Source organism: Mesoplodon bidens, assembly GCF_964165515.1.
Source record: "Mesoplodon bidens genome assembly, chromosome: 7".
Taxonomy (NCBI): Eukaryota; Metazoa; Chordata; class Mammalia; order Artiodactyla; family Ziphiidae; genus Mesoplodon; species Mesoplodon bidens.
The window spans coordinates 61,611,386-61,754,122 of NC_138164.1; the positions used below are offsets into that span (position 1 = coordinate 61,611,386).

A 142,737-nucleotide genomic window follows, 5' to 3' on the forward strand; every position below is an offset into this window, starting at 1 on the left:
GAAGTTGAACGAACACCTGATTTACTTTGAGAAATGTACCTAGAGATTTCCATTTTCAGCATGATGGCAGGCTAGCTAACCTGTAAAATGGTGTATAAATATAACAAAGTCTTTTATAGCTGAATTTGCAAGAAAGTAAGAGAAATCCCCAGGCCTAAAAACCGAGAGTAAACTGAAAACTGGAGAAGTTAGCCCCTTTACCTGACCTCAGCTGCCCTAGATGTTTGCATGTCCCACTTACCTAGAAGCTTGGGCTTTAATATACCTGCTGTTACAGTGAATGAAACTATGAGCCCACCTGGGTTTGACTCTGGTTGGAAGTGAGATCCCCGCATGAAGCTAGATGCCTTGAAAATCTGTGTCCTCTGATCAAGTGGAGTAGGAAAAAAAAGTCTTACTACTGACAGAGATGACAAAGAAGATTGCCTCTTCTAGGCTCCAATAGAAGGGGAAAGTTTGCCTAGAGAATTCTTTTTTTTTAATAAATAAATAAATTTATTTTAAAAAAACAAAATAGGACAAAGATTCCCATATAACTTTCATACGGACTTACCAGTTTGTAACATTTTACCCCGTTTGCTATATCATTTCCTCCCTCTCTCTGTCTCTCTCTGTCTCTGTCCTTGTCTCTTCATGCATACATACATACATATGTACATACATACATACACACATACATAAGTGTGTGTGTCTAATACTTCTTCAGAATCACTTGAGACCAATTTTCACATATCATCTGCATCTACCTGCCTGGAGAATTCTTAACCACAGGCATTCCCTCATATGGATTTGGGTTTATGTTTATATTACCTGAATGGCCTAAAAACTCCACACCAAGAAATTGACATTAGAAACCATCCGGGCTGGTAATACCTCTGAATGCTCGGCAGAAGCACATACAGAATCTCTCTGGAGAGACACTTGACACAGGCTGCATAGGATTCCCACAGAGTCTGGAGGATAGACTTGTTAAATGAGAGTGCCTACTGCATGCTTTGTACTGTTGAGATCATGATGTTACTTTTGTATAAAAAAATAAACGTTTGAGTACATCTTTGCCTCCCAGTGATCTCCAGAAATGGAATGATAGAGCAGAACTTGTATACAAGCCAGCATTTGAATGTGGACACACGTTTATCTGCCTCCTATCCTTGCAGAGGTCATGGAAGAAATGACATCGTGCTCCTTCAACAGCCCTCTGTTCCAGCAGGAGGACAAGAGGGGGATCACCTACCGGATCCCAGCCTTGCTCTATGTGCCCCCTACCCAGACCTTCCTGGCCTTTGCAGAGAAGCGCTCCTCGAGCAGGGATGAGGATGCTCTCCACCTGGTGCTGAGGCGAGGGTTGAGGACTGGGCACTCAGTACAGGTGACTCCTTATCCCAGATCTGAGCCTGGGCCTCCGTTTCTGCACTGCTCTGAGTATGTCAGAGTCTGTGTCTTTCCCCATCAATGCAAGAAAAGCCTTGTATCAGAGCTGAGGAGGAAAAAAGGCAGTAACAGCAATGCTTTCAGTTCCTGAGTACTTCCTGTGTGCCAGGGGCACACTGAATCTCACAGCCATTCTGTGATGTAGGAAATACTGTCAGTCACATTTTACAGATGAGGAAACTGAGGCTCAGAGAGGTTGCTATTTGCTCAAGGTCACACAGCTATAATAAAGCAGTAAAAGCAGGCTTCAAACTCGGTCTCTGACTAGAGGCCTCCATGGTTTGTTCAGTTTGGCCAACATGTGGTGTGCTTTTCATTCACATTCTCTTTTATCCTCATAAGTCATCGGAGGAAGTAAGCATTGTTAATCCAGTTTTGCTGATGAGGGATCCTGGTGCTCCAACAGGTAGGTAGCTTGTTCAAGACCACAACTACCAGAAGATGCGGGGGAGGCAGGATGACGACACCCATACTCCCTTCCCCTTCCTGCTCTTCCTCTCCCCTGTGCTTTATGTGAGGTAAATATTATGAGGCCTGTTTTACAACAGGAAACTGGAGCTCGGAAGTAAAGTGACTTGCCTTAGGCACACACCTAATAAGAGGCAGAAATGGGTTTGGTGCCCTTGTCCCTAAGTAGCACATGTTTACTGTGTTTTTATGGGGGAGAGAATGGTTGCTGCTCTTGGGCCTATGAACCACAGGGTTACTTCAGATCCCATTTTTTCTCATTGTTGCCTTTTATGTCTCAGAGATTGCTGAAGTGAGGTTCAGGTGAGACAATGGATTTGAGAGTTACACACATACATACATTTTTTATAAGAGGTACTTTAATCCCTCTAACCTGCTCTGCTTTTCTACTCACAGAAACCTCACCATTAAAACTTCATGTCCATAGGGATGCCTTGTTTTGCTGTTACAGTGCAAATGCTTTTCTGCTGATGGTGGCCCTTGCCAGCAACCCCTGTCTTTGCTTTTGATGACTTACTCACATTTCCCTGTAGGGAAGTTTTTTACTTCAGGGAATTTCCATTCCCTGCTCTTACACCTTGTCACAAGTCTTTCTTATGGCTTCCCAGGGTCAAACCTCTGCTTATATCCCGGGTGTCCTGTAGCCCAACTTGGAGTTCTCGCTGTTTTGTTTCCTCCAGGACAGGCAATGCCTGTGGTTATGTTGCCCTGCTTTCTGTCACACACAGTTGGGCAGTTAAGCGTTTTTTAATCAGACCATACCTGTTACATAACCTCACTGGCCAGTAGTCACACACATTCACAAATGTGTCCACTTTAACTCATTCTCTCTTTTCTTTATTTTATTCACATTAATTCTCTCATTTACTTAATTGTAGTATCTTAAAGTTAGAAGAATTATCAGCCCAACTTCTTTCCCAATATAGAAATCTTCTGTATTCCATTGGTAGCTACTAATAGCTTAGTGGTTAAGAGCCTGGCTTTGGAGTCAGGCAAGACCCATCATTTATTGGCTGTGAACTTGAATACCTGACTCTTCTCTGTTTCATTGTCTGCAAAATATAATTAATAATAGCAATTACATAGTAGGAACTCAACATTAGTCATCTTCTATTAAGGGTCTACTTACCCAACTCCTCAAATGAGGAACTTAATCCTGTAGCAACTGTTAACTTTTTTTTTTTTTGAATGATACAATCTGTATTTCTCTATAATTACCCATTGGTCTTGTTCTGCCTTCTGTACATTGTATAGGTAAAGTCCCTTTTCTGGAGAACTGCTCTTTGATGTATCTGAAAACAGTATTCACACCCTCTGAGTCTTCTATTTTTTGGGTTCAACAGCTTCGGTTCTTTTATCAGCTGCTTAGACCACAGTCTTGATTTGGTTTCTGGTCCCTTGAAAACTGTGATTACTGTCCTTGGGACCTGGTGTGGGATGTCAGTGTCTTTTTTCAAAGTATGGTACTCAGAATTGAACTTAGGACCCTAGGGATGGACTGACCAGCTCAGCAGTGAGGTGGCTATCCCACCTTGTATCCTTTTAATACAGCCTAAGGTAAAGTGACATTTACTTTTTTTAAAAATAAATTTATTTACGTATTTATTTATTTTTGGCTGCCTTGGGTCTTCGTTGCTACGCGTGGGCTTTCTGTAGTTGTGGTGAGTGGGGGCTACTCTTCGTTGTGGTGCACGGGCTTCTCTGCGGTGGCTTCTCTTGTTGTGGAGCTCAGGCTCTAGGCGCATGGGCTTCAGTAGTTGTGGCACGCGGGCTCTAGAGCGCAGGCTCAGTAGTTGTGGCGCACGGGCTTAGCTGCTCCGCAGCATGTGGGATCTTTCTGGACCAGGGCTCAAACCCGTGTCCCCAGCATTGGCGGGCGGATTCTTAACCACTGCACCACCAGGGAAGTCCAACATTTACGTTTTTGGTAGCTGCATAAACGTTAAGTAGATGGTCAACTAAAACCTCCAAGACTTTTTCACATTTTTTGTTCTTTTTAAAACAGTTTTAATTGTGGTAAATACACCTAATGTAAAACTTTCCACCTTAACCATTTTAAGTGTACATTGCAGTATTGTTAACTGTATTACATTGTTATGGAACAGGTCTCTAGAACTTATTCATCAGTGCATGACTGTAACTTTTTTTTTTTTTTAAAGACAAAGGATCCTTTTTCACTTGTTTCCTCCACATTTATTTATTTATTAATTTTTGTGGTACGCGGGCCTCTCACTGTTGTGGCCTCTCCTGTTGCGGAAGCGGCCGTGGCTCACGGGCCCAGCCGCTCCACGGCATGTGGGATCTTCCCGGACCGGGGCACGAACCCGTGTCCCCTGCATCAGCAGGCGGATTCTCAACCACTGCACCACCAGGGAAGCCCTGACTGTAACTTTATACTCATTGAACAACTCATTTCCCCCGACCCCAAGCCCCTAGAAATTACTATTGTACTTTGTTTCTATGAATTTGATTACTTTAGATACTTCATGTAAGTGGAATCATGCAATATTTTGTCTTTTTGTGATTGGTTTCTTTACTTAGTATAACATCCTCAAGGTTCATCCATGTCATAGCATTATGTCAGGATTTCCTTCTTATTGTATTGTTAATCTGTTCTTTCATTTATCCATTTCGTTTATCCATTCATCAGTTGATGGACACTTAAGTTGCTCCCACCTTTTGGCTATTGTGAACATGTGTGTTCACACACAAAAGCCCCATTTGTTGTTCTTTAATCACGTTTCTCCATCTAAATTTTTAAGCCCAAGACTTGTTTTATCTCTGTCAAGCCTCAGCTTGTTTGCCATTGCTTCCACCTGGTTGAGATCGTTTGGCTTCTAACGCTTTAGTGTTTTGTTCACATTTTTTTCCAGCTTCATGTCAACTTTATATTAGACATATCTGGCCCATTTCGTTTTCTCCTCTCAGCTAATAAGGATGGCTGAGCTTCTGACTTCACAATGACTAGACTGCCCAATAACTTCTTTTTCTTCCTGTTCTTAAAGGGAGTGTCTGTGTTAATGGATTTCTTATATCTTCCTGGATCCTGCTCAAGGTTGTTGATCTGAGCAACCTTAACCATCCAAATGAGTTTGTAGCTGTTACTTCTCATCAGATCACATATTCAGTGCTATCCATGAAGTGTTGGTTTCCCCACAGGGTGCCAAGGACACAGGGGTACTATCCCCAGGGTGACAATAGAAAATTAAATCTGCTCCCCAGACCCTCTTGTTGGCACTTGGAAGGGAGAGGAGGCACGTAGTGGAGGAACATGGAGAAGAGCCTCCATACATTGTTTATAGAGTACTGTTTCCATCTGAGGGCACTTCTGTGATCCTTCTTCCTTCCATCCCTTCTCCTTCCTCCCACTTTCCTCCATTCCTCTCTCCCTCTGTCATCTTTCTTCCTTTCTCTTTCCCTTCCTTTTTTCTTCCCTTCAACATTTATTGAGCACCTACCAAGTACCAGGCATTAAGTCAGGGGATGTTGTGAAGGGAGGGGGATACAAAAGTTGAGAGACTCTGACCCCTCTTTGGGAAGAATTTGCACAACCAAATTGTAGAGAGAAAACAAAGCTGTGCACAGATGTGACTGTCCAAAACTCCCACCCAGAATCCACAAAGTGTCGCAAGGCAGGTTTATGCAGAGTGAGGTGTTTCCTTAGGAGTTCAAATGCAGCTGGGATCAGAGAAGCTGTCGTGCAGGGCATGGCGTCTAAGCTGATACTTGAAGTGGGTGTGTTAAAGATGAGCAGAACAGAAGGTGATTTCTCCCTGGCTTTCCCATATCCACACACGGTCTTTTCCTTCTCTGACATCCACAGTGCTTTCTTTATCTCCTCTCTCTGGTGGTGTCTTCGAGGCTCTGGAGTCAGCTCTGTGGGTGCCTTTCCTCTCCGTCTCAAGGCAGGCCTGGCTTCCCCTTCCTGCTGGTGGCCTGAGTTTTGATTACCCAAGAGTCACAGGGAACTGAGGTCCCTGCCTCCATTGGTTTAAAATACAGTCAGATCAGACAGCGATGTGGACTTCTCATGCATATAGTTTCCAGAGAGGAAGAAAACCATTTGAGAGGACTTAGGAAGCAATCTTTGATCAGTTAGCCAATCTGGGAGAGCTTCGTGGAGGAAGGTGGGCTTCTGCCCAATAATTAAGTTGACTTTGGCACATAATGTTTGAAGTGTTTACAGTGTACCAGGCACTCTGGTATAGAATGGGCTGCCCCAGAGATAGTGAGTTCCCTGTCCCTAGACCAGTTCAAGGAGAGACTGAATGGCCTTTATCCATAAGACTTAGAGGAGAATCTTCTGTAGGATGTGAGTTAGCACAAGATCCTTATAACTCTGAGATTCTATGATCTGAGCTTTGCTTAATAATATGCTTTGCTCATTCATGCAGGAGTTAATTTTTAAAAATCTTATTTTTTGTTTTGGGTAGTTAACACTTTCATATTGCTGAAGAATAAAAACAGTGTAAAAAGGTGTATACATCCCATTCCCAGTCCTCTGCCTCTTACAGGCAGTCACTATTGTTTCTTATGTATCCTTCTAGTGCTTCTTCATACAGAAAGGAAGTACAAAGTCTTTTTTTTTTTAATTTAAAAAACTTTAAAATTTATTTTTGGCTGCATTGGGTCTTTGTTGCTGCGTGCGGGCTTTCTCTAGTTGCAGCAAGTAGGGGCTACTCTTTGTTGCGGTGCGCAGGCTTCTCATTGCGGTGGCTTCTTGTTGCAGAGCACAGGCTTTAGGCGCGCGGGCTTCGGTAGTTGTGGCATGCGGGCTCAGTAGTTGTGGCTCGCAGGCTCTAGAATGCAGGCTCAGTAGTTGTGGCACACAGGCTTAGTTGCTCCGTGACATGTGGGATCTTCCTGGCCCAGGGCTCAAACCCATGTCCCCTGTGTTAGCAGGCGGATTCTTTTTTTTTTTTTTTTTTTTAACCCCTTTCCAGACAGGATATGAGGCAACTGATCATAACACTGTACTTTCTGTGTTAATTAATTTATAACATTGAAACTAAAGATGGAGTAACTTTAGTATATTCTAAATATTACATCTTGAGAAGCCTTCACAGTGCCTTTTATGTTAAAGGTGCACAATATATGTTTTTTATATAAATAAATGAATGAAGTCAAACAACATGACCAATCTCAGTGAACTCTGTAACTCCACAGTTATGTAACTATTAGAGTTATTACATTGTGGTGGAAGGCGGATTCTTAACTGTTGCGCCACCAGAGAAGTCCAAGTATATAGTCTTAATACTACCTTAAAAATGTTTTTCATGTAAAGTGATAACAGATACAGAAAACATAAAACATAATTGTCAAATGCACAAAACATAAATGTCAGCTCTGTGAATTGACAAAGCCAACACTTGTGGACTCACACTCAGCTCAAGAAATAGAATATTGCCAGCACCTCAGAAGCTTCTCATTCCCCCTCTCTTCTTCCCCAAAGGTAATTACTAGCCTGATTTATAGCTCTAGAGTTTTGCTTGGTTTTAATCTATGGATTCTTTATGTTTGGCTTCTTTTGTTCAGTATTCTTGAGGTTTATCCAGATTGTTGTATACAGCTGTATTTGTTCATTTTCATTGTTACATAATTTCCATTTTATGACTATACACAATGAATTGATCCATTCTGCTGTTGTTGCCAATTCAGGTTAGTGATTATGTGTACAGACACTGCAGCTCTGAATATTCTGCACATGTTTTTCAGTACTATGTGCATGCCTTTTGCTGGGTTGATATCTAGAAATGGCGTTACTGGATTATAGGGTATGTTTATATTCTACTTTAGTAGGTAATGCCAACCAGTTTTCTAGAGTGGTGGTTGTGAGGGCTGGTCTACTCCAGTTTCATCTGTACTTCTGGGACTTAGCCCTTTAAGGTTCCCTCAAAGCCTGGTGGGTTTAAAAGGGCCTCTAATTTTTGTCCTACTAGCCCTGTAGGGCTGTCAGATGAGTTGCTTGGCTTCTCAGCTTTTCAGTTACCTCTTTGAGAATTAGTAGAGATACCTGAGGGGAAAAGGTTCTCAAAATACCACGTCAGCTGCTCTGAATGAACTTTCAGTTTTTGGCCTATAATTCTTCATGGCCTTGTTTGCTCTCTGGTGCTTTCAAATGATGTTTTTGTCTTAATTTTTTTTTATCTATCCTAGTTCTCAGTAGAAAGTTTGGTTCAAATTACCTAGTTTGGGCTTCCCTGGTGGCGCAGTGGTTGAGAGTCCGCCTGCCAATGCAGGGGACACGGGTTCGTCCCCCAGTCCGGGAAGATCCCACATGCTGTGGAGTGGCTGGGCCCGTGAGCCATGGCCGCTGAGCCTGTGCATCCGGAGCCTGTGCTCCACAACGGGAGGGGCCACAACAGTGAGAGCCCTGCGTACCGCAAAAAAAAAAAAAAAAAAAAAAAAAATTACCTAGTTTGTTGTAATTGGAAGTCCTTTTCCTTCACATTTTCTTTTTTTTTTCTCTTTCTGTTGAGTTGTCTGATCTTGCTCTTTGCCCAGTTCTGTTGGGGTTTTTGGAAATTTTCTTACCAATTTCTAATATTGTTTTAAAAATATATTAAGGAAATTAGGTCTTTGCGGTATGTCTGATTAGGCATTATTTCATTTTATACTTACATCCCCTCTGTGAGCATGTTATTACATCCTCCATTTAATTGATGAGGAAATGGAGGTGAAGTGAGATTGAGTAACTTGCCCAAGATCACATGATGAGTGGTGAAGGCAAGGTTTGAACTAGATGTCTCTGACTCCATGCTTGAGTTTTTAATGGCGTCGTTATGAATTGCCTCCTGGGGTAGTAGAGGAAGGGAAAAAAAATCTTTGTCTTAAATTTCCCTTTATTTGCCTAAAACTTCCCTGTGTGTTGGCCTTTCTTTTCTTTTTCTTTTCTTCTTTATTTTTGGGGGGGAGGTGTCCTTTCTTTTTAAAAATATTTATCTTGCTCCCATCATGTGCTAGGCACTGGCAATACAAAATCAGAATAATTTGGTTTTTACCTTCAAAGGACTCATAATCTAGGAAGGGAGCCAGGCACATAAAAAATTACAGACATACCTCATTTTACTGCACTTCGCTTTACTGTGCTTCACAGATAATGCGTTTTTCACAAATTGAAGGTTTGTGGCAACTTTGCATCAAGCAGGTCGGCACCATTTTTCCAACAGCAATTGCTCACTTTGAGTCTCTGTGTCACATATTGGTAATTCTTGCGGTATTTCAAACCCTCCACCAGCAGAAAGATTGTAACTTGCTGAATGGCAGTTAGCATTTTTTTAGCAATACAGTATTTTTAAATTAAGCTATGTACATTGTTTATTTTTTTTGACATAATGCTATTACACACTTAATAGACTACAGCCTAGCGTAAATATAAATATACCAAAAAAATCCATGTGACTCACTTTATGGCGACATTCGCTTTATTGCGGTGATCTGGAACCGATTGTCTTTGGTAAGGGGTGGGAGGGAGCCTCATGCAAGGCTTCATAAAGGAGGTGACTTTGAGTTGAGTTTTGGACGATGAATTGGGCATGTAGACAAAGTGCAGAAGAGTGTTCCAGACAGAGGGGACAGCATGTACAATACCTAGCATTGCCTCTTTGCAGCTGATGAGTTATCCTATAATATTTGAGAATTCAGTGAACACTTGGGCCTTCATGATTTTATAGATTTCAGTACCATTTATTTCTTACCTCTGAGAAGTATTCATGCTTTTTTAAAAAAATATATTTATTTATTTATTTATGGCTGCATAGGGTCTTAGTGGAGGCACGCAGGATCTTTTGTTGCGGGATCTTTCCATGCGGCATCTTTTGTTGTGGTGCACGGGCTTAGTTGCCCCGAGGCATGTGGGATCTTAGTTCCCCGACCAGGGATTGAACCCACATCTCCTGCATTGGAAGGCGGATTCTTAACCACTGGACCATCAGAGAAGTCCCCAGTATTAATGCTTTTAATGAGCCTCATGTCTTCCTATTAATCTTTCACTCCTGCTCTTTCTCCCTTCCCCTTGTCTAGTGGGAACCCCTGAAGCCCCTGATGGAAGCCACATTACCTGGGCATCGGACCATGAACCCCTGTCCTGTGTGGGAGCAGAAGAGTGGCCGTGTGTACCTATTCTTCATCTGTGTGCGGGGCCATGTCACTGAGCGTCAACAGATTGTGTCAGGCAGGAATGCTGCCCGCCTCTGCTTCATCTGCAGTCAGGATGCTGGCTATTCATGGAGCGAGGTGAGGGACCTGACCGAGGAGGTCATTGGCCCAGAGGTGGAACATTGGGCCACGTTTGCTGTGGGCCCAGGTCATGGCATCCAGCTGCAGTCGGGGAGGCTGATCATCCCTGCATACGCCTACTACATCCCTTACCGGTTCTTTTGCTTTCGGCTACCATATAAAGCCAGGCCTCATTCCCTGATGATCTATAGTGATGACCTAGGAGCCACATGGCACCATGGCAGGCTTATTAAGACCATGGTGACAGTGGAGTGCGAAGTGGCAGAGGTAACCGGGAAGGCTGGCCATGCTGTGCTGTATTGCAGTGCCCGGACACCAAACAGGTGCCGGGCGGAGGCTCTCAGCACCGACCATGGTGAATGCTTTCAGAAACCAGCTCTGAGCCAACAGCTCTGTGAGCCCCCTCATGGCTGCCAAGGCAGTGTGGTGAGTTTCCGGTCCCTGGAGATCCCAAATGGGTGCCAGCACCCTGCTGGCAAAGATGCTCCTACCATTCAGCAGAGCCATCTGCTGGAGAGCTCACTGAGGCTAGAGCCAGAAGCTAGAACCCTGTCAGAATCATGGCTCTTGTACTCACACCCAACCAATAAGAAACGGAGGGTCGACCTTGGCATCTACCTCAACCAGAGCCCGTTGGAGGCTGCCTGCTGGTCCCGTCCCTGGATCTTGCACTGCGGGCCCTGTGGCTACTCTGATTTGGCTGCTCTGGAGAAGGAGGGCTTGTTTGGGTGTTTGTTTGAATGTGGGACCAAGCGGGAGTGTGAGCAGATTGCCTTCCGCCTGTTTACAGACCGAGAGATCCTGAGCCACGTGCAAGGGGACTGCACCAACCCTGGTAGGAGCTCTGAGCCAGCTCAGAACTAATTGGCTTAGGACCCAACTTTCCATAGAAGGGCTACCATAGGAGGCGACCACAGCCAGGACAGTGGAGGCCAGGATAACAGAGGTTACTGAAGTCTGCAGAGAATCCAAAATCGTAATATTCTGCTCCCTGCCTTTTTTCACTTCTCCAAAGAGCAAAATGAAAATTTTGCCATAGCTACTGCAGTCAAAAGGGCACTGAAGTGTGAGTTGAGAGACCATGATGTAGTCCTGGCTTTTCCACTGGCTTGCTTTGGGACCTTGGGCATGTCACCTGTACTCTCTGGGCCTCAGGTCTCCATCTGTAAAATGAGAGGATTGGGCCTGTGATTTCCCTTCTTCCCATCCCTAGGAAAGGCAGAGTGCCTGCATGCTCCCTGATCAGCAAGTCCTGGCTGCATATAGGACTCTTATCTCAAAATGGAAGTCAGAGGACTCAGCTTTTCAAATGACTCGCCACTCATCCACGTACGAGGTTACAAGCAGGTGTCATGGCACAGAGGAAGATGTGGGTGAGTTGTTCTGTTTTTAATAACAAAACACACACATCCTTCTAATCGTGCTCAGAGCGCTACAGGCTCACTGTTCTAGAGGAATTGGGCAAAATAGTAGGATCATGAGGTCACTTACCTTCTCCAGCTTTGCAGCTCTACTCAACCTTCCCTTATCCAGAAAGCATTATCTCCTAGGGAGAAAGTGAGAAGCTCAATGTCAGTGGGCCTTGATGATGGTACTTATTGTTTCTGATGGCATGACTCCTATGAAAGATCAACTTGAAGTTCATTTATTAGGATCGTTCTTAATGGGAAATGGACATGGGTTAGGACTTTAAAGCATTGGACAAAACTTCCCACGGTCTCTGCCCTCAAGGAGTTCACAGTTTATGGGGCTAGAAGAGGGAGAAAAGTCAAGAAAACAAATGCAGCTGGTAGGGTAGTGTGTAGATGTTGGGCTCTAACTTGGGGCGATGGTAGCTCCTGATGTCATTGTGCCCGGAGCCATCTGCCCCAGAGCTTGCCCAGGCTGCTGGGCTTCTCAGTTTGTTTTTCTCAGAATGTTGTCCTGGCCCAGCCGCTCCTTTACCCATGGAGAAGGTCTTCACCATTAGGAAGGTCTCTGGACTCCCAAAGCTCTGAATCAGGCGTATTTGTTCGGACCTACTGAAATCCCTGTTGGGGAAGTAGGGATGCCTCTTTGTCTAATAGATTTGGGGCCGAACTTGGCCAGTGCTGGTTCTCTCAGATGAAAGCAGATGGTCGCTCTTACTTTTGATTGTTTCCCCCATGAGCCTGTTACTGTGACAGATATTCTCTCATGAGAGATACCTTTTTTGTCCCTATTTGGGCGGATAATGCCTTAAACAGGCATCAGGTAAATATATTTCGTGCTGAGTAATGACCCTGGAGAGCAAGTCTTAGTCGTGGAACACAGCCTAGGAGGCTGGGGGTTGCAGTCCTACCAGTCAGATGGCAGGGAGTCCTACAGGATGGAAGTAGAGATTAACTTCACCTACTTCAGCGTATGGCTTAAGCCCAGGGCTTAGAGGGGCTTTTAAAAATCCCCTTAGCCTCTCATACATTTGCTAAAGTTATCTTCCCAATACACAGTTATGATCATTCTTTCACTCATTTATACATTTATCTAAATATTTCTATAACTGAGTGTCTAGGCATAAGGTGAGATACTTTCTATTGCCATTCCCTGGTTGAAAATCATGTCTGGCTCCTAATTGCCTACTAAAGGGTGTTTACATTTAGCCTGGCACGTAGGACCTTCAGTTGTTGGGTGAAATAATGAATACTCATCTGTACTTCTTTATATTGAAGCCACTATCAGAGAAGGCCTCTGTCAAGTTGGCAAGTGGAGGGGATGGGGCTTTGGGAGTGGGCGGAGTCAGTGGTAGAGGGAGGAGCTGGGGAGGGGAGAGGGCTGAAGGGCAGTCACCTCCCGACTAGTGGGAACTCCGTGTTCAGCAAAGCTGTCGTGGGCACCATACCCCAAATAGACAGGAATAGGGAAGGTGGCTAAGTTCTAAAACCAGAGCTAAAGGATGGAGAAAATGAGAATACGAAGACTTCTTTGGGGCCATCCAAGAAGGGAGTCGAAGAAGGGAGCTCAGTCACATGCCAGTGTGGACCACAGATGTCCAGTTCTCATAAGAAGTCCATCCATCTCTAAACTGCCCTCCCTTTTCTCCTTCCCCTTTGCTTCCTGTTTGCTTCTCCTTGGTGCCTAGCAATGAATCTCTTAGTAGGCGCAGGGGCTATGTGTATATTTCACGAATAGCCAGAAAAGAGGATTGGGGACAGGGGTAATCCAGAATGAGGATTAGAGAGAGGAACAGAGAGGTGATGGCAGCTGTGAAGGAAAAGAACAAGTAGGAGTCCTAACACCTTTAGGAAGGGAGAGAAAGGAGTGCAGACACGAAGCCCAGGCTGGAGAGATGGTGTAGGTGGTGGCCGCTGTGAAGAAGAAATGACAATAGGCTGCAGCTAGTCCCCAAAATGTGTGGGAAGGGAAAGAGACCCACACAGGTTAGGCTGCAGACAAGTTCCCACCCAGCCCTGTTACTTTAAGCTGTCTCTGTGCCAGGTGACCAACAAAAACAGCTGTAGGCACTCCAACTCTGTTAGTGTCAGTTACCCAAGGTCTTCAGGGCTCTGGGACCTATACCATTGATACTGGTCCCCTAACTGAGCCCATTTCAGCCACTGTCAGGTTGGAGAATGGAAAAGATAGGGCAGCTGATGGCAGCTGTGAAGAAAAGAGGAAAGTAGACTGGAGGTCGCTAATCTAGCGCATGAAGAGAGGACTGTGTAGGCTGTGGTGCTTTGACCCCAGAGGCCCTCCTGGCTCACTCACTCCCAGGCTCCTAACCTTTACCAGGGACCCTTGTTATCTGGACCTGTTCCTCCTGGTCACCAGTCTCCCCTCAGATATCCACAGGATATCATGCAACTGCATCCATAGATAAGAGACCTTGCACCCTGCCTGTTGGGTAGCCCAAGGGACCCACAGAGGTCAGCCGGAGGCTGCACAATCCCCTCCCCGAGGCAGTAGGATTCATTACTGCCACTTTGGCCAGATTAGGCTGCTCAGCCTTCTCTGATAAGCTGTGAATTTTCCCCACTGCGTCATCCACTGGCTGTTGTGTCATCCTTCCCTGTGCTGCCAGGGCACACGGCCTGAGCCTCTCTGGTCCTTATCACAGGCTGCCCTGTGTTATTGTCCGTGTTGCAACCTAGCCTCGGCCTCTGCTAGGCTGTGAACTCCTCGAGAGCCAAGTTTGTCTGACTGCTTTCTGCATCCTTTTTACCTGAGTCACAATGACTTATTTATAAATATATGGTTTTTCTTTCATATTCTCAATTCCCTGAAAGTAAGGACTGTGTCTGATTCCTCTCTTTGTCCTCTGCACCCGGCACAGGGCCTGGCACATAATAGACAGCAGTAAAGTTACGCTGAGTGGACAAAGAAGTCACAGGCCCTTGGCCTTCTGGAGCTAATTGAGAGGCCAGGGCAAGTTTCCCCAAGGGAGAAGCATGTTGTGTCCCTCGGTGGCTTGCACTCTCAGCCTGCTGAGCACTTGTCCTAAAGGAATCTTCTCTGTGGGGGCCTGTATCCAGGCCAGTCACAGTACTTCCTGGGAATGAGCTGCTCTCTGGCTTGAGCTTGGTCCTGCCTGGATGTCCCGGGATCACAGCCCAAGTCTAAAGCCAAGCCTTGACCTGGGGTTCCCATTTCACTGGCATTTCCCCTCTGTCCCTGATTGGGTTTTCTGTAACTGTCACTCCACGGAGATGCTGGGGCTCAGCGTGTTTGAGCGTGCCTTGGTTCTGTGCTGCCACATGCCAGAAATGCTCTCTGTACTGCAAGAACTACCATGACTCTTTGAAACAAGGAAGGTGAATAAAGAGCTTTATTCTGATGGCTACTGTTTCTGATTTTTGTTGCTTTTGTTAAAGAAACTGAAATGATTATCAGCCTAATACTTATATCTAGTTTGTAGCCAGCTTCTTTCAAAAAATGGATTTTGAAGCACTTTCTTGCTTTTCATAAGAACTTTTACTTTCAGAAAATCTTATTAATAATAATCCTTTGCATTTTTACACATTGTCATTTGAACATAGTTACCTACCGAGGGAAGCAGGACAGAGATTAGCATGACTGGTTTGGTTGCATATTACATACTAGCTATTAAGTGCAGGAACTGGGGTGCACAGAATCACCCCTGTCTGACACCAGCCCCATGCTGTCAACTGCACGTCTTTTTCTATTTTGAAAATAACCTTGAGGTTCTCAAATTGAAGCTGGAGAGTCCACAAATGTTTACCTCAGTGAAGTGGGGTGATAGCTTTAACTTAACTCATGATTTTTACTTGACTGTTTGTTCCATTGAAATGCTCAGTGCACTGGCTGAATTTCGACACATGTTTCCACATAACTCAAGTTCTATCAGTAGGTCAGTCTGCTCCTCTTCAAACAAATTGACTACTGACAAGCTTTCAAATGGGCCTACCTTTCATCATAACACTGAGTTATATAAAGATGAAAGAATAAATGAAGTTCGGAGAACTGCTAATTTACCTCTTAAAATTGTTTTACAAAAATTATTTATATAATCATTTTTTTAAAAATCTAGTGATCTATTTTATTTTCGTGTGTTCTTTTAGATTGCTTAATGTCTGAAGGACCTCTGAGCTTCAGAGGAATATGCACTACTACATAAACTTTAGTGCTCAATTTATTAAACTCAGATTCAATAAAACATTGAAAACCTCTTGAATATTGAAACAATGGCAAATTTGATTAAACTGGCTTAAACATAAATACCAGTTACAAATTTAGTGTAGTTGATCCTTTTGAACATTCCAAATAGTAGCTAAAACATACATAAATCCAATGAGTATAAAACATATCCTTATACCAAAAGAGAGTACAAAAGAGCTGATGCCATGGTTTTAACTTTGGTACGTATTGTTATTACACCTTTTGGGAATTCGAACGTTCAAACCTCTCTAGAGTTTTAGTATCTTTAAGAGATTTTGTTCCCCTACCTTCTTAGGGATTTAGTAATAGCAGATCCAAAGGAAAAAGAATACCATTTCAGATAAGCTCTCTTTTCTACCAGAAGCATTAAACTGAGAGGTTGGAGGCTTGGAAACACAGATAGCCACCTTCTCCTTGGCCGGTGGATGATGCATGCGGCAGAAGCCTGAAAGAATTGGAGCCTGGCCGCAACAGTCCCGATGATAATCCACTAGGGTCCTCCCTGTTATGGGAACCTATAACCCCCAACCATCGTTTGATTATTATTTTATTTCTTAAGCCAGTTTGGGCTGGATGTATACAGCTTGCAGCCAGAAGAATATAACTACCCATACTCAGAGAAAATTTGATTAGTTGTTACTACAACCTATTAGTCACTTACCTGGAGCAGAACTACAAGCCATGAGAAATTAACTTTCAGTCTAGTCTACTAAAGTTTGATTGACAGTATTACCAAAAGGGTACATTACCAGGAGAGACACTGGGATAGAATGGAGGAAAGACTGGACTCGGAGGAGTCAGGAGTCCAGGGTCGTTGGGTTGACACTGACTTGATGGGTGATTTTGTGTCAGCCACTGGCCCTCCTTGGGAACCCATTTATTCAGCTACAGCAGGAGCATGCTCCTAGCCCCGCCACTCACCAGGGAGTTGTGTGGATCTGATGACCTAGTGAGTCCTCAAAAGCGTTCGAGGAAATAGTGCAATTTCATGTAAATAGGGGATGAACGACCTTTCACCCATTGTTCTTCATTGGCAACACTGGATAGTAGAATGTTGAAAATGAGGGTGATAGATAGAGGGGAGGAAGGCAGGGCCCACTGAGGAGGGCAGTCCAAGGCTGCACAGCCATCTTGCCTCATCTCCGTCACATCCTTAGCAAACCACAGGCCGCATAATTTTGCCCAACCTTCTGACTTTGCCCCAGACCTTTTGCTCCCTTACTAAGGAATGTCCCAGTCTGTATACAGAAGAGGGAAATCTCAACCCCAAGTAGGAAGGGACTTGGTCTGAGTCATTGCTGTTCTCCTGTGCCCACCATAGGGTCAGGCATAGCACAGTACAGGAAAGAAGATGTGAGGGGAGTAACACTTATAAAGTGCCTACTGTGTGTTTTGAGTTATACATACATTCTCTCCTTTAATTCAACAATTACATGAGATATTCCAATGTTACGCAACTGTAAGTGATGAAGTCAGATCTGATTCCAAACCTGTATTTTTGTCATGTGGCAAAGAGGCAGAACTGTGGGTGATGCTTACCTTGCAGGTTGATGTGAAGCAGAGATAGTGCCTCTTAAGTCCCTGGAACATGGTGGGTATTCAGCAGTTAGTAAGAGGCTGGTGGTGATGATCGCTGTAGTAACAAGGTCGCTACAGTGGCCTCTCAAACCAAAGGGCTTCCCCTTCTGTTTCATCTAAGAGAAATACATTAATTTCTCTCCTTGGGAGCCTAGATCTAGCTGGAAATTACTTTCCAGTACCCTCAACCTTCAGAGCAGCTGCCTTCCAAGACCCAGCATCATCCTAAACATAGATTTTGTTGTCATCAACCAGGAATAGAATCAGAAATGAGAGCATAGGTTCCCTTGACGGGTAAACAGAACTTGATAGCAGGTGAAGCTGACTTAGTGCCGAGTGAGGTCAGGGCTTGCAGGCGCTCTGGGCAGGTCTCCAACTGAGCCATAAGTTGGAGATGGCAACAATGCCTATGCCTTTCCCCACTGTGGGCCAGTCCCTGGGGCTGCACCAGTGCCAGGTTTGAGCCCATCACACCATGTGGGTGGACCTTCATACATTGTCTCTAATCCTCACAGCAAGCAGGGAGGCAAGACATTGTCTCCTACCCACAGGCAAGGAAACTGAGTCTCGTAAAGGTTAAATGACTCGGGCAGGTATCTTAACTATAATTTCTGCACCTGCAAAAACTAGGATAATAAAAGTGTCTCAAGGGGTTGCTGTGAAGGTTATGTAAGATAAGGTATTTAAACTTAGACAAAAGTGCCTGGAACATAGCAGATATTTTAAAAATGGGGGGCTTCCCTGGTGGCGCAGTGGTTGAGAGTCCGCCTGCCGATGCAGGGGACACGGGTTCATGCCCCGGTCCGGGAAGATCCCACGTGCCGCAGAGCAGCTGGGCCGGTGAGCCATGGCCGCTGAGCCTCCGCGTCAGGAGCCTGTGCTCCGCAACGGGAGAGGCCACAGCAGTGAGAGGCCCGCGTACCGCAAAAAAAAAAAAAAATGGGAACTGCCATAATTATGATCTTTCCCTGTAGTGAATATGTTAGCCCATCACATGCACACAGTGTGGTAGTAGTACTTTTCTAGCTCATGTGTGCATATAGATCACCTGGAGAGTTTTTCTTAATAGTTTCCTTCTCCCCGCCCCACCCCAAGATTCTAATTCAGTAGGTCTGGGGTGAGGCCTGAGAATTTGCATTTCTAACAAGCCCCCATATAATGTGATGCTGCAGGCCCATGGACTACTCTTTGAGTAGTACTATGTTACAGTACTTACCTCTTCATCTATCACTCACCCCCCTCGTACTCACGCTCTCGCCAGGCCCATGGGGTGGGAGGAACCGAGACTGCTAGCACTAATGTTCGTGTAGTACCCATCAGTCAGACAGGAATCTGATCCTGTGTCTGGTCGGAGTTGTCATGTTCTGCCCTTGGTGGTCACACTGTGGCCACAAGGCAAAGTTCCTCCTTACTGTTTCCCGATACCCCTCTCTTTAACTCCCTCTCAGGGGCCCCAGACCCAGGTTTCTTTGGGGTCAAGACATCGGAAAATGGTCCTGAAGCATCAGCACCCATCCTGCTACTCCATGTGCCTGGCTTAAAAACTCAAGTTCCTGTTATTGAAGTTGAATGATGGTTCTAGGCCATGGAGTTCATGTTAAGGCCAAGTCCTATGGACAGGTACGAGCTTTAAGGGGAAGGTGACACACCCATTTGTTCATTATATTATTCCATTCCCTAGCTTAGTAGGTACTCAATAAATACTTGTTCAATGAATGAATTAATGACCATTCCAGTTTCAATTATTTGGAGAAGTAGAGATTCTCCAAAATTGGGAACTCAAAGGTGGGGCTTAGGCAGGATAGGACACTTCTGCCTTTCCTGACCTCATTCCTTTGGTCAAGACTTCATAGCAGGGCTTCCCTGGTGGCGCAGTGGTTGAGAATCCTCCTGCCAATGCAGGGGACATGGGTTCGAGCCCTGGTCCAGGAAGATCCCACATGCCGTGGAGCAACTAAGCCCATGCGCCACAACTACTGAGCCTGCGCTCTAGAGCCCGTGAGCCACAACTCCTGAAGCCCGCGTGCCACAACCACTGAAGCTCGCACGCCTAGAGCCCGTGCTCCGCAACAAGAGAAGCCACCGCAATGAGAAGCCTGCGCACTGCAATCATGAGTAGCCCCTGCTCGCCGCAACTAGAGCAAGCCTGTGCGCAGCAACAGACCCAATGCAGCCAAAAATAAATAAATTAAAAAAAAAAAAGACTTCATGGCATCTAAATGACCCAGAGGATGATCCCTGGTAGCCCAGGTTAAAGTGAACCCTGGATTCAGGGAGGTGCCATTAAGTGGCTCGCCGGCTAGAGCTAAGGAACAGCTTCTTTGCCATTCCAGAAATCCAGGTTCATGCCATGTTTTGTGCTGTTACTCAAAAACCTTTCCTAAAGCCTGACCTAACGCTGCAGCCTGGCTTCCACTGGGTTGTTGGTATTGAAGGATGGTTGGGTGAGCACACTTGACCTGGAGCCTTGGAAGTGGAGAGCGAGGCTCCCAAAGGCCAGCCTGGTGGTGGCTGCGGGAATCAGTGAGAAAAGACCCAAAGGGGAAGCTGAACCTTGAGGCCAAAGTCTGATGTGTCACTTGCCTTCCACCCCTTATATGAAGATTCTCTTGGCAGGAGAGTAACAACTTTCTTACAACTCTGGTCGGGCTTGGGGGTTAGGGTTCCATGTTTGCCTTCCAGGCCAGTGAGTATCCCAATCCTTCAGGAGTTGCAGACGGAGGGCAGAAGCCTCACACTGAGCTCAGGTCCTCATCAGACCTCCCTGAGCCAAATGGGGCCTGACAAGGGTCCACAGCTGTAGACACACTTAGACTTGCCGGGGAGGTGAGGCTGATCCAGCCAGCTAGGGGCAGCTGGGTCTCAGAGTCAGGGGCTCAGGTAAGTGATGTGTTTGGGCAGCACTGCTGCTTTTGGTGTATCATACAAAAGTGCCTTGCCGAGGGGCAAGTGGGGCCTGAAATCCAGTCAGTGCAGAGCTCCCCAAGCTCTGCATGTACCTGTAAGGCTGCAGTTGCCCAGAGGGTGCACCTTCTTCTAATTAGTACAGGGTGGTCCTGGGAAACCCTGGGTTTGGGTGTCTGAGGCTGGGCTGAGCATGGCTGTGTGAGAGCTCTGGGCTGGGAAGCCCATGCCTGTCTTCTTTGGGGGATGCTGGGGCCAAGGGCAGGCTCTCCTCCTTGCCATGCCTGAGAGAGGTTGACCTGGGCCTAGGATATGCCTGCCCTGCATCTAAATATGGGGAACTCACCTCCTCTTCTGTCTCCTGGGGCTGACCCTTGCTCTGAGTCCGGCTAGGACAAGATCCAGGTGTATCAAAACTTTACTGAGGGACCTGCCCAAGAGAGGTACATCAGCACAGTTGTTTAGTTTAATGCCCACTATGGCTCTGTGAGGCTGGCATCATTATCCCATATTTTCGATGAGAAAACTGAGGCACAGAGGGTATCAGTGACTTGCTCAAGGTCATACAGTTAAAGTCAAGCCTGTATCTAAGAGTGGGGTCTCCCAGACCACTGTAGCTCCATGGCACTGCCAACACTGACCACTAGGTGGCAATCTCCCTCAACTCCCTGCTGGCCACAGACAACCTGGAATTTTAAACACCCATGCCTGGGGTTCGTGGCAGGGCAGCAGTCTCTGCCAGTCTTTCAAAACTGTCCTGAGGCATCACTTATTAACTCTGTTGTCCCCAAGGAGAAACTGAGATGCCCTGAGATGGGCGGTGGCTTTCCAGAGGAGGAAGTTCTGGGTGTGCATGAGCAAAGGATCTGCCTCAGTCCTGTTCTGTTTGAGACCGCAGACCCGTCGTCAGTTGAGAGACAGTGGGCATGGTTTTCTTGGCACGGTGTTCTTTCCCCCCGCCGCCTCTGCTGCCAAGACCTCACTCAGAGATGGCAGCTGAGCTTTCCTGTGACTCTGTCAGAGGCCCAAGGTGCAGCCCCTTCTATGGATGCTGTTACCCTTATGTGGTCGGAGGTCGTCTGAACGGTCCACGGATCCCTCCCCTGTTGTAACCTGCGTGTTCTTTGCGTGGAGCGTGGGAACTGCCGTGATCTCCTTCCATGCCTGCCTATGGCCAAGGGGAACTGGGAGGGCGTCCTCTGAGTCCTTCCTGGAATACCGCTCTGTGTTCCTTTCATCACGGCTGGCTGGGACGGACGCCCTCAGTGGGAGTCCTGCCGCGGGATGGCTCTACCAGAAACTTCATCCCAGCCCCTGTGCCGCTCAGGAACCCCCAAGGGTGGGCCTGGGGGTTCCCAGCTCCCCCAGCTTTCTGCCCACGATCAGGCACGTCCATTTCTCTGAGGAGCTCTGGAACCCTCTCCACCTCCATCCTGGCAGTAACTTCTCAGCACGAACAGAGTACTCCTCACAAGGCTACTGCTGACTTCTGCCCTTTTCCCTCCTACGTTCCGTTATGTGTCCTACATGCTCCTTCGTGTCTCTCTTGATGGAGTGTATGTGGTCTTAGAGCCTCTGGTCCTCAGCTTGGGGCCTGCAAGGCAGTTCCCCAAATGGGAGGCTCAGGGGAGGGCCTACTCGACATCCTGTCAGGTAAAGGTCATGACAGCAACGCTGGCAGATCCTGAAAGGGGTTCATTCAGAAGTGAGGGAGACCGGGAGCACCTTGTGTGGGGCAGGGACCTGCCATCTGAGCTGTATCCCCAGCACCCATCACAGGCCTGCATAGAACAGGCATCGGGAAAGGCTTCTCACACGAACGAAGGGCTCTGAGGTTAGATCGGGTCACTTCTCGGAGCAGGACAAGTCCTCCCACCCTCTGTAGCTCCCCACACACTCCCTTCCACAGCAAGGCGGGGTGGAGAGCAGAACAAATATTTATCATTTCAGGGTTTCCAAGCTTCTCTCAGTCTCATGTCTCCTCCATGATTTTTTGCTAAATGCATGTATTATTCTTAATATTTTTCTTTAGCACATTTTATGTATATACCTAATTTCACTGTCTCCTAAGTAATAATACTCAGGAGATGACAAGTTTGATGTATTAATTATATTTTTCCTAATACACAATAAATATGTAGCCATTAAAACAAATAGCAGAGACCACCAACGAACATCCTATGTACCACCAGTAAGGTGTGTGCCACAGTGGGTTATTTCATTTTCGCAAAACCCTATGAGGTTTTACAGGTGAAGAAATAGAAGCTCAGAGAGGCAAATTGACTTAGCCAAGGTCACACAGAGTCTTCTGATCTTGACCCCACTGCCTACAGATAGGAGAGGGGAAGGGAGGAGTGTGTGCTTAGGGGGATATGAGTGGAAGGGGACAGGGGAGGGGTGGGGCAGCTACCAATGAGAAATGAAAGAAGACAGGAAAGATGCCGAGGGGGGCAGCTCTCCACATCAAAAAGGCAAATGACCTGAGTCCCAATGTCCTATGCACAGTAATGGCCATGAAAATAGCTGCAGATTTGCCTGCATTTGTGTGACCAAGATTTATTGTGCCAGCAACTCCAGTAATTGGATGATGAAAGCACTGCAGCTGGGACTGTTGGCTGGAGATTAATTATTAGGGAGGAGTGGGAGCGGCCTGGATGACGCCTGGGGCGGTGGAGACTGTAACCCACTGGAAGAGCAGGCGAGCGGACCTTAGAAATCCTGTGGACCCCTCCCCACTCAACTGAGACCCAGGGAGGGAGGCAACTGGCCCAGAGCCACAGCTGTTCCACAGCAGAGCCGGGTGAGAGCTCTTCTCTGAATGAAGCTGATTCCCGGGGAAGACAGGCAGCTGCAGCAGCAGGAGGTGCCTGGACTTGGACTCATGAGGCCAGAGGGGAAATCCCAGCTAAGTCTCTTACTGCTTATGTAGTCCTGGGAAGGACTTAATATCTCTGAGCCTCAGTTTCCCCAGCTGTAAATTGGGGATGACGGTGCTGACTTTACTAGGAAGACGTGAGGTTCCAAGGAGATTACTGGGCCTTATGTAGACCTGGCACCCACTCTGCGGAAAATTATTTTATTTATTTTTGACTGCACTGGGTCTTCGTTGCTGTGCATGGGCTTTCTCTAGCTGTGGCGAGCAGGGGCTACTCTTCGTTGTGGTGCACAGTCTTCTCGTTGTGGTGGCTTCTCCTGTTGCGGAGCATAGGCTCTAGGCACGCTGGCTTCAATAGTTGTGGCACACGGGGCTCAGTAGTTGTGGCTCACGGGCTTAGTTGCTCCGTGGCATGTGGGATCTTCCCGGACCAGGGCTCGAACCCATGTCCCCTGCATTGGCAGACGGATTCTTAACCACTGTGCCACCAGGGAAGCCCCTACACATAGTTCTTGCTCTTCTTCACTCATTTAACATTCAGCCACAGTGGGCTATGGCTTTTTCCTTGCTAACTACAATTTTATTAGAAAACAGCATCAAACTAAAGTGTCCTTTTCTTCTTGGGGCGTTCTCAGTTATCACACCTCCATAACAGTCTTTATGCATTTCCCAAACTTTCTCTCTCCTTCTCTTAGTCTTCTTTTTTCTTCCCTTCACATCTCTCCTCTACATCCCTTCCTAACACTGCTACTTTCCTCACCCAACTCAGAAATTCTGGGAGAGGGTGGGTAGGATTCACTAGTATGCCAGGGTCAAAAATTCCCCCAGGGCCATGGGTAGGATGTATATATGTGTTACCCCTCCAACCATTTGGTAACACTGTGCCCATGAAGACTACTTTGCAAGGTTCCCAGTGCCTGCTGCCTGCTGGTCCCTAAACCCAATTTTTGGCTTTCACATTTCTGACTACTCAGCAGCATCAGGAACCACTTACTCCTTGACCTTCCTATAGCAATTCCATTCCTCCTGGGCTGACCTTACATCACACCACTCTCCCTATAAATCTTCCTGTTTCTCATCCTCTAAGGGCTGGAATTCTCCAAAGTTGCAGCCTCAATCTTCCATTTGCTATACATTTCCCTCTAATGACCTAATCTGCTCACACAACTTCGACCACCTGTTTGTCAATGATACCCAAATCTCTGTCTCCAGGCTAGGGCTTGGCTCCACACCCAGATATCCAACTGACCTCTAATTCAACCACCAAACCCATCCACTGCCCCCAAACCCCTTCCTCCTCCCGTGCTCCCTCTATTCACCCAGCTTCCTTGGCCAGAAGCCTGCACAGCTTCCTTGAATCCTCTCTGTCCTTTGCTTTCCACAACTAAACAATCACAAAAGTCAGATAGATTCTATACCCTCTTAGACTCTCTGGAAGCTGTGCCTTCCTTTTCAGGAAGTAGAACATAGTAGAAAGAATGTGGGCTTTAGGGTTGGACAGACCTGGGTGGAAATCCTGCCTCTGCCACTTATTAGCTATGTGACTTTGGGCAACTCTTTTTTTTTTTTTTTTTTTTGCGGTACGCGGGCCTCTCACTGTCGCGGCCTCTCCCGTTGCGGGGCACAGGCTCCGGACGCGCAGGCTCAGCGCCCATGGCTCATGGGCCTCGCCGCCCCGCGGCATGTGGGATCCTCCCGGCCCGGAGCACGAACCCGCGTCTGCTGCATTGGCAGGCGGACTCTCAACCACTGCGCCACCAGGGAAACCCCTGGGCAACTCTTTTAATTCACCCAAGGCTTAATTTCCTTAATTTATCTACAAAATGGGGATAATAGCTTACTTTGAAGAGTTGTTGTGAGGATTAGAAACAATGATGTAAATACCTAGCACTGTGCTTGTCCCATGGTAACACTTAATGGTAGTATTCATCATAATGATGATGATGATGATTTCTGGCTTCACTGTTGTTGCTCTAATCTAGGACATCATCTTCTCTCTCCTGGACCATTGCATCAGCCTCCTCACTCAACTCCCTGCCTTCATACTTCATCACAACCCCCTGAAATCTGCTTTTCACAGTTGGAGAGATTTTTCTAAAATGCAAATCTGATACGATGCTTACCTGCTTAAAACTCTTCTCCCTTGGGCTTCCCTGGTGGCGCAGTGGTTAAGAATCTGCCTACCAATGCAGGGGACACGGGTTCGAGCCCTGGTCCAGGAAGATCCCACATGCCGCGGAGCAACTAAGCCCATGGGCCACAACTACTGAGCCTGTGTTCTAGAGCCCATGAACCACAACTACTGAGCCCACATGCCACAACTACTGAAGCCCATGCACCTAGAGCCAGTGCTCCGCAACAAGAGAAGCCACCACAATGAGAAGCCCGCACACCACAACGAAGAGTAGCCCCCGCTCACCACAACTAGAGAAAAGCCCGCGTGCAGCAGTGAAGACCCAATGCAGCCAAAAATAAAATAAATAAAATAAATAAACTTATAAAAACAGAAAAACTCTTCTCCCCCGCTTCCCTCTACCCTATGCCCCAGCCATACTGGTGGGTTTCTAAGCACACGTTGGTCACTCACTGCGTTCTGCCATGCTTCATTCAAGCAGTCGCTTCTGCCTCTGCCTCTGCCTGAACATCTCCTTTCTCCCCCTTCCCTCACTCCCTTCCTGGAAAATCCTCATCCTTCATACCATCGCCAGTGTCTGCCACCCCTCCATGGATGTCTGTTTACTGGGAGTTGACTGCCAGCTCCTTGAGGACAGGGAGCAGGTCTGATGTTTCTTTGTGGCCCCTGCCTCCCTGAACAGGGCTTGGTACAGAGAAGGGACACACAATGTCTTCAGACACTTGCCCAAGGTCGCAGAGTGCATCAGCAGCAGGGCCAAGGCTTGAACCCAGGTCCCTTGTCTTCCTACCCAGCACTCTTTCTTCTTTGCATGTCATTTTGACCCAGCAGAGAGAAGGAGCCCAGGGCTGGTGGCTTGGTGTGGGGGACCTCCCCACATGAGGGCAGCAGGCTGCCTGAGGACATCACATACTCCATCTCAGTGCTGCACCCGATAGTGGGGGAAGGATAAAATCATCCACTGCCCACGCCCTGTATCTCCCCATCTGACATGGAGATAAAAAATGAACAACACAAAATCCAATCTTCCTTGGCGCAGAGGCTGGCAGGAGTGCGGTGGTGGTGAGGCTGGCCCCAGCAGCCTCTCCTCACCTAGCACATCTCATATTTATTGGCTCATAACTGAAGACAGCCTGGAGATATCCCAGCACCAGCCCCAGCAAGACAGATGGGGGCACAAGGATGGCTAGGGGAAGGAGTCAGGACACAGAATTCCTCACAGGGCTGCAGCCATGGAGGGGAGGCCACAGAAGGGGAGACAACTAGTTGGCTATTGCACTGGCCCCAGAGGTCTGACCCAGGCCCAAGGTCCTGCTTCTGCCACCCACTTGTGATGATCTTGGGTCAGATCCTTCCTTCTCTGGGCCTATTGTTTCGGGCTTCTGTGTTTTATTACCAGGGTGTGGAAGAGCTGTTCTGGGATTTGGGAAAATCTGGGCGACTAACTTGCTGTGTGGCTTTAGGTGATTCTCGTTCCCTCTCTGAGCTTTGTGCTTTCTCCTTATAAAAGACTGAGGGGGTTGAGTTGGCCCACAAGCTTCCAGGCTGTGTGTTTTAGCATCAGCACTGGAAGGCTCCCTGTTGTGGGAAGGCAAAAAGAAAATCCAGAAATGCCGCCAAATATGAAGAAATTGCTATGTTCCCTGATGCTCTGCATTCCCGGGCTTGGCGTCCGAGGCCCGTGGAAACTGTGTAGTCTCATCTCTATAATTTGTGCTGCTGTGGGAGAGGGGTCGGGGCTGGTAGCCAGGCGCCTGGGTTCTGGACCAGTGTGTCCCCCCACCTCCTGCTGTGTGACCTGGGCCTTTGACATCTTCAGGTGTCAGAGTCCCTACCTGTAAGATTTCTGTCCCTGTTCACGGAGGCAAGTAGGGCCCCAAGCCCAGAGCCAGTCAGAGGCTAAGATCTGCAGCTCCCCTTCTAAGTGTCCCCCAAATCCATCTGTCCCCCTCCATTAGAGCCACTGCTTTTACCTCGGTTCTTCCAAGATCAGTGCTGTAGCCTCTCCGCTGGTCTCCCAGCCTCCGCCACCTGCTCCTTAATCTCCAGTCTGAGCGACCCTTCTAAAGCATATATCTGACCACGCCTGCCCCTCCCTGGGCCAAACCCTCCCTCAGCTGCCCTCAGCTTGGCGTTGAAGACCCTGCATGACCTGGCCCTGTCTTGTCCACCTGTCCCCCAGCTCCCCCAGCTGTCTGCACCCGCAGGCTGGCCTCCCCGCTCCCCTCCTCCGTGCCTTTGCTCAAGCCCTTCTCCCAGGCCCTCCCCCTGCCCTCTCTTCAGCTCTGACACCAGGCCTGGGCTTCCCAAACTGGCCACTGGAGGCGCCGGAGCCCTGAAGACAGCACGGGGTGGGGTCAACGTTTTGCCTAGACCCCTGCTCCAGCCCCTCCAGAAGCTTCTGGAGATCCGAGCCCCAAAGGGTGCCTGTTCTGTGGAGTCCCCACAGCTTCAGGTGGGAAGGATGCTGCCTGTTCTCCCTCCTGCTGCTGATGACCAGAGAATTTCTGAGCCCCAGGGGGCCCAGAGGTGATCTCCTATAATCCCCCATTGTACAGATGGAGAAACTGAGGTCCAGAGGGGACAGTGGCCACCTAGCAAGTCAGTGCAGAGCCAGAGCCAGGGCTTCTGCACCCACTGTCTGGGGTGGGGACATGGGCTGGAGTAGGACTGTGAAAGAAACAGAACACTCCAGAGGTGTGGGCAGGAGGGGCATCTGGATTATCCCACCTCAGGGTGAGAGAGCCTAGCAGGACAGGCTTAGGGAGGGGCAGGGGCTTCTGCTGATTGAGCTCCCACCCTCATTGCTGGTTCTATTCTTTCAGGGTTTGCAGGTCTCTGAACTTTACCTGACTGAGGTTCGGGGTGGGGTAGGATTTCCCGAGTTGTCCTAGAATGTTAGGACCAGACCTGAGACCAAAATCCAAGGCCCCAGGTCCCCAACCAGGAGCCCACCCAGCATACCACATTCCAACCCATGACATAGGATGGTGAGCCAGAAACTTGCCCAGAGGTTTTGCAGAGACTGCTGAGTAGGGCTCGTGCTCACTGAAGGGGATGGGCACAGCCTACCCTGCAGGAGCTCAGAGTCCAGAAAGAGGACCATGGGAAAGTCACTTTGGACGAAAGGCTATTTTATGCAGGCCCAATGTGATGTCACATTAGCTGGCACCATCAGAGAGCTTTTTCAAGGGTCAGGTTATTAGTTTCCTAGATGTAATTTCATAGGAGGAATATGGTCAAAATGGAAACGTGTCAGTCTAACAGCTGAAGCAGCCTATTCAAGATGCAAAATCGAGGTACCTACATAGCTTGTCTGTCAGTGACACATAAACCCTGAGTTCATTCTGCAAACAATGACAGAACACTGTGAACTAGGCCCAGTGCCAGGCTCGGAGAATCCACAGTCCAGAGCTACTTTTCCTTTAGTTTTTTTTTTTTTAATTTATTTAATTTATTTATTTTTGGCTGTGTTGGGTCTTCGTTCTGTGCACGGGCTTTCTCTACTTGTGGCGAGCGGGGGCTACTCTTCATTGCGGTGTGCGGGCTTCTCATTGCAGTGGCTTCTCTTGTTGCGGAGCACAGTCTCTAGGCACACAGGCTTCAGTAGTTGTAGCATGTGGGCTCAGTAGTTGTGCCCTGCGGGCTCTTGAGTGCAGGCTCAGTAGTTGTGGCGCTCGGGCTTAGTTGCTCCGCGGCATGTGGGATTCTCCTGGACCAGGTCTCGAACCCATGTCCCTGCCAATCCCTTGCATTGGCAGGCAGATTCTTTTTTCTTTTTTTTTTTTTGTGGTATGTGGGCCTCTCACTGTTGTAGCCTCTCCTGTTGCGGAGCACAGGCTCCGGACGCACAGGCTCAGCAGCCATGGCTCATGGGCCTAGCCGTTCCGTGGCATGTGGGATCTTCCTGGACCGGGGCACGAACCCATGTCCCCTGCATTGGCAGGTGGACTCTCAACCACTGTGCCACCAGGGAAGCCCCTTCCTTTAGTTTTTATAGTTTCATTTTCCACATTTCATTCTTTAACTCAGGGTTTATTTGGACATGTGGTATAAGATGAAGCTGTAAAATGATCTTTCCCCCAGTTGGACTGGGTACGTGTGAGTTGTAATCTAGGTCAGAATTTTCCAGAGTGATTCTATAGAGTACTGGTCCCATAAGATGCTCGAGAGTCAGTCAAAAAGATATGTAGTCAAAAAAGTTTAGGAACTGTTGCATCTCAATAACCTTTTAGAGACTCACAAAGGTCATGAACATAATGAAGGCTCAGAGGAGTCCTGCGGTAAGGAAATTTTATGTATTTTTTTCTATTTTACTATAGAACCTGTTGTTAAATAATAACTATGAATGCAGTGCAGGGCATCCACTTTGGAGTAAAGATGACAGCAGAATAGAACCAAGAAAGAGGCCTCCTCTGCCTCAGCTTCTACGTGCTTGTGGATCTGGGGTCTGGCCAGGAAGAGTGAGATGCACATGACCAGTTCTGCTCCAGGGCCGACAGTCCTAAGACTGTGGCCAGGTGCCACAAACCATGGGTGCCCCAGGAAGGGCGAGGTGGCCTCTCTGGAATTCGGCTAAGACTTACAGAGGAGTGTTTGCTCTGGGCCTTGAAGGACGAGCAGAAGTGTGTGATGGAAGTACCTCTTGTGAGAGCAGGACCTCCATCAGTGATGCCCTGCCAGGGCAGTGACACAGACCGTGCCTCCAGAACCATGGGACAGCCTGAGCTCTATGAACAGAGCCACCAGAATTAGATGCCCACGGGAAGCCAGGTGAGAACACAAATGCCTATAGCCTGGGGCAAAGCTGGGTGTGGGTGTCCAGCCAGAACAGGTGCAGGGAAACGTACTTAGCATTCATTTTGCAAGTTCCAGGTCTGCTTTGATGAGGCAGGATCTCCTGGCCCTCATTATGACTGTCAGCACAGAGCACACACGTGACCTCCCCCCAAGGCCTCTCTTTCCTCAGGGAGTCTGCAAAGTTCCTTTCTTGTCTGGAACAAGTAACTGGGGAGTTGGTGTGGAGTGAGGAGAATGTGGGGACCCAGATTTCTAGGGATTAATTAGGGCCCTTCAATGAAATCTGTTTCCCCTCTGGAGGCCAATTAGGGCATCTGGAACCTTGGGAGGTGGGGAGAAGGGAGATAGGTATGTGAGTGTGTGACTGAGGCAGGCCCGCCCGTCCTGTGCTGGGTCCCTCTGAGGGGAGAGCAGACCTCAGGGGTACCCTGTTCACTTACAGGAAAAGTACAAGTGCAAAGATAATCACAGAACTGTTTTCAACATCTAAGAACAGAACTTTAGTGCTGCACTGTATGAAGTGTGTCATCACCATCACCTCTGTAGCATTGTCCTGTACTGAGCACTCACTAGGGGCCAGGCCCCAGGCTAGGCCTTTACATTCATGATCCAACAGCAATGCACAAGGGTTCTGGTTTTCCCACATCCTTGCCAACACTTGTTTTTATTTGTTAGTTTGTTTTGATGATAGTCATTCTGATGGGTGAAGTGGTATTTCACGGTGGTTTTGATTTGCATTTCCCTAATATGATGTTGAGCATCCTTTCATGTGCTTTAGGCCCTTTTGTATATCTTCTTTGGAGAGATGTCTATTGAAGTCTTTGGCCCATTTTTATTTTTTTTAATATGTATAGTTTTAAAATTTTATTTATTTTTTTGGCTGTGTTGGGTCTTCGTTGCTGTGTGCAGGCTTTTCTGTAGTTGCAGAGAGCGGGGGCTACTCTTCATAGGGATGCACGGGCTTCTCATTGCGGTGGTTTCTCTTGTTATGGAGCATGGGCTCTAGGTGCACGGGCTTCAGTAGTTGTGGCGCATGGGTTTGGTTGCTCCGCGGCATGTGGGATCTTCCTGGACCAGGCCTCGAACCCGTGTCCCCTGCATCGGCAGGTGGACTCTCACCCACTGCGCCACCAGGGAAGCCCTGTAGGCATTCTTTATGTATTCTGGATGTTAATCCCTTATCAGATATATGCTTTGCAAATATTTTCTCCCATTTTGTGGGTTGCCTTTTTACTCCTTTTGATAGTATCCTTTGACAAAGAAAAGAATAAAAATTTATCTTTTTTTTCTTTTGTTGCCTATGCTTTTGTTGTCATATCCAAAAAATCATTGCCAAATCCAGTGTCATGAAGCTTTTCCTCTGTTTTGTTCTAAGAGTTTTATACTTTTAGCTCTTATGTTTAGGTCTTTGGGATAGGCAGTTTTTAATCTTAATTCATTTAATAGACATCTATTGAACACTTGCTAAATGATGGATCCTGGACCAGGTCCTTGACGATAAAAATAATGAACACAACTCTTAAGTCAGGCATGTCATAGATGAAGTATTTGAGCTTCAGAGAAATTAAGTAAACTGTCTAGGGTCAAGCGACTAAGAAGTGGGGGAAGCATGACACCACTTAGGTCTTGTGACTTCAATTCTTCTCTCCTGTACTATATCCCTTCCCTGTTTGCACACCTCCTACAGTTCCTGAATGTCCAGAAACCAAGACCATAGTCCACAGTGAGGCACCCTGGACTCTTAATTGGGCCAGCCCACACTTCCAGCCTCATCTTTCCTGAGCCACCTTTAGGCACCTCTCACTTGAGCCAGTGACCAGGTCTCAGTCCAATGCCCCATGCTCTCTGTTTCTCTCTTCTTCTTTGGCTCAAACCCACTTACACTCAAAAGCCCAGCTGACAACGCACCTGCTCCAGGAAGACTCTCCTAACCTCTCAGCCCTCACACATCTCTTCCCTTCCCTTTCCAAAGAATACAAAGTCTCAGTATTATACTTATTTTTATCTCATTAAAATCTTTCTAATACCCGAATCAGCATCAGATTTGGAGTCAGAGAAACTGATCTTGAATCCTCTTTCTGCCACTGTATAAAGTCACATCATCTCTCTCAACACCTGTTTCCTCCTCTATAAAATGGGGACACAGATGCCCACATGGCTGGTTTGTTTGTCCTGAGACTTTGAAACGGTGACCTAAATCCCCTGACACAGTGCACCGCCCAGAGCAAGTGCTCAGTGATATTGGTTGTGGGTTCTCTCTCCCTTCCCCCCTCTGTTCTCCCCGTCCCCCTGTGACCTGAGGGTGAGTCTGCTCTTCTCACCTGGATCATGGATGAACTGTTTCCCCCCAAAGAACTCCTGTTCTCTCACTTTGGTGGCAGTGCAGCAAGAAAATCACCCTGTGCTCATCCCCTCCCCAAGCCTGGGATTGTTATTCTTCTAGAGAAAGAAAAGAGACCCATAATGGAAAAGTGACCTATTTGAAGTCACACTTATTGGCTAGGTCTGCCATCCATGTATCTGATGGTTTATTTATTTATGTATTTTGGAGATGGTTTATTTCATTAATAGTGCTATGTAAACTGTAATTATCTTGTTCATTTCTTTACTTGTTGTCTGTGTTCTCACTTGAATGTAGACTCCATGAGGATAGGAATTGTATCTAGTTCATCTCTCTATTTCCTATGCCTAGCTTAGAGGATCTTCTTCATAGATGCGTGTTGAATGAATGAGTGTTACCAATTTGATTCAAAGGAAAATGCAGTGGGGAGTAGTTAATTCAGAATATCCATTGAAGGCAGCCCCTTTTCAAGAATATTGAGATCAAGCAATTATACTCCAATAAAGAGGTTATAAATAAATAAATAAATATTTTTTAAAAAAAGAACATTGAGATCCCCAAATCTATAAGCAACTTTTAACATTCCAAAGGGTCAGATTCAGATGGGCCTTTAAAGACATCTTGGTCCAAGCCCCTCATCTTAAAGGGAGAGGAGTGAAGCTCAGAGATGGGTAAGGACTTGGTGAGGGACACATTGCAAGGCCGTGACAAAGCCTAACTGGAATCCTGGTCTCCTGCTGCCCAGCCTGGTCTTGTTTTCTTCCCCGACCCCACCCCAGGGGCAGGTTGTTTACCTCAGGAATATGAAAAGAAAGGCCTAGGGGAGGGCTTTGTTCTCAGAGTGCCTTGTCCTCATATATCACTGACTGCTTCCTGAGCTCCCTGTGTTCTGATCTCCCTCCTTGGGGGGCCCCTCCACTGCCTTGAATGCAGGCAGAGCTCTGTGCCACCCTCCCATTGTGGAGAGGGGATGGACAGAAGACGGGGTTCCAGAACCATAGACCTGTACCATAGAACCCCACCGTCCATCTGTCCAGATAGGGATATTGAGGCCCAGAAGGAGCCAGGGACTTGTTCAAGACACACAAACGAGCTCCACACACTGGCTCAGCTGCCCAGGCTCCTGCGGAGGAAGCCCACGTGAGCAGATTTTGGCCCCCTTCCCCAGGCACCCAGCTCTGCCACAGGCTCTATGGTTGGGGATCCACCACCAACTCATAGCGTGACACGGGCTGGTCATCCCCCTGCTTGGTTCACTTATACAATGGGGAAAATAATCTCTTCCACACAGGCATGTTGTGAACATCAGATGAAACAACATGTCTGGAGAATTCTTCAGAGAACTCTGTTATGCTGGGGACCTGAGTCTCCTTAACCCCAAATCCTCACCCATCTTAACTGGATCTTCAGCATCACCCCAAAATCTTAGTGTCAGCTCACTCTCCCATTCTCTACTGCACTATTTGGTACGTAGATCTTCTTCACTCTCCTCAAATTCCTCTCATCCTTCACCCCTACTTCTCCTCCCCTTCTTCCTTTCTCTTCCCCGCCTCCTTCTAATCCACTTTCTTCTTCAAATTCTTCTTCTTCTCCCTATTTCTTCTCCACCTCTTTCTTCTTTCTCCTTCCTCCTCTCCACCTTCTGCTCAAGATTATCTTTTCTATTCTTGGCTCTCTACATTTACATTTTAGAATCAGGTTTTAAATTTCCACACATACATGCACAAAACTCTGCTTGGATTTTTATTGGAATTTCATTGTATATATACATCATTTTGGGAAATTTTGACATTTTTACAGCATTGAGTGTTCCAATATATGAGCATGGTATATCCCTCTATTTCTTTAGGTCTTTTTAATTTCTCTCAACAATGTCTTGAGTTTCCTGTGCAAAGGTCTTACATGTGTAGTGAATTGGGAGGGGATATTGAGTTAGCACTGGCTTAATATCCCTAGTATTTGAGATGGTCATTATAAGGACCATGGAGTTAGTTAGTTGTTGCTAAGTAACATTGTGTGTGTGGGTGGGTGTGTGGGTAATCTCACTCTGTCTGTTCCTGCCCATCTATCATCAGGATTTCGTTTCCTTTTGCTTGAAACACCCTTTACTGTGAACTTGATGATGATGAGTTCTTTCAGCTTTTGTTTGTCATAAAATGACTTTATTTGGTTTTCTTTTTTAAAGGATACTTTTACTGGGTATAGAATTTTTGGTTGACAATTATTTACTAACATCACTTTAAAAATATTATTACATGATCTTCTATTTCCTTTGCTTCTGTTGAAAAATCTGTGTCAGTGTATAAAGGTTGTTCCTTGAAGGAAATTTGTCTTTTTTCTCTGGCTGCTTTAAGAATTTTTATCAGTCTTTGGGTTTTAGCAACTTTACTATGATATGCCTGTTTATCCTGATTAGGGTTTATAGGATTACTTGAGTATATATAGATTGATGTCTTCAGTCAGTTTTGAAAACTTCTTGGTCATTAGATCATATATTGCTTTTTCCCCATTTTGTCTCCCCATTGCCTCTAGGGCTCCCTGTTAGACCTTCTTTCTTCATTCCGTATATCTCTTATATTCTCTTCTGTATTTGTCATGCTTTGGTTGTCTCATGCCTAATTCTGGATATTTTATTCTGACATATGTTCCAGCTCATTTTTTCATTCAGCAGTCTAATTTGCTGTTAAACTCATCCACTGAATTTTAATTTCAGTTATTGTATTTTTCAATTTTAGAATTATTATCTGATTCTTTACCCTAGTTTCCTGTTCTCTGTTGAAATTCTCCATATCTCTTAGTGGGTTTTAGAAAAATATCTAATATTAAATATTTCTTCCTCTTTGTTCTTTCATTCTTAATTCTGGGCACATTTTTCCAATGTAGTCCTTCAATTTCCTAATGGTTTTTCAGTTATATCTATTCTTTTGTTAACTTCATAGATAGTATTCTTTATTTCCACTCCTATACTTTTCATCTTTATTTCTGTATGGATCTTTTCTGTTTCTTTGTTTGTGTTATACATGCTTAATGTCTTACAGTGTCATTATACGTATATTTAATAAGCTAACTATAATTCTTGGTCTCTCTTCTTTAATATTTGTGATATTGTTGAAATATGTCACCCAGTATATTGTTTCTCCTTAAAAATGGTTGTGCACCTCAAATGCCTTGTTATTTTAGTCTACTAATTCATTTTCCCCTGTTGGTGTTGGTTTAGCACTATCAGGCAATGCATATGAAGGAAGGCCAGACCCAAACTCTGTCAGTCCCAATTAGCTTAGGATGTGCAGAGCAGCTGAACCCCCAGTTGGAGAAAATCAATCCCTCCCTCCCCAACAAGGCAGTCCTCAAGAGGTCAAGTCACCCCCTTGCCCCACAGGCAGAAGCAGTATTAAGGTCAGACTGTAATTAGACTATACTTACTTAGTTCTGGGGTTTTGGAGGTGAACAGTGCCTGGGAAAATGCCTAAATCAGTTATTCACATCTATGTTTCTCAGTTCCTCAGAAGTGCTTCTGTACTGCCCTGATTTTGCTGAGGCCACTTGGAATGGAGTTCTGAGTTGCTGCTGGTGTGGGGGGCAGGCAGTTTCTGTCCCGAGACAGTGATGAGAGAGAAGGCAAAGCAGAACTCCAATAGCCCCCCTTTTGTTTTCTCCTCTTACAACTTTTTTTGTTTGTTTGTTTGTTTGCGGTACGCGGGCCTCTCACTGTTGTGGCCTCTCCCATTGCGGAGCACAGGCTCCGGACGCGCAGGCTCAGCGGCCATGGCTCACGGGCCCAGCCGCTCTGCGGCATATGGAATCTTCCCGGACCGGGGCACGAACCCGTGTCCCCTGCACCGGCAGGTGGACTCTCAACCACTGCGCCACCAGGGAAGCCCTCCTCTTAAAACTTTTCAAGGTTGCCTCCTGCCCAAACCAATACTTCCACTCTCCAATATACCAGTTCTAAAAAGGTCCTGTCACACCACAGATTTTGTACAGTTTTCTCAGCATCCTGGTGTTTTTCCTCTTTGGCTCTTTGAAGTTGAGATTGTGGGAGAAAGCCAGCAGTTTTGCTAGTTCATTGGCTGGGACAGAACCTCTTTATTTATTTTCGAAATAAAGCTTCTTTTATTTTTTATTATTACATGTCCCACTAAAAATATAAATAGTTCCCTGTGCTATATAGTAAATCCTTGTTGCTTATCTATTTTTATGTGTAGTAGTTTGTATCTGTTAATCCCATACTCCTAATTTATTCCTCCCCATATTCAATATCTTGCAATAACCTATAGTGGAAAATAATCTGAAAAAAATATATATATATACATATATAAATAGTTAAGTTTTATTTTAGTTAAATTTAATAGAAGGAAAAGAAACAGAAATGAAACTGGAGAAACCAATGAAGGTCAGCTAAATGTATATTCAGCTCAAGAGATACTAATTCTTAAAAACAACATAATGATTAAAAAATTAAAAGGTTATAAAAATATTGAGAGATTGGAGTCATTTTTAATTTCTCATTTCAATTTTAGAAGATATTAACTTTGTACCCTTGTTCATATTTCCTTTGGACTCTCAAAAATATTAGTAATTTTACTTTGTCAAGGTTTATAACATTAATTTCTATTCTGCAGTTATAATCCCCAGAGTTCTTAAGTCTTAGTTCTGTATATAAGTGGATTATTTAGTACTCACCATTATCCTTTTATCATGCTTCTCTATTCCAGAATTCTTTATTTTGACTTATCTCTTGGTTGTCTGGATTTCTTTATGAAGTAGGTTTTCAGTGAAGAGCACATAGATGCCATACTTCCTGAGTTCCTTCATGTTTCAGAATATTTGCCTGTTGCCTTTAGGCTTGAAGGACTTCAGAGATATTGTTTCACTATTTGGAACATTGAATGATGCTGAGGAGAAATACAAGAATTATTTTTTCTTCTTAAGTGTTCAAAATAGTTTTTCTTTATCCTTGGAGTTTGATAACTTAATCAAGATATGTATAGGTATCAATCTTCCTGCACCAAGTTTTCTTGAAATATGCTGCACCATTTAGTGCTGCAGAATTAGTTCTTTATTTCATTGAACTTTCCTGCTGTTTTTCTTGGGATACTCTTTCTGTCACTGTCATTGGGTTCTCTACTTCAAGGACACCAAATAGATAAAAATTTTTTCTTCCCTACTTGCCTACTCTCTCCATTTAGGCATTGGGAAGAGGGAGAGGCACCTCTCTTACACTTCTCTGTGGGAGAATATTTGTGGTGCTTGTGGGTGGGAGAAAGTAACGAACAAACTGCTTTTTCTTACACCACACCTCCCAAGAATGATGTCAGAGGGAAGGTCCTGGGTAAACAAGAGGCTGGAGTCAGGGAGAAAAGAGAGAGTCCTGAAATCACACTGACTTTTCAAGCTGCACTCTATAGCTTTCCTGGTCCCTGTTGTCCTGCCCTGGCTAGAACTCAGTCTGATCCATTCTCTCTCCAGGGACAAATGAGCTTTGACTACTGGGAAGATACCACCAGTGATTGGCTCTGTCCCCTGAGAAAGGGGCAGGGGCAGAAGAGGGCTCTGCTGTGTATTAGAACACTTTTGGTTGCAAGGGACAGAGCCCAGCTCAAACTAGCTGCACCTTGTAGAGTCTTGCAAATAGCAGAAACCAACTGTGGCTGGCTTAATCAGCAAACAATTTTACTAAAGGATATTAGGTAGCTCACAAAAATCTCTGTTGGGCCAGAAAATTTAGGTCACATGCCTGGGCTGTACTTGCAAGGGAAGCGGGAAAGCAAGCAAAGGCAATTTTAGTGGGAGAAGATGGGGAACTCCACAACATAGGAAGCTTCTGGGAAGCCAACAGAATAACAAGCCTCCAACTCACCAGCTTGCATAAAACACAGAATCCATTGTTCACGTAACTGGGGAGTCCAAGGGGATAGTTAGGTTTCTGACATGGCCGATCCAGAGATTCACGTGATAACTTTGCTCTCCTTGCTCTATCTCTCAAAGATATTTTTCCCATGCTGGTTTCATTCTCAGACAGGTTCTTTCCAAAGCCACATTACAACTTTTATGGATCCTCAGTATTTTTGCTTTTTGAGTTCCTTCTTCTACACAAAAATATAAAAGATTATATTTTACAATTACATTGTTATGAAGATGAATATAATCCAGGCTGGATTGTATTCCTTTTTTTCTTCTGATTTTAAAAGAAATTAAAACATTTTCATGGGTTCCTAAAAATATGGTGAGCCTTAGGCACTGCACCTACTGTGTCCATGGATAAGCCAGCCCTGGCTCTTTCCACCTCATGGAAAAGTTGACCAGGAGCAAATCTTGACTCACAGCATTTATACTGTCCTTAAATCACCTGTCATAATACCAGGTGATGAGAGTGCACAATGCTCTTTCTCCCATTGTATATATTACTGCTTGAAGAGTCCCTCTGCTCATGTGTGGAAGGATTGCTGTGTTCAGGGTATGGGAGTTTTCTAGTCGGACAGAGTCATGTGCCCACCCTTGAGGTGGGGGAGGAGATTCTGTATGTGGTTGATGATCCCATCAGAATTGTATGGAGTGGGGAGTTGCAGTTTCTAAAAGGAAGAGATGCTGGGCACACAAAAAGTAATTGGAGTCCACTCCAGCAACATAATGATGAAATTGAAGGCAGAGGAAAGGTTCACGTTATAGACAATCTGGCCTTACCAGGAAGTGACTGAGCAAGTTGGCAGCTTTGACCTTGGTTTAAGTTTGCCTCTGAGCACCATCTCAAAAGGTGCAAAGCATCTCCTGGCAGATGGGCTGGAAAGTTGATTTATTTGTTCAGGTACCACCAGTAGTTAGGTAAAAGGCCATAGAACTAAAGATTCCAGATTTCTACACTTTTTGACTTAAAATTTTAAGAATTTGAAGTCACTGGAAATTAGATTCTAAAGATCTTATCATTTAAGACTCTAAGAATCTACAATCTCTAAATAATGGAATTTTCTATTTTTACTCTTGTTTCCTTGGAATCTTTGTTTCTAAGTTTTAAAATTTTAAACTCTTAAACCATAGACCTTGAATCTGAGAACTTTAGAATCTTATAATCTAATAATGGTTTAAGATAATAGAATATTAGGATATTTAAAACTTACTCTCAGAATCTTGGCTTTGTAATCATGAGTCTTCAGTATCAGAGAAGCTTGGGCTCAGACTTCTGGTCTCTTGATGCTGAGGCCTCTGAACTGTCAGGAATTAAAGTCAGGAAAGAACCTTCTTTGGTGCCTCAGACCTTTATGAGGAGGCACTGGGGTAGGTGGTAGATTTAGAGTCCCCAGTTTAGTTTCTGTCCTGGGTGTCCCATCCTGAACCTGACCTGCCCCCTGTCCAGTTACCTGACACTCTCCCCCAGATCCTAGAACGTGTATCTGTCACACCCTGAGCACATACCAGCCCATCTTCTTGGGGATGCTTCTCCTCTTCTTAGGGCCAGGGTGCCCAAGCCTCCAGTGGTGACTACTCACATGAATAGGATCTAATAACTGGGCAGATGAGCCAGTAGGAGAGGGCAATAGGCACCTTGCCAAACCTTTTCCCAGGGGTCCTGTGAGCCTTCTGGAAGCAATGAAGTCTTCTCTGAATGTTGACCTACTGGCTACTGGAATGGAGGGGATCCCAGCTCTGGAAGAGGCCTCCAGTAAGATGTGGAAATACCATTGAATTGCACCAGGCTCTTGCAACATGCCATAAGAGCAACTGCTGTCTAAGACCTGGTATTCAATATACCCTAATACTTCCTTCATAATCTACTGAGATAGATTAATATAATCTATATTATATAGATTATAATCTATATAATCTACTGAGAATAAAACATAATACAAAAGAGTATCTAATCCTTAACTTTTTCTGGTGGTCATTGTTTTGTTTTAAGCAGATGTCTTCATAATGATATCGATGCATTTATATATAATACATGCATGTTATTTATATCCTATGTAAAAGAAGGGTTTGAGACAGCTTTAGAAATTGAAGACAATGTAAAGTAGGACAAAACAAAAAAAATAATCTAGAGGGAAGGAGAAGAGCAATAGATATTTCCAGACACTTGAACAAGAGAGGGACAGAAGATGAGAAAGAGTCTCTGAGTTCTTGTCCAACAAGGCAAAAAAGAATCAGGGTAGGAAGGATTTCATTGCCTGTCAAAAGGAAAGAACAATGACATGATACTATACATAGAGAATCCTAAAGATGCCACCAGAAAACTACTAGAGCTGATCAATGAATTTGGTAGAGTAGCAGGATACAAAGTTAATGCACAGAAATCTCTTGCATTCCTATACACTAATGATGAAGAATCTGAAAGAGAAATTAAGGAAACACTCCCATTTACCAATGCAACAAAAATAACAAAATACCTAGGAATAAACCTACCTCAGGAGACAAAAGGCCTGTATGCAGAAAACTATAAGACACTGATGAAAGAAATTAAAGATGATCCAAACAGATGGAGAGATATACCATGTTCCTGGATTGGAAGAATCAACATTATGAAAATGACTATACTACCCAAAGAAATCTACAGATTCAGTGCAATCCCTATCAAACTACCAATGACATTTTTCACAGAACTAGAACAAAAAATTTCACAATTTTTATGGAAACACAGAAGACTCCTAATAGCCAAAGCAATCTTGAGAAAGAAAACCAGAGTTGGAGGATCACACTCCTGGACTTCAGACTATACTACAAAGCTACAGTTATCAAGACAGTATGGTACTGGCACAAAAACAGAAATATAGATCAATGAAACAGGATAGAAAGCTCAGAGAGAAACCCACGCATATATGGTCACCTTATCTTTGATAAAGGAGGCAAGAATATACAATGGAGAAAAGACAGTCTCTTCAATAAGTGGTACTGGGAAAACTGGACAGCTACATGTAAAAGAATGAAATTAGAACACTTCCTAACACCATACACAAAATTAACCTCAAAATGGATTAAAGACCTAAATGTAAGGCCAGACACTATAAAACTCTTAGAGGAAAACATAGGCAGAACACTCTATGATATAAATCACAGCAAGATCCTTTTGGATCCACCTCCTAGGGAAATGGAAACAAAAACAAAAATAAACAAATGGAAACTAATGAAACTTCAAAGATTTTGCACAGCAAAGGAAACCATAAACAAGACAAAAAGACAACAACCCTCAGAATGGGAGAAAATATTTGCAAACGAATTAACAGACAAAGGATTAATCTCCAAAATTTACAAGCAGCTCTTGGAGATCACTATCAAAAAAACAAACAACCCAATCCAAAAATGGGCAGAAAACCTAAATAGACATTTCTCCAAAGAAGATATACAGATTGCCAACAAACACATGAAAAGATGCTCAACATCACTAATCATTAGAGAAGTGCAAATCAAAACTACAGTGAGGTATCACCACACACCAGTTAGAATGGGCATCATCAGAAAATCTACAAACAACAAATGCTGGGGAGGGTGTGGAGAAAACGGAACCCTCTTGCACTGTTGGTGGGAATGTAAATTGATTCAACCACTATGGAGAACAGTATGGAGGTCCCTTAAAAAACTAAAAGTAGAACTACCGTATGACCTAGCAATCCCACTACTGGGCATATACCCTGAGAAAACCATAATTCAAAAAGAGTCATGTACCACAATGTTCATTGCAGCTCTATTTACAATAGCCAGGACATGGAAGCAACCTAAGTGTCCATCGACAGATGAATGGATAAAGAAGATGTGGCACGTATATACAATAGGAATATTACTCAGCCATAAAGAGAAATGAAATTGAATTATTTGTAGTGAGGTGGATGGACCTAGAGTCTGTCATACAGAGTGAAGTAAGTCAGAAAGAGAAAAACAAAAACCATATGCTAACACACATATATGGAATCTAAAAAAAAATAAAAAAGGTTCTGAAGAACCTAGGGGCAGGACAGGAATAAAGACACAGACTAATAGAGAATGGACTTGAAGACATGGGGAGTGGGAAGGGTAAGCTGGGATGAAGTGAGAGAGTGGCATGGACATATATACACTACCAAATGTAAAATAGATAGCTAGTGGGAAGCAGCTGCATAGCACAGGGAGATCAGCTCGGTGCTTTGTGACCACCTAGAGGGGTGGAGGGTAGGAGGGAGATGCAAGAGGGAGGAGATATGAGGATATACGTATACATATAGCTGATTCACTTTGTTATAAAGCAGATACTAACACACCATTGTAAAGCAATTATACCCCAATAAAAATTTTTAAAAAAGGAAAGAACATAGTTGACTTTTGATAAAACATTTTTTCTCCCACTGCAATTAAAGAGAAAGTTATAGGGCAGTGCTGAGCAATATAATGGGTACTGTAATCGACTCATTGGTTCTGCAGGATGATACTTAAAACCTAATGCTTACTGAGTTCCTACTGTGTGCCTACTTGTGTTAGAAATGCAGGTTCTTGGGCCCCACTCAAGACAAACTGAATAAAAATATTCTGAGCAGGAGGCCCAGCAACCTGTGTTTGAACAGCCCTCAGTATGATATCAAAGTGCACTGAAGTTCAAGAACCACAGGTATGGAGGATTGGAGAACAAGGGGAGGAGCAGCTCGGGATTCTGTGCCACCACAAATCATCCTCCAGGTCCTTTGACCCTCTCGAGGAAAACTGACCTTTGACTCTGGTTTTACTCGACTAAAGAATCTGCCATCTGTTCTTCTGGTGAGATTAAGAGAAGGGACACTTAATGTGCAGAGACAGCTTAATGGAAATGAAATGGATCTCAGCCAGGAGACCTGGACTGTGGCTCCAGCTTTTTCTTTACTTTACTCTGTGTCCATGGGAAACACATCTTCTCTCTCTTTGGGTGTGAGTATATCCATCTATAAACATGGAGTCTGATGTTGTGATTGTTCAGAGTGTGGGAGGAAACTAATGTCGAATGACACCACGTGCCAAGGGCTGAACTATTTATTAAGCGACTACTGTGTGCCAGGCCCTGTGAGAGGTGCTGGGCATGTAGAGATGGAAAAGGCAGAGGCAGTGCCTATACTCATATAGCTTGGAGTCTAGTGGAGAATACATACAAGTAATGACAATGTAATTATAACTCAGTGTGATAAGGGCTATGATTGGGAACCTCTATACTAGTTAGAAACTGGTCTTCTTTTCCTAGCATAACAACTAGAAAAAAAAAGTTTAAATACTTTTTACAATAGTAACACAAATGGTGAAGTTTATACTATCAAAAGTGACTACCATGTTTGTTGAAAAAATTAAAAATTTGAAATAAAGACATAAAAGAAGATTTGAATAAATGGGGAGCTATATCAAATAAGTGGGAGCAGTAGCTTAATGCAGTCTTAAAAAATTATCACTGCATTTTTGAGGGAGCTTACAAACATATTCCAAAATTTAAATGAGAGACTAAAGACAAACAGGCCAGTCAATTTAAAAAAATATGAAAGGTGAGAAGGGGCTTCCTGAATCAGATATGTAAAAAGAGATACTACAAAGCTATAATAGTATAATAATATGGTACTGACATACCAATATGCAAGTAGACAATAGAACAAAATAAATAGCTCAGAAGTAGACTAGGTGTATGGGAACTTGATATTGATAAAGATGTCACTATAAAACAATGAGGAAGGACAGGTTTTTTAAAAAGCGATTGGTGGGACTTCCCTGGCCGTACAGTGGTTAAAACTGTGCTTCCACTGCAGGGAGCTCGGGTTCAGTCCCTGGTTGAGGAACTAAGATCCCACATGCCATGCAGGTGCAGCCAAAAAAAAAAAAAAAAAGAGGGAGAGAGAGAGAGAGAGAGATTGGTGAAAAAATAGCTTCAAATATGAAGAAAAATAAAGCAGAATTCCTACCTTACAACTTAGAGAGGAACTCCACATGAATTCAAGATATAAGTATAAAAAAACTAGAAAGCTAATGAAAGAAAATGTTGGGGAATAGTTGTGATATAGTGATGAGGAAAGGCTAAAACCCCACATATCAAAAGGTTAGAAAATGTGATGGATTTAAGTATATCAAAATGAAGAATTTCTGCTCAGTGAAGGACAGATTACAAACTTGAAAAACATAATTGCAATATTTAAAGTTGACAAGGAACAAACATACAGAAGTCCTGAAAGCAATGAAATAATACAGGAAATCCAAAGAAAATGAGCAAAGTTTCTTGATAAGCAATAAGGGGAAATGTGAGTTGTTACCAAGTATTTACAGAGATGTTTCATTAGTAATCAAAGAGATGCAAATGAAACAATGAGTTACCACTTTAGCCTGATAAAGATGGAAAAAATTAGAAAGTTGGGTAATACCAATTTTGGTGAGGATGTGGGGAGATGGGAACTATAGTCTATAATCCATTACTGCTGGAGGTATAAAAGGCACAGCCATTCTAGGAAACAATAACGAAGTACATACAGTCAATTGTCATTATTTGTGGTAGTTATGTTCTATAAAGTCCCTGTGAATACACTCACACTCACTCTTCTTGGGGGAGTACAAGATTAATTTCCTGTGAGCCTCTGGTCACAACATTTTCATTAACTAATGTGATTAAATACATAACCTTGTTTTATGGGTGTTTCTGATTGACATATACACACTACTATGTATAAAATAGATAACTAATTACTCAGCCATAAAAAGAAACGAAATTGAGCTATTTGTAATGAGGTGGATAGACCTAGAGCCTGTCATACAGAGTGAAGTAAGTCAGAAAGAGAAAGACAAATACCGTATGCTAACACATATACATGGAATTTAAGAAAAAAAATGTCATGAAGAACCTAGGGGTAAAACAGGAATAAAGACACAGACCTACTTGAGAATGGACTTGAGGATATGGGGAAGGGTAAGGGTAAGCTGTGACAAAGCAAGAGAGAGGCATGGACATATATACACTACCAAACGTAAGGTAGATAGCTAGTGGGAAGCAGCCGCATAGCACAGGGAGATCAGCTTGGTGCTTTTTGACCGCCTGGAGGGGTGGGATAGGGAGGGTGGGAGGGAGGGAGATGCAAGAGGGAAGGGATATGGGAACAGATGTATATGTATAACTAATTCACTTTGTTATAAAGCAGAAACTAAAAAAAAAAAAAAAAAAAAAAAAGAACCTACTGTATAGCACAGGGAACTCTATTCAATACGCTGTAATGACCTATATGGGAAAAGAATCTAAAAAAGAGTGGATATATGTATTACTGATTCACTTTGCTGTACAGCAGAAACTAATACAACATTGTAAATCAACTATGCTCCAATAAAAATTAATTTTAAAAACCCTAATTTAGTGTATATTGTTGATTCATTAACATTGAACTCATGGCCAACAGCACTGTAATTCATGACTGAATGAAGCTTATCTAACCCATGTATTTTCTCCAGAAGGCACATCACAGACTTTTCATGCTTAGGAGCCCTAGACACCACTTGAGCTCTATGCTTGGGTACCAATTTAAACAGGGAAATTACCAAAAACTAACAAAAATGCTAAAAACATGGCAAAAATAGACCATGGAAAGGACACCTGTCCACAGTATGAGTTGAAACAAGAGGGCAGAGTGTTGCCTTGTTAGACCTCAATTGGGAGCATGCACATGGTGACTCAGATATTTTGCTGCTCTGGGTGTATCCCTGAGTGATCCTGAAATTGTCAAGAGTATTGATTTTAGGGTTAGTGAGTAAACGAATTTACAAACATAGAATCTGCAGATAATGAAGAGGGACATGAAGTCAATGCACACCCATGACTAACCTGTTTGACTGCTTGTTCTATATTTCAGGGAGAATACTCCATGGATTCATACAAGGGGATACACAAGGACATTTATCAAGACACAATGATAGCAAAGAGTTGGAGGCAATTATGGTTTTCTCTGGGTATATGCCCAGTAGTGGGATTGCTGGGTCATATGGTAATTCTATTTTTAGTTCTTTAAGGAACCTCCATACTGTTCTCCATAGTGGCTGTATCAATTTACATTCCCACAAACAACAGTGCAAGAGGGTTCTGTTTTCTCCACACCCTCTCCAGCATTTGTTGTTTGTAGAATTTCTGATGATGCCCATTCTAACTGGTGTGAGGTGATACCTCATTGTAGTTCTGATTTGCATTTCTCTAATAATTAGTGATGTTGAGCAGCTTTTCATGTGCTTCTTGGCCATCTGTATGTCTTCTTTGGAGAAATGTCTATTTAGGTCTTCTACCCATTTTTGGATTGGGTTGTTTGTTTTTTTGATATTGAGCTGCATGACCTGTTTATATATTTTGGAGATTAATCTTTTGTCTGTTGATTTGTTTACAAATATTTTCTCCCCTTCTGAGGGTTGTCTTTTCGTCTTGTTTATGGTTTCCTTTGCTGTGCAAAAGCTTTGAAGTTTCATTAGATCCCATTTGTTTATTTTTGTTTTTATTTCCATTACTCTAGCAGGTGGATCAAAAAAATTCTTGCTGTGATTTATGTCAAAGAGTGTTCTTCCTATGTTTTCCTCTAAGAGTTTTAAAGTGTCCGGTCTTACATTTAGGTCTCGAATCCATTTTGAGTTTATTTTTGTGTATGGTGTTACGGAGTGTTGTAATTTCATTCTTTTACATGTAGCTGTCCAGTTTTCTCAGCACCACTTATTGAAGAGACTGTCTTTTCTCCATTGTATATCCTTGCCTCCTTTGTCATAGATTAGTTGACCATAGGTGTGTGGGTTTACCTCTGGGCTTTCTATCTTGTTCCATTGATCTATGTTGCTGTTTTTGTGCCAGTACCATATTGTCTTGATTAATGTAGCTTTGTAGTATAGTCTGAAGTCAGGGAGTCTGATTCCTCCAGCTCTGTATTTTTCCCTCAAGATTGCTTTGGCTATTCGGGGTCTTTTGTGTCTCTATACAAATTTTAAGATTTTTTTGTTCTAGTTCCATAAAAAATGCCTTTGGTAATTTGATAGGGATTGCATTGAATCTGTAGATTGATTTGGGTAGTATAGTCATTTTCACAATATTGATTCTTCCAATCCAAGAACATGGTATATCTCTCCATTTGTTGGTATCATCTTTAATTTCTTTCATCAGTGTCTTATAGTTTTCTGCATACAGGACTTTTGTCTCCCTAGGTAGGTTTATTCCTAGGTATTTCATTCTTTTTGTTGCAATGGTAAATGGGAGTGTTTCCTTAATTTCTCTTTCAGATTTTTCATCATTAATGTATAGCAATGCAAGAGATTTCTGTGCATTAATTTTGTATCCTGCAACTTTACCAGATTCATTGATTAGCTCCAGTAGTTTCCTGGTGGCATCTTTAGGATTCTCTATGTATAGTATCATGTCATCTGCAAACAGTGAGAGTTTTACTTCTTCTTTTCCGATTTGTATTCCTTTATTTCTTTTTCTTCTCTGATTGCCATGGCTAGGACTTCCAAAACTATGTTGAATAATAGTGGTGAGAGTGGGCATCCTTGTCTTGTTCCTGATCTTAGAGGAAATGCTTTCAGTTTTTCACCATTGAGAATGATGTTTCCTGTGGGTTTGTAGTATATGACCTTTATTATGTTGAGGTAGCTTCCCTCTATACCCACTTTCTGGAGAGTTTTTATCATAAATGGGTGTTGAATTTTGTCATAAGCTTTTTCTGCATCTATTGAGATGATCATATGGTTTTTATTCTTCAATTTGTTAATATGGTGTATCACATTGATTGATTTGTGTATATTGAAGAATCCTTGCATCCCTGGGATAAATCCCACTTGATCATGGTGTATGATCCTTTTAATGTGTTGTTGGATTCTGTTTGCTAGTATTTTGTTGAGGATTTTTGCATCTATATTCATCAGTGATATTGGTCTGTAATTGTCTTTTTTTCTAGTATATTTGTCTGATTTTGGTATCAGGGTGATGGTGGCCTCATAGAATGAGTTTGGGAGTGTTCCTTCCTCCACAATTTCTTGGAACAGTTTGAGAAGGATGGGTGTTAGCTCTTCTCTAAATGTTTGATAGAATTCATCTGTGAAGCCATCTGGTCCTGGACTTTTGTTTGTTGGAAGATTTTTAATCACAGTTTCAATTTCATTACTTGTGATTGGTCTGTTCATATTTTCTATCTCTTCCTGTTTCAGTCTTGGAAGGTTATACCTTTTTAAGAATTTGTCCATTTCTTCCAGGTTGTGCATTTTATTGGCATACAGTTGCTTGTAGTAGTCTCTTAGGATGCTTTGTATTTCTGCCATGTCTGTTGTAACTTCTTCTTTTTCATTTCTAATTTTATTTATTTGAGTCCTCTCCCTCTTTTTCCTGATGTGCCTGGCTAATTGTTTATCAATTTTGCTTATCTTCTCAGAGAACCAGCTTTTACTTTTATTGATCTTTGCTATTATTTTCTTTGTTTCTATTTCATTTATTCCTGCTCTGATCTTTATCATTTCTTTCCTTCTGCTAACTTTGGGTTTTGTTTGTTCTTCTTTCTCTAGTTCCTTTAGGTGTAAGGTTAGATTATTTATTTGAGATTTTTCTTGTTTCTTGAGGTAGGGTTGTATAAACTATAAACTTCCCTCTTAGAACTGCTTTTGCTGCATCCCATAGGTTTTGAGAGGATTTAGGACATGTCACCTTGGCCAAAGCCTTCCCATGGGAAAGGACGTAGTGAAACATGATTTTTTGAAAATGACTCTAGGGGTTTGGTTTGTATTATCTAGCAATAGACAGAGGAGAGGCTGCCTGCATATATTCTATTTCCCAGGGGACTAGTGATGTTCATCCCCTGCAGGAGAAGATACAACTTTCATGGGCTCTCGTAGTCTCTAGATGCCAAACAGCTGGCTTCACCAGGTACTACTGTCAACAGGTGGCATCTAAGCTTAGACTGATTAGTACCCAGTAGTTGGTTTTTTCTGCTTATAAAGTTACTCTCTTGCTCCCTTTCCCCCCAGAAGGAAAGCAACAACGGCCATTATGCCTCTATCTTAGGGTATACATATGTGAGTTGTTAGCAGCCAACACTCAGCTGCCAGAGGGAAGACCACTAACTGTGTCTACTATAGCCTATCCTTTGAAACTCTCGGATTCATTCACTTTTCACGAGTTCACTCCATTTGGACATAGGGTTTCCAGGATTCTGATTAGTCACAGTTTCAAGGGAAATGTCTAAGAGAAGGATTAGTTGGATTAACGACTGCCCTCACTGCTGCAGTCTGTCCTAAGGCTGCAAGTGACACTTCATCATCCCTCTCCTCTGCCACCCATTCTAGATTCCCTTCCCCTTTCCCTTCACATTCAGTCACTTCAGTGGGTCTAGATGGATTCCCTCCTAGCATGACCCAGACCCTCATCCCTGACAGTTCTGAGCCCCTGGTTACTCTGTCTCATCAAGCTATAGTTGCTTTAATTGTCCACTAAGAGTTAAAGTTGGCAGAAACCAGAAATGCTCACTTGCCTGAGTGCTGACCTCCCAGCCCCCATTATGTAAGAGTGGCTTTACTTCCTCCTGAAGATCACGGTCAGTCGCCCTTCTAAACATGGTAACTCCTTTTTCTGACTGCTGACCTGCTTGCACAGTGGGTTTAAAATGACCAGGCAGAAGCTGTAGCTTTAAATTTAGTGAGATTTACTGTGTCTCCTGGTGAATCCGACTGCTTAATCCACAGAGGCCAGAATCGTCAGGACTGGAAGTACAAATTCCCCCAAATAGGTCACTGTGGGTAATGGGGGGTGGAGCCACTCTAACTTCCACCCACTGGTTCTTGGCAGGAAGCCTCACTTTTTAATGGGCATCCAACCTGAAAATGGATCCATCCCACTGGATGGGAACATGGACCCTATTACCGCTCCCTGACTGGAGCAGCTAGTGGTTTTCTTATGCAATCATTTCCAGCCTCCCACCCATCTATATTGCTGATACATGAGTATTTGCTAACAAACAAGTGATACCAATGCCAAAAATATAAAAACTTACAGGAGAAAATTTTAACATTCAACCAAATGCTAACTTCTTGGCTCCCACAGCCCCCTTTGCCTCTCTCTGTCTTAGCACCTTATATTATTTCTCTGGGTCTGACTCCCCAGTTAAACTATGGATACCTCGAGGGCAGCAACTATGTCTGGCTTATTTCTGTCTCTAGCAGTCCTAGTAAAGAGTTTAAATATAAATGATTGGATGATCAAATTTTATTCATCACATTAATGACTGATGAAAACTGTGAAAACCAATTATTCTATAGCACCAGTGGGAAGACCTCTTGATCCAGTATTTGAGGACCGGGTTTTCGCTGTCTGCTCAACTGAAAGAAGTCAATTTGAGTTGCTGTAATTCATTTAAAAATATTTACTGTGTTTATTCTGTGCTGGGCTCTGTCATTGGTGTCCAGGGAGCTGAATTATTTGCATCTAAGGATCAAGGGTCCCAGAATTCCCTGGGCCCTGGGGACATGGCATCTTGGTGATGGCTGCTTTGACATCCTTGTTCCTCAGCGTGTTGATGAGAGCGTTGAGGACAGGTGTGAGAATAGCATGCACCATGTTGCCCGTGATGTGGAAGTTGAGGGGTAGGTCAGCCCTGTAGGCCATGTAGGCTATGACAATGGATGAGTAGTAGGTGCCAACCAGGAGGTGGGAGCTGCAGGTGGAGAAGGCTTTTGAGCATCCTTCTCGGGGGCTGATGAGAAGCACAGAGGCCAGGATGTGGGCATAGGAGAGAAGCACCAGGAAAAGGGAAGAAGGGACACCACCATGGCGATGCAGAAGCCCATAAAGGTCTGGGACGTGGTGTCAGAGCAGGAGGCCTGGACCACAGCCAAGTGGTCACAGAAGCAGTGGTAGATGTGAACAGTGTTGTCAAAAGCCATGTGGAAGGTCTGCACCACTGCTGGGATGGGCAGAAGGAGGGCAGTGAGCCAGGCACCGGCTGCCAGTGCAGCACTGGTCTGTGGGGTCATGAGGGCAGGGTAGTGCAGTGGGCAGCAGATAGCCACATAGCAGTCATAGGACATGACCACCAGGATGAAGGCTTCAGAGCAGTTAAGGCCATGGAATAGGTACATCTGCAGGAAGCAAGCAGAGAAGCTGAGGTACTGGTCCCCAAGCAAGAATAGGGACAGCATCTTGGGGACAGTGGTTGTAGTAGAGAGGACGTGCACGGCTGAGAGGTTGATCAGGAGGAAGTACATGGGTTTGTGGAGGCTGGGCTCTGCCACCACAGACACCAGGATCAGCTCATTTCCCACCAGAATGAGCAGAGAGATTAAGAGGAAAATCAAGAAGACAAGGAGGAAGAGGGATTCAAGCAGAGAGGGGATGCCCACCAGGTAGAAGACAGGTGAGGAGTCCTTTGATCCATTACAGGTGGCTTCCATAGTGGGTCAGGGCTGGTTATTTGCAGACAGACACTGGAAACATCAGTACATATCTGGAAACCAGAACAACCAGGGAAATTTTAACTAGAACATGCATCTTTTTGTTTCCAACCATGGATCTCAATCCTAACTGTTTCTTTGTGCCTGGAATTTCATTGCACAACTAAGATGCTCAGGATAGTGAGTTGTCTAATGAGCAATGGTTAAAAAGCTGGTCCTGTGTGGTGGGCAAGAGGGGTGAACATAAACACCTGAAGGGCTGTCAAGGGACAGGTACAACACTTACAAAGAACTGGGGCCAGTGTTAGCAGCTCCAGGGACCCAGAGAGCCCCACATATGGAATAAGTTTCTTACAATTAGAACTATCCCATAAGGCAAAAGACTGGCTTGAGAATGAGTGAATTCCTTATAACTAGAGGTAGCAAAGCTGGGGTCTTTTGAGCTGAAATGGTGCACAGGAGGTTTAATATTTAGATAGGAGCTAGATTAAAAACCCTTAAGCAACCTTCTGACCCTAGATCCATTGGTTCTTTAAAAAAAAAAAAAGTAACATAAATGAACTACATCCATCAGATTGTGGAGGATTCCCTTTCTATGATATCTTATTGATAGGAAGAGCTGCTTCCCCCAAGGGCTGCTACAGAATGCAGTCTGCTTCAGCCAAGAACAGCTCCCCTTTCTGTGCAGCTGCTGCTGGGACTCTGTCTCAGTCTAACCTGGGTCCTTGTATCCTGTCTATTTGTCATATCCAGAGACCAATCATCCTGATTTGCCCAGAACTGCCTGGTTTTAGCACTGCAAGTCCCATGTCCCAGGAAATCCCTTAGTCCCCAGCAAACTGAGATGTCAGTCACCTTGTGAGGGCAGAGGCATTGTATATGCCTTTGGTAGAAGGAGTCATTTCCCGAAAGGAATCCAAGTGGAAGATAGATTCTCCCCCTGGTGGGAAAAAACAAACTCCAGGGCACTTCCTGGGTCACTCCATGGTCTTCCCCCTCCTGGCTGCTGCAGCTCAGCAGGTGTCACTGTTAAGCCACTTCATGCCCACTGCTCTGGGCCTCAGTTCAGAGGGCATCACAGAGAACTGAAAAGTCTCAGAGCCAGTGTCAGGAGAGAAGACCAAGCACTCTTCAGAGAGTAACTCCGCTCCCAGGAGGCTGTTGAAGAAGGTTACTATGCATGCACGGCAGCCCAAGACCCCCGAAGTGAGACTTTCCAACCCCCAGAACTGAGCTGAGGGAAGTGTTGACTCGCCCTTCACCTTGACTAAGTGATCCAGGGCCAGGTTATGTTGATGTTCAGATCACTGCCTCCCTGCCCCAGGGACCCCTGGAGCAGATCCACTTGGTTTTCCAGGACCACCTCCAGCTTCTCCCTATTCTAACAAACACTTCCCACGCCACAGAATATGTAAGCGTGGAAATGGCCTGCAGATAGTTGAGTCCCTGACCCTTTCTTGCATAGATGAAAAGTCAGGCCGGGGAATTCCCTGGTGGTCCAGTGGTTAGGACTCTGAGCTTCCATTTCACGGGGCACGGGTTCAATCCCTGGTTGAGGAACTAAGATCCCGGAAGCTGGGAGGCCAAAAAAAAAAAAAAAAAAGACAAGTCAGGCCGGGGTGGGAATGGGGAGCTGCCCCCAGGTCAACAGCTGGCCTGTACCAGACTTGGTCCTGGAAACCAGGCCTCAGGCTCTGGTCTTGGACTCTTTCCACCAAGCCAGGCCACCTGGAGGATTTGGAAGCTCTGGTTTCCACCTGGGGAAAAAATAGGCCAAAAGTTTTATTTTCCTCTCTCCATTTCTTAGGCTGATGTCAGAGACAGTTATGGATTTCTGTTTGGTTCTGAGGGTGTTTTCAAACAGTTTCAGATGGTCTGGTTACTAAATAGAGGCACTACAAGGCTAGAAAAAAAATGCTTTTTTCAAGAAATGACTTAAGGAAGAGGTGGACTGGGCACATCTCCATGGAAAGAAGTCATGACAATCAGGTCCCGTGTCCTGAGCAGAACGGTTGTATACCTGGTGCCTGGTAGTTGTGGGACAGATACACAATGGAATATTACTCAGCCATAAAAAGAAACAAAATTGAATTATTTGTAGTGAGGTGGATGGACCTAGAGTCTGTCATACAGAGTGAAGTAAGTCAGAAAGAGAAAGACAAATACCATATGCTAACACATATATATGGAATCTAAAAAAAAAAAAAAAAGGTTCTGAAGGATCTAGGGGCAGGACAGGAATAAAGACGCAGATGTAGAGAATGGACTTGAGGACACGGGGAGGGGGAAGGGTAAGCTGGGACGAAGTGAGAGAGTGGCAAAAAACAAAAAACAAAAAAACCCTACAACTACAGTTTCAGTAGTTGTGGCTCATGGGCTCTAGAGCACAGGCACCAGGCACCTGGTACCTGGCTCATAATAAACCCTCAACAAATAGTTTTTAAATAAATTAATTAATTAATGAAAGGGTTAACCTGTGTTAAACTGAACTTTTTCCCATAATGGACTAGTCAGCAGGGATTTTTCTTTTCTTTTCTTTTAACATGTAAATTGACAGAATGTACATTTCGGGGCAGCTGCTGCAATTCTGAGAAGCTGTTCCCTCCACTGGCTGGGCCCATGTAAGCAGGTTTTGCAAGGTCTGCAGGGCAATCACAGAACATCAGAGCCAGAAGCGTCCTTAAAAGCAAGCAATGTAGTCCAATCCCCACAGCCCTCCTCCCATTTTTCAAATAAAATAACTCAGAGAAGGGAGTGACTTGCTCAGTCAAGGTCACACAAGGAGCTGGAAGCCAGACTCCGGGCTCCCTGCCAGGTTTCCCAAGGGTCCCCCACGGGAGAGGCGCTGAAGCATCCCTGTCTGGCAGCCCACATCATTCTTGTATCCCTCACCAGCCTGAGGATTCCTTGGGGCTGGAGACTGACCCTGACTCCTTTCCTATAAAACCAGGATCTCAGTGTGGCCCAGCGCCTGGCTTCTTCGTGTTTCCACAGAGCTGTCCTGACCACCTCAGGGCTTTCCTTCCAGCATTCCTGCGGAATCAAACACTTCACCCTGTGGAAAGCTTCTGGTCCTGCTCCCCTATTGTTGCCGATAAGGAGGAAGAGGCTCAGAGAGGGGCTATGCCTGGCCAAAGTCACACAGCTAGTGAATAAGCAGCCAGCCTGCAATGCTCTAAATTGGGGCAGAAAAATTTTAGCCCATCTCCCTTCTCGTAGGGCCCCTCTCATAGTGGGGTGACGGTCCCTAATTGCCTGTTCCCTTAAACTGTGCCCTTCCAGAACCCTGTCCCTCCTTGGGCTCTGACAGGCTCTGGGCACTTCCTTTGCAGCCTTCATGCCTACATAAGGGGGGGCTCAGCTCACCTGTGACCCAGGCCCCTCCAGCTGCCCCTTCCTCTCCCCAAGCCAGCGCTGCCTCAGTGGGGAGGACAGGTTGGGGCTGAGACTGGTTCCATTAAACCCCCAGGCCCTCCTGTCCCTAACCTGCTGGGTCCTCTCCCCTGAGGTCCCTTTCTAACAGGGCCTTGTGTAATGCTTTTCTGAGGACTCCCAAGTGGTTGGTTAGCAGCTACCACTGGGCTTGGCTGATATTAGAACAACAAGATTAATAGTCCTCACTGGGGCACAGAACTCTCTGGTCTATGGAGGTTTTCCCACTTATTGAGCAACAGTTCACAGCCCCACGTGACAGGTAAGGAAACCAAGGCTCAGAGGTGAAAGGAATTGCCCAGGTCACACAGCAGGCCGAGGACAAGGCAGGATGGAGGTCTCAGATTTGCTAACTCTCAGTCTAGCCTCTGAGCCAACCAACCACACAAATGAGACAAAGGTTGTGAAAAATCTCTATATAATTGTAAAGTGCTGTGCTGTTGGCCAGGGGATGGGGGTGTGGGGACGCTTCAAGTGTTTTGAAGCTAGAGGAACAAGTGTGACAGAGCAGAGAGCCACTCAGCTTCCCAAATCTTCACTCCCTCTCACTCGCTTGCCCTCTCTTACTCTCACTGTTTCTTAGATGCCTTATTACTCCAAGTCCAACCTCCTCCAGGGAGCCTTCCATGATTTATCTTCCTCCAGCTCCCAGGGCTCTTGCTCTCCTCTGGATTAACCAGGCTGACTGCCTATGCCGTCCGCTTTAAAGATTAGGAGGGGACTTCTCTGGTGGTGCAATGGTTAAGAATCTGCCTGCCAATGCAGGGGACATGGGTTCAAGCCCTGGTCCAGGAGGATCCCACATGCCGCAGAGCAACTAAGCCCGTGCGCCACAACTACTGAGCCTGTGCTCTAGAGCCTGCGAGCCACAACTACTAAGCCTGTGTGCCACAACTACTGAAGCCCACGTGCCTAGAGCCCATGCTCCGCAACAAGAGAAGCCACTACAATGAGAAGCCCGCGAACTGCAACGAAGAGTCACCCCTGCTCGCTGCAACTAGAGGAAGCCCGTGCACAGCAACGAAGACCCAGCGCAACCAAAAATAAATATAAAATAATAAATGAATTTAAAAAAAACAAAGATTAGGAGAACTGAAGTTCATCATTCATTCCACATTGAATGAAGCTGGCTTCGTGAAGCTGGCTTCGTGCTGGGTGCCAGCAGAGAGGGAGAGGAGGAAGGGATGGTCAAAGAGGAGGAGAAGTGGATCTTCTGAGCCCAGGGTCTGGACTACTAGTAGGAGAGAAGGAAGTTTAAAAGAGAGAGAGAGAGAGAGAGAAAGGCAAGATTGCAGATTTAGTGGTGCAGGGGTAGGGGGGCAAATTTCACTTAAGACAAAAGTGGCAGGAGAATTTCGTGAAGAGGCTGGGATTGCAGGGGAGTTTGTTCTCCATCGAATGGGTCTGAGAGGCCATATAGTGGATATGTGCTCAGATCCTGGTGCCAGACCAGTTTGGGTTCAAGCCTGGCTGGGAGCTCTCTGAGACTCTGTTTCTGCTTCTGTAGAACAGGGGTTTGTTTACTGAGTGCAAGCTCTGTGCTAGAGCGGCGCAGGTTGAGAAGAGGTGAAGGGTGCCAGCAGGTGTCAGAAGCGTCTTCTACCCAGGTTACACAACCCTGTCCCTCTCTCCTGGGACCGTGGGGAGGCCCATAACATTTCCAGTCCAGGTCTCACCCACCTGAGAAAGTGGGGAGGTCCAGAAATGTCTCTAGGAGGAGTCCGTGTATCTCAGGAACATTTCTGAGCTCAGAACAGAAGACAGCCTGGCCCTCTAAATTCCGCCCGAGTGCAGGCCAGCTGCCTAAGCCACTCTGCCCTGGAAAGCCGTCAGTGACGCTCTGTCTCTCTCCGTCTCACCCCTGCTGCCCCTCACCTTCACTGGTGTCAGGCTCCCACAGATGCGAGAGGCTGGAAAAGGAAGGTGCCAAGGAGGAAAGGGAAGTTATAAATACGTCCAAGGAGAGACTGGGCTGCCTCCTGGTGTGGGCGGGAGGCCCCTGGAACTCTGGAGAGGAGAGTCCAGAATCAGGGACCACTACGGGGGGCCTCCAGCATGCTCATCACTGTCACCGTCCTTCCTGCCACCAGGAGGCAGTGTGGCATCAGCTTTGGGGGCCAAACGCACTTGGGTTCAAATCCCAGCTCCTCCATTTGGGCAATGACGGCACTTCTCTCTGCCTTTGTCTCCCCTTTGTGAATCGGGGTAACAGTGCCAGCAATATTGGCTGGAATGAAGGTTTAGTGAGACACGCCAGGTGAGAGTTCTTTGCAAACTGTGAAGTGCTGTGAAGAAGTTTTCTATACCATCACCACCATAGCCACTGAGAAGTTACCCCCTGGATGTCTTCCCCTCTGAGGTTTTTCATCCTGGAAGGCTGGAAGCAGAGGACCTGGCTGAGGAAAGTTCCCTGGGGGTATGAGCAGTCTGTTTAATACTCACTGATGAAGGTCATGTAGAGAAGTAGGATATTATCCTGACCACATCCATGTTCTTTCAGGAACCCAGTCAAAGGTGCTATACTCAGTGCTCAACTCTGTATAAAACCTCATGGCTAGGGGCTTCCCTGGTGGCGCAGTGGTTGAGAGTCCGCCTGCCGATGCAGGGGACACGGGTTCGTGCCCCGGTCCGGGAGGATCCCATATGCCGTGGAGCGGTCGGGCCCATGCGCCATGGCTGCTGAGTCTGCGCGTCCGGAGCCTGTGCTCCGCGGCGGGAGAGACCACAACAGTGAGAGGCCCGCGTACCGCAAAAAAAAAAAAAAAAAAAAAAAAAACCTCATGGCTTAGTGACTGATGGACAGATGACTGAGTCCTCAAACTAGTCCTTTGGGACAGTTAAGTGCCAAGGTTAGGGACATGAGCTCTGGGACCAGATAGTCTAGGTTAAACACTGGTCTGCCTTTTACCTGCTGTGTAACCTTGGGCAAGTCTCCTAACCTCTCTGTGCCACCGCTTTCTCCCCAGGTGAGGGCACTTGTGGTCCTGTCTGGTGTACCTGTGCACTGCTGGGCCAGCCTCCTATGGTGAGGGGGTCATGGTATCCGCCACGTCAGAACTCAACCTGCACTGCTTTCACAGGCCCCTCAGGTAGGGGACTTGTGGTCAGTGGTCACCTCTGAGGTACCCCGGTACTGCTGAGACAGCCTCCTCTGGTGAAGGGGCTTGTGCTGATGGTCACAACTGAGGTACACGTGCACTGTTGTCACAGCCTCCTCAGGGGAGGGGGCTGTAGTATCTGCCATGTCACAGGTACACGTGAAACGCTGCGAAAGCTTCCTCAGGTGCGGGGAAGTGCAGTGATGGTTCATGTCTCACCACATGCCTCTGGCCTGTGGAGCTGTGACATCACTGCATGTGCATCTCAGACCTGACCACTCACTGCACGACACTAACCTGTGCAGGGTAGGCCATGTAAGGTTATCACAGGTAGTTGGCAACATTGACTAAGTTAATACAAGTAAAGTATTTTGAATGGTGCTTGGCCTATAATGAATGTCAGTCATAATTATTGCATTCATTTTATAGTCAAGGACACTGAGCCTTAGAAAAATGAAGTAACTGTCCGGTGCCACATAGCTCGTCGTTTGCTGAGCTCAGGGCCAAGGGACTCCAAAGAGTGGATTGGTTTGCTTATGCTGAACTGCCTTCTTCCCTTGTGGCTATTTCTAGAGGATAGTTGATATTTCTCACTCAAGAGACAGGAGTCCCCAACCTAAGGACCCTTAGGAGGAGATTCTGTGGCCCTCTAGGCTCCCAGTCTGGGCCCACCTCTGATTCAGACATCACCATGAAACCCGCTTGCTGGAGAGATCCACCCCTGCCCTTGCCAGAGACCAGGCCTGCCCCACATGGGACACCTCAGGCCTGGTCTCTCCCTTCCCTGAGGAAGACACATCTATGTTCCACTCAGAGAACAGAAAAAAAGAGGGGACAGGCATTTTAATAAGGACAGCACCCCTTCATTGGTGAGAGAATTTTACACAGGAGTGCCAGAAACAGTTGGAGTGAGTGAATCTAGGAAACACGTGTGCAGAGTGGAGGGGGGTGGGTGTGCTTGGGGTGGAACATGAGAAGGAGAGAACCAAGCAAACTGTAGACTGACAATGCTCCAAATAGACAGCACTGAGGAAAACAGCTTAGCCTGTTCCAGCCCCTCCTGAGCGACTTAGAACAGAGAAAAGTTGGGTGTCCTACCCTGGCCCAGACGGGACCCTACCACCAGTCAGAACCCTCCTTGCCTGTACAGTTGTCACTGGAGCACCAACCTGGTCAAGAAGCAGCTGCCCGTGTTCAATCTGCTTCCTGCCTTCTCCATCTCCAGGCTCATAACCCCATCGGGTGAGGAAGTGACTCATCTTCCTAGGTGAAGCATGAGGCGTGCTTCCTCAGCAGCTGTCATAAACTCTGCCCGAGTCACAGAAATGAATCCTGGGCAGTGAAGGCCCTGGATGTCTATAGATAACCCCTGCAGTCCTGCCACACTTGCTTTCCCCCAGAGAACAAAATAGTAGTAATGTTTGTTGAGTACCTATTAACTACCTACCAGGCACTGTGCAAAGTACATCCACTCATTAGCCCCATCCTGCAGATGAGAAAACAGAGGCATGAAGAATTAAGTAACACATGGGTATGAAGTTTCGGCTTGGGAAGATGAAGACGTTCTGGAGATGGATGGTGGTGATGGTTCCACAACAATGTGAATGTACTTAATGCCACTGAATCATATACTTAAAATGGTAAATTTCACATTTTGGATATTTCACATACACATTTTACATGTGTATTTCACATACACACCAAAACCCCCTACAAACAAGCAAATAATTAACACAGCTACCAAGTGGAGAAGCCAGTAGTCCTGCCCCAAAGCCTTGTTCTTGTACCTTTTCCCCTCCCTTGCAAGTGGAGATTCTGATCTGGCAGAAGACAGAGAGGTAGGGGGCACTCCATATCAGGCAGAGAGAGATGGGTTTATCCTGAGGGCGCTGGGGAGTGGGGTGGGAGCAGGGTTTGAAGAAGGGAGGGGCATGGTTAGATTTAAGGGCTGGAAAGTTCCCTCTCGCTCACAGGAAGATGGAGACCGGTGGTGGGGAGGAGGCTGGGACACTGCCCAGACCAGAGATGCTGGTGGCCAGGACCAGGGCAGTGACAGCAGGATGGGAAGAAGCGGGCTGGTTTGAGAGATGGATGTGGAGGAGAGGGAGAGAAGGGAGCAGGCGGTGACTGCTCTCACTGGGCTCCTTCTGGCCTGTCCATCTCAGCCTCCTCTGACAGTCATCCTTCCGGCCCCCTCCTCCTGGACTGGAGTCTTAAAGGAAGAGCCTGGGGCACCGACCTCCTCTCTGGCCCCCAGGGGGCAGTGTTACAAAGTCTGCAGGGCTTTGGGGCCCTTGCAGCCAGGGGCAGATGCTTGCTCCCCTTGGTCTCCACTCCCGGCCTCCGCTGCCCCCCTCCCCCATGTCCTCTCTCCCAGGAGCCAAATCATTAGTAACCGTGATCCCTCATGTCCCGCACTTGACACTTTACAAAAGCCGTGGTACATCCATTAGCTCGTGTGCCTTCCCCAAAGAAGGGGGGGTGGGCAGAGCAGAACGAGACCTACCCCCACCACTTTATAATAAGGAAACTGGGGACTAGGCAGGACATAGGACCTGACCAACGCCAGTGTGTTGGTGGCAGAGGAAGGGTTGGGAGCCACCGGCCAGCCAGTGCCCAGTCCGGACCCCGTGAGAGGGGACAGCCCGCGGCACCCACAGAACAACAGCTGTTAACAACTTGAGTGCCCTCTCACCTCAGAGGGCCTTCCCAGTAATTGAGTCCCATGGGGTTGTCAGTGAGGCCTCTGATTTACTTCTGTCGTATCCTCTGCTTCTAGAATTACAAGAGTCGTCGCCATTACCATCGCCACCATATTAATAATAATGGCTCATGTCTGCTCAGCTCTCAGACTTAGTAAGCGCTAATCCATCAACTCATCTGAGCCTTAGGACAGCCCTGGGAAGGTATGTCACAGACAAGGGCCCTGAGGATCAGAGACGGCAAGTGACCAGCATCAGATCACCCAGCTAGGTCTCCAGGGAGTTTACAGTCTCCTGGGAGAGCTACGCACATACAGAGTGACATGAGTGAGATGACTGCGTTGAGTGCAGCCCTGCCAGGAGGTTTCCCATCATCTCCACGGATGAGGATACTGAGTCTCAGAGATCTTCTTACTGGGTCAGGATTGAACCATCTGATGCCCATGCTCATGCCCTGTCTGGGCACAGGACTGCCACTTTCAGGGAGGAAAGTAGAGTTTTCAGCAGACACCTACCCGCCTGCAGACCCATGATTCTCCTCACCTAGTTGGGAAATTTGCTGCGTTCTGATCCAGGAGCCATGCCAACAAAGATGGGAAAGTCCTGAACCCTTGGCAGGAGGGGGTCTGTTTCTCATTCACGAGAGGGAGAAACTGAAGCCCACGGAGAGACTGGGACTTCCCCGTGGTCACGACCCAGCACAGCCTGCCTCTCTCCAGCCTCAGTCTCCCAATCTGAAAAAGGGAGAGGATGAATTAAGGGAGCTCCAGTTTCCTTCCTGCTCTGACCTTCTGAGTACCACGGGTCCATCCTTGCTGTCTTTGGCTCAGACCCCAGCCCCGGCTGTATCCTCCACATGTAGCCCTGGGCAAATCACATGGCCTCTCGGAGTGTCAGAGTCCTCATGGGTGAAGTAAGTATGCACTGCCTTCCTTGGGCAGATCTAATGAGCCATGCATGAGAGCGTGTCGGCACAGCTTGGGGTCTGACCCCCAGGCAGCATCTGGGGGTAGGGATGGCTGAGGCTCTGACCGAGGCCATTACTTGTCTGCCTGGCCGAGGGCCCATTTATAGATATCTGCTCTCTGGCTGCCAGACCAGAGGGAAGTAGCAGCAATGGTGCTGATGTGGCACTTTAGAGCCTTTTTCAGGAAGGAGCCTCAGGCCCCCCTCCCCTTCCCCCACTGCCCTGCCCCCCCCCACCTTCTGGGCATCCTCACAGTGAGCCTCAGAACAGTCCTGAGGGTGGGCCATTTGATTTCACCATCTCCATTTAACAGGTGAGAAGACTGAGGCCCAGAAAGGAGAAAGGATGTACTCCAAGTCCCACAGCAAGGCAGTTACAGAGCTGGGACCAGAATTGAGGTCTCGAGGCTGGAGCCCAGGACTCTCCCCTTGTACCCAAATTCCTCTTTTGCCTGGCTTGCAAAAAGGCATTTCCCCACGTGGGATGACTTAAAGAGGTAAAGGCTTGGGTTCTGTGAGTGGCTTGGGGTTTCAAAAGCAGCATCAGGGGCTTCCCTGGTGGTGCAGTGGTTGAGAGTCCGCCTGCCAATGCAGGGGACACGGGTTCGTGCCTCGGTCCAGGAAGATCCCACATGCCACGGAGTGGCTGGGCCCGTGAGCCATGGCCACTGAGCCTGCACGTCCGGAACCTGTGCTCCACAGCGGGAGAGGCCACAACAGTGAGAGACCTGCGTACCTCAAAAAAAAAAAGCAGCATCAGGCTCGACACAAGACACAGGAGTGTGCAAACATCATGGGGCCCTGGAAGCTGCAGAGCTCTGTAAACTGTGCCAGCCTTTGCCAACGGTATGGGACTCTAAAAATTAGACATCAAGCTTTGCAAGCTGTGGGAATCCACAGATGGTGTTGCGATCCACATACATCATGGGGCTCTGTAAAATGCACAGGGCTCAGCAAACATCACGCTGGCAAGTGACAAAGGTGGGGTGCAAACCAGGTTGGATGAACCTCAAGTTGGGGCCACCCAGAGTGGAACCTCACTGCAAGATTAACCCAAGAGCTATCTGAAGGCCTGTTAGCTTAACTCCCAGAGGTCCCAGGGATTGGACTTGTGCTCTAATTCCACAACTGAGTTCAGGAATATTCTTGGACCTGTGTCAGCCTGGGGAGGCTGAGGTGATACCTGAAGGATGCTCATGCCTGAGGTTACTGTATGTTCTGTGCCCTGTGGGGTGCTGTGCATTCTTTTACTCAAAGATTGGTGAAATGAACTTAGCCAGCCAAGCTGGTCCCAGCACCTTTCCATGTGCAGAACTTCTGCAGCCTCTGGGGCCAAGAAGGGGGCAAGTGAGACTCCGGAAAGTCGAAAGGACCCTTCCCTCTCTCGACCATGCACCTGCAATTTGGAGTCTGGAAGGCTGCACCTCTGCCAATCTCTGTGAGGACTCACAGTACTTGTCTGAAGGATTTAGAGAGAGAGAGAGCCAATTTGGTTTTCTCGAGCAGGATTGGGGTCTGGTTTTCTATCAACACAAGCCAACTGTTGACCTTTCCCTGGGTAGTAGTCCTGCATTCCCATTTCTGGTCTCTCAGAGACTCACTCACACTACGAGTATCTATCAAGGGCCTACTGTGTGTCAGGCCTATCTGCTATTATTTCAGATGCTCCTCCTTCCTTCTAGCATCCTATACAGCCACTGGGAACCAAGTGGGGCTGATGTGTGTCTCTCTGTCATTGCACCCCAAAAGCTGAACTCCAATCCCACATCCCTATATCATGGAAAAACTATTGGAACTGGGTCGGGTTCACTTCTGTATGTTGGATTTGGGGAAACCCAGAGGTTTTCCTCAGAAAATGCAGCCTGGGTAGAGGAAAAAGCCTGTCCTAGCATCAGAGGTTCAAGGCATGATTCCACAACCTACTAGCTAGCTAGGTGACTTCTGGGCAGTTACTGAGACTCAGTGCCTCATCTGTAAAATGGGAGAATAAGTACCTGGCCCACAAGGTCATTAGGAGGGCCAAACGGAAAGTGAAAGTGTGGAGCAAGGAGGAAGACCAGGTTCCTTGCCCTCTCACTGCCCTGTTCTGAGTCCCACCTCTGTCACTCCCTTCTCTGAGCTCCAGCCCGCAGGCTTGGATTCTTTTTCCGCTCACTGAACTTGCACAGTAGCCCTGTGAGTGAGGACTATTGTCCCTTCTTTATAGATGAGGCAGCTGACACTCAGAGAGGTGCAGGGACTTGCCTAAGGCCACTTGACTGGTGAATGACAAAGCTGAGACGGGACTCAGGTCTGTCTGGCTCCAAGGCCTCCATCCTCAGTCTTCAGTGCAGAAAACTCTGGGAATCTCATATGTCCTCTTCTTCTCTCCACCCTTCCTCCACTGAGATGGCCATACTCTTTGGAGCTGCTGCCATGAGTCCCTGCCCTCCCCCAGAGGCACTGGCCACTGTGATTCCCAATGGATAGAGTCTCTCCTTGCTCTGGATCTGAGGAGCTCAGAGAGGAGATAGGGGGTCAGTGAGAGGGGATGAGAGCTTGAGGGGGACAGAGGTTCAGTGAGGGAGGACAGTGGAGGAAAGTGGCTCTGTATGGGGCTCCTGGAGGGTGAAAAAAGTTCTGTAACTGGGACAAGAGCTTGGTGTGGGAGGAGGCTCAGAGCAAGAATGGGAATGCAGAGAGGAGACTGGAAAATCAGGACTGAATGACCTCAGGGCTGGGAGGGGCCACCCATCCACACTCCCTCTGCCCCTCACCTCTCCACTGCTGGTAGGAGAAAATATCCAAGCGAAATGTCAAGCCAAGAGGCTGTGAAGGAACAGGCTGAGGGGAGGCTAGTCAGCAGCCTCCTCCCATCAGCGGGGCTGGATCTAAACAAACCCATCCTCCTCCACAACTCTGGCCCTGGGCTGCCCCAGCCAGAGATCAGAGGGATTCAGAGAAAGAGACAGAGAGAAGGAACTAGCGACTAAGGGAGATAGGCACTTGGAGAGTGGGTTCAAGTTTGAGCAGGACTTCCTAACCCACTTGGAAGAGGTGGCTGCTGTCCACTGTGGCCCAAAAAGCATCGATCGACCCAGTGCCTGGAGTCCCCACGTTGGCGCATCCCTGCTGTGGTTCCCTGGCTGCTGTCTACAGAAGTCCCAGATAAGTTCTCACTCCCTCTCTCCCACTAAACTCCAGTCCTGAGATTGAAATAGTGGCTGAAGCTCACTGCACCCCAGAAATCATGGGACCCAGGATAGGTAAGTCTGGACAAAGTCAGAAAGAGGCATTGGGAGGGATTCTGGGCCCCACGTTCCCAGGGCGAACGGTGAGGCTGTGGGGGTAACTTGTGCGCACTGGGGTGGGGCAGGGGTTCGCAGTTCCCTACACTGAGCCAGACACATGGCCAGACCTAGTGAGGGTGTGTTGAATGAATGAGTGAATGACCAGAGGGGCAGGAAGGGACACTGTTTACTCAGCTGGAGGCAGGGCACCCAGCCTAACCTCCCTGATGAGACAGAGAAACCGAAAGGGCAATGGGAAGGGAGGCCCCTGGATGCTCTCCAAGCCCTGTTACCCCTTTGAAGTAGGCAAAGATAGAGACAGACAAAGCAGACAAAAACAGAGATAGAGAGAAGTATAGTCAGACACAGAGCAAGTCCAGAGATACTCAGAGTGAGACAAAGTCTGGGACAGAAGGCCAGAGACAGCAGGAGAAGACAAAGATCAACAGATGTCAGCTGGAGCAATGCAGGGACAGGGCAACCAGCTCAGAGAGAGGGCTGCGGAAGAGACCAGGAGAAATAAAGAGAAGCAGAGACAGTGAGAGAGAGAGAGAGAGAGAATCAGACAGAGACAGATCAGGAGAGAGACGGGCCTGCAGACAAAGAATCCGAAAGATCAGCACAGAAAAGAAACCGATTCAGAGAAAGGCCTGCACAGACCTACGTGTGTTTGGTGGTGGCGGGGCGGAAGGAAGCAGGAGGGGAGGTGTCTTGAAGTCTTGAGAAGCCAAGTCTGGAGCGTGCCCAAAGCACCATGTGGAGAGGGCGGCAGTTCTGGGAACAGAGCATCCTGCTGAGCTTCTTGGGCAGGAGGAGGAAGGTGGAAGAAATAAAGGGTCTTCAGATAGGGTGGCCCTCGGGCTGGACGCCCTGCAGCGATCACCTCTGGCCTTCTCCCAGCTGTCTGTGTGCCTCACACTCACTCAGGCAAGGCCGGACTTGAGTTGGGGAGTGAGGCACGAGGGCTTCCTGGGCCGAGCAGGCAGACGCGGCTGTGTTGCAGCCACAGCATGGAAGGGGGTGGGGGTGGGGGTGGATGCTTCCTCTGAGGCCCTCGCAGGGGAGATGACAATGAGGTCAGATGTGAGTGAGTTGATTTGGAGACAGGCCACTGACAAACCAAATTCCCAGTCAGCCTTGGCCTATTATGGGATCTGAGGGTTGGTGATCCTATGGGAAGAAACTAGTGACTTTGGCTGTACGGCACCTGTCCCCCAACTGTTATTCTGACCCCTGCAGGGCTCAGCTCTGGAATATTCTCTAGCTGGCCCTCCACTTCCCCCACACACAGCAGGAGGCTGACCCCAGCTTCTGCCCACTGAGCCACCCGAAGCCACCTCTGGCCTCTCTTCCTGAGCCCCAGTCTGAGCTATGGCCAGGCTTCCCCTATGCTCTCTTTCTGGTCTGAGGGATATGGGGATGCAGCTGGGGCAGGACACAGAGCCTGGAGCCTGGTAAGAAACCCACACACAGCTGGCCTGACGGAGAAGGGCCAGCAGTCCCAGCCAGGGGCAGACACCAGAGAGAAGAGTCAGGGTCAGACCTGGCCATCAGCCAAGTCCCAGCACCAACTCGCCACGTGCTTTTAGGCAACAGGCTGAGCTTCCCTGTCTATGGGGGAGACGCTGAAGAAAATGACCTCCCCGGACCATGCCCATTTTGTGATTCAGGGAAGCCGCTTTCCCACCTCTGCACCTTTGCTCAGCTTTACCTCCACCTGGAAGACACCTGCCCACATCCCATTCTCGTGAAATTTTTCCTGTTTTCTAACTCCTCCAAACACCTCCTCTTCCAGGAAGCCTTCCAGACTGATTCTCCCAGCTGGAAGTAACCTCTCTCCCATACGCTGTTTGACCCTCTCTTTGCAGTTCATCCTTCCTTGTTCCTGGTATTGTTTCTGTTGTTCTCTCCAGTCCTAGGTTCAAATGTGGGCCAACCCAGGGCAGGAAGGTGGGACAAGGGAAAGAACCAGGTTCAAATTGTAGCTCTGCCTTACTGGCTTTATGAGAATGCAGTGACATTCTCTCACCCTTTTTAATAAGTGAGGAAACACATGCTCAGAGAGGGCAAGTGACTCATCCAAGGTCACCCAGCAAGCAAGCTGCAGAGTCGGGGCAAGAACCAGGCCTGCCCCATGCCAAAGCCCTTTCCGTTCTGTGCCATTGCCCTCGGGGCTTTCTCTTCCCTTCACACACCCCACGCTGGTGAGTCTCCACCCACCTTGGGCACTTCTCCACTGGCTCCAGACAAAGCAAGCTGTTCTCTGGGAGCTTGTGACTGGGAAGTGGACAGGGGATTTATTCCTCCAGGCCGGGCCTGGTCCGATGCACCAGATCTCAGGCAGCTGGGAACCACATGGCGAGCTTGCCTAGACCCCACGATCGGATGCCAGGTATCCACTGCCCAGTCTGCTTCTGTCCCTGTCTGGGACTCACTTTCTCCATCTGTGCAGTAGATGGTAGGGGTCGGCCGAGGTGGTCACCTGGTCCCTTCCAGTGCTGAGAAGCTCAATTTCCTGCCTCTGGAGAGAGCAATGGAGCACAGGCCTCTTGGATGGGGCAGGCTTGGCTATCTCCAGGGTGCAAGTCTGGGCCTAGCCAGACCTTGGGGGTGGAGAGGAGGTAAACTTGGTTCCTGCTACCCATCATGGGCTGCAGCCCAGAGCCCTAAGCACTGATGCTTGGAGTGATGGAGAACAATGCCCGCCTCCCCAGACTGGGAGCTCCCTGGGAATGGGGTCTGGTTTGATCCATTCCTGAGGCCCCAGAACCTGGCCCAGGTGGGGCAGAGGTGGGGTATTGGGGAAGGCTCAGCGCAGAAGCTCTCTTCCGTCCCCCTCATGCCCCCAGCACCCCCTGCCCCATGACGGTCCTTCCCTCCCTCCAACCTGCTTTGAAAGCCTACTCTTAGTGAGGGCTGGAGACTCGTGATAAGGAGTGAGGTGGGGTACAGTGGAGCCCTCGGGGAGTAAACAGTAAAGCACAGAGAGTGACAAGCTGGGACTCTTGGCTGGGGGAAGCAGTGTGGCCTGGGCCAATGGGCACATGTCTCTGAGCCTCAGGCTCTGTGTTTTAGGCCTAAGGAGGCCGGCCTGGATTCCCTGTGGGCGCAGGGCTCAGGGCTCACCCTCCATCCCCCGGCCCTCATCACTATTTTTAGGGTCATCTTGGGTCTAGATGGGGTAGTCAGGGCTGGAATCGGGAATAGAAAGTCCCAGCATAGTGTCTCTGACCCAGCTTGGAAAACACCAGAAAGCAACAGCTGGAGGCCAGCAACATGCTATTGTCCTCCCAACAGACCACCCAAGGGTCCTGCTAGGAGGAATTTCCCAAAGATGACAGCCAAGCCCAAGGCCCAAGACTGCCCCACGCCCCGCAGCTTCCTGTCTTTGATTCTTCCCCTGCGGAACCCCTGTGGGACCACACGGGGAACTGAAGCCCTCAGGGGTCCCACACTCCCTCCACCCCACCCCAGGCTCATGCTGCAGCTCCCCGCTTTCCCAGACTCCCACACTCCACCCTTCTCTTCTCCCTCAGTCAGTTTAACTCAATTCAAGAATCATGTTTTTAAGCCTGGCTTGGCCTTGTAAGTTGAGAAGTGGTTTGCTGGGAAGGCAGGACACTCCAGGCTGAGGGTACAGCATGTACAAAGGCTGAGAGGCAGAAAAGAACAGGAAGAGTTTGGGGAATAGCAAGCATCTACTGGGGCCAGAGAAGAATGTTCACTAGGGTTGGCCTTGACCTCCTGGAGGCTGTGGCGTCCGTGCTGCAGATGGGGTCCTCAACTCACCATTGTTGAGGGTCACAGTGTACCAGGCAGGGCATTTTCCTTTAATCCTACCAAAAACGCTGTGTGCCAGAGAAGGCGGCTGAGGCTTAGAGAGGCTAAATAAACTGCCTAAGATCACAGCCACAATGTGGCAAAACAAATATTTGAATTCAAAGTCTTCTGTCCCAAAGGGTTTCAACAGGGATCCGATACGGTCCATCAGGACCCAGGAAAGGACAGCCTCTGCCCGGGGGAGTCCACTGGCTAATCAGGCAGATAAGAGGGGGACATAAATGATGCAGGAGGGTGACCAGCCTGGCATCCCAGAGAAAAGGCTGAGGGAACTGGACCAGGAGGGGCAGGGGAGGTTTGTGGAGGGAGAGAGAGCTGGCCTGGGCTGCAGGAGCTAGGCCGGGGAGCCTGCAGGCTGAGGGAGCCCAGGGCAATCTAGGAGGTAGGAAGGGCTGGAGGCGAGGGTTAGCCATGAGGCTGGCCTCCTCCTACCCACACACCTCCAGAGAGAGGTATCTGGACAAATGGATTGCCCAGTGTCTGCGGCTAGGAAGTCATCACAGCTCAGGCCGTGGCTGTGTGAGTGCTGGAGGTTGGTAGGTTTTCCAGAAACCTCCGGGATCCTTTGTGACACTGCACCATCCCCTCAACCTTGGCACCTGAACATGGTTCCAGGATGGGTTCCTCCTTTTGCTCTGTTCTCCTCAGTCGGGACATATGGTGGAGGTTTCTCACTCTCAAAGGCAAGTTTGCCCTCGTGTGGCTTCTGCTCCCTTCTCTCCACACATGCCTTCCAGACTGAGAACCAGACTGGCTCTGGCCCATGTCCTCTCATGGGCTGTCCTGGAGCCCACGATCTCCTAGGCGTCTTCCCCTGGGAGCCCCCCTGCCAGCCCAAACTCACACGTCCAAAGCTGAGCTCACTATCACCCTACAATCCTGCCTTAAATGGTGGTACACCCAGACCAAAAGCCTCACCTCTCCCCACTCCCCTGCCCCCAGAACTCCTTGGCCTCCTGCACTCCCCATCCACCTGCTTTTCCACCCAGTCCTGTCCATCCCATCTCCCCACTGTGGTCCATCAGCTCGTTACTCTATGTCCCCACTGCCACCACCTGGCCCAGACCCCATCATCGCTCGCTCCCCTGGACCCCAATACTGCATCCTCCCTGGTCCCGGCCCACAGCCTGACTTCTCCACTCTCTCCCAAGAGGCACGGAGGTCTTCATAGGAGACCAAATGAGACCTTATCACTGGGCTCAGGACGAAGCCCAGTCCTCCAGCCTGGCGTTCAAGGGTGGTCATAGCCTGGCCCCTCCAACCACTCCAGCCTCACCTCCCCACCTTGACCCCAGTGCTCCAGTCTTGCTGGACTATTCGTTCCCTGAGCAGTCTTTGCACGTTCATACTTCTGTCCTTTACTTTGATGTTTCCTCCCCCAGGAATCCTTCCAGACCCTTTAAATGTAGTCTAGGACCTCTTCACTATGTTTCTATAGTCTTGGAACTTCTTGTGTCACACAGTGAGCACATGTTGTGATTCTGTATTAGATGTTTGCCCTGCCATCACACAGACACACAGACACAGACACACACACACACACACACACCCTGGTAGCTCCCTGAGAGCGGGCACCTGGGCTGCTTGCTTCCAAGACCCCGGCCACCTGCCTTGTGGAGCTGTCAGTATGTGTGGAAACAATCTTCATTCTTACTCCTAGAACAAGCAGAGACAAGCTCCATCCCCACCGTGGTGACCCTGGGCAAGTCATGGCCTTTTCTGGTCTCACTGCCTCACCCTTCAAAGGGTTAACCCAGCCTTGGCTTCCTGTCCAGCAGACTCCTCAGGCCCAGGGTTGCTGTGGGTCACAGATGGGGAAGCCCACAGGCAGGTGAAAAGGATCCTGAAGCGGGCCAGGTGGGCCCAAAGAGGCTCTAACAGGGCAAGTTGCCACATGAAAGGCAAGCATCTTAGACCAGCTGAGTGTTTCCATATGGGAAGGTGGGCCCAGTGTTGCCAGATCTGCTAATCTTTCAAGAAAAAACAAAAACCGGGAGTTTTGTGTGAAATTTCCTGATTTTTTAAATGCTGGCAACTAACTTAAAAACACTCAGCGAGCCAGCATTGTACAAGCCAAATAAAAATGTCTAAGAGTCAGATGTGCCCCCAGGCAGGACTGCCATCCGCCCCGCACAACTCCAGAGGGTGCCGTTCACTTCACGGCGCACAGCTCACGCAGCTACACATGGGGCCTTTGGCCAGGGCCTCCCCGTTGTAACCTGTGCCCTGTATTATCTCTCTGCCAGTTCCTCTGACCACCCTGGCAAAGCGTGTGTGGTGGCAGGGGTAGGGGAGAGTCCTTTCCTTCTCTCGCACAGGGAAATCATCAGAAAAAAAAAAAATAAAGGTAGGGCTTCCCTGGTGGTGCAGTGGTTGAGGGTCCGCCTGCCGATGCAGGGGACACGGGTTCGTGCCCCGGTCCGGGAAAATCCCACATGCCGCGGAGCGGTTGGGCCCGTGAGCCATGGCCGCTGAGCCTGCGTGTCTGGAGCCTGTGCTCCGCAACGGAAGAGGCCACAGCAGTGAGAGGTCCGCGTACCGCAAAAAGTAAAAAATAAAAAAAAATAAACGTCTTGGAATGCAGCAGGTGAGGATGGAGAGGGGAGGGAAGACAAGGAGACAGCAGAGGGAGGCTTCCAGAGGGTTCTGTGCCTCTTCAGGGATCAAGAGGAGGTGAGAGACTACTGCTGGGGCTGAGTGTCCCACTGCAGGACAATAAGTTCTGAGGCCTGGTGGCCAGGTCTGGGGTTAGCTGCCTGGTGAGTCTGGGGCAAACACTGGCAAAACACACTGTGCAACATCTTGGAGTTAAAGGCTGTGATCTGTGTGACCCTCGTGCAGGCTTGAGAGGCAAGGCTCATTATTCCTATTTTGCAGAGGCTCAGAGAGGTCTAATTGCTGGCCCGAGGCCACACTGGGTCTGAGTGACCCTAGATCGTGCTCTCTCAGCTGAGGGACAGGCTGGAATGTTCTGGAGAAAAAGTGCCCTTTCCTTGTCCCTCCTTGGTCCAAGCCCTCTTCCTCCATCCTCAGGATATGAGAACTCTCCCAGGCTCTCTCGGCATTTCTCAGCCCGTCCCTCCTCAAAGTTCAAATCTGGGCCTTGGCTATGAGTCCTGAACTTTCACCATACTCAGGTCCCCTGGACTGAGGGCCACATGTCCTTCTCACCATATTTCTCTGTCCAGCCTTGCCCTGACAGTGCTCTCTGAGACCCTCAGAGGAGGGTGCTGACTGACCAATGAACTGACTGACTGACCAGCTAAAGAATCAGCTGGTAGAAAGGCCGACTGTCCCCATACAACCACCTTTGACAGTTAACTGGAGGGAAGCCAGGCCAGAATAAGAAATGGCTACATGGGGATTATTTTTCATAGGTTCTAAGGCCATCATTGGCAGCCACCATCTCATGGTTGCTGTTAGGGGCCCAGGTGTCAGACAGACCTGAGTTCCAGTCCAGGCTTTGCCATTTACCAGCCCCAGGACCTGGATAAGCCCCTTCCCCTCTCTGTGCTTCAGTTTCCTCATCCACAACATGGAGTCACAGCAGCTACCTCAATGGTTTGCTAGGAGGCTGGGTGAGTGTGCCCAGCCCAGCACATAGGGTGGCCCCAGGACAAACTCCTCCATCAGACCACTTCCTGTAAGGGTAGAAGGTGAGCCAGAGAGCTGGGTCTCCCAGCCCCCCGCCTGCCTGGCCCTTCAGGGTTGAGCTTTCTCCTGGTTCCCAAGTTCTAGATGTGGCAATGCTCCTTGCTGTCCCAAAGCAAGTATGAAGGCAGGCGGGGTGTTTGTACCTGACAGGGAAGAAAACATTGTTCACTGAGCACCTGCTATGCACTGTGTTGGTGCTGGTTCCCCACATGTTAGTGACACAACCTGTCAATAAGACAAAGTCTATTATTTACCGAGATAAGGGACACCACCACTTCTCAAAGCTTTGGCAGTATCTCAGAGTGGGGAGGAAAGGTCAATATTTGTTGAGAATTTGGAAGTTTGTTTTACAACCTGTTCTTCAGAATGGGGAGAGAGGTGGGTGAGGGAGGGCTGACCAGGATTGGGTAAGAATAGTGATACCACAGTCCAGGGTTTGCTGGTAGAAACAGCAAAGTGAGGATTTGGGGGGCAAAGATTCGAAGAATCTGAGGTGCACACCCTGTTGATGGTTTCCCTTGAAGAGTCGCTCCGTCTTTTCGGAAGTTCCTGTCATAAAAAATCAAGCCATTTGCTGGGGCTGCTCAGTCTAAGAAGAGTAAAAACTAAAAATGCTAATGAAGACAGTGGAATAGCAAAGTCAAGTTAATGTCATCGGTAAGGTGTGGTTTGGGGCCTCTAGTGTCCAGGCTGAATGTGGCGGGAGGGTCTGGTTCTCGGGGGGCGCTCTCGGCAGTGGGAAGTAGGGATTGCTGGCCCTGTGTTGAGGATGAGGAAGGAAAGGGGCCACTGGTCTAAGGGATTAAAACCAGCTGGGGGATTAAAACCTGGGCAACTGCCTCCACAGCTAGGGAGTGTGCACGGCGGGAAGGGGTCCAGGTTCTCAGGTCTTGTGGTTGACTGGGGCTTGGATGGGAAAGAGAGAGTTGATCCAGAGACGGAAAGATTGGAGCTGTCAGAGGGAGGTGTTAACGTGGAGGAACCAGGGGTGCGTGGAAGGAAATGGGTTCAGGTGGGCCTGTGGCCTCAGAGGTACTTGAAGATTATCAGGAGAGGGGAGAGCATTGGCCCTCAGGAGGCCTACTGTGTGCCAAGCCTGAGCCAGGCGCCCGAGATGCCTTACTTCCTTGAGTAGATGCTATATCCTCGCCTTACAGAGGAAACAGACTGAGAAAGATAAAGGGGCACATCCAGGTTCGCAGCCCCATATCTGCCTGAGATGTGCTGTTTATAGCTGGGAGGTAGCTGGAGTAGGCAGGCCCCTGAGCCTTTCCAGGAAAGAACAGGCAGGGAAAATCAGCCTTTCCTGTCAGGCTGCTCTCTGAACCTTGCCCCTCATCCCCCAGACTCAGATTCCTGGCCGTGGAGTGGGTATGGCCACAACCAGGGCCCCGTGCCTTGCAGGCATCTGGAGTCTCTGACTGAACTGAAGGTCTCTGGCTGACAGACTTTCGGGGCAACTTTCTGACTGGCTTTCTGAGCAGCTGCTCTACAGTGAGTGGGCAATTGACAGCCCGAACAGACAAGTCTCCTAAAGGACAGTGGAGTAGTGAACCAGTGACTTACCAGCTGATGGACATGAGTGCATGAGCAGCCACATGACCCACCAACAGGCACACAGGCCCCTTGCCTGCCAGCTCTGGAGCCACGGGCTGCTAGCCCTTGGAACCACCTGGCATACCTGGGTCCCCCAAAACTGGCTACCCAACTAGGAGAGGAAGAGCCTGGAATTTTTTCCTGGGACCTGGTTCTCTGCCTCTCTCCTTATTCCTACAGGCCAGCCCAGCTCATCCCACGTTCACTCCCTCAGCTGCCCTCTCTCCTGTCAGGACTGGCCCTTGAAAAAGCCTTCACAGGACAAGAAGGGGCTCAGAGACAGCAGGTGAGGTGAGGTGGACACACAGCCCTGGATTCAGGACCCTCCTTCCAGGGGGAGTTCTATCCCTTATCAGGGAGTCAGACTGTCTGCTGCCAGCCCCCCTGTAGAGGCCTCCAGCCCACAGGAAGGAGTCAAAGGGGACTGACAACCAATCTGACCAGCCCTGTTCAGTGACCGACTGACTGGTGGCTGCTCTCAGAACCCAGGGGGACAGGGCCAGGGCTTCCCTCCTCCACCCAGAGGCTCACACTATAGACTGGGCCACAGGAGGGTGGAAGGTCCTGAGCTGGTCCATTGACCTTTTGCCCCCTCCCTCATCCATCCCCTGGGTTTCTTTCAGAGCTGGGGATCCAGGTCAGTGACTTCTGACCTTCCAGCCTCAGCTCCAGCCTCGTCATCTGGTTGGCCTGGCCCCTTGGGGGCGGACACTGCTGCCTTCCAGGTGGCCTGGCTAGGTTTGGTTGGGCCAAGACAGAGAAGTACATTGTACTTCTTCCCCTCATCAAATCTGTGCAAGGAGCACAGAGTGACATTGAGATGAACACCTCGGCTCATGTTCCTGCACCAACATGAGTCAGCAGAGCTAGTTACCTGTGAGCCTTGGTGTCCTCATCAGAAGCATAGAGATCATGAGATCACCAAAGGCATGGAGTTGTGGAGATGTTTCACGAGCATGCAGAATGTGCATGCAAGCCTTTACATACGTGGACAGCATGTAGCACAGGCTCTGTGCTATAGTCGGTGACTGGTCTCTACTGGTGAGAGGAACTGGGGTTCAGAAATCATCCTGTCAATCTCCTCTGGTTGAGTTTGCTTGGAACCCCCTCACCTTCTCTTCTCCTTCAAAGTGACCTCCACAGAGCCTCGCCCCAACTTCCCTTATCTAGACCAACCCCCTATCTCCTCCCTGTCAGGTGTCACTTTTGTTTCAGCATCTCCTTGTTTCCTCCGGGTGTTCTTACCCCACAAAAGGGACTCCTTCCCAGCCACACACACTTCCATTTCCTCAACCAAATTCCTCAAGCTATTTGTTTTTTTTGTTTTTGTTTTTAATTAATTTATTTTTCAAATTTTATTTATTTTTGGCTGTGTTGGGTCTTCGTTGCTGCGCGCAGGCTTTCTCTCGTTGCGGCGAGCAGAGGCTACTCTTTGTTGCAGTGCGTGGGCTTCTCATAGCAGTGGCTTCTTTAGTTGCAGAGCACAGGCTCTAGGTGCACGGGCTTCAGTAGTTGTGGCACATGGGCTCAGTAGTTGTGACACATGGGCTCAGTAGTTGTGGCACATAGGCTCAGTAGTTGTGGCTCGCGGGCTGTAGAGTGCAGGCTCAGTAATTGTAGCACACGGGCTTAGTTGCTCCACGGCATGTGAGATCTTCCTGGACCAGGGCTCAAACCCGTATCCCCTGCATTAGCAGGCGGATTCTTAACCACTGTGCCACCAAGGAAGTCCCTCCTCAAGCTATTTAAATAGACATTTTCCCAAAGATATGGCCAATAAGCAATGAGAAGATGCTCAACATCATTAGTCATTAGGGAAAATCAAATCAAAACCACATGAGGGTTGTTTGTAGTGAGGTGGATGGACCTAGAGTCTGTCATACAGAGTGAAGTTAAGTCAGAAAGAGAAAAACAAGTACCGTATACTAACACATATATATGGAATCTAAAAAAAAAAATGGTACTGATGAACCTAGTTGCAGGGCAGGAATAAAGAGGTAAACATAGAGAATGGACTCGATGACCCAGGGGTGGGGTGGGAGGGGGAAGCTGGGGCGAAGTGAGAGTGGCATGGACATACATACACGACCGGATGCAAGACAGGTGGCTGGTGGGAAGCAGCCGCATAGCACAGGGAGATCAGCTCGGTGCTTTGTGACGACCTAGAGGGGTGGGATAGAGAGGGTGGGAGGGGGGCTCAAGAGGGAGGGGATATGGGGACATGTGTATGCATATGGCTGATTCGCTCTGTTGTGCAAGAGAAACTAACACAGTATTGTGAAGCAATAATACTCCAATAAAAGTCTATTAAAAAAAACCACATGAGATATCATTTCACACCCATGAGATGGCTATAATCAAAGAGACAGACAATAATAAGTATTAGCAAGAATGTGGAGAAGTTAGAACCATCATCCATTGCTAGCAGGAGTGTAAAATGGTGTTAGAAAACAGTTTGGCAGTTCCTCAAAAAGTTAAACACAGAGTTACCATATGACCTAGGAATTCAACTCCTGGCAAGAGAACTGAGAATAAAATAAAATAAAATAAAATAAATACACACACACACACACACACACACACAAATTTGTATATGAATAGTCACCGTACCTGAAACAACACAAATGTCCATCAACAGATAAATGGTAAACAAAATGTGATTGATATATAGCCATACCCTGGAATATTATTCAGCCATTAAAAGGAATGGAGCATAGATACATGCTACAACATGGATGAACTTTGAAACATTCTGCTAAGTGAAAGAAGCCAGTCGCAAAAGACCACATACTGCATGATTTCATTTATATGAATGCATATGAAATACCCAGAATAGGCAAACCCAGAGAGCCAGAAAATAGATTAGTGGTTGTCAGGAAGTGGGAGGAGGGAGGAATGGGGAATGACTGCTAATGGGTGCAGGATTTCTTACTGGGGTGATGAATATATTCTGGAATTAGATAGTGGTGGTAGAGTATGACTTTTTGAATGTACTAAAACCACTACATTGCATACCCTGAAAGGGTAGGTTTTACGGTGTGTGAATTATATCTCAATTTTGAAAATTTCCTTAGGCTCCCAGGTATCTTGTGTGAGGAGCACAAAACCCTCCCTGGCGGTGACAGACCTCCGTAGTCCCTCCCTGAGTTTGCCTTCCATCTTCCTGGAGATGGGGTGAGGGGTCCCACACCCCCTCTCTGGGTCAGAAGTGTCCTCAGGGCAGTTTTCAGTCTCCAGAGGAACTTGTTGAATGAGCGGAAACTCCTGCCAGGTTGAGAGGCCTCTGAGACAATGGAGTGGCTTCTGCAGGAAGCGGGACCCCAGAAGGGGAGGAAGGCCAAGGAGGCCTGGGCTGCCAGGGGGTGCAGGTGGTTTTCATCTAAATGGAGGGGTGAAGTCTCCCAAGGCCGGGCTTCCAGGCTCCTCACTGAGATTAAACGTCAAGAGACCCTGAGAGATGCCTCTGAAGGGACTGCAGTGAGTGGGAGATGGACATGGTTACCATGGTTACCATGGGAGAAAACCAGACACGCATAACGGGGCCAAGAATCCAGGTTCTAACCTAGCTCTACCTCCTGAGTCATCTCCACACATGGGGCCTCAGTTTGTCCAGGGGTAAATGAGAGGGGTTAAATGGGATGACCTCTTAGCGCCCTTTCTGTGCAGACCAGCAACCTGGTTCATGTACGATTTGGGCACTGGGCTGGTTAGCTCTGTGATTATAGCCAGGGTGGTGTCCTGTGGAGGTGTTGGTATCTGTTCCAAACTACCCCCAGGAAAAGCCTTTATGTCCTGACTTTGGACCAAGACTTGACCATGCACTGGACCCCAGACCTCTGATCCTAGACTGAGCCAGACAGACCCAGACCCAGATCCAAAGTCAGCCTCCAGGGCCACTGGATGTCTCACAGATATAGGCCCCAGGGGGGCTAAGGCTGTGCATTTCTATACCAGGGCCACAGCTTAGAGGTTGTGTGGTAGCATCAGAAACTTCTCCCTGGAAGGAAGCTTTACGTTGGGAATGGAACGAAGGTGTGAATAGGTGGTCCTAGCGGGATCTGACCAGCATGGGCACATGGAGCACAAACACACCCTCTTAGGAAGGGCTCTTTCAGCACCTGGGACGTAGGAAGGCTGATGGTGCTTTGACTCAGATTCTCACCAACCCTTGAAACACCTTGGGCTACCTGGTCAGGGCCATTGTCTGGGATTCCATCTCCACTCTCATGCCCTGGCTGTCTGTCCCACAGGGCCGATTGGTGAGGAGCTCCAGGTGCCAGACAAGGACACCAAGGTCATGGTGGGCACAGAAGACACACATGGAGGCAAAGCCAGGCCAAATCCTCAAGATTTGCGGCCAAGTGTGTTTCACAGCATCAAGGTACCTCTCAGGGCCTGGCAGGAGCAGGGCCATCCAAGCCCAATGGAACAGCCTCTGCCACTTACAGGCTGTAAATGCCAAGCAAGTTGCTGCCTTTCCCTGAGCCTCAGCTTCCTCATCTGTAGAATGGGTAGCTGTGATCTATAGAAGCGCTTAGCTTGGTTTCAGGCACATGTTCTCTCCTTCCAGAGAGGCTGCTCTGTGGGCAGTGCGTGACCAGTCTTCTTGGCTCCTGTTTTTCTAGCAGGAAAGAGAAGGAGCCCAGGGATCCTGAACCTGTATGAATACTGGGAGTGCTGGCTGCAAGGGCAGCCCTAAACATCCAAGCCTTCACCAGCACCCACAGGGTGCCAGGCCCTGTGCTGGAAGCTGTCCCCACATGGTCTTATTTAGTTCTCATAATAACTTGGGGAGGCAGGGGTGTCTTCCTTGTTGCACAGATGAGGAAACCGAAACTCAGAAGAACAGACACTCTATTTTTTAAGCTCTGGCGTAAACACTCTATTTTTAATTCTTTGAAGCAAGCTTTTTCTTCTCTTAGGAATTCTGCCAGTTTTTCAGGAGGAGTGCAGGCAGGCGGGGTGTTTGGGTGAGGCTGAGTGAGGTGGGGTGGATAGCTTGGGGGTTCTCTGTGTGCAGGTGGTCTCCCAGGGGAGCTCCAGGGAAGGACTGGATGGGGTGGGATCTGGGGAGCTTCCTGGAGAAAGGGTCAGGGTGGTGGAACACGGAGCAGGGTCCAGACCAGCCTGGGGGACCTCTGGGGGTCAGAGGGGCTCCTGTCATCCTTGGCCCCATGAAGACCCTACTCTCAGTCCTGTGGATTTCAGGTCACCCCCGGACTCCTGGGGTACCCAGGACAGCTTTCCTAGATTTTAAGCCTATGTGAGAATCCATGCTTTACTCCAGTATCTCTCTCTCTCTTCTTGTTCTGGACTCTTCCTCTCTTCCTCTCTCTCCTCCTGTGTGACTGTCTCCTCTGACTCTGTTTCTCTATCTCGTGGCCTCACTTTCCCTCCCTCTCTCCAACCCCATCTCGTCTGTCCACCACCCACCCGCCACGATCTCCCCGGCCCTCCGCCCATCTGCTGCCATCACCACGGCCCCTCCGACAGTTCTTCGTGCTGTGCCACAGCCTGCTGCAGCTGGCGCAGCTCATGATCTCCGGCTACCTCAAGAGCTCCATCTCCACGGTGGAGAAGCGCTTCGGCCTCTCCAGTCAGACCTCGGGGCTGCTGGCCGCCTTCAACGAGGTACTAGCCCCGGCACAGCCGCAGGGGGGGACATTGAGGGAAACTCACCCCCCCCTTCACTGCCCCAACATAAACCCTTCCCCCCCAGTGCCACATGCAACCCCATCTTAGCTCCTTGCTATCCCACCTTTGGGGGGCCCTCTGTTGGGGGACGTGGAGGATTTTAGAGCTAGCCAGGGTCCCCATGTCCCCCCATTCTCCTTTTGGTTCCTTCACCTTTTCAGGCACCCGGTTATTGTCTGCCCCAGGAAGGAATCAGAGGAAGCCAATTCAACAGTAGTGAGAGAGGTTTAAATTAGATCAAAGGCAGAACTTGGGGACCTTGGCGTGGTTGGGGGAGGGGATGATTCCACGGTGTGGAGTTGCCCCGGGATCCACAGGCCTCTGCCTCTGGGATGACAGCCAGACAGCCAGGAGCGGACAATCTGCTTTGGGTGGATTGGGAGATCAGAGTCCAGCTGTGCCCAACCCCTTCCCCACTAGATGTTTTCACCCTCAGAAAAGGCCACAGTCCTGAGAACACTCTCTTTCTCCCTGACCCCCAGTAGATTTCTGTGAAATTCTCTCTCCCTTGGGTGATGTGTCACATTCCTCCCAACCCAAGGCCTGTGGTCTACACCGAGTCCCCAGGTGTTCCTTAGCACTTCATCCTCAGATCTCAGAGGTGGGGAGAGAACGTCATTACCTGGGGTCTTGGGCAAGTCACTCCCTGACTCTAGGCCTCAGTGTCCCATCTATAAAATGAAGAGTGACTGTCCTTCCCAGGATCAGTCCTCCCACTGACCTTCTGCTGATACTGCCCCCCTCCATCGGCAAGGAGGTAAGGGGTAAGTACCTCACCCGCGGTCACCAACCAGTGAGCCGCAGAGTGGAGTGCACAGCCCAGCTTCTGACAGCAGAGCCGCCCTTCCCTGCAAACGCTTACGTCCCCTTCAGCACCCACATCTGAGGGTTTTGATTCTAAGGCTCAAAATCCAAGCCTTAGTCCTCTGGCTTTAGACTTTCTTTATTTGTTTCTCATTCATGACTTCCCAGAAGTTCTAACACGGGGACCAACCCACATTCTAGAAAAAAATTGAACTTCTAGCCCTGTCCACGCTGCTCTTACTTCTCTCCTCTAATGGGACACTAGGGCCCTTCCTAGGAGGACCCAGAATCTGTATTTTTAAGATGGACCCAAATGATTCTTATTCAACCAGCTAGTCCATTCTACAGAAGGGAACACTGAGATTGGCGATAGCGACAAGGCCGGCCCTCTGCTCCACTTTAATGGGTCCTCTCATCCCTTTGCAGGTGGGGAACACAGCCCTGATTGTGTTTGTGAGTTATTTTGGCAGCCGGGTACATCGGCCCCGCCTGATCGGCTATGGAGCTATCCTTGTGACCCTGGCGGGCGTGCTCATGACTGTCCCACACTTCATCTCAGAGCCGTACCACTACGACCACACCAGCCCCGGTAAGAGCAGGAGGGGCTGGGCTGAGGGTATACCTGAGCTGCCGCATGACTGTGCACATGGCCCCTCCCCAGGCCTCCAGCGGTTAGGATAGGCCCAGCTTCCCAGAACACCTACTAGTCCTCCCCCCACCCTCCACTGCCTCCTTCAGCCGCAGCCCTGGTGGGTCCCTCAGGTAGCCCTGGGCAGTGGGGTAGTGGGTAGTCCCGGGGCAGAGAGGTGAGGCCCTCTGGGCATCTCTTGGTGAGGGTCTGCTTGTATGTCACTGCTTTTATTTTTGAGGTAGAGGTGGGTTTTACAATGCAGCCCACTTTAGGGCCTGGCCCGTGTGGGTCCTCAGGAAATATTTATGGATAATAATATATAATAATTTGTATATAATAACAACAGTATCACACACCACTTACTAGGCACCACTGTTCTAAGCCGTTTATGTGTATTGATGCATTTAATCCGCACAAGAAGCCAAGACATTGATGAAAGAAAGAATGAATGAGTGAATGAACAAATAAAACCATGAAAGAATTTTGGACAGGAATAGTGAAGCCCCTGTTGAGCCCAGTGGGATTTTGTTGAGAGTCAACTTGACAGATGGATGCCTGTCCCTTGGAGAACGACTCAGGCAGCCTTCCCTGTCCCATCCACCTCTCCACCCATTCACCCATCTACCCATCCACCCATCCATCCACCAACCCCTCAACAATCCATCTGGTCGTCCACCCGAGAAACCCTTAGTGCTGCCTACTTTTTGCTGGATCCTCTCAGGGGACTCAGTCCTTGCCTACTGGGAGCTCCCAGTCTGGGAGAGGAAACAGACAAACAATACCTCCCCTTCCCCCACGCATTGTATCAATTGTGTGAGGAAGGAAGAACAGGACCGCAGGAGCCCAGGGAAGGAGCCCACGGCCCAGCCTCCATCATGGAAGGCTTCCCAGAGGAGGAGTGCTGTCAGAAAGCATCCTTCCTCCCTTGTCCTCCCATCAGCTCAAACCCCGGAGCTCCTACTCTGTGCCAGGCCCAGGGGTGGAAAGATGGAGCAGGTACAACCAGCCCCGAGAAGCTGCGAGGGAGCGTGGGTTGGCGTGAGCATGGGCAGCTCTGCCGCAGGCCAGAGCGTCCAGCACCAGACAGCCAGGGGGAGCCGGTAGAGCCCTGAGTAGGGGAAGGATACTGGAGGCTGGAGTGAGCTGGAGGAGGTAGTGGTTGAGAGAAGGCGGGCATTTCAGGTGGAGGGAACCGCACAGGCAATGGCTGGGAAGTGGGGAAAGTCCAGGAAGAAAGCAGAGTGGTTATCTAGGCCTGAGTGGAGAACTGTCAAGACGCCTGACTAGGATGCTGAAAAATTACACTTCTTTACATTCCTCCGTCCAGAATCTTCACTTTAACAGGGATTTTCCCGTGCAGGGTCACACACATTCTTCATCCTCATTGCCATACAACACCCTTCTGCTCCCCATGAAACCCTAAGCAAACCTCTTCTCCTGCCTGAGCCTCAGTCTGCACATCTGTCCAATGGGTGGACAGGACTTGGTGACCACCAAGCACCCACGCTGCTCTGACATACAAGGCTATTTCATTCACTCGTTCCTCCTCATTAATGAATTACTTATCATTAGTATTTATGTGCCAGGCCCTCTGCTAGGTACTGGGGACCCAGGGGTGGGAAAAAAAAGATCTTACTAACGATCCCCATAATAATCCTCATATCTAATGTCTAGTAGGCACTGTGCACAGGCACCAATCACCACTCCTAACGCTTACAACCCTTTGAGCAGGTGTTATCTTTATCCTATTTTATAAGTGAGGAAACTGAGGCTCAGAGAAGGAGGTACTTCCCCAAGGCCCACAGCTAGTAGACATGCCCTGGTAGCCTGGCTCTAGAGCCTCTGCTCTGAACTACTGAATTATTCTGCTTCTGAATTCCATATTTGTGTAGAACTTCCATCCTAGGGGACTTGTTCAACAGATGTCAGACGAAGCCGAGCCCAGAGGGGCTGAGGGTCTCTCTGCCAAAGTCTCACCATCTTCAATCCAGGCAGTCTTGGTTGAGGGTCCAGGTCCTTGACCTTGGTTCACATGGCTTTTTCCAGCCCTAAAGAGTGGCTCTCTGGGCTGGGTGGACATGGCTCAGAGCTCCCAGAAAGGGCTGGGCCAGCCGCAGAGAGAAGGCCACTTCTACACCCGCATTCGGGATAATAATAGTATGAGGGTCTTCTTAAGTTTGCTCAGCAAATATTGGTGAGCTACAGGAAACAAATGTCTGGTACTAATTTAAGAAATTTCCCTTTAGTGCACTCTGCATCTGTGTCCCAAGCTGACACCAAGCCTCCCCATAATGAAGGTCAAGGGCACTAGAGACCTCCACAGCCCAGGCCCAGCATCCCCTCTCTTGCCTGGCCCTGCCTTTAGCCCTGGCCTTGACCTTTACGCTCTGTGAGTCAGCCATGCTGAACTTCTCAAGCTCCTGGTTCTGCATGTGCTGTGACCTCTTTCTGGAAAACCCTCCTCCACAGCCCAGGCCCAGCATCCCCTCTCTTGCCTGGCCCTGCCTTTAGCCCTGGCCTTGACCTTTACACTCTGTGAGTCAGCCATGCTGAACTTCTCAAGCTCCTGGTTTTGCATGTGCTGTGACCTCTTTCTGGAACACCCTCCTCCACCTTCCCTTTCTGGAAAATCTTGTTTGTTCTTCTCCACCCAGTTCAAACTCCACCTCCTTCAACCGCCCCCACCCCTCCCACCTAAGAGCCACTGTTGCCATGGCACTTCCACATACCTCTGCTCAGAGAGGTGGCATAGGGCAGTTTAAGAGCATGGACTCAAAGCTGGACTGCCTGGGTTCCAATCCTGGCTCTAACCCTTGCTAGTTGCTGTCTGAGCATCAGTTTTCTCATCTGTATAATGGGAGTAATGAGAGCACCCCTTCTCTGGGTTTGTTGTAGGGGTCAGATGATTTATATACAGGGCATTTAGAACAGTACCTTGCATCAGTAAGTGCTATATAAGTCTTAGGTATTGTCCTAATATTTTTTATCATCTCTCAGCAGACATGCCACAGGACTTTGAGGCCTCCCTGTGCTTGCCCACCACTAAGGTCCCAACCTCAGCTCCGGCCCCATCCAACAGCAGCTGCTCAGGCTACACAGAGGTCCAGCATCTGGCCGTGGTGGGAATAATGCTCACGGCCCAGACCCTGCTCGGCGTGGGCGGGGTGCCCATTCAGCCCTTTGGCATCTCCTACATTGATGACTTTGCCCACAACAGCAACTCACCCCTCTACCTCGGTGAGGACCTGTCCCACCCCTCGGGCTCTGAGGGAGGGCCCGGCCCAGGTCGGGCTAAGTATGAGTCCCTGACCTCTGCCCCATGTGGCTGGTAAAGGGCCAGAGAAGCCCTGGAGAGCTCTCCGGCCCTGACCAGGGGAGATGGGCTGCTCTTGCCCGCTGGAGGCTGGGCAGGCACTAACCTGCAGAGGGAAGCCGGGCTAGAGGGGTCTAACCTAGGCTTCCTGTTGCAGGGATCCTGTTTGCAGTGACCATGATGGGGCCAGGCATGGCCTATGGGCTGGGCAGCCTCATGCTGCGCCTTTACGTGGACATTGATCGAATGCCAGAAGGTGAGCCTCAGAGCACACAGTTGTCCCCAGGGGCACATAGACACAGCTGACTGACCACTGGTCTCATAGGAGACACTGAGCCAGGGGACCCAGGTTCAAATCCCAGCAACCCCATGACCTTGGACATGCCTCTTAACCTCTCTGAGCCTCAGCTTTCCCATCTTTGAGATGCTCTCTGTCCCGCCCACCTCCCAAAGCTCTAATCAGAATGCAGTGAGAATGTGGAGATAAGCTATAAGGAGCTGTCAGATGGAGAGTTCTAGTTGTTGTCACTATTGTTATGTGTCTTCACCTCGTTCCACCCCTGAGCTCCCCCAGGCCCCCAGCCCCCTGCTCAGATACGCTGTGGAGCAGACAGGGCCACATACCCTTCTTGGCCTGTGGGGCACTCCCATCTGTCAGGGGACAAGCCTCAGGACACAGAGAGGACACTGGCATGCCGGAGAGAACTTTGGAGCAGGACTCAGCTACATTGGCCATCTCAGGTGGGAAATCCACTGGGTGACCTCTAAGGACCCTTCCAGCTCTGACCACCTCAGAGCCTGACAACCTGTGCTGAGGGCACCGTGTGGGGAATAGCGGTCTCTGATCCAGGTAGTGGTCAGTGTGGGCCAAGGAGTGGAACTGAAGCTGGGTCTGAAGGCAGCCAGGAGGGAGGAGTGTTGGGGATCCCAGAGCTCTGGTGCTCTGTGAGGAGTGGGAGTAGAATTTTTTTATAAGAGGTCACTGGGGCATCTCAGCTGCCTCTGGTCACACCAAGTAGCTCTGAGCCCCCAGCTCTGCCTTCTGCATCGTGCTGCTCAGATGTCCCATCCCTCACCTGGAGACTTTCCAGCAAGCCCTAGAAGCCTCAGGTGACACATGTACAGGTAGATGGACAGGCAGATTCTGTTTCTTGTTCTCTGGCTTTTGCCTATGGGTGCCTCCAGTCAGGACAGGCCTGGGCAGCTCTGAACAAGAGTCGCTAGGGATAACACTGCCCCACCTCCCTTCCTTCTAGAAAGCTGGGCCAGGAGCCAAATGTGGACTCTGGTTGTAACTCCTCTCTCCCTCAATGGAACAGTCTTGGGAGTCAGGAGTCAGTTTCCCAGACACACCCCAGCTCAGGGGATGGGGGCATGTTTCTGGCTCTGTTGACATCATCCTGGCAGCTATGCCACCTTCACAGGCAGATGTGGCATTCCTGTGGACCATTGTGCCACCTCCCTAGTCCTTCTTTCTCTCTGGGGGATTGCATGGGTTGGGCGGGTCATATCGACTGCAGGCACAGACTGGTATGTGAGAAGCGGATCTGAGATGTGTGTGTGAGTTCCCACCAGCCTGGCACAGAAGCCAGGGGAATAATAAGTGGAGGAGGAAATCAGTGCAGAAGCCAACTTTGTCCCCAGTTTTACAGATGCATTTGCTGAGTGCTGACTGTGTACTCTGGCCCCTGTCCAGGAGGAGCTCAGGATCAAGCACCTGGGAATTAGCCCCACTCATGGGGTTGGTGTCATCATGCATTTGTATTGTTAGAAAGTGTTTGCAGGGCTTCCCTGGTGGCGCAGTGGTTGGGAGTCCGCCTGCCGATGCAGGGGACATGGGTTCGTGCCCCGGTCTGGGAAGATCCCACATGCCGCAGAGCGGCTGGGCATGTGAGCCATGGCCGCTGAGCCTGCGCGTCTGGAGTCTGGAGCCTGTGCTCCGCAACGGGAAAGGCCACAACAGTGAGAGGTCCGCGTACTGCAAAAATAATAATAATAATAAAGTGTTTGCAGACGCTGTGGTAGTTGAAGGAGGAGGTACCCAACTCAGTCTTGGGGTCAAGAGGTCTAATGGGAGAGATGGGCACTCCAGTCAGGAGGTACACCTGGGATAATCTTGTCCTAATTACACCTGGAGGGGGATCAAAATCACCTGGGGAATTTTTTTAATGTTTTTTTATTGTGGTAAAAGTCACATAATGTAAAACATACTATTTTAACCATATTTAACTGCATAGTTCAGTGGCATTAAGTACATTCACATTGTTATGCAACTCTCACCATCCTCCCTCTCCTGAATTCTTCACCTTCCTAAACTGAGGCTCTGTCCCCATTAAACACTAACTCCCCATATTCCCCCTCCCCACCTCCCATTCCCACCCTCACCCCTACACCCTGGCCTCTGGCATCTACCAATGTACTTTCTGACTCTATGAATTTGACTTTTCTAGGTACCAAGTATAAGTGGAATCAAACAGTATTTGTCTACACATAACGTATATTGGAATGCATTTTTTTTTTTTTTTTTTTTTTTTTGTGGTACGCGGGCCTCTCACTGTTGTGGCCTCTCCCGCTGCGGAGCACAGGCTCCGGACGCGCAGGCTCAGCGGCCATGGCTCACGGGCCCAGCCGCTCCGCGGCATGTGGGATCTACCCGGACCGGGGCACGAACCCGTGTCCCCTGCATTGGCAGGCAGACTCTCAACCACTGCGCCACCAGGGAAGCCCGGAATGCATTTTTAAGATTAACTTAATGTATGTCCTGCAAACAGATTGTACCTTCTTTTTTTTTTTTTTTCTTTTCTCCCTGTGCTATACAGTAGGTGGGGAACTTGTTAAAGGCACAGATTCTTTGGTCACCTTCCCACCCCATCCTGTGGCAGTTCTGAGCTGGTCATGGGTAAGGCCAGGTTTTTTTGACAAGCACCCCTTGTGATTTTAATCATCGCGCAGGTCTGAGAACCACAAGAGTCATCCTAGCCATCAGTTTCGTAATAATAATCACAGTAGTAACAGTAAGCAAAGAGAAAACACCCATGTAGACGTTCTACATGCCAGCACTATTCTAAGCGCTTTACACGTATTAGTTTCTATGATTCTCACATCAGCCTTATGATATAAGTGCTACTAATATCTGTACTTTACAGAGGAGGAAACTGAGGCACCAAGAGGTTAAGCAACTTGCCCAAGGTTATGTTAGTAATGGAATTCAGACCCAGCGGTCCATTTCCAAAGTCCATGACCTTGACCACGACACACATTGCCTTAATAGTTGAAAGAGTTGAGGCCCAGGAAGGGTCAGGGACTTGCCCAAGGTCACACAGGATATACTAACTGGCAGAGGCACAACTGGAACTCAGATCTCCTGACTCCCAGCACAGGCCACTTCATGTCTCAAGAGGCCAGTCCCAGGGTGGTGGCCAAGAAGTGACAGCCCATCCTGACCCTAATATCACATGGTCTTCTCTTCTAGGTGGCGTCAGCCTGACCTCAAAGGACCCCCGATGGGTGGGTGCCTGGTGGTTGGGCTTTCTCATCTCCGCTGGCACGGTGGCCCTGGCTGCCATCCCCTACTTCTTCTTCCCCAAGGAGATGCCCAAGGAGAAGCATGAGCTTCGCTTCCGGCGAAAGGTCTTGGCAGTTTCAGACCCACCTGTCAGCAAAGTAAGCCCCCTCCATGCCCCACTCTAGTCCAGGCTCCACCCCCAACCCACGTGTCCTCCTTTATAACTTTAAACTCCATCCCTCCTGGGCACTGCACGTCACAGCTTACAAAGCCATCTCCCCGACGTCCCTGCACAGTGTGCATTTCCTGCCCCTCCACAGCTGAGGAGCTCGAGGGCCAGAGATGGAAGTGACCTACCCAAGATCACGAGACCAGCAAGGACAGTGCTGGAACTAGAACCCAACCCTGTCTGAGCCTACTCCCCTCATTCTAACCACTACCCTACCGCCTCTCTGCTTGTTGCTTAAAGTGTTTGGTAGATTCGGAACGTGCTATAGCAATGTCGAGAACTGGGAGGAGGTGGAGGGTTTGCAGGAGGGTCTGGGAAGGCTTCTCTAAAGAGAGGGGAGTCGAACTGGACAATGAAGGACGTGTGGAAGCGTGGAAAGGAAAGGGAGGGGCATTCTCGGTGTGGAAACAGCCTGGGCAAAGGATTTGGCTATAGAAATGAACCTGGCCTTTTCAGGGACAGTGAGGGGACAGACATGTACTGAGTGCCTCCCTGGGGCCAGGCGTCAGTCTGGACCCTGGGGCTCAGCACATGGTCTCCACCCTTACTTAAACCAGGCACAGTCTGGACTCTGAGGACGGAGTCTCTTTAAGAGACAGAGAAGTTGTTAAGATAAGTAACAACTGGCGAGGTACTGCAGGGGTATCTCACTGAATTCTGCTACTCGGCTCATGGTCTTTCCTCAGAGGATGACACTGAGGCCCAGAAGGTGCAAGGATGTGCTCAAGGTCACAGGTAGTAGGAGAAGGCAGGACCATGTGAGGCCACTGGGCAGGAGAGATGATTCTGGTCCAGGGACCTCTAAGTTTTCCAGGGACCCACAAAAACACGAGGCCCGAAAAACAATAAATTGGCTCTAAAATACAAAAGAAGACAAAATAGAAACGTCTTATAAAAGCTCAATGGTATGTCATTAGCGTCAGCTTCATTAACTTTTCCTTAATACTCATACACATTTCATTACATTCTGAAAATTTGTGCATTAGACTTTCTTTTGTCCCAAGTCTGGGAGTATAAAGGAAAAATACTCCTGTTTTACCTTTACCTGTCCCCACGCAATTATTTCTGTGGATTTGATTGTTTGCTGGAGTGGCTCACAGAACTCAGGAAAACACTGACTTATATATACCAGTTTATTACATAATAAAGGATATGGTAAATGATACAGATGAACAGCCAGATAAAGAGATACATAGGGTGAGGTCTGGGAGGGTGCCGAGCACAGGAGCTCTGTCCCTGTAGAGTTGGGTACATCACTCACCTGGCTGTGTTCTCCAACCTAGAAGCTCCCTGAACCCTATACTATTGGGATTTTTTATGGAGGCTTCATCATGTACACATGATGGATTATTAACTCCCTTTTAGCCTCTCTCTCCTCTCTGCAGACTTAGGGGACGGTGGTGGGCTGAAAGTTCCAAGCTTCCAATCATGGCTTGGTCCTTCTGGTGACCAGCCCTCATCCAGGAGCCCACCAGAGTCACCTCATTATAACAAAAGATGTTCCTATCACCAGGAAATTCCAGGGGATTTCGGGGCTCGGTGTCAGATGCTCTTACCACTCAGGAAATTATGATCTTAGGAGCTCTGTGTCAGGAACCGGGATCAAAGACTAAATATTAGATCAAAAGATTCTCCTAACACCCTTATTTACAAGAGTTTTAGGACCTCTGTGCCAGGATTTTGAGAAATCACAAACAGTCATAAATTAAGGAAGTTAGTTGTTGCTAAGTAATTCAATTTCAAAGGGACAATTTTTTAAAATCCTGTCAAATATTTTGCAGCAAGAATAATTCAATTTACTGTTGCAGGTTGGTGCATTTGAATATGTTTGCTGTAATGTGAGGTAGTGCCTCATCCTTAGAGCAAGAAAATTTAGGCCTAAGCGGAAGGGCTGAAAATGTCTCTGCCTGGAAAAGCTGGGACTTGACCCCAAGTCATTCTGATACCACACCTGGCTGCCTTCACCAGCCCATCTCCCACCCGCTGCTGCAGCAGAGGCTATATACATGGGTTTGGGGGGACCAAAGAAAATTGTTGTTGGGACAGCCAGCAGGGGCCAGAACAGGAAAAGGCTCGCCTTCCAGCTTCAAGAGCAGTGGGCAGCCCTGGAGGGAGTCCTATGGCTTTAGCACCAGGTGCTAAGAACAGAAGGGATTGGAAGGGACAGGGGAGTGTGCAGAGAGCAGCTGGGGGCGGGGAGATTCATGTGACAGCTGTGGTGTCGGTCCAGGCAGGAACCAGCGCATCGTCAGTGAGGCAGGGTGTGGGGATGAGTCCAAAGAGCCACGCAGGAGTGGGGGCTGCACAGACCTGGATCTTGCTCTACTATGGGACGGGCATCCCAGAGGCAGCGAAGGGCTGATGCTGGTTCAGAGGCAGGCGAGGCAGGCGTTGGAGAGAGACCAGTTTCAGGGGAAGAAGACAGCTTGGAACCACAGATGGTCCTTCCTGGTCCTGCCTAGCTCACGCCAAAATGTGAATGAGAAGAAATTCCTGGAACTTGGGGGAGAGTTCTTAGAAGCAAGGGTGATCACAGAGGAAGGAAGGGAAGAGACTGGGTTGCCAGTTATGGGTAATCTCCAAGCTGGGTCTTGCCACAGAGAAGGGGCACTTCTCTGTTCTGAATTTGAACAGAGAAGAAGTGCCACTTGAGCCATGGGGTAGAAGAGGTGGAAGAAACAAGGGCGAGCCTCGGCTATGCTGGGCTCAGTCATAAGTCAGTCATGTGACCTTGAGCAAGTCACTTCCCCATTCTGTTCTGTTGTGTATGATGCTGAGTTTAGATTCCTGGAGCAGTATTCTGTGGGCCTCGGATTCTGAGAATGCACTATTCCTTGAGTCGAAGCTGCTGTGATGCAGAGATTCAGATTTTTAGAGCTGTGTCTCTGTGATGACTTGAAACCCTGGCTCCCTCGCTGTGAACCTGTCTGGCTGTCTGGATTCATTCTCTCAGCACATCGGGGATGGGGAGTGTGGAGGGAAGGTGGTGAGAGGTTCTTAAAAAAGAACTGATGGCTGAGAACATGATGATCTGCTTCCAGCAGCATTCAGGCAATAAATATTGATGTGGGAGGAACTGTTCCCCCGCCTCCTGAGGCTGCCTAGGCTGGGTCTGCTTGCAGTTGCTTCGGCTGGCCCAGCCCACTCAGGCCACTGATGGGGAGGGGGATGGACCAGGAGGAAGGGCCCAGTTAGGCAAAATTGGCAGCCAGAAAGTCCAGGTCCTCATACATGGGATGTGTATCTTCCACAGGAGTAGGAACAGGCAAGGGGAGAAAGTGAAGTGGGGAACTATTTCTGAAGTCCCTTCAAGCACCTCCTCCCAGGCTCAGGGACCCTCTAAATACCCTCCTAGAAGTAAATGCAGCTTTTACTGGTATCCAGGAGATAGTGGTATATTATATAAGGATTGCGTGACCCAGAGAAGGTCTCTGGCCTCCGTCTCCCTGTCTGTACGATACGCAGAAGACTGGACAAAGTCTGCTAGCTCTGGCAGGTTCACTGGTGTCTCCTTTAAATGGCTCCCTGCCTATGGGGCAGTACATGAGCACTTTTACAGGAGGACTGAGGGGTGTATCCCACAGCCCTTGCCCCAAGGAGCTCTCAGGTAGTGAAAGAAGGCCAGGAGCAGACAGACGGAGGATGACTGGATGACAGCTCAGGTTTCTCCCATGGCCAGTGCTTAGAGTCCTCTGCCAGGGGGGAGGGGATTAATAGTCTCCACAGAGAAGACTATGGGATGGGGGATGGGGGAGGCCATACTGGCATGGGAGGGGCAGGAGCTCTGCTTCCTGCCTTTGGCTCTGTCCATGTGTCTGTGACCTCAGAGCTCAGGTGGCCACCCAGACGTCTTTCTAGAAGTGAACCAGGGCAGGCCTCACCTCTCTCAGGCCTCAGTCTCCCTGTCTACAATTAGCCAGTTTCTAAGGTCCTGTCAAGCTGCCGGACTCCTGGCACATGGCTCTGCAGAGCCCATAGAGTAAAGATGGCCTCTTAGGGGCTCCCTAGCAGGTCAACTGGGCCCATATAGCTTTGTGGCTGTAGGATCCCATTCAGCCAGCAGCCCTCTTGTGCTCTCCTTAGGCCCTTCTGAGCTACCCTTCGGGCTGGACCAGGGGCTGAGAACAGATCCCCTGGAGATCCTGTGTCCCTACCCAGACTCTGAGCACCACTGGCCTCTGTCATGTTTCCCAGCAGCCTCAGTGTCTGTTATTCTGGGGTATATCCCAGAATCTGGGATTAGAATATTACCTGGTTTTAAAGTTCTATGTTTCTAGTAGTTGAAGATTCTCGAGTATTTATGTTCTATTATTCTAAGATTCTGTGCCTCAAATGCTGTGTGACTCCCAAAATTCACATTTCTAAATAGCTACAATTTTGGCCTGAGTCTATGAAATCCATTGTCTCCCAGTCATTAACCTTGATGTGCTTCTTTGGGAAAATGTTCAGGGATGGGGACAGGAGTGGGCAGTGGCAATGGCCTTGAAAACCTAGGACTTAGGGCCCGTCTGTTGGGGTCTGCCCAGGCGGAAGGCCCCTGTTCCCCTGGGACTTTGTGCTCCCACTGCAGCCCCTGTGAGATTCAGGGTGACACAGGTCTTCCCTCTGCCTGGAGTCTCTCCCTTGCTGGCACTGCCTCCAGGGCCCTCCCAGCCAGCTTGGGAGCCCTCTTGTTTCCTTCCCCATCCCAGGTGACCCAAGCCTGTGACTCCCCCCTCACCCCACCTCAGCTCTCTAAGGTAGAAGGACCTGTGTGATCATCCAGTTCAACGCCCACTCCTTCTTTCAGACAGAGGGATTGAGGCCCAGAGAGGGTCAAGGTTGTGCCCAGAGCTTGGCCAGCACCACCTCTCCCTGCACCCATCTGTACAAGGCCAGGTCTTGGCCCCAAAGGGCTGAAGAGAGCCTTCCTCTCCCTGGCCTGGTGTAGATCAGAGCTTCCTCATACACTGGGGCTGGAAGGCCCTTTGGAGTGATCTGCTCAAGTGGTTTTCAAATTGCACCCCATAGAACCCAAAGGGTGCCACCATAGGGAGACTGAAGAGAGGGGTCCCCCAGCAGGACTAAGGACCTTCCTCTCCTACACACACACACACACACACACACACACACACACACACACACACACACACACACTTCAATCAGACCAGTTCTACTTTTCAGTGTTTTTATACCAGTCTCTTGAGTGAGATTTCACTTGGGAAAAGGGTTCTGTTGCAAAAACCAGTTTTAAAAACATTGATTTAGTCCAATACCACCAAATGAGAGAGGAGGAGACTGAGGCTAAAGGAGAGAGGTGTTTGGTAGCTGAGCTGGCCCATGAGGCACCATGTAAGTGTTTCCTTAGCGTCTGAGTTGGAGGCATCGCTTAGTGGCAGGGAGGAAGGCCAACAGCAGCTTTGTCTGCACCATCCTGACCTGGGTATGAATTCTGACTCTGTCACTTACTAAGTCTGAAATCTATAAAATGGGTATAAGCATACAATCTATATTTTGGGGGGTTTGTAAGAAGGAGATGAGGCAAAGTGTTGAGGTGGGTGGTTCAATACCGGACATGCAGGCTCAGTAACCAGGAGTGCTTGTTCTTAGCATGGACTAGGCCAGCTCTTAAAAGGAAAAATTACCTTTTTTTCCAATATTCTTCTCAGATGCTTCTCTATATCCTACTTGCACTATATTCCATAAAAAGTTTGAGACAGCTCACACCAAATACATGTACAGTACTAGTAAGAGAGTGAGAAATTAGGCCAACATGTACTGCCTACTCTGTACCACCCACTGTTCTAAGCCCTTTGTATGAATTAGCCCATTTAATCCCTATAACCCACCTATGAAATAGGTTCAGCTATTACCCCCATTTTACTCCCGAGGGACCGAGTTACAGAGAGATTAAATAACCTGGTGGCATGGCCAGTGAAAGGTGGAGCTGGGATTCAGGCCCAGGAAGAACCATCGCAGGGCCTGTGCTGAGTCACTCAATCAAGACCAAGACCACTCGTTGAAACACTTATTTGGTCCTGAGCTTTCTGGTAGCCACAGGTAAAAGAGGCGCGGCCAGTTGCAAGAATCCCATTGTAAGAGAGCCAGGAGCACACCGCTCCCTCAAAGAAGCTCAGATGTCCAGGACCTCTGCTAAGAAGACATGATCTCCCTCCCATAGAGGATAGGAGGTTAAACAGATAACCCCATCCCTGTGGCTGCTTCCTGTGGCCAGATGTGATGGAAACTGAGGGCTGGCAGAGAGTTCCACATCACCCACCAGGGTCAGCGCTGGCTCCGTGGGTCTGGGATCACAGCCCCGGCTCAGAGCCTTCAAGGAACCCAGCTTCCTCTAAGGACAGCTCCTGGGCCCCCTGAGGCCCCACAGGCAGTGGGACCTTCCTCGTGCTGGACCACACACAGCGTCCCAGGTCCCCCGGGCTGCAGCAGTCAGCACACAGCCCGAGAGGGGAAGTTCTGACAGTCTCCCTCAGCCCAGACCTGCTGACCTGGGGAAACCACAGCCCAGATTGGTCATACTCTGAGCCCCACTCTGAGCAGAGGCTCGATGATTCCTGTTTCTGGGCCCACTATTAGTTGGAAGTCCTCAAAACAGATGTGGGGAGAGAAGCGGAAACTTCTGGAGAGCACAGAGACAGGGGCTGGAGGTCAGTGTTCCCAGCACCCACAGAAGAAAGCCCAAGTCCCTCAGCCTGGCCCTCCGAACCACCCTGCTTCTGTCCCGAGAGACTCTTGAGAGGTTCTTGGCTGTCGTCAGTTAGTTTCTCCCACTTCCCAGACACCCCTCTTCCCACCCCTGCCCTTCTGCTAGTATATGTCCCTGTCTCAAATAACCCTTCCCTTCCTATCTCTCCAATCCCAGAGCTCACCTCTGCCTGGATGCCCTCCTGACCCCGCAACCCCTGAAGGTCTGTCCCTCCCCTCCCATCCCCAAAGCCCAGAGGTCAATATGGGCACAGCGGGTGGTAATAAAGCCTCGTCTTCCAATTACTCCCTGGGTGACACTTGCCCTTTGGGGGCTCCGCTTCCTCTTCTGTGAAACAGGTGCAGTAATAGTCCCCACACTAGACTGTTGTGGGAATTAAATGACAGGGTAGATGTGAAAGTGCAGTGTAGACCACATAGGGTTATACATGTGGCTGCAGATGACACTGTGGTTGTTTTTACTGTTTACCTGGGGACAAGGAACCCCAGGCAAGGATCTCACAAGATGTTGCCTGTCTGAAGGGCAAGACTGCCTCTCCTTGATAGGAAGCCTAGGAAGTTGTCAATCTATCCCCACCCTTCTTACTTCCATTCCTGGGGCAACACCCCTCTCGCTCCGGGACCCTGGACCTTCCCACACGCTCTCTCACAGCTTGGCTAGGACTGAGAACAGAATAAGGAGATTCTCTAATTCTCCTTAAAGCAGCATGTCCCAAAGAAATATCACGTGAGCCACAAATGTTGTTCTAAATGGTCTGCTAGCCGCATTCAAAAGGAAAAGAAATTAATTTGAAGAAGAATTTTCTTTAATCCATTATATTTAAAACATGCTCATTTTAGCATATCGTAACTATAAAAAACTAATTGTGAGATATTTTCCGTTCCATTTTTGCATACCGAGTCTTTGAAATGCAATGTGTAGTTTACACTTACGGCCCATCTCAATTTGGACCAGCCATAGTTCCCGTGCTCAGTGGCCACATGCGGCTGGTGGCTGCGTCAGACAGCACAGCTCTGAGATATAAATGCATAATAGACCCACAGTGCCTTATCCAGAGAAACAAGACTCAGATTTCAGGCCCCTTCACATCACCCCACGAAGGTGCCTCCGAATTCTGCCAGCCCTGCACCATACTTCTGATTCACAAGGCTTGGTGGGTAAAGTGTAAGTTTCCAACTCGGGCAGGCTTGAGCTCAGATCTTAGTTCTGCCACGTGCTAGTTGTGTGATGTTGTGGAAGTTACTGTTGACTGAAAAAAAAAAAAAAAGCACAACATGAGAGTTGTGAATTAAGTTTTATTTGGGGCAAAATGAGGACTATAGCCTGGGAGACAGCATTTCAGATATCTCTGAGAAACTGCTCCAAAGAGGTGGGGGGAAGGTCAGTATGTATGTGATTTTGGTGAAGCCGGGGAGGGAGGTGTGGTACATGCAATCAAGCACACATTTTTGTAGAAGGTTGCTGCTAGGAGCAGACATCACCATGAAGGATTTTAGTGCTTTTCTAGATATGAGGAGATGCACAAACTGGGCTCATAAAATCTTCTCCTGAAAATATCTAACTATCTGAAGGCCTGTTCTGCCAGTTTTTCCCAGAGCACAGCGTGTCTTATTCCTGGTCTCCACCCTGAACTCCTTTCAGGGGATGTTGAAGGTCAGCGGTCACAGCGGCTTGTGATTTAGTCCTTGTGGAGGTAGAGGCAGACGGCAAGTGCCAGGTTTTAGTCGGCATTACCTAACCTCACAACTTATTTGCTCCTGTGTGGCGTGTAAGTCTCCTTCCTTTGCAGGTCCCAGTGAGGCTGGAGCAGGGGCCACCAGCCCACATACCAGTGGCCTGGCATGCCTGGAGTCTCCGTTCTGCTAGGCCCTGGGGGCTCAGTGTGGACCCTTTGCCCGCCCTTGAACCAGCAGCCATCTCTGAGCTTGCTGCCAGCACAATAGCATCTCCTGTTGATGTTCTCATTTTCCTTCCAGGCGTTGCCTGCACCCACTGCCTGTGGGAGCCATCTCTTGCACTCCTTCTTTTCATAGATGTTTCACAGACATCCACTATTTCACTCCAGTCCCTGTGCTAGGCATCAGGGTTTCAACAGAGAACAAGGTAAACGTGGTCCCTGCTCTTGCAGAGCTCAGAGTTCAGCAAGGGAGAGACACTGAACAAGGTTTTACTCAGACCCTAAGTGTGTATAAGATAGATAGTTATTTTTCTCTGAAAATCAACTTAACTTCTACTCTGAATGCCCATCCTCCTGGCTCAGTAGGAAATTCAACTTCAGCCTTTCTCAGGGCTCCCCCACCAAGGTGAAGCAAAGGTCCTGAGGTCTTACAGGGTGTCCAGGCACCAGGGAGGTCCTATCCTCACCCCCACCGCACCCCTAGCAGGTATCAGCCTCAATCCATCCTGGTCCATGTGATCCCCCTTAACGTGCTAGGAGCTGAGAAGCTCCATGTGGCTGGGAGCATGGGGACCCAGTCTCCTTAAGTCATTCTGCAGCCTGCCCCTCAGAAGTGAACTGCTTCCTTGGGTACTGTCGCAGAGGCTATGTGGCTTCCTGCTTCTCAGGGAACCCCTCTCTCCTCTCCCTCTCCTCACAGCCCCCCTCCCCACCCCCCAAAACACCCAGAGTAATCTTCTCAAGGGCATCAGACTTTGGAAACAAAAGCCAGAAAGGAAAACCTTGCAACCATGACTTTCTGCCCTGCCACGAAACTCCCCTGAGGCCAGGAAACCCAGAGCCCAGTACCTGCTGGAATAAAAGTAGAGACGAGGAAGGGAGAAGCCCACGGGGGACAAACACACTTGAACGGATGTTTGAATGAATTTCCCTGCTGGGTCAGGGCCAGCCTTGAGCCAGCCAACACCTGGAAGTGAGGTGGAAGAGGCTTGGAACAGGGCACTCCCAGGGTGGGGTTCCACATGGAGGTTCTGAAATGTGGGGAGCTCCAGTATTTGCTCCCTTAAAATAAAAAAAAGATGGGAGACAGAAGAGAAGGTGTCAGACACCAGCCAGAGGGTGAAGCTTATGGGGACCTCACAGAGGCTCTGTGGGGAGAGAAGAGGCAGAACCAGAGACCTCAGATGAGCTCTCCAGCCCAACCCACCCTTCCCCATGGTATATAGCACCCCAGGGCAAAGTCAGTTTGTGCTTGCATGCTCCTAGGGATGGGGAACTCACTTCCTCCCAGGGCAGCCTCATCCAAGCTGCTCGTCACATTGGGCTTCAGTCTTTCTCCATGGAACTTGTTGCTTCTAATCTTGGCCTCAGGCTCCACAGAAAAATGTAGAAAATCAGACCCCACTTGATCACTTATACTTGAATGACCCTGTGCCAGAAGCAACTTCTCTAAGACTTAGTTCCTCATATAAAAAATGGGTAGAGTAATAGTACCTGCCTGAAAGCACTGCTGTATTGGAGTAAGGCAGGCAGAGTACCCAACACTTAGTGCTGGTTCACTCAGGGCCTTGGTTCCCCCTGCCCTTAGGGTGAACCAGCCAAATGCACACAGGCCCTGGAGTCAAGCTGTCTGGGTTCAAATCCTAGCCAAACCACTTACTAGTTGTGTGACCAGGCAGGTTACTTCATCTCTCTGTGTCTCACTTCTATCTCCTGAAAAATAGGGATTACAATGGTACCTACTTCAGAAAGTTGCTGTGAGGTTTCAATGAGTTAATGGATTTGTCATTAGAACAGCGCTGGGATGGTAGTGAGTGCTTAGTAACCATTAACCATTATTTATCCTTTTTTCCTACCCTCTTTGGTGCAATCAGAAGACCATAGCTGTATTACCCCTAGTCTTCTCTTTTCTGGGATCAGAGACCTTTTTTTCAGGAGTTGCACAGAGGCTGTCCTCACCTAGGTGGGGGGCACACTACAGGCTAGCCCTGAGCTTCCTCATAGTGGTCGCAGGGCTGAGCAAACCCCTCTGGGTGTGGTCTGATTCACCCAAAAGGAGGAGGGGGCTGTTGCCTCTTGGCTCTCCCACCCCAGTTCCCTTCCTGTGGCAGCAGACGGGATGGAACAGGATGGTCGCTGGAGGCCCCTTCTCATGGTGACTCTCCAAGTGATGACAGCCATGAGTGATACAAAACTGAAGATAGCGGGGTGGTGATAACCTTGGATAGAGGTTGGTGATGCTGCTGATGGTGAAGACAGTGGTAGGGATAACAGTGATGTGAGAGACAGCGATAATGATATTAGTGATTCTCATAATGATGCTGTTGCTGGTGATTCTGAAGGGTCAGGTGGCAGTGACGATATGATAACGATTGTGAGATTGTGCAGGCAATTAGTGACCTTGACGGAGACAATGACAATAGTAAGGACTATAATGGGCTTCCCTGGCGGCGCAGTGGTTGAGAGTCCGCCTGCCGATGCAGGGGACACGGGTTCGTGCCCCGGTCCGGGAAGATCCCACATGCTGCGGAGCGGCTGGGCCTGTGAGCCATGGCTGCTGAGCCTGCGCGTCCGGAGACTGTGCTCCACAACGGGAGAGGCCACAACAGTGAGAGGCCCGCGTACCGCAAAAAGAAAAAAAAAAAAAAAAAAGAAAAATAGTAAGGACTATATTGGTTGTTTATTTATGATGATATTGGTGATGTGAATGGGGGTGATGTTTAAGGTGATGAGAATAATGATGACGATGGTGGTTATGGTGGGAATTTTCATGGTAATGTTGGTTATTACGATGTTAATAATGGTGATGACAGAGTTCAACCATTGGAATTTCATCCATTTTTTCAAAAACCACTTAAGTATCTACAAGAGCACATGGGACGCTGCTGGCAGTGACAGACCCCTGCCCTCTCCTCTCCCAGAGCTCCCTTCCCCAGCCCGTAGCATCTGTGAGCAGAATGCCTGGCATCCAGCTGACTGCCCTGGGCCATGTGTCTTCCCAGGCTGAGGACGCCTCCTCGGAGTGGAGCCCTGGGGAGTCCCCAGAGAAGAAGGATGGCCCAGCCCAGATTGCCCCAGACTTGACTGTGATCCAGTTTATCAAAGGTAAGTGAGCTGAGGCCAGAGGTGGGGCCAGAGGGGCACATAGGACTGTCCAGAATCCAGCCCTTCCTGCCTTTCTTGATTCACCTTCCACATCTACAGGTCCTTCATGAGCACCATACATTCCTTGTCAGTCTTTGCTCAAAGGGTCCCCTTTGCCTGGAACATCATTATTTTATCGCTACCTATTAAAATCTTTCTTGTCCCTCTAGGTCAAACCACTCTGTCCTTCCCCCAGCCTGGCTCTCTCTCCTCTAGGCTCTCCGAACCTCAGGACTCCTGTGTCAGCTCAGATCTGTACTGTCCAACCCTTCTACCAAGCAGTGGGCTCCTGAGGCTCAGGGCCTGTGCTGGCTCATCTGTGGCCCTCCTTCTCCTCCCACCATGGAGCCTGCAAACAGGAGGCTCGCAGTAAATATTTATTTTTATTAAAGTCCTTGGCTGTGGCGTGGGCCAAAGGAGCTCTGGGCTGAAGTCCAGAAATCTGGGCTTTTGCCCTGGGCCCTTGCTCCTCTCTGGGCCTCAGTTTCTCCATCTGTACAGTGAGACGTGGGATCCATATCACTCTGACCCTGAGACTATGAACTAAATTGATCAATAACCAGGGTCCATGTTGTGACCACGTCACCCTTTCTAAAGAGTCTGATCCCACAAACTGAGTGCCTGTGGTGTGCCAGAGCACTGGACAGCAAGTCAGAAGACCTGGTTTCGAGGCCTGCCCCTGACACTGACCAGCGCACAATCTTTTACAAGTTACTTTCCTCCTCTAACCAGAGTTTCCTCATCTGAAGGACTGCGTCAGTAATCCTTGCTCTGCCTGCCTCTCTCAAGGACTGTTAGGAGACTCAAATGGGATGATGAATGGAAGGTCCTTTATATGGATTTAAAAACTGTGCTTGTATTGATATGATACAATTATTCTTTCAGTCATCACCCCTGCCCTCCTGTTATAATTCCGACCATATCCCAGGACAGTAAATTGAGTTGCCTGTGGTTTAGGAGGGTGAAAACCACAGGGTTTGCTTGAACCACCCCCCATCCCCAAGGAATTTTGCAATAGGAAGTTAATTAGGCCCACTTCTTGGGGCCTAAGTTTCGATGCTGAGGTGCCAGTGATCTAGCCCCTGGTTCTCCAGTACTCTCAGGGAAAGGGGGGCCTGGAACCCAAGAGGCTGGGCCTAGAGGCAAGGGCTTAGGCTCCCTAACCTCAGATCACCCCCAGCTGCTAGAAGGCCCTAGTGTGCTGTTCCATGGAAGAGCTTGTTAATCATTGCTTTGGCTTCAGCCCAGAGGAAAGCTGGGGCCAGTCGCTGAAATTGGATCCTGGAGCAGGTGTCCTGGGCCAGATTATCTCTGATGGTTTCAGCTCCTACATGATCCTAGGGGAGACCAAGGCACGGCCGGCACAGGCCCTGTGGCTGGTCAGCCACCCTGGCTTCTGGGCTTTCTGCTGAGCTCCAGAGGTGCCAGTCTGATCCAAAGGCTTGGCCTTGACCACCTAGGACCAGTGGGGAGGCAGAGGGAGGAGGAAACATGGTCCTTCTGCTGGAGGAGTCCTAAATTCAGGGGAAGACAGTCTCTGAGCTAAGGAAAGGCTATCTGGTGGGGGAGACATAGTCCCTGAGCTGGGAGAGGCCCTGTTTGATGGGAGGGACACAGGTCCGTGTCTGATGGAGGGTACATAGCCCCTGAATGGAGGGAGAACTTGTCTAATGGAGGAGACCCGGCTTCTTTGCTGGAGGAGGCCCCTGTCTGATAAGGGAGACATAGTCTCTCAGTGGACAGAGGCCCTGGCTTGTCTGATGGGAGGAGACATTGTGCTGACCTAAGGGAAGCCCCTGTCTAGTGGGAAAGAAAGTCTCTGAGCTAGAGACAGCCCTGGAATTCCCCTTCAGGCATCCTTGTCTAAACTAAAGGCATAGCCCTGCCCTCCAGGAATTTTCCATCTGTTCTAGGTACAGGTTGCATATGCTGAAGAGAGAGAGAGAATGGGGACAAAGTGTACTGCAGTGATGAGCACAGAAGAATGGGATGGAAACAGTCCATGAGATGGAGCCCTCTTGAGTCAGGCAGCCAGAGGCACAGGAAAGCAGGATGCGGTGGGAGTGGAGGGATAGAAGGGACAACGACCCTTACACGAGGAGCCAGGAAGCTCCCAGCAACTCCTGGCCTGGCCCAGACCTTCCTAGATGAAGTTGGGCGAGTCCCTGACCTCTCTTGGCCCTACCTGCACCATGAGGTCACCCGTACAGCTTGGGCCAAGCCCAGGCTACTCCTGGCCAGGACAGCTCAAGGAGGGAGGGAAGCTGGAGCAGCTCGCTGGGGTGAAGGCCCGGCGTCACTCCCTCCCCACTCCAAGTGCCGCTGAGTGCACTGCGTGTGTGGCAAGGAACTGAGGACAGGAGAAAGGCCTGGGACTGGAAGAGGGGGAACTCCACAGCCCCAGCTCCCAGCCACCCTGCCCAAGGAAACAGTTCTTGGCCACTGGGCCAGGCCCAGGGGGTTAGGGAATCAGCTGGCTTGGCTCCGGCCATGCTCTGAGGACAGACAGAAACTCCCTGGCCCTGCAGCTGCAGGAACTGAAGGGAGCCCCGCCCTCACCCCCACTCGGCCCAGAGGAGCCCATGGCCATCTCCCCCAACCAGCCCAGCCTGGCAAGTGTTTAAAGCTCCTCTGGTGCCTCTTTTTTTTTTTTTTTTTTTTATTGGCTGTGTTGAGTCTTCGCTGCTGCACTCTGGCTTTTGTCTATCTGCAGTGAGCGGAGGCTACTCTTCGTTGTGGTGCCCAGTCTTATTGCGGTGGCTTCTCTTGTTGCAGAATACTGGCTCTAGGCAAGCAGGCTTCAGTAGTTGTGGCATGTGGGCTCAGTAGTTATGGCTCATGGGCTCCAGAGTGCAGGCTCAGTGGCTGTGTCACACGGGCTCAGTTGCTCCACGGCATGTGGGATCTTCCCGGAGCAGGGATCGAACCTGTGTCCCCTGCATTGGCAGGCGGATTCTTAACCACAGCACCACCAGAGAAGCCCTGACGCCTCTTCTTAGAAAGGCCTTTTCTCCTCTCTCCTTCACACCTTATGTCTAACTTCATCTCGCCTCCTGAGGGCAGAAACACGTCTTTCTCTTTTGTTGTTGGTGAAGAGAGAGTCCCACAAAGCCTTCTGGTCCATCACCTCAGCTGCCCCTGCTGATGAAGGCCCTGAAGCTCAGAGTTCAGGACCAACCCAATGTCATGTGCCCTTCAGTTTAGCAGACTTGCAACGAGGGAGACCTGTACACAGGCATTGGTTTAGGAGGCAGCAAGGGAGGGGAGGGCTTCAAAGCCAGAGCCGTCTCGTCTGTTCTTGTTTCCATGCTTTTGCCCTGGCTGTGCCCCTATAGGAATTCCTTCCCCTCCACCTCTCCAGATCCTCTCGTTCTTCAGACCCTACCTCTGTCCTACCTCCAAGAAGCTGCCCAGCACCAGGCCTGCTCAGCTTCCACCTTCTCTGGAGGTTTTAGATTCTGCTCCAACATTTTGCTATTTGATCACCTATTAGTCTGTATGTCCATTCATTCATTCTCTCATTCATTCATTCTCTCACTCATTCCATAAGTACTTTTTGAGTGCCTACTATATACCCTGGGCTCTGGAGATTCAGCAATTGACGCAACAGATAAAAATCCCTGCTCTAAATGAAGCTCACATTCTGGTGGGGTGACAGTAAAATGGCTAAATGAGTAAAATGTGTAGTATGTTAGGTAAAGTGCTGTGGAGAAACATAAACTAGGAATGGGGAAATCAGGGGAGTGGGCGCTGTCCCATGTTGGGGACACAGAAGGGAAGACAAAGGCCTGGGTTGGCTTGGAAAGAGCTATTGCAGGACAGGATAGAAAGGACTGAGTGGGGGTAAAAATGAGATGAATAAGTAGAACAGAAGATATGAGATGGGATGAGATGAATGAGATAGAATCAAATAGGATGGTATAGAAGGGAACTACATGGAATCGCATTTTGAGTAGAACTGAGTGGAAAGAAATGCAATTGAATAAAATGCAGTCTAACTCAATGGAATGGAAAGCAACCGAATTTCAAAGTTGGAATATTATTAAATGGAAAGGAGTCAAATATAATGGGATGGAACTGAATGCAACAGAATTAAGTGGAATGAGACGGGATGGAAGGAATGGAACAAACTCAACAGGCAGGGTGGGATGGAAACGCGTGGCATGGCCAGCCCACTCTGACCTTCCCTCCCCTCACCCCAACAGTCTTTCCCAGGGTGATGCTGCGGACCCTGCGCCACCCCATCTTCCTGCTGGTGGTCCTGTCCCAGGTGTGCATGTCATCCATGGTGGCAGGCATGGCCACCTTCCTGCCCAAGTTCCTGGAGCGCCAGTTCTCTGTCACAGCATCCTATGCCAACCTGCTCATAGGCTGCCTCACCATCCCGTTGGCCATCGTGGGCATCGTGGTGGGGGGTATCCTGGTCAAGCGCCTCCGCCTGGGCCCCATGCACTGCGGCACCCTTTGCCTGCTGGGGGCTCTGTTCTGCCTGCTTCTCAGCACGCCCCTCTTCTTCATGGGCTGCTCTACCCACCAGATTGCAGGCATCAACCACCAGCCTGGGTGAGTATGTGCAAGAGCCTGTGAGTAAAAGCTGCAGGAGGGTGCCAGGGACACGGGAGGGGGTGGCCCGGATAAGGCCAGGTCAGTGGGGCGCCCCCCACCTCAAATCTCCCCTCCCCTCCCCTGCCTGCTTGGCTCAGCTGTGAACAGTGGGACTTGTCTCCTGAAGGCTCCAGGGAAGATGTCACACACCACTAGGTAGGGATGGGACTTCGTGGGCAGGACAGCTCAGGCCTGGGGCGGGGTGGAAGGTGAGGCAGGGCAAGGCCACTTGTGTGGACGGCACAGGTAAGAAGGCCCCTATCAGGAGTGCTGCAGAGGGGACTTATGCCCTGGGAAGGAGTTGGCCTGGAGACTTCAGAGATCCTTGGTCTTTAGAGGCTGGGAGCTAAAATTCTGCTGTTCCATGACCCTAAAATGCCAGAGTTCTTTTCCACATCTGTGGGGCAGCACCTGCCTCTACCCTCCAGGGGGAAAGCCTCTGATACCTATCTCCCTTCTCCTTCCCCCACCCCGCCCATAGCCCTCCATAGACACAGACCCTCTCCCCCGGGAACCGTCTTGGAGAGAGTGTTGGAAGTTCCATTGCTGCCTCTTCTCCAGAATGATTTTGTTTTTCCTGGGAAACTGCTCCAGGCTTAGGTTGGCCCAACACCCAGCTAGAATCCCCCAACTTGCTCTGTTCTCTCCTCTCCCTTGGCATCTCCTCCCTCCACCCAGAGGCCAACTTTCCATACCCGGGGCTCCTTCTGTGTGACTACGGGGGCCTCAGCCCAGAAATGCTCAGCCCTTGACCCTTCTGTCCCAGATCCCACCTCGCCGACCTCTCCCCCATCTCCCTTCCCTCTCCCCTCCTTCCCTGTCCCTTCTCCTTTTCCCAAAGGTCCAGGGTGGGTCCTTCTGTCTGCAGAGCCTTGTTCTAGGCACCGAGGTGGGGCTTCAGCCAGGCCCTCATGAAGCCCCTGGTCTGAGGAGGGAGCCAGGACATTTTCATGATTTTTAGAGTAAAAAGTAAATGAATGTTTTACCACAATTTTTAAAAAAAGCAAATGGGAAAAAGTGAGCCTACCTCACATGCCCCATTTGTCTCTTCTTCTGAAGCCTCTCACCTTGACCCTGACATCTCATCTCATCCAGGTTCTCATCTATATTCTTGCAATTTATTCAGCTTTGGGTTATAATTCATTGAAGAAGCCTTTGGGGACCAACTGAACAAACTGAGAACTTCTCAAACTCCAGAACAACTAATAGTACCAACAGCTGCTGAGACCTGAGGGTCTCCTACACGTCCAGCTCCTCCCATATTCCGTATTATTAAACCCTCACGGGGTCTCCGGGATGGGTCCTACCATTATCCCCATTTCACAGATGAGGATAGCAAGGCTCAGAGAGGTGGAGTCACCTCTCTTCTGATCTCCTGCCCCTGGGCATCCCTGTCCCCGGTCAGACTAGAGCGGAGTCCCTCCTGGGACTTGGGGGCATGCCCCCAGAAGGGAGTCAGGTGGGTCTAAAATGTGCCCTAGACAGCGAACAGGGCAGTGAGAGTGAGGGAAAGGTCATGAGACTGCAGGATGGCGACGGGAAGGGGAACCTGCAGAGCTGACAGAGAAACTGAGGCCAGAGAGAGGCAGGAACAGGTCGCAGATCCCACAACTACTCAGGTACTCTGACTGGGCCCCTCACATAGAGTTCTAATTTTCCCAGAAAAGAAAGCAATCCAGCTCACTGAGATAAAGACACTTTTCATCTGAGACTAAATTCTGAGAATTTACCTTATGTTCCCTAAAAGAAAGGGTCATTGAGGTGAGGAGCAGAGATGTTTGCAGAAGCAGGCTCAAAGACTTGTAGGGTCTTGGGGCTGGAAGGGGGTCTCAGAGCCTCTGGTCCAGACCCTGCTCCCCACTTCTCCCACTGGAGGCCTCTGGTAGCTTCCACTGCAAGGGGCTCACCATTGCCTGTCATGGAGCAGTTCTGACAGTGTAAAACCTCTGTGTGGAGCTGAAATCCCTGACCATGGCCGTCAGGGGAGGTTTCAGGGCTGAGGGAGTCCCGGCTCGTGGTCTGAGGGAGGGAGAGCCAGGCCAACCTTGCCGACCTTCTCTCCCACCAGTGCCCAGCCTGGGCTGGAGCTATTTCCAGGCTGCATGGAGCCCTGCTCCTGCCCGTCAGACGACTTTAACCCTGTCTGTGACTCCAGCGCTCGGGTGGAGTACCTCACGCCCTGCCACGCAGGCTGCACGAGCCGGGTGGTCCACGAGGCTCCGGACAAAGGCCAGGTGGGTCAGGCCTCTGGCCACTCCCTCTGCCTCCCATGGGCTCTGCCCTCCCCACCTCTGTGCGCCTGCCCCACTTCCAGCTCTGAATGGTCTCACTCTGGCTCTTCTCTCTGTCTGTGTCATCTGTCTCCTTCTGCTGGCAGATGTAGAACTTTATTCTTTCAATAAGCTTTCATTGCCAGCCTGGGCCCAGCCGTGTGCCAGGGCTCAGAGCACAGAGGTGAACCAGATCTGGCCCCGGCTGTCCATGCATGCAGGGGAGGGGCAGAAGGAAGTAACTCAGGAATTCCAGGGGTGGTGATAGGCAGGAAAGGTGGTCCCCACAAGTACAGACAAGGATGCAAGGAGATACATCCCACCTGGGAGGGTCCCAAAAGGCCTCACGGGACGTGGCATGTGTGCTGGATCTTCAAGCGTGGGCAGGCAAACTAGGGGAGGGCTTTCCAGGCAGGGAGGGCACATCACATGGTACACACACACACACACACACACACACACACACACAAATACAGTGTTTCAAGAAACTGCAAAGAAATTATTGGAGCAGAAGCATAAGGGTTCATGGAGGGAAAGCAAAGCCCAGACAAGGAAGGGCCTTGAATGCCAGGCCACGAGTGGGGCCTTTATCTGGAGAGCAGTACGGAGACTTGGATGGGTTTTAAGCAGGAGAGTGACAGGGTCAGACCTGTGTCTGATCACATTTGAGGCCACAGTGCAGAGGAAGGTGAGCAGAATGCAGGCCAGGAGACAGGGAGACCCGTGGGGAGGCTGGAGCAATGAGCCCAGTGGGTCAGTCAGTCAGTCAACAAACCTTCGTGGAGCCTGTCCTTTGTGCCAGGCCCTGTGCTGGGGGCTGAGGACAGACCCAGAGCCAAGGGTCCCTGCTGTCAAGGAACTCCCGGGGGTGCAGTTGTGGGAGAGAGGAGGAGTGGGCAGCCTAACTAGCAGCAGTGCGTTCTACGTGAATCTTAGGAGGACCACCAAGACCAGCTGGTTCCTCCTCTCCTTTCCTCTCATTGCCCCCAAAGGACAAGTGGGGACAATGCTCACCTTCCTCAGGCCCCCCAGGCTGGAATAAAGCATGTGTGTGTGGGTGTGGTGTCAGGCTGGTTGTTATGACAACGCCTCCCTCTCTCTGGAGACCCCCACTCCCATCATGCGGAACCCCTGCCGTTATGTCCTGCTGGGCATCCGCATCTAAGCCCAAGACTCCTACAGGGAGAGACCTGGGCCCCATGGCCTGGCGCAGAGTAAAGCACCTGGCTGATGATATTTCAGAAACCAGCCAGGTGCCACCTGAGCTGAGTAAACTGTTTACATTTGGAATAATCGCAATCCAGGCTTTCGAGGCTCCTAACACTTACTGTCCTGACTTGGTTTGATCTCCCTGAGACCCTTCCCAAGTCCCCCAGGCCCTGGCAGCTGGGGTTGGATCCCCGAGGCAACAGTGAACTCCTGTGGATAGGGGCCTGTGAGTACTGAGGCCAGGCCACCTGGTTCAAATCCCTGTTCCGCCTCTAAGTGGCTCTGTTACCTTAGGCAAATTTTTAAATCTGTGCCTCAGTTTCCTGGTCTGTGAAATGGAGGTGATAGTATTGAGTGCCTCCTATATACCAGGCACTGTGTTAATGTGTTACCTGGATACATTCATTAAGTGAAGAGCCACATGACATAACCCATGAAAAACACTCAGCACGGTGCCTGAGGAATTTGAAGCATGCAGTAATACACACTTCTATTATGCCCATTATACAGATGGGGAATGGAGGCCCAGGAAAGGACCAGGCATTGCCCAAAGTTTTCATGCCAGAGCTGGGACTAGAACTGAGGGCTCTGGCCTCTGAGCCCAGCCCCCTCTCCAGTGCATCCTCAGAGGTTGTGTTAGGTATAGAGCTTGGAGGAGGGTGTAGCTGAGTCCTGGTCAGCACTCACGAACTGTCACCCTGGCCTGGAATTGTCTGTGGGTGAGCCTGCCTCCTCAGGCCAACCTGAGCTACTCAGCCCAGAGATGGATCAGTCAGTGTCCAGCACAGCTGCACTCAGTAACAATTTATGAATGAGTAAAGGCCCAGGGGAAAGATGGGAGATGTGGATGGCTGGCAGTACCTAGGGCTCAGGGGGTGGGGTCCTAGGGAGTGAGCATCAGAGGCAGCTGGAGAGATTAAAGTCATTCATAAGATGAACTTCCTGCCATGGAATTAGATGAATATGAATGAAGGGCTGGGAAAACCCCAAGAGAAAGGCCTCTAGCCTTTTTATCTCTCCCAGCAACCTTCTGCCTCCAGAAAAAAAAGAACAGGATAATTCTCTTCCAATAACCTGGCCTTGGCATATTTCTCCACTTACCTGTCCCTTTCTTGTATCTCTGACCCAGTGGATTGCTCAGCCCGTGGTGAAGGTCCAAACAGTGTGTGCTAAGGGGGGCAGGCACATTTGGCAGCATAGCCTTGTCGTGCAATGCTGGACATTGGATGGAGCACCCAAACACCTAAGCTGGAATCCTAGGTCTCTAATCTCTCCTCTCTCTCTCTGTCTCTGTCTCTCTCTTTCACCGTCTCTTTCTCTCTCACCTTGCCCTAATTCCACCTTCTAAATATCTCTCAAATCAGAATCCTTTTCTCCTTCCCCCTCCCCCTCCCTCCTGCCTCTTTACCAGCCTCCCCAATCAGGTCCATCCTCTTGCATCAGCCAGAGCAGCTTTTGTGTATCAGGTCTTATCTCTCCCACGCTTAAAGTCTTTCCAAGGCTCCCAGCATCCATCTCAGGGCTTCCCAGCCTTTTTTACAGTGGGAAGAGTCTAAAGCTGCCAAAGCTGGAGGTGAAAGGCCCAGAGAGTTCCAGCTGCCCAGAGTTCACCAGGTCACCCTGAGGGCTGATGTGTTCCCTGCACGCCTGTCGCTCAGCTGAGGCCGAGGTCTCTGGGGCACACTGGTTGGGAAACTGTGATCTAGGGGCAGAAAAAAAAAGCCAGGTCTTCCTGGCTCAGCTTTGCTCCCGTTGAGGCTTCTGAGGACACTGGTGGTCTAGACCAATTCTGAAAGAATCTGAAAAAAGTGGTTTTCCAGGCCACGTTGGGGCTGGGAGTGAGGGTTGCAATCAAACGCGAGCCTGAGGACATTTCATTGCACTTTAGAAAAGGGTCAGCTTTTCCTCATTCTGCAGGCTTTGGTGGGGCCCCACTTTTCCGGGCGTCTCCTATTAGACTTTTCACCTGACAGGAAGGAGGGCTAGGACTTGTCCTCTGGCCCTGTAGCCCCCAACCTCAGAAAGCTGTGCTCCATTGCACAAGGTTCTGCAAACACCTGGCGGCCAAACTTCGTTTCAGGCCTCTGCTCGCCTCTCTGGGTTTGCCTCCCTTAGTACTTACTGAACCTGAGTATTTTTTCCTTCCTGCCAGCTCATAGATGCTCTCAGGACATTGTTTTATTTTATCCAGCATTTTAGATTGCTGTCAGCAGGATGACTGACAGGGCACCTAGTCCACCCTGCTTCTGGAAACAGCAGTCAGGTTCTCTTTCATGTCCAGGGTTCTTCACAGTGTGGCCCCAGCACACACACACCCCACCCCCCATGCAAAGAGAAGGCAGAGAAGGCTTCCCCTCTGCCTTCTCTTTGCATGCATTCTGCTCCCGACAGAAGGAAAGATTTGCTGGCTTCTTTCATGCCCCTGTGATTTTACATTTAGCTTTCCCTCTACTCATTCCAATTTTCCTCTTGGTGAGCTCCTATTCATTCCTCAAGACCCAAATCCAACACCCCTCTTTGGCGAAGCATTCCTTGCGCCTCCCTTACCTGCTGAACCAAGACTCCCACTGATGCTATCTGCCTCTCTCCATCCTGTGCTTGAATCTCTCCTTGAGAATCCACTCTAGCATCCAGTGCCCTGGAAGACCTCAGTAAAGCGGGAAGAGGGAACACTGAACTGGAAAATCTGAATTCCTTCCCCAAAATACTTTGTTGCTTTAATTCCTTGCACAGACAGTCAGGAATTTGGAACATTCTGACATCATCAGGTGAAAGAATGAGTGAGTGTATGTGGTGTATGAGTGTGTGTGAGTATATAAGTGTGTGAGCATGTGTGTGGGGTGTGAGTGTGAGTATGTTTGACAGTACGTGTGTGTATATGTAGCGAGTGTGTGTCTGTATGTGTATGAGAGTGTGAGTACATAGGTATGTGTGTGAGTGTGTGTGTGCTGTGTTGGGGGTGACTCTCTTCAAGTTCCCTCTCCCTGTTCTCTCCTCCACGTCCCCTCTCCCCACAGCCTCAGACTGGGCTCAGCCCATTTGTGCGCAAACAGCCTGTGTCCAGGTACCTTTCAGGCTGCTCAAGCCATCCTGACTCTGCCAAGGGGTCAGAAGTCCCAGCATCCAGCCAGCTCTGCCCCAGTTTGTGTGTGTCCATGGGTCTCTCATAAGCCTCCTGGGGCCTCAACCCTTGGCCAGCTGCTTGTCCTTAGAGGTTCCTGAAGGCTCTTCTTCCCCCCTCCCCACCCTAGGTCTTCTACACCAACTGCAGCTGCGTGGTAGGGGGCGGCCCTGTGCTAGCAGGCTCCTGCGACTCAGCCTGCAGCCACCTGGTGCTGCCCTTCATGATCCTGGCCAGCCTGGGTGCAGCACTGGCTAGTGTCACCCACACACCCTCCTTCATGCTCATCCTAAGGTGAAAGCAGGGGCGTGCTGGAACCAGTGGATACCAAGAGGTTCTTGACCACAGGCAGGATAAGGGATCCTGAGGGAGGTGTTCGAAGAAGGAGGTGTCCTGGGCCCCCAAAGCAGACCAGGCTCTCACTGTCCTGTCTACCTCCTCATGGCAACTGCTGAGATGAAGTTTTCTCCCCATCTTACAGATAAGAAAACTGAGGCTCAGAGAAATTCAGGAGCTAGCCCCAGGTCATGTAGCAAGTTTTGGGTGGAATAGTACTGATGCCAAGGCCCAGAGCCCAGACCCCTACTTTCCCCAGAGGAGGAGAGGCCACACCTAAGCCCCTGCCCTGGCCTCCAGTCGCAGTGAGGAGGAAGTGGGGGAGCGTCACCTGACTCTCCGCCCCACCCGACCTGCAGTGAGCTGGTCACAGGTGGTGCATCTAGAAATCCAAACCCCATCAGTGTGGTCTACGACTCTTTCACTTCAAGTCAACGAGCACTAAGTGCCCACTGTGGAGCACTGTGCTGAGCACTGCCTCTTGGTCCAAGATCTTTCTGGCCCTTGTCCTGAGGGTGCCTGCTGGGACTGACAAATTGTCGCCTGAGGCCATAAGAGGATCTCAGAGCAGGATAATTCCAAATTTTCATTATGCTGGGATTATTTTATTCCCCATCTGTTTTCTAGAAAATAAGAAGGGAGATGGAGCCCCTTACAATATTAGAAGGCATGTAGATCCATAAACCAGGCTGGCTGCAAGAGCAAACGTAGAGGAGTCAGATGTCCCAGCAGGCAGGCTGATTAAGAGAAGTTCATGCAGGCAGTGTACGGCACAAATTCCAACCCTTGACAGCCATCAGCCGTGGGGTCTTGGCCAAGTCACTCAACCTGTCTAAATATCTGTCAGTTTCCTTACCTGTAAAATGGGCCTAAAGCTATACCTACCATATTGGGGGGGACGTGGGGGGCGCAGTACAGAATAACTGAGCCATAGTAAGCACTCCACAAATGCCAGCTGCTGGGATTACTTAGGAAGAGGAGCCAGTGATTGCCAGGGCATCCCAGGCTGAGACATCATAGTGATCAGGGAAGTTAAACGGCGTGTCTGGCTGCCCAGCTCCAGGTTTTGCTAAGTGTAGGAGGAAGGGGAGAATTTGGTGGGACCAGGGGGTGGGGAGAGAGGGGTGTCTGTGACCGGCAACACAGGGAGGTCAGCACAGGGCCCTGATGGTCAGTGGGTATAGCCGGGACCCGGCTCTGCAGGTTGAAGGGAATGTGGAGCCTGAGCCCCGCTCCCCAGGAACCTCTGGGGGCAGGCTGGTGCTGGGTGGTGGGACAGAAGGGGATGGTGAGAGCCCCTTGAAGGCTGGAACCCTCTCAATCCTCATGTCACCCTGTCCCTGCTTGTTAGGGGAGTGAAGAAAGAAGACAAGACTCTGGCTGTGGGGATCCAGTTCATGCTCCTGAGAGTTTTGGGTAAAGAATGTGCTGGGGACCACTGGTCCAAGGCCCGGGGGGCACAGGGATGAGTGGGGCCCGGTCCCTGACCTTAGGGTTCACTGGCCCACAGGGTCACAGATCCAATCTAGGTACCCTGGAGGTGGGTGCGCAAGCAGCTAAACAGCCCATCAGGTAGACACCATCCAATACCAGGGTAAGGGGTGGGCTTGAAGGCTGAAGACTTAATGGGCCAAGAGGCCCTCGGTGCCTCAGAGCCCTGAAGAGTTATATATACCAGGGAGTGGGCAGGGGAGGTACTGGGATGCCAGGTTCCATTGTCCCCTGAACACCTCCTCCTCCAGCCTGGATGCCCAGCCCCGTGATCCACGGCAGTGCCATTGACACCACCTGTGTGTACTGGGCCCAGAGTTGTGGGCGTCGGGCCGTCTGCCACTACTATGACCACGACCTGCTTCGAAACCGGTGAGACCGGGGATAGGGGCTACCGGGGGGCTGTGAGAAAGCTTCTAGAAACACTCTTGGGGTCCCAGGCAGGCCACCAGCAGGGAGGGGAGGTCCACTGGCATCCACCTGCAAGGTGACCCGTGCTCTATGCGTGCTGATCTCACCAGTCCTGCAAGCTAGACACTGCCTCCCCTTTTGATGGATGAGGAAAGTGAGATTTAAGTAAGAGGCCCAAAGTCACACAGCTGATAACTGGCAAAGCTGGGCCTGACCAGTCTGTGCTGGCTGAGTGAGGGGAGAATCAGGGGAGCAGCCCAGCTGTGAGAAAAACAGGGAGTTGGGGTGGGTCAGGAAGATGGCTCTATCTAGGACATAGGAGGCCTAGGATGCAGGCCCAGCTCTGCCTCCCTCATTGCGAGACCTGCCTTTTCTGGGACTTAATCTTCCCATCCATACAATGGGGAGCCCAAAGGCACTTGAAGGCAGAGAGGCTGCAGGCCCTGGGATGGATGGGCAGCTGCGGGGTGGGGGTGGGGGCACTTACTAGCAGAGCTGGGAGTGGGGAGCTGTTCACGTCCAGCTCTGAGGGGTGCATGGTTCCAGGAGGGCTTCCTAGAGGAGGAAAAGTCAAGAAGAGTCTTGGTGAATTAGACAAAGAGGAGAGGGAATCCTCCTTTTCCTGTGGCAAGTGATGTGACCCAGAGTTGCAACTGTCAGGCCCCCGGAGCCCTTAGAGAGACCCAGAGAGTGGCAGGGCCAGCCCAGGCCATGAGGCAGTCAGCACAGGGCAGGCAGGCTCCTTTGGAGCCTCTCCTCCTTCCAAGGAAGGACCCCCACGGGGGTCAATTCTAGGGCCTCCCAGCCAAGGCCATGGTGACTGGGTCCACTGCCCTGGGGCTGGAGGCTTATCCCCCCCGATGCCTCAACGTCTCCAACTACATAATGGGTGATGATTGCTGACGCCACTCTGCTTCCAGCCCAAGCACATCCAAGCCCTGAATGGGGAGGTCCTGAATTCAAGGGTCACTTGCTCTTTCCCAGGTTCATCGGCCTCCAGTTCTTCTTCAAGACAGGCTCTCTGGCCTGTTTTGCCTTGATTTTGGCCATCCTAAGGCAGCAGGCCAAAGAGGAGGGGACCAAGGCGACCGTACCCAACGCTGGCCTACAGCAGCAGCTGTTAGAGTCAGGGGCAAAGAAGGAGCCTGAGGAATCCAGAGTGTGAGCTGTCCCAGAGCCCCATTCTGGCCAGGACTGGCAGCCATGGCAAGTAGCTCCTCTGGGCCCTTTGCCTGAGATTGGGGGTTGGGAGCCCTGTTTTCCAATTATGAGTCCTCCACTAACTTGCTATGTGGCTTCGAGCAAGCCACTGACCCCTTCTGGGCCTTTGTTTGCTCACCTGAACCAAAGAGTTACTTGCGGGTTTGTTGTGTTGGCCACTTCTGAAGCTTGAGGGTCTTCCCCCTCTTCTCCCCCAGCCACACGGGCTGACCTGAAACCAGGCTTTCCTGGGTGGAAGGACTGCATATCCTTCCCCCCAGGGCCCGAGGATAGAGAAGTGGACAATAGTAGGCCAGGCTGCCCCGCATACTGGGTCCTGGCCCTGCTCTGCTGCTCACCTGGAACAGCCTATCTGAGCCTCAGCCTCCCAGCCTCCATCTCTGTCAGGTGGAAATGAACTTGTCAGCTTTCAGGCCCCTTCAGCTGTGACCATCTGTGTGGCCAGGACAGACTCAGGTCTCCTCCCCGGCCCTGCTCAGCCTGGACTTGGGGCCAGTACAGCCTCTGTTGAGAAGTGGCCATTTGGCGCCCCCTGGAGGCAGAGCCCTGAGCTTTGGGGAGCCGCCCTGGGGAGGGAACTGGTCCCACTCACGACATCCAGCCTAAGCAGGGCCTTCAGGAAACCTGGTGTGAGAGCCCCAGGGGCCTTGGCTGTGCAGGGAGCCTCATTCCCTGGAGTCAGGAGATCCCAGCCCTTGCCCTCAGGCAGCCACAGTCTGGGTGAGGCCTATTCTCTGCCTGGTGGAGAGGGGGACCCAGCTCCCACATTGGGGCATTTTCTAATTTCAAAGACCCAACACACTCAGCATAGACTCACTGGTACCCATGCATTGCCAAGATTTCACACATTTGACCTGGGCCCACCAAAGCCACTTTGACTTTTGTGACTAGAATCCTAATTTCACCATTTCCTCCCAGGTGCCTGATTCTATGTCACCTGGGGTTGTGTAGACAATGTCTGGTTCTGTGACACCCACATTTTGGGGTAACATCTGGTTCTCTGTGATGTCTGGGTTGGCGTAAGAACCTGTTCTTTGTGATGCCCAGGCTTGTGATCTGGAAGCAATAATGTGTGGCTCTGTGTAGTAAGTGGGTCTGTGGGATGTTTGGGGCTGAACAGACAAGTCCTTGTCTGTGTCAGGCCTTGTCTTGCCTTGTCTTGTTTTATGGCTAGTGTTATCTGGCCTGATTATCTCCCTGGGACGGGGAGAGAGTTTCCCAATCTGCTTCCAGCCCAATCTGGTTGCTTGGGAGGCAAGAGACAAGGAGCCAGCAGCAGGAGCTTCCCAAATCCGTGTCCAGCCCTGTGCTGTGGGCCAGGGGAGAAGCTGGGGGTTCGGGGGCACACGTGGCTCTGGCCCTCTGTGCAGCTGTCAGTGGCAGGGCTTTGAGGCTATGCCACATGAAAGAAGAGGGAGGTACAAAAGTTCTAATTCCCATTTTTGTTCTGCTGGTTGATACCTTTAAATGTCTAACAAATATCTGAGCCTGTATTTATCAGTGCCAAGAATTTCAGAGTCTCTTCCAACAAGATGAGGCTGTTTGTATGTTCATATTCCTCCTCCTTCCCTCTTGTTTCCCAGGTTTTGCAGAAGTAATCTGGAATTATAGATATAGCTTATTATTAAATTTGTTCTTGCATAATGTGTCTTCTGTTACAAAAATCCTTTCTTCCAAACTGCATTAAGGTTTGCAACAGCCAGATTATTTCCAGTTATTTAGATTTAAGTTTTGCTGGATTCATTGCTCACCATTATTTCTCATATATTACATCTTCCCCTACCTGTATATCCTGGTCTAATTTTTGTTCGGCTTGACTACTTCCTCTAGTAATGGTTTCAGAAGTGGAATAAGGTCACAAGGCTTTCCAAGTCCTCACCTGTCCAAACTGTCATTCAGGTTTTACAGAAGAGGAGATGGTTCAGAAAGGATAAGCAACTTGCCCAAGATCACACAAAGTGAATGCCAGGGCCAGGATTAGATCTAGATTTTGTGGGAACTGACGCTTATACAATTTGCAGAGTCCTCTTTAAGAAAAAGAACACAAAATTAGGTAAGAAGGTGAATATTTACTTAGAATGAAAAAAGAAGTCAAAACAAATACATCTCACAATTCAGAAAAATAGCATAAGATTTTTTACTAACTGCTGTGCGTACCTCCAAAATTCTCCCCCTAATGGTTGGAAATATTTGCTATAGACTCGCTTCTGGTTCTATACATTTCAAACCTGTTTCTCCTCTGTTGCCCATATACTTCCAGGGCCAGGCAGGAGAAAACACTTACATGTCACAAGATGACCTCTGGATATGACACCTTGATGTCACAATGCCAAATGAGTTGGACTGTGGGTAGGAAGATTCCTAGAAGCCATTCTCTATACAGAGATAGCTAGCAATGATTTATCTATTCATAGAGGTGGCTGAGAACCACATAAATATATCCCAATGAATCTAAATTAAATCGATCCCCAACTCCACTCCCCCTTAGCCATATTCCAGAAATGCCCATGCTAACTGCTTCACATAAAGGGAAGCTGGGACACAAGGAAACTTGGAGTGGAAAGAACTAGCAATCTTGACCCATTGTGGTGAAAGTGTCTACCTTTGCAAATTTCCTGAGAACTTGACAACAGGAACATATTGCTGAAGCCTCTCCCAGGGCCTGGGTAGAGGCCATGGTGCTCAAGCAGCCTTAGCTTCATGCTGAGTCTACCTCTGGGTTGAGCTGAGATTCGAAGAAGACGAGGTGCTTGTGCTTAAAATCAACCATGCTGGTCAGGGAGGAAACTCCAGGAGTAATCACAAGAGCGACATGGGGCTGAGAGCCAGGGGTGGAACAGGTAAGGACCGGCGACTTCCCAGGGATTCAGGGGGTCCAGGGAGCAGCCCTCTTCCCTGACATGGCCTCTGGCCAATGAGAAGCCGCAAGCAATTACACCTGTGAGCTCACTTTCTTCTCACCCTGTCCTTGAGAGTTGGAGGAGAAGGCATTAAGTCTCCTACTAGATTCTATGGTGGTAAAATCCAGCAGAGAACAGGACTGGAACCAGAGTGAAGATCCTGACACCTGGCCCAGAGTTCCTTTAGGCTGTAGACTCATGCTGGGAAGTTGCAGGGCAGGCAGATGCCAGGGAGTCAGGAGCCGTGATTGGAGCACAAATAAACAAGGAGCAAGAACTGGGACTTCCCTGGTGGCACAGTGGTTGAGAATCCGCCTGCCAGTGCAGGGAACACGGGTTCAATCCCTGGTCCGGGAAGATCCCACATGTCACGGAGCAACTAAGCCTGTGTGCCACAACTACTGAGCCTGCTCTAGAGCCCGTGAGCCACAACTACCGAGGCTGCATGCTGCAACTACTGAAGCCCACGCACCTAGAACCCGTGCCCCGCAGCAAGAGAAGCCACCTCAATGAGAAGACCACACACTGCAATGAAGAGTAGCCCCCGCTTGCCGCAACTAGAGAAAGCCCACGCACAGCAACGAAGACCCAACACAGCCAAAATAAATAAATAAAATACATAAATAAATTAAAAAAAAAAAAAAGAATCTGCCTGCCAAGGCAGGGGATACGGGTTCGAGCCCTGGTCCGGGAAGATCCCACATGCCGCGGAGCAACTAAGCCCGTGCACCACAACTACTGAAGCCCGCATGCCTAGAGCCTGTGCTCTGCAACAACAGAAGCTACTACAATGAGAAGCCTGCGCACCGCAACGAAGAGTAGCCCCCGCTCACCGCAACTAGAGAAAGCCTGCGTGCAGCAACGAAGACCCAGCACAGCCAAAACTAAATAAATAAATTTATTAAGAAAAGAAAGAACCCACGGCACCCTTGCCATTCTTTAGACATGTTGAATTCTTTCCCCCTAACAAGTCCCTACATGTGCTCTTCCCTCTACCCAGCTGGCCTTCTTCACATCCCCACCCCATTGTTTGCCTCTCCATCCCACTTCTTGAAGTCTTGCCCAAACTTCCAGACCCAGCTCAAAGGCTACCACCTCCAGGGACGCAGCATGGTATAGGCAACGGGAGTGGGTGGCAACCACCTAAGGGAATCCGTTAAAAGATATAGACTCTCCATTAAAAATGCACACAAACTTATACACAATTGTGCCCCTGATTTCAGAGGTTGGGGATCATTTGAAGCCTGGCTGTAGACCTCCAGTGGAGTGGAGTAAAAAGAACAGAGTTTTAGAGTCAGTCAGATTTGGGTTCAAATCTAGACTCTGCCACTGATTCACGGTGTGACCCCAAACAAGATTTAACTTCTTTGCCTCTCAGTTTCTTCACCTGTAAAGTGAGGTTGATCATTCCTGTCTCCCAGAAGGTATGAAGACAAAATAATGATAACATACTCATTCACAGGCAGTGTACCTAATGATCAATGTTTGTAAGTTTCCTTCCCCTTCCCCTGTTCCTGAAAGGAGCCCATGGGGGTGGAGGTGGGAGTGGGCAGTAAGGACAGGGAGAAGGCACCACTGAGAGGAGGCAACACCCTCGCTCTGCCCCGCCCTGGCTGCAGCTCTGCGTGTCCCCTAATCTCTCTTCCACTGTCAGCCAGGGCTCAGCCTGTCCAGTCTTATCTCTCCCCACAGCCAGCCTGGGACAGCTTTTCTCAGCCAGATTTACATTTTTATTGATTTTCTTTCTCCCTTCCAGAGCAGTCCCTTCCTTCTGTTTCCCCTTTTGCTATAAAATGGGCTAACCCTGGAAGCAGCAATTCTGGTGCTGGACAAGAAGTGGTGGTTCAAGGATAGATTCATTCACCATACATTCATTTATTTATTCAAACACCCAATCAACCAACAAATCACGTGGTTGTTCTATGCCCCTGTGCTGGCACTGCTGGGGACACAGCCATGGGTCCAGTACAGGAAACTCCCAGTATAAGCAGACAAGCTGACAAATAGTAATAAAAGCATGATTAGTCATATAGGAGAGGGAAGAAGAGGAAGCCATGTATTCTTCCTTCGGTCACCATGGAAGGCTTTCCAGAAAAGGTTAAATCAGAGCTGACCTTAAAGATTAGGCAGGAAGTCCCCAGGTAGAAAAGATGCAAATAGACATGAGAAACAATGGTATGAGCAAAGATAGGAAGGCACAAGAGAGCAGAGATTGTCGGAGATAGGGTACAAGAGCGATGTGGTTGGGATGTACTGCATGTGCAGGGCCATCAGGAGAGAGAGGAGAGCTGAGGCTGGATGTACCAGTGAGGACCAAGCCTTGAGTTCCAGCTGAAGGCTTTGGATGTCTTCCTGAGGGCAAAGAGGTGCCCTTGAAGCACTGACTGATGGATTATTCAATTGACTGGTTATTTTAAGCAGGGAGTGACATGACAAGATTTGTGTTTTAGAAAGGCTGCAGGCTGTACCCTGGGGGCTTTGAATGGAAAAGGGAAGCTGGAGGCCAAGAGCTCAGGCTGGAGACAGGTGCTTAATCAAGAGAAGAAGTAGGAAGCCTTGAACCAGGTCATCCTTGAAGTGGGGACATCTAAGATGAGTCTTGAAAGATGAGTAGGACCATACCAGGTGGAGAAGTTGGGAACAGTGTCCAGGGAGAAGCAACTACATAGATAAAAACTCAGCATACAGAGAGCTCCTGGCAAGCTTGGGAATTTTCCACTAGTTCGGCAGGGCTACAGTGTGGTCTAAGAGAAAGGTCATGGTGAGGGACGTAGCTGAAGAAATGGGTCAGGGCCCTCAGTTTCTCTCAGTATTCTCTGTCTCCTGAACCTAGACTCAGGTGGGAGAGGAGAGGCCACTTGTACAGAGGTGACAGTGTGGAGCTGCCTCCCCTGAAGACTGAGAGAGGCTTTCCATGATCACAGCACTACATTTTACAAAGTCCCTTCACACTTGATCTTCATGGCTTCCTGACGAGGAATGTAGAACAAGAACTATTGGCCCCATATAGTGGATAAATAAACCGAAGCCTAGAAAACTACAGGAACTTGTCCAACGTTGCTCAAGAGCTCAGGTATCCCCCTTTTAAAGCTCCAGTGTTTTTTCTAATAAACTTACTTGTCCCTGAATCACATACACACAATAGATGTAGTAGCTACTAACTAATGCGATTGGAATGGGAAAAAGCATTAAAAAAACACATCAGAGTAAGAGATCTCCTCCTGTCCTCAATTCCTCAACCTTCACCCTGGAGCTGGGGACATTCCAGCTGAGAAAACCAGGTTCCCTCTGCTTTGGAATCCAATAGACATGAGGACAAATCGCAGCTCTGTCACTTTCCAGCTGTGAGAAGTCAGCTGCATTCATCTCAGCCTTAATTTTCTCATCTGAAAAATGGGAGAAACAAATCCTATCTTTCATAGAGTTGTTATGAGGACTTAATGTGATAATGTAAGACTATAGTAGTTAACTATTGCTGAGTAACAAATTACTCCAAAACTTAGCAGCTTAAAACAACAAATATTTATTATCTCACACAATTTCTGAGGATCAAGAACACAGAATTGGGCTAACGGAGAGATTCTGGCTCAGGATGTCTCATGAGGTTGCGGTCAAGTCTCAGCCAGGGCTGCAGTCATCAGAAGGCTCAACTGGGGCTGGAGGATCCACCTCCAAGCTCCCTCTGTGGTTGCTGTCAGGCTTCCATTCTTTGCTGGCAGTTGGTCAAAAGTTTCAGTTCCTTTTTACACAAACTTCTCCACAAGACTGCTCATGACATGGTGGCTAACTTTCCCTAAATGAATGATCCAAGAAAGAGAATCTACCAAAATGGAAGCCACAGTATCTTTTATAATCTAACCTTGGAAGTGACAAACCTTTATTTTTACCATATTCTTTTGGTCACACAGACTAACCTTGGTACAATGTGGGGCAGGACCACAAAAGGGTGTGGATACCAGGAGGTGTGGATCTTTGGGAGCCATTTGGAAGCAGGCTACCACAAGTGTCCAGAACAGTGCCTGGCACCCAATAGGTACTCATTCATTTGTAGCTGCTATTATTCTCCCTGTGCTCACAGACTAGCTGGGAAGACAAGATCTGGACACAAAAAGAGAGAGCTTGGCAAAGTAGACTGCAACTTGAATTGGCCAATGCTCAATCACATGATGGAAGAGGGTCTGCCGGACCAAGGGGTGGAAATAAGGGAAGGCCGCCTGGCAGAGGTGGAGCTGAGAGTGGAGGCCAATTCAGTGAGGAGACAGAGGGTGAGTGTGGCACACACTATTTGTTGCCTTCCCGCAGCCAATCTCCTTTTCCTCTTTCCAGTAGCAAGGTGCCCAGCCACGAGGATGATCCAAGCCTTTCATGGAAAAGCCTTCCTCTTTGCCAGTGAATAGTCTAAGAGTAGACATGTGACTTTATTTTGGTCAGTGAGATATAAAGGAATGGTCTTCTTGGAAAGCTCCTCTCTTGGATAAGAGAGGCATGAGAGAAGATCCTTTGTCTCCCATGCCCTTTCTTCCTGCTTGGGAGGACATGGTACTTGGTGCCACATCAGCCATTTTGTGATCACAAGGGGAGTCTCTCTCAAGGCTTAGAATGGGAAAAACCTGGGTCATCAGAGACATAACCAGACATATTCTGGTTGAATCAACAGACCAACCCTGGCTCCACCTTCCTCTGGCTTCCTTGTTAAGGAAATAAAAGGTTTAAGCCATCAGGTTTTTTCTTACTTGCATTCTAACTGATTCAGTGAGCAAAGCATTCCAGTTCCCTCTGGGGTTTTTTCCTTTTCCGCAGGAAGGTAGAGTGAAACTGTGGAACAGGAAAGGGCCCTTGGCTGGGAGGCAGGAGTCCTTGGTCTAACCCCAGCTCTGCCTCTGATTTGCTCTGTGATCTTGATCTTGAGCAACTCCCTGCCTCTCTGGGCCTCCAATAATCATAGGTAATATTTATTGACCGCTTGCTGTGTGCCAGGCAGTCTGCTAAGAGCTTCCCTTGCATTATCTCATTCAATCCTCACATCAACCCTGCTATGTCAATATTATTATTCTCTTTATTTTATAGATAAGGAGACTGAGGCCCAGAGATATGAGGTAATTTGCCCAAGATTACATAGCAAGTTAGTGCTGGATCTCTGGATTCTGAATTCATGCTCATCTTTCTCTAAAGCCCAGGCTCCTGACTATAGTGCTATACTGCTTGGTGGTAAAAGGATGTCTCTGGACAAAATGACCTCTAAGGGCCTTTCCAGCTCAAATATTCTTTGACTTGCTGTCCCATTTCTAGCTACATGATGAACAAACCAGCTTATCCTAGAGAAGAAAGAAATAAGGACTGTCTTTAACCATCTGAAAAGCTGTCGTTGAGTGGGAGATTAGACATACTCAGTGTAGCTCAGAGGACATGAACTGGACAAGTGCGGGGCCACTACCGGGAGATAGAATGCAGCTTATATAAGGGAGAACTTTCTAGCTTCCATTCAGCAGGGGTAGGGGTATGCACAAAGGCAATGGCTCTCCTGTCATGACATTTACACAAGCCTGTGTTAGATAAACATTTGTCAGAAGTACTGCATTAAGTAGGAACAGGATTGAACAGCTTAAAACTTGTGGTAGGAATTAAAGAGGATAATATACTCTAGTACATTCTAGTACTCCTAGCACCATAACTGATACAAATAGAGGGAGTCAATAAATTGCTGTTTCTTTTCTTTTTTGACACTGAGATCCTTGGATTTTAAGATTCTCTAATATGGATTTTTGGCCCTTTGGCTCTAATATGCCACAGTTCTATAATTTCAACACATTGTAATTCTGCCCTGCTAAGATGCTATGATTTTAATACTCCAACTTTCCATGATTGTGTGGCTCTGGAAGCTGAGCAGTCTATGATTTTGTAATTTAATAGTCTCTAGCTTTAACAATCCAAGATTCAATAAAGTGTCTCTCACCAGCTCTAGAAATATGAGGGAGTGGCTCTATGCTGTGCTTCACTGGCCTGGACACACATCGGGCTACTACCTCTGCTCATGTTATCATTCCACTGCCTTCCCTCACCCCAGCCTCAGGCTCTTCATACCAAAAAACCCTCCTCCCTGATTCCTACCCCGTCTTCACTCCACACCTACAACGTAGGTATATTCACTCTCTATCTGCTGGTGATTTTTCATTAACTAAGAACCTTCTCTGTGTCCAGGCTTGTGCTTATTCCAAAAGGGATATTAGAGAATGAGAAGGTATGGTTGTAATTCTCAGGGGGCCCAGGATCTAAGGACTCAAGTCCCTTGCTTTTGTTTAAGTTCAACTCAAACTTACCTCTACCAGGAAACCTTCCTTGACTGACACTAAATATCTAGCACCAATAACCTTAATCACAAATGTGAAGGTCTGACTTCTTTGGTTGATTATAGTGCACATTTTAATTTATCTGTTTATCATGTTCTCCAGATTATAACTGAGATTCCCCCATAAATTAAGAGCATGTCTCTTCAACCAAACTGAGAGTTTTGTAGAGGAAGACCATGTCTTCCCCATCAGACTGGAAGCTCCATGGAGACATGGTCCATGCCTCCCTCATATCATACTTGAGCTAGAGTTAAAAGCAGGGTGATGTTTCTCCACCAGATTAATAAATACCCAATGGTAAGTTCATTTCTCTGCCAATGGACTGAGGATTTTATAAAAGCAGAAGCTACGTCTCCCCTTAATATGGGGAATCTCCAAAGGCCAAGGGCTGAGCTTCCACTCATGCTGGGGGCATCTCCCTGAGATCAAAGGGTCTAGGGTTCTCCCTTCTCTTTCTATTTCTTTAACCCTAGCTCAGGACTCTAGCCTGAAGAAGAGATATTTTCTCTAAATCAGATAGACAAATGAAAAAGAGAAGATTAAGAACTCAAGCCTCTCCCCCAGCAAGTCCTTTCTTGCTCTATCCTGGGCCATCTCCTAACAGCTGCCATCCCTCTGCCCAAACTGGGCCCCTCCCAGCCACTCGAGCAGCAAGTGAAGATGTCAGCACCTTGGACAGTGCCCAACCCATTACAGGACTTGGAGCCAGCGGAAGCCAAGCTCTCCAACTCCCTTAACCTCTGGGTGATGAATTTCCTTGTTTCTCAATTTGATTAAAGCCCAGTAGATAACCAGAGCCCCTTGTTCCTTTCTCTTTTCTCTTCCTGATGAACATCATCAACTCCATCAGGCTGGGAATACTTGCTCTTAAATACTACCTACCCAGCCCCGGCCTAGGTGTGAATCAGGGACACACTGCCAAAACACTTGGAAGACTCACACGTTTTTTCCTGGAGAATGGAGGTGGGAGAGGAAGTTCTCCCTGAGATGTATAGGGGCTGTGAATGGACGTGAAATGTGTTTGGGTAAAGAAAATCCTGAACTGAAACTCAGGAAATTTGAAGCTTAGTTCTGGATAAGCTTTGCCACTAATCTAGATATGATCTAGGGCAAGTGGCACGCCCTTTATGAGCCTGTTTTTCCATTTGTAAGATGAGGATGTTGGATTAGACAATCTCAAATGTTGTGTTCAGTGCTAAAATTCTATAGGAACATTTAAAACAGATAAGGAAAGAGACTTGCCCAAGGTTATATGGCAAGCTCATGGCAAATGTGGGTCTGAATTCATGGCTCCTGGTTTCTACTTCAGTGTTATTTCACTGGCACAGTACTTCCCCCTTAGTTCATGTTGCAGACTTTTTGCCTGGGGACAGAGCTGAAGAAGTTGAAGACAGGTGGGATAGAGTTCATTGGTGCCAACAAAAGGAAATAAAATTTTAAGATATGTGGAAATGCTGATCTCTATGCAGAGAGCATAGTAGGAATAACTAAGATTAGGGAGGAAGGACCACCTCATAGAGACAGAAATTCAACCCTAAACTCAGAGAAACCCTGGAAAGGTTTTGTGACTTGCCCAAGGCCATCCAGCAAGGCAACTGTAGAATCCTCTTAAAGAGAAAGAGTGAACGCTTATCTTGATCAAGTGTTGGGAGGTGCTCATGTCAGAGAAGAGAAGAAAAAATATAAATCAGGAAATAGGTATTAGGTACTAAAGTGTGCCCAGATCTGCACTAAACACCTTGGCAGGAACATACAGAATAAGACATGAATTCTGCTTTCTCCATCTTTGATGTGCTGCTTCTTCTACTTGGAATTACTTCCAATGCATCTATGTAGGTCCAAGTACTGCTGTTCCATCAAGGCTCAAACCAAAAGTCTCCCCGGTGGGAAAGCATCCATAACCTTATCCAGATGCCACTTCTTTCTCCTCTGAATCCCCAAAGCATTTTCTTTGTTCCTGTTTTATAGTACTCAGCATCGTCTGCCTTATCTGCTCCCATCCTTTCCCATAATGAGTGAAGAGAGAGAGAGAGCCTGCATTTTATTCAGCTTTGAATCACTCAGTATGCTCAACACAAGATTTGAAATGTAATAGAATCTCAGTAAGTATTGGATGGCTGAATAGATAGATGGATGGATGATGAATATAGATGTATGGGTGACTCAGAGAGAGAGAAGATGAAGGGATGGATGTGTGGATGGGTGAGTGGGTATACGGGTGGATGGTGGGTGAATGTATGGATGGACAGATAAGTATATGACCATATAGGTGGGAAGAAAATGGATAAATGGGCAACTGGGTTGGTAGGTAGGTGGGAAGATGGAGAGGTGAATGAGTACAAGAATGATTCTATGGACAGCGGAATGCAAGTGTATGTAGGTGGATAATGTGATTGGTGAATGGATGGATTAATATATAGTTAGATAGTTGTGTGGGTGAATGAGTGGATGTATAATTACATGATTATATGGAAAGGTAAATGTCAGGATATGTAGAAAGAAGAATTAGAGGAAACATGGAGGTATTCCTAATATCACAAAGATCACTTTCATGGAGACTTTCCATTGCTAATGTCAGAAAAATGACTATGGGGGTGAGCTGACTCTGTGCTTAAGCTGAGTCAAAAGTGTGCTAAGGTTGCAAAAGATCTCAGCCTGGTATCAATGAAAATCTAATATCACAATAAAAAAAAGTAGTGGTCCTGCCTTGACCTGAGCTGTTCACACTGCCCTGGAGCCTGTGTTCTGCTCTGTGCATCTGGAGGGATGATGACAGCCATGGCTTGTCCACATAGGCGATACGGCGAGGAGTAATCTGTAAAGCCTACCAAATGAGGAACTGGTGAAAGAACCAGGAGTGTTCAGCCTGGAGAAGAGAAAAGTCAGGGGTGATAATCATCATGGCTCAGGATCTGGCTGGCTATCCTGGGGCATGCCCTGTGGCCCCAGAGGCAAATCTAGCTCCCAGAGGAAGTCACAAGGCTGAGGTCTCAGCCTCATGTAAGAAAGGCCATCATACAAGAGAAGGACTTTCTTGGGGGAGTGAGCTTCCCATCTCTGGGGCTGCACAAGTAAGATCTGGACATCTTCTATGAGAGAAGCTACAAAGTGGAGACTTGCTTGATGTGGAAAGTAAATAAGGGCAACTCTGAAATCTCTTCCCACCCCCAAATTAAAACATCTGTTCATCTCTTCAATCCTCAACAGTTAGGTTCAGCTGTGCCCTGAGTTCATATTGGAATGTAGGGAATTTCCATCCAGAGCTGAGGATTTGGAGAGATTTGGGAGACAGAAATGGGGTCTAATGGGACCCTCAACTTTCCGTGGAGGTCTGGGGTTGAGGAATGAACAGAAACTGAAAATGTCCTTTCAGAGGCCCAAATGACAGAGGAGGGAGAGAGTCAGAGCCACCCAGAGCCAATCCGTGACCTAGATTCTCTGTAATTAACAAGCCTACGTCACTGATGTGTTGGCTTCTGATCAACACTGTCTCCCCAACCCCGCCCAGCTCTCTGGTATGAGAAGATTAAATCAATTAGGAGGAGGAGGAGATCTGGCTGGCGCTGGTTGGGAACAGTGGATAATTCACTTACATAACAGAGTATTGAGGTTTGGACTTGGCCTTTTGAGTAGTGGCAGTGGATCCCAGATCCCAGCTTTGGGGAAGAGACTTCAGGAGTCTGGAGTAAAGGCAGAGGGAAATAAAGGGGGTCCAGGGGAAGGGACAGCCATGACCCCAGGCAGAGGCCCATATTCCATCTTCTTGCTGAGAACAAATCCCCTGTTCTCTGGGCTGAGAGAGGGACAAATTGAAAAATCACTCTTCCTTCCCCCAAGTGAGGGGGTCCCAGCCACCAAGATTATTCATTAATGAAAATCTGACCAAGCCTCTCTCCTTAGCCTGGCATTCAAGGCCCTGCAAACTTTCCTGGGGCATCTCCTGCCTCCAAGGGGTGCGGGTGGGTAGAGAGGAAACAAACACCTCCTGGTTTTCTCTCTGTGCCAGGTCCTGGCTAGGCACTGGAAGTACAGAGAGAAACAGACCTAGTTCCCTCAGAAGCATGGCCTAGTAGGGGGACACATACCCACAATGCTGTGTGCCAAGTGGTAAAAAAGAGGCCTGCATGGGTAGGACCCAGAGGGGTCACAAATAAGGAAGGCCTCCTGGGGCCAGTTCCAGAAGTCTCTCCAGGAAAGGCAGTCTCACTGAGCCTTAAAGGAAGGATGGATTAGTGGGAGTTCATTGAGCTGACCTGGTTGAGGGAGGGCCTTGGGTGGAGGGAACAGCATGTACAAAGGCATGGCAGTAAAACAGCTTGGCACACATTCAGGGAACTAGTTGATGTGGCTGGAGCTTAGAGCATGAGTTAGGAATGGGGGAAATGAGCAGGAGAGGTAGCCAGTCCAGGTCTCGCTTTTGATGGCGTGCCAAGAAGGCACTGAGGCAATGACCCCAGAGTCTCTGATCAATCTATGCTTCCTGAGCACTGACAATATGCCAGGCCCTGTGCTGGGACTGGGGGCGGATGGAAGTGGGGGATAAAGAGATGAATGAGACTCAGGCCCTGTCCTCCAGGAGTTCTAGAAGGACACACAAATATCTTCCGTTACCAAGCTGATAGTCCCAGCTTGGCTCCAGGTGGGATTCGGGCCTGGCTGGTGTCTCTGGAGCTCTGCTTATTGGCTGGGTCTACCCGCAGCCCCTTGCCTAAGGACTGAGATGCCCAGGCAAGCAGTCTTGCTGGTCAAACGTGACTTGGCCTTGGGACTTCCCTGGTGGTCCAGAGGTTAAGACTCCGTGCTCCCAATGCAGGGTTACCAGGTTCGATCCCTGATCAGGAACGAAGATCCCACATATGGCAACTAGAGAGCCCGTGTGCCACAACAAAGACCCAGTGCAGCCTAAATAAATATATAAAAATTAAAAACAAATAAGTGACCTGGCCTCTGGGGGCCTGCTCCTGCCACCTAACTCCTGAAGACCAGTCCTGTGGCAAGCAAGGTCCCCATGAGCAAATCCAGATAGATGGGAGAAAGTAATGCCCTGAGCTGGTATGTTAGCAAGGGAGGCAAGGTATGGGTCGAGAAATGCTTAGGAGTTGTACTGGAAGGGTCTTGGGAGACACTCAGGGTTGTTATCTCTTGTCATGCCATCCTATGGGAAACAGGAGGATGTAAGGTCAGGAGGAGAACAAGAGGAGTTGCAATGGTTTCAGGCTCCTCAAGTTATAGGATTGGTCAGGTGGAGGCCCATGGAAACTTAGGAATTCAAGTGGACCACACACAAGCTGCCTGTAGGAAGCAGGCATGTGGAAAGCCCTCCCTCACCTGTTCTCTCCCTTCCTTCATACTTTCCTTCAGCAGCTCTCAGTACCTCTTCTATCCAAGCAGGCTCTGGGCTGAGCAACGAGGCACAGATCTAGGGTCACCCTGTTCTTTGTCCAAAGGACAGCATTAAGCACAACATTCTAGCGTATCCTGGACTTGTCTGCATTAAAATGTTGGCTGGGAATTGAAGCTAGGGCCTGAAATGTATTCCACTGTTGGAAAGATTTAGGAAGTAACCTTTGTGATTGCAAGCAACAGAAACTGACACAGACTAAGCAAAATGGAAAAAAAAAATTATTAGCAGTTCCACTGGGCAGCTCGGGATGGATGGGAAAGCTGGAGAACCAACTGAGTGGGCAGCTGGATTCACAGCCAAGGTCATACCATAGGAACAGCTGGCCCCAATGCCTCCACTAGCCCGACCTTTGAACATCTCCACCATACTGCCCACCCAGACATGACACTGCTACATGATGTAAGCACAAATGAATGCTAACGAATCTTCTTCCCAGCCTCCTCACTAATTGTCACATCAAGGTCCTGAGCCAGGTACAACTGGCCAAATTGACAGGGGGTGGTAGTGGTAGAGTATCTGGCCCCTTTTGGCTTTGAAATGGAAGATTGGGTCCTCGTTTCCATAAGGACTCACCTAGTGGGGGATTTACTTAAAATACAAAGCAACAGGCTGGTTTTAGGCAGCAAAAACTGTGACAAATGTCCTCTACACCTTTACTGAGGAGTCACTAAATGCTGGATGCATTCCAGGAGTTTTATACAAACAAATCAGCAAAGCAGACTCTTTTTTAACTGGATAATGGTTGATCCCATTTTATAGCTGAGGAAATTAAGATTCCAGAGGTGAAGTAAGTTTCCCAAAGTCACTCAGCTGGTAAGTGATGGAGCCAGGATTCCAATACAGGTGGGTGGTTTTTTTTGTTTTTTGTTTTTGGCGGTACGCGGGTCTCTCACTGTTGTGGCCTCTCCCGTTGTGGAGCACAGGCTCCGGACGCGCAGGCTCAGCGGCCATGGCTCACGGGCCCAGCCGCTCCACGGCATGTGGGATCTTCCCAGACCAGGGCACGAACCTGTGTCCCCTGCATCGGCAGGCGGACTCTCAACCACTGCACCACCAGGGAAACCCTTTTCCTGCTTTTTTATGTTCTTCTGTACTTTCCTTTTAAAAAAGAGTATGCTTTACCTTAATAATTATAAGAAAAAATAAAATAAAAAACAGTTTTAAAGATTATGACAGTGTTAACCCAATCATGGAGAAAATATGCATAGAAAAAAGGCTGGAAGGAAATTTGTCCAAAAAGTCTCTGGATAGTGGAATTATGGGTCTGCTTATTTTTTTTCAACTTCTACTTTCCAAATTTTCTATAGTGAGCACTCTGAAACAAATGTAAAATAAGTTTTATTTTTAAAACCAAGCATAAAAATGATATTAACAAAGAGACGTGTGTCTTCGTCCTTTTAAGTTCCCATAGTCACGTCTTATAGTGGTTTGGAAACCAAGGTGGTTCTGGGTTTTCTGGGGCAGCCTGGCTGTCCCTTGCAGTGTTTGCTACCAGAGCTGGCATAGCTGGTGTGCATCACAGTCACCAGTTATCTCAGGCTGAACACTCTGAGCCAGGGTGGGAATAACCCAGCATTCCCACGTCTTGTAACAATGTACATGTTATCAGGCTCTGCTAAACTGTGAGGATTCAGCTCCGGGGGCTGGAATCTTGCTAAACTGTGAGGATTCAGCTCCGGGGGCTGGAATCTTCCTCTCTGCTGGTTTTATCTCTCATTTCCCAGGCTTCAAGGTTTGCCTTCCCGCCTACAAATGGGGCAGGGCTGCTCAGTCCTGTGAAGTTTAGGCCCCTCTGAGGTGCCTTCTGTGTCTTCTTGTCCAAGCTGCAGGTCCCCTATCACCTCTTCTCCCTGCCCTGCCCAATGCCAAGTGCTGTGGATGGACAGAGGTTGGAGGTTTGGTCCTGTCTGGTGGAGGAGTCAGTCTTCCAATCTCAGGGACACTCTAGATTATTCACTGCCTTAGGAATGTCCCAATCAGATGGAAGATGCAGTTCCTATTTTCCAGGAGTTCCCAGTGCAACACGGCGACAAGACAGGAGAGAGCAGGGGTTGAGTCATATGGGAAGACATCCATTTCAGCCAACCCTGACTCCTAAAGCTTCTGCCCTAGGACACCGCTACCTCCCTACCCCCTCCTCCAGGTGGGACAGTCACGGTCATAGCCTCCTGGGCCCTCTGGTCCCTCCCCTCCTCCACCTCCCCAAGCACAGGGAGGTTTCTTGTGCCCAGTGCATCCTCTGGCATCCTCCACCCCCCACCACTCCCCTCCACTCCCACTTCTCCCTTCCTGCTCCTCAGTTTCTCCCCAGGCAAAGCAAGGGAGCTAGATAACCTTACAGGTCCTCCATCTCAGTGGGGACATTCTGTATCTCATTGCCCCTTCCCAGACCCCCCCATTCCTTCTTCCTTCTCAGCTTCTTCACCAGTCTGCTCCCTCTCCTCCTCCGTCCATGTACACCCCTTTCCTGCCAAGTCCCCAGAATCTCCAGGTGGAGGCCCACTTTGGCTGCTGCAGTAAGGGATGCAGTGGGGTGGAGTGGAGGTGGCTGGGAGAGAGAAGGGCCCAGGCCAAGGCTGAGGTCAAAGAGGCTGGGCAGGGCAGGCAGCCAGCCCTAGCAACCCAGGCCAAAGCTAATTCAGCAGCTTCAGCTAAACTCTAGCAAGGCATCTACGCTTGGGTGGCAACCCCAGAGCTGAGAGGCTTGTGGGGGAGGGGAGCATCTGCTGAGGTCAGCACAGCCTCCAGAAACCTCTCCAGAGGATAACTGAGGCCAGAGAGAGTCCCAGCCCAAACTCTGGACTCAGGGATGAGGGGAAATGACACTTCCTCCTCCCTAGGGAATGTGACTTAGGTCCTGGAAATCTAGAATCCAGGGCTGAGAGGGTCCCCGGAGGACACCTGCTGGGTATAGGAATCTCCTCTACTCCCTGATGGGCTGTAGAGCCCTACCAGCGAGCCTTCTGGGGCGGGAAGCTCACTCTCTTCTACGGCAGCCCATTCCACTGAGAGTTGGTTCATGCTCAGTTATCAAACTGCCACCAGGACCTGAGCTGGACCGTGAGGATGCAGACATGAATGTGGTCCCTGCCTTCAAGGAGTTCTCCATATGTGGGGGACACTGACCACACACAGTGATGGGGGAGCTGAGGGAGCCCAGAGGCAGCCCAGAGCCAGCGTCAGGGCAGGGTGGGGGTCAGGAACTGCTTCCCAGGGCAGGCAATGGATCCCAGGGGGCCTTGAATAAGCAGCTTCAATTATCACCTAAATGCCAACAAGTCCCAGCTCTGCAGCTCCAGCCTTGACACGGCTCCTGAATTCCACACTTAAATATCCAACTGCCCATTCAGCCTCTCCACTTGGATGTCTTGGCATCTCAAACTCACTAGGATCGAGGCAGACTTCTCTGCCCACCCCGGACCTCGTCTTCCCTCTCTCAGTGAATGATCCTATGATTCACAAGCCAGACACCCCAGAGCCATCCCTCCCCCTCACCCCATATGCAGTCTGTCAGCAGGCCCCGAGTGACAAACTCACCATTTCTCCCCACCTCCACGCCATCACCCAGCCCAAGTGTTGGCCTCTTCTACCTGCACTCCTCCTTCCAGCATCTCCTCAGTTGTCTTCTTGCACTCAGCCCCCATCAATCCTGCAGTGACAGCGATCTTTCCAAAAAGCACATAAAATTGTCAGCTCTCTGCTTAAAAGCCTTCAGTGGCTTCTCCTTGTCTTTGGGCTAAAGTTTAAGACCTTGAACAAGGCCCGCAAGGCCCACCTGGCCTGGCCTTTGCAGACCTCGCCAATTGTGTCTCAGCAACACCCTCCTCCATCTCTTGACCTCTTGTCTCTGGCCCACCTAGCTTATCCCTGCACCACAGAGACCTCTGTACATGTTATTCACATTGTCTCCCCGCTGAGCACAAAGACGTGGTCTGCCCTCCTTTCTTCTTCCAAATTGACTCCCAGGATGTCTGTTCTTTGCATGTTCACTGCCCCTGAACACCAGTCTCTGGCCCTTCTCACTTGAAAGAACAGCTTCAGGACATAGCCGATGGTTACAAAGTAACCGGCAGACTTGGAGCCCAAGGTCTCAGAACCTCACAGCATTCCCAGAAGCGCAGCCCTGACTCTGGCTCCCAGATGCCTTCTAGAACCCCTACTCTGCCCCTGCTCTCTTCTTTCATTTCTGTGCTGGGGGCTGGGAGTGGAAGGTTGGCAAACCTCCCCATCCCCTCAGCCCAGACACTTCCTGGGCCTTATAGTGAGCCCAGAGGGGTAGAAATGAAGTGCCTGGGTTGGTGCCCTCTGCCTGGACCTGCACCCCATGTGCTCTCTGGGCTCCCAGATCAGCCAGACGTACTCAGGCCTCAGGCCACATACTGCCTCCTGTGCGGTTGGCCAGGACTTCCCAAGGCAGGGGGCCTGTCTTCACTGGGCTCCCGCAGCACTCAGTACGCCCAGGACTGTCAATTTGCCTGTGGTTGTGTTGGTTTCTCTGCCCAGACCAGGTGCTCAGCTTGCTCAGGGGCTGGGTGTTTTCATCTCTGCACCCTGAGCCTAACTCCAGGGTGGTCTCAAAGGAGAGGCTCAGAAAAGCCTCAGCTTTCGACTTTGGGACTCACATCACATAAATGTGTGTTTTTGTCTTCTTCTCACATAAGCTGCTGTTAAGCTGTCCTTCATCCTAAACACTTTGTGAAAAGGTGGACCTAGGCGTCTGACCAGCCTTGGTTTTGATGCCAGCTCCACCTGTTTCTAGCCGTGACCTAGAGCAAGTGCTTAGCTTCTCAGGGCCTCAGCTTCTTCCCCTATAAAATGAGAGCAACATCCCCCTCTTAGGGGGTTCATAATTAAGTGAGTGACCTTATGCAGAGGGTATGGCAGATAACATGTGCTCAATAATTCCTTCCCCTCTCCCTCACCCAAACTTTTCCCTGATAGAGACTTGGCGTTTACCTGGATGAACTTGAACCTATGGTTGTCACCGATAGGTCAAGTCAATTCAGATCACTTTGAAACCCAGTCTAGCCATCTGACACAGTCACTCTCCCACCCCAGATTAGATACACATTTTACTTGGCCTCGTCCAAGTCCTTCCAAAAATATATCAGACCCACAAGTCAGTATGGAGGACAGAGCCTGAGCAGAGCTCTAGTCTGCCCTGCAGGCTGCCATTCATCCACTAATCCATTCTCCTCCACCAGCTAGCCAGGCAGCTAGGCATTCCCCTAGAGGATCACTATTTGATCCTGCCCCTCATCTTGCCATAAAAATACCTTGGGAGATGTTCCAAATGCCTTTTGGGGTTTTTTTGTTTTGTTTTGTTTTTTCAGTTTTAATATTTTTTTTATTCAAGTCTAGCTGATTTACAAAGTTGTGTCAATTTCTGCTGTACAGCAAAGTAATTCAGTTATGCATATATATACATGCTTTTTTATATACTCTTTTCTATATGTTTTGTCATAGGGTATTGAGTCTAGTTCTCTGTGCTATACAGTAGGACCTTGTTGTTTATCCACTCTATATATAAAAGCTCACATCTGCTGACCCCAACCTCCCACTCCATCCCTCCCCCAAACCCCTCCCCTTTGGCAACCACCAGTCTGTTCTCTATGTCCGTGATTCTCTTTCTGTTTCATAGGTAGGTTCATTTGTGTCACATTTTAGACTCCACATATAAGTGAAATCATATAGTCAAATGCCTTTTTTTTTTTTTTTTTTTTTTTTTTGCGGTACGCTGACCTCTCACTGTTGTGGCCTCTCCGGTTGCGGAGCACAGTCTCCGGACGCGCAGGCTCAGCGGCCATGGCTCATGGGCCCAGCCGCTCCACGGCATGTGGGATCTTCCCGGACCGGGGCACGAACCCACGTCCCCTGCATCAGCAGGCGGACTCTCAACCATTGCGCCACCAGGGAGGCCCCAAATGCCTTTTTGAAATCAAGATTTTCAAGACTCTGACTGACCCCTGATCTCAGGTTCTCCCAAAGGAGGAGATAGGAGATTAGCCTGACTTCCTTTAAGTAAACCTGTGCTGGGTCCTGAGGACCACTGCATTTTCTTCTTCATTTTTTAATGACATAAAGCATTCTTCTTCTGCTGTCTCTGTTAGTGTTGTTAAATCTGAAGAATTTTCAGTCCTCAGTGAAAAGTCTCACTTAGAAATGATCAAATTAACCCAGGCTACTTGCCTACAATAGTGGACTATTGGCTGAAAACAGCTCAAAACCCTTAAATGAGAACTTCCCTCTACCACGGGAAATTTGCTTTCTGAATGAATGAAGGTTTTCTATGGGAAGGTAAATTTCCATCCTGTTCTTCTGACTCATTATAAATGTGGAATGGTAAAATTCAAATAATCACCGTCTTCTTGTAATAGCGAGTCAAACATTCACTTGTTAAAACTGTAACAACATTATGCCTTAATAAAAGCTTAGCTGTATATTTTAAGTCCTAGAAAAAAAGCTGGGCTGACTATGGTTTTCAAAGTTTTGTAAGATTATTGAGAACACAAAAAGCCAGTACAAGAGGGAGCATAATGAAATCCAGCAGGAATAATTTGTAATTAGAAAACCCCACGCAATTCTTCAGCCAAGGATAATGGTGATCCATCTAGAAAACACATGTGTCCCATGCTGGGCACTGATGAGGCTAATCAGACACACTCCACTGACACTTTCCACAATACCGAGGGGCCCCTAATTGCTGGTGGGTGCAGACAAGCTTCTTGCTGCTCCTCTCAGGAGATCATGGCTATTAAGAGCAGGCCTGGAGCCAAAGAGCCTGGGGTGGAATCCCAGCCCTTCTCCTACTCACTCTGTGACCTTAGGCAAGTTACTTGCCCTCTCTTTGCCTCAACTCCTCATCTTTAAAATCATGATTGAGAATCACTACCTTTCAGGGTGGTGGTTGTGAAGACTGAACCAGCTTCTATGTGAAGTCAGCCTGACCCAAAATATATCTCTCCTATTCCTCAGTTGCTGCTGGGGTGCTCAGAGGCAGTGCCAAAGGAGGATGCCCATCCCCTTCCCCATCCTGCCGTCTCTCTCGGCCCCTGCCAGAAGAAGCAGCCTGCACGGAGGGGCACCGTGCCCATGGTGGCCCTGCCCCGAGGCCCAATGCTCCCCCTACCCCCCACTCTGGACCACGGCCTGGTCCTGGCCCAGTTGGCCTGCTGGTGATCTGCCCAGGCTAAGCAGGGGTGGCTTGGCTCCAACAAGGGCTGAAGGTTCCTCATTTTGTTTCCTGCTTCAGCTTAACCATCTGGGGTGGGCTGTGGGGTAGGAGGAGTGGCGAAGTGGGGAGAAGAAATGCACTTCTTCCTCCCCGTCTCCCCCTTGGCAGGGTACAAGCTGTGCTCAGTCCAGCACTGTCCTCAGCCCCAGGAAAGCCCCCCACTCCGAGGGTCCCCTGCATGGTAGCCCAGGGCACGGAAGCCATCTGCCTCTCTGTCTCTGCAGCGCCTCCGCCATCCCTCCATCTGTCCCTCCCTTTTTATGTCCTTCCCTGGTTCAGCCTGTCCTGCCTGTTGAGTTCAACAGCTCTTCTCAGCACTTGCCACTTGCCTGCCCCTGCCCAGGCTGGGCGCTGGGGGCACAGAGATGACGCAGACCAGGGCTCTGCCCTCTGGGTGCTCATTTTATAGCACCCAGAGCACAGGCTGCAGAGCCCACAGCCTGAGCTGGACTCTCCACTCGGCCCCTTTTAAGTTGTGTGATCTTGGGTCAACTACTTAACCTGAGTGTCCACTTCTTTATTTAACAATTGGGGCCAAAGTACCTCCATTTCAGGGCCACTGTGAGAATTAAATACAACCATGTATGTAAAGCTCTCAACTTAGTGCACTGGGTACAGAGGGCCCTCGGTCAAGTCAGCCTGCCTTCCCTTCCTCCCTCCCTCCCTCAACCCAGCTGCCTCTTCCAGAGGAGAGGGCCATGATGGAGCCTGTGCGTAGATGTGGAGCCCTTCCCCAGCTGGGGAGCCGAAGACTTCAGGGTCAGATGGGCCCCTGCATGCAGGGCCCAGCCCCGTGCTGGGTGGTGTGGAGCACAGACCAGCCAGAGCTCTGCCTGCCAGGTGCTTTCTTTCAGAAGTAGACTCAGTCCTCTGACCTCTTTTTCTCTCTCCCAGTGGCTAATTAGGGCCGATTGTGGGCTCCTTTTTAGCCTTTCTTTTTCTGAACTTCCAAATGGCTTCTTTTTTCCTTCCCCAGGTCAGGGCTGGAGACACACTGGCAAGGCCAAGCTGAATCCCCGCCACAGCCGGGCCCTGTGCTAAGGAGTGGGGAGAGATGTCTACCGTGTGCCGTGGGGGCTGCCGAGGTACAGAGTGCGGGGTTGCCTCAACAGGGAACAGCTTCTTGACTGCTCGGGCTGCTGTCCATTGTCCCGAGGTTCCTGTCCTAAGTCCAGGTACATGTGGGGCAGCCAATTATCTATTTTCTGGCCAGTCTTCAAGGTCTTCCTGCCCACCTGCAGCCTTCCATAAAGTGATGAGCTCATGGAGATCCCCAGGGAAATCAGGCCTTTATTAGGGTTGGGGAAAACTACCACAACCACACCTGAGGCTGAATGCTTTCTCTACCATTTTGGGATACCGTTGGGGAAGTCTAAGGACATTGAATGTGACCCACTGGGGGAAACTAGCACTAAGTCATCTTGGTAAATGGCCAACATGAAGCTGGGAAGGTAGCAGAGGCTCTGGGGCAGCAGGAAACCGCCAGGCCTAGGCTGGTGTGGCAACTGATGATCTGTCGGCAAAGAGCGGCGCTCTCTGGGGGCTCCTTCGTGAGCTGGGAGCTCCAGAGCTCCAGTGGTGAGAAATGAGTCAGCCATGAGTCCCAGGGCCAAGGACCGGCAGCAAAGGGGACTGAGAGCCAAGGTGGGACCCAAACATCTTCAGTCACTAAGAAAGAACTGAAACTACAGTGAAATAAACCTGCTCCAGCTGGTTAGAGAGGAGGAGGGCGGCAGGGGCTGGAGCCAGGAAGGGCTGTCACTTACCAAGAAGCACAGATCAATGGAAAGGGTAGGCAGGTCAGGACAATGCCATATAGGAGCTCTGAGCAGAAGCAGAGAAAGAAAGAGACAGGGGTGGGGTGATGGGTAAGGGGGGCAGTGGAGTCATCAGGAAGGTTTCCTAGAAGAAGAAGGTCACTATGAAGGTCAGGAAATCTGATGTCAAAAAAGTCTGGGAGGTAAACTGGAGGTGGGCCCACCAACAATCTAGAGTGTCAGAGCCTGTGCTGTGGTTACCTCTGCATTCCAAGTGGGTGCTGGGGGAGTGATGCTGGAGCCGCTCAGACCAAGGTGTCCTCCATGCTCCAGCTGGTGGAGGCTGCCACATGTTCTCATCACGCCTTCTCACCTAGAGCCGGAGCCTGCTGCCTGATGGCTCCTCTGCTAATGGCCTCCAGGTGTGTCCTTGGGCCCCTGGGGGGAGACATCATGGAGGACACACCCCCTCCTACCCAATTCCCACCCCTCTGGTCACCTTCAGCCACAGAACCTGGGCTGGCCTGGGGCAGGCCACGGTGCATTGGTGCAATCTCACCCCAGGTGGGAGGGGTATCAAAGGTCAGACTGCCTCCTTCTCTGATTGGCTACTGATTTCTGAGCCCCTCTCTTCATTGTCACTTCTGGCTCCTTGGTGCCTTCAGTGCATGGGACCCAGGGGTAACATGAAAGTGGTCCTATGGAATAAGATGGCTGCATGGGCTGCATCTCTTTGGGGAGAGGGGTTGGGCTGGTGCCTCCTTGTGAGACTAAGTGTGTCTGTGCCTATGGGTCTCCATGGCTATGGGCCTGTTTCTGCACATCTGTAACTCTCTTTGCATGTCTGTCTTTGTAACCATTTGTCTCTGTGTCTGAGGCTGTGTCTGTGTGTTTCTCTGTGTATTTCACAGCAAAGATTTCCTTGAGTGAAATAAATTCCATCAACGTTTATTGTCTAATAAATGGAAGTCCAATATCGTCCTTCCTGCTTCACCTCCCTAAGGCCTTAAATCTTCATTCCAGAGTTATTTCCAGCCTAAATGGGGTGTGGGGGAAAATCTGATTCATGCTCTTCTGGGGGTTATTTGGACACAGGAAGGTAAGAGGCTCATGACTGATGAACTGCAAAGCAGCAAGGGTGCCAGAAATCACTCCCCTGTGGCTTGGAGCAGGCCCCAAGCTCCAGACACATTGTAGTCACTGGGTCTATCTTCTAGTATTCTCCTGGTCCAGGCTGATGCTTGAGTGAGTCTGTGCTCCTGGACCAGAGCTGATATTGACCACCAGCTTTATCATCACCCTCCTCACCATTACCTCCTTCTTCATCACCACCACTACTATCAACACCACCATTACCACTATCACTCCCTCTGCCATCACCACCACCATTACCATTGCTGTTATCATCCACACAAGTAGTATACCACAGTCACTGTCACCATCAACAACACTGTTCCATTACTAATGTCAGAGATTTCTAGTTACATTTCAATAACTCTTTCTCCTTCTTCCTCAGCAGTAAGGACCACAACTTTTTGTTGGAAAAATTGTCCCCCAGTTAAAAGACTACAGTTCCCAGGCCCCTTGAAGCTAGTTAGATGTGGCCATGCAAGTGAACGTGTTGGATGAAATTACGGGAAGTGCCCATAAAGGGAAGGCGCACCCTTATTTATCTATTGCCTCCATCTGCTACCTGATGTGATGGCTGGTACCCTAGCAGCTATTTTGTACCACAAGAATGAGGACTACACCCTGGGGAAGGCAATGTGGGAGGCTGGAAGGAGTGTTGGTGTTCTATAACTGTGGAGAAACCATTCAGACTCTGGACAGCTATGTCTGGACTTTCTTTTATGAAAGAAAAAAAATGAACTTCTACTTCTGTATCACTTAAGAGATTATTGTTTTGGGCATTCTGATGCATACAGCTAAACCTAATCCTAATTAGTACACATCACCTCATATCAGTTTGCATTAAATAGTTCAGGCCAATGATCTGTATATGGAGGATGGGGTGGGGGGTGAGGGAGCTAGGCCATGAGGGGTGGGGCAAAGAGAGAGAAGGAGAAAAGAAGAAAGAGGGAGAGAGGAGGAAGAGAGGGAAGGAGGGAGGGAGGGAGGGAGGGAGACTGAGTGAATTCCCGGACATGGGAGTGATTCCTACCCTTGGGAAGTAGCCATTCTGAGGCAGACAGTAGCAAGGATAGGCATTCAGCACCATGGACAGATCACGGAACTCAGTAATGAGGGGACAGAGCAGGAAAAGATGAGAAGAGTTTTGTGCTGGTGGTAATGGTTGTTTTCCCTCAAGGTATGTTCATTAACACCCACTCTGCACCAGGCACTGGGCCAGGAAGTGTTCCAGGACAAATTTCCACCAAGGCCACATTTAGCTCCCCAGACCAGAGCAAGTAAATCAACACGGGAAGGCTTGCTAAAGAAGGAAGAACTGAGAAACCAGTTGAGGGGTGGAACAAGACTGCATGACAGGATGGACAGATACTGAAGGATCGGGGACCCTCGAGCAGGGGGTTCCAGGTTGGAAGAGAGTGAGTGGGTCAATTGTTCTGTGAATTAAAGGAGAGTTCAGCATTGGGTGAGAGTTAAAGAAGTGAGTTCTCAGGACCCTTCGATTCCTCAGGTACTGCATCAAAGATTCCAGTTTCTGGTCTGAGAAATCTATGATACTGTGATTGAGGGGTATGTGGAATCTATGATTAAGATTCTACAATTCTAATTCTAAGGCTCTGAGTCAGTTATCTACTGCTGTGTAACAAACCACCCCCCAAAACTTAATGGCTTAAAACAGCAACCACTTTATCTGTTCACAATTCTGTGAGTCAGCAATTTGGGCTTGGGCCAGCTAGTTCTCTTGGTCCTATCTAGGGTCACTCAGGCAGCTGGAATCAGCTGGAAGATCATCTGGGAGCTGGTTGGTCTAGAGGGCTTCAGCAGGATGGCTCATTGCTGGTCTCTTCCTGTAAGAGGCTTACTTTGGTTTCTATACATGGACATCTCAGGGGAGCAGGAAGAGGGGAGCCCCCAGGCACAATCACTTTTTAACCCTCTGCTTGCATTACATTTACTGATGTCTCCATAGCCAAAGGAATTCACATGGCCAAACCAAAGTCAGTGTGGGAAGGGACAGCATAAAAGTATGGATACAGATAGGCAGGTTTCATTGGGGAACATTAATATAACAACCTACCGCAGGCTCTAAGTGCTTCACCACCATTCATATTACCAACACCATGTCTTATGTTCTGATTCAAACAGACCATGGCTCTATGGCTCTTGGAGTCTGTGGTTCTTAGAATTCAATGTTTTTTTTTTTTTCTTTTTTTTTTTTTTTTTTTCGGTACGCAGGCCTCTCACTGTTGTGGCCTCTCCCGCTGCGGAGCACAGGCTCCGGACGCACAGGCTCAGCGGCCATGGCTCACGGGCCCAGCCGCTCCGCCGCATGTGGGATCTTCCCGGACCGGGGCACGAACCCGTGTCCCCTGCATCGGCAGGCGGACTCTCAACCACTGCGCCACCAGGGAAGCCCGAATTCAATGTTTTGATTCTAAGATTCTGTAATTTTAGAAGTAGAAGGCTTGGTACAGCTCAGGGGGCTCATGAGGACCCAAGAGGATCCTAGGGAAGTTGAGCAAAGTAAGGTCACTCCCAGACTAAGCAGGAACCCACATGCCTCTTCCATTCCCGTCCCTCAGCCCCCAATTTCCTGCTAGAGCAGGCAGTGGGATGAGCTGGGAATCAGAAATCCTAGATTATAGACCTTGTTCCATCATTAGTCTGAGGTGACCCCAAGCACAGCTCTTAACCTCCCAGTGTTCTCATATAACCAATGGAGATATCAATCCCTGTCTTCCAAATGACACAGAACAGTGGTGAAGCCAGGAGAACTGGGCCCACTAACTTCCATTATCAGGAGCCTGACCCTGACACACCTTAGGAAGAGGGCTTTGCTCCCAACTTCTCAAATTATATCTGCAGCTGCTGAGACCCTGAGTTTTAAGGAAGCCAAGCTTTAAATATGTTATTGCCCTTTGTCTGTCCTAACCTCTACCTGCAAAAGAAAGGAAGAGGGCTGGGGAGGAGGGGAAAAAAGAATCCAGCTCTGCTTCTTTCCCTTTCCCCCACCCACTCCTGTCCCTGACTTACACTGGAATCCTGGGGCCAGACCCTGCCTGGCCTTGAGCCTCAGTCTGCTCTG

At 48.9% G+C, this 142,737-nt stretch overlaps 3 protein-coding genes across 9 annotated transcripts in view; 2 read left to right on the plus strand and 1 right to left on the minus strand.

The window, feature by feature from the left end:
* NEU3 (neuraminidase 3) overlaps window positions 1-12,891 on the plus strand; it is a 16,516-nt gene extending 3,625 nt beyond the window's left edge. The window contains exons 2-3 of one of the 3 annotated variants that reach the window (XM_081238760.1): window positions 1,158-1,369; window positions 9,922-12,891. In XM_081238760.1, the coding sequence (XP_081094886.1) occupies window positions 1,158-1,369; window positions 9,922-11,001 (1,292 nt within the window). In that variant the 3' untranslated portion in view covers window positions 11,002-12,891. The other 2 variants (XM_081238762.1, XM_081238761.1) reach the window with 2 other exon arrangements.
* Window positions 12,892-50,773: 37,882 nt separating this feature from the next.
* OR2AT4 (olfactory receptor family 2 subfamily AT member 4) lies at window positions 50,774-51,738 on the minus strand (the record flags this gene model as incomplete). Its single annotated transcript, XM_081240700.1, is given in 2 exon segments — window positions 50,774-51,096; window positions 51,099-51,738. Coding segments are annotated over 2 exon segments (963 nt in total).
* Window positions 51,739-64,946: 13,208 nt separating this feature from the next.
* SLCO2B1 (solute carrier organic anion transporter family member 2B1) lies at window positions 64,947-116,517 on the plus strand. Of its 5 annotated transcripts, none has more exons than XM_081238940.1 (14): window positions 64,947-65,181; window positions 78,546-78,676; window positions 79,789-79,926; window positions 81,220-81,382; window positions 84,422-84,661; window positions 84,895-84,993; window positions 88,210-88,400; window positions 100,077-100,179; window positions 104,424-104,781; window positions 106,892-107,057; window positions 111,554-111,717; window positions 113,111-113,175; window positions 113,502-113,622; window positions 114,646-116,517. In XM_081238940.1, exons 1-14 carry the CDS (start codon window positions 65,166-65,168, stop codon window positions 114,824-114,826), a joined length of 2,136 nt encoding a protein of 711 aa, XP_081095066.1. In that variant the 5' UTR covers window positions 64,947-65,165; the 3' UTR covers window positions 114,827-116,517. The 5 variants fall into 5 exon arrangements, with proteins under 5 accessions (XP_081095066.1, XP_081095064.1, XP_081095065.1 ...); XM_081238938.1 differs by lacking the exon at window positions 64,947-65,181 and adding an exon at window positions 67,497-67,597; XM_081238939.1 differs by lacking the exon at window positions 64,947-65,181 and adding an exon at window positions 67,497-67,597 and having other exon boundaries at window positions 84,425-84,661.
* Window positions 116,518-142,737: the final 26,220 nt, after the last annotated feature.

What these genes read in the sequence shown, in the direction of transcription:
- SLCO2B1 (XM_081238938.1), top strand. Translation starts at nt 67,561, where the DNA reads ATGGCGAGCTTGCCTAGACCCCACGATCGGATGCCAG. An exon ending in ACCCCACGATCGGATGCCAG is followed by an intron (nt 67,598 to 78,545) that starts GTATCCACTGCC and finishes TCTGTCCCACAG; the next exon opens with GGCCGATTGGTGAGGAGCTC. An exon ending in CATGCTCCTGAGAGTTTTGG is followed by an intron (nt 113,176 to 113,501) that starts GTAAAGAATGTG and finishes CTCCTCCTCCAG; the next exon opens with CCTGGATGCCCAGCCCCGTG.